Source organism: Heloderma suspectum, chromosome 15 (genome assembly GCF_057233095.1).
Source record: "Heloderma suspectum isolate Gila_16-S chromosome 15, 16-S_ref, whole genome shotgun sequence".
Lineage (NCBI taxonomy): Eukaryota > Metazoa > Chordata > Lepidosauria > Squamata > Helodermatidae > Heloderma > Heloderma suspectum.
Genome location: NC_139472.1, coordinates 10,158,093 through 10,269,820, shown reverse-complemented (window position 1 = coordinate 10,269,820; position 111,728 = coordinate 10,158,093). Strand labels below are relative to the sequence as shown.

At 48.0% G+C, this 111,728-nt stretch overlaps 3 protein-coding genes across 4 annotated transcripts; all 3 read left to right on the top strand.

The window, feature by feature from the left end:
- The first annotated feature begins 7,053 nt into the window (after positions 1-7,053).
- On the top strand, positions 7,054-16,523 carry FNDC10 (fibronectin type III domain containing 10). Its single transcript, XM_084822387.1, has one exon. The coding sequence runs from the start codon at positions 7,054-7,056 to the stop codon at positions 7,789-7,791; it is 738 nt and encodes a 245-aa protein (XP_084678513.1). The 3' UTR covers positions 7,792-16,523.
- Positions 16,524-43,070: 26,547 nt separating this feature from the next.
- On the top strand, positions 43,071-44,171 carry LOC146335326 (actin-related protein T2-like). The gene has a single exon (XM_084821821.1). The coding sequence runs from the start codon at positions 43,071-43,073 to the stop codon at positions 44,169-44,171; it is 1,101 nt and encodes a 366-aa protein (XP_084677947.1).
- A 1,430-nt stretch (positions 44,172-45,601) lies between these two features.
- On the top strand, positions 45,602-102,685 carry SSU72 (SSU72 homolog, RNA polymerase II CTD phosphatase). 2 transcript variants are annotated; one of them, XM_084821820.1, is made up of 5 exons: positions 45,602-45,805; positions 71,253-71,396; positions 94,018-94,157; positions 100,165-100,279; positions 101,815-102,685. In XM_084821820.1, the coding sequence occupies exons 1-5, from the start codon at positions 45,726-45,728 to the stop codon at positions 101,846-101,848; spliced, it is 513 nt and encodes a 170-aa protein (XP_084677946.1). In that variant the 5' UTR covers positions 45,602-45,725; the 3' UTR covers positions 101,849-102,685. The 2 variants fall into 2 exon arrangements, with proteins under 2 accessions (XP_084677946.1, XP_084677945.1); XM_084821819.1 differs by having other exon boundaries at positions 100,165-100,283.
- The last annotated feature ends 9,043 nt before the right edge of the window (positions 102,686-111,728 follow it).

Here is a 111,728-nt window from a genome sequence, read left to right as displayed (position 1 = left end):
TCTCTGCTCCCTAGCATGTCTGTTTGACATCCTTCTCCACCATGATGGTGGTGGAGGGAGGTGACCCTGCCGAAACCCCACAGGGACAGGAAGTTGTGTTGACTTCTTTTTGTTTGTTTGTTCATAATGTCATAGAATCCTAGAATAGTAGGGTTGGAAGGGGCCTAGAAGACCATCCAGTCCAACCCGCTGCTCAATGCAGGAATCCAGGTCACAGCATCCCCGACAGATGGCTGTCCAGCCTCGTCTTGAATGCCTCCAGTGTGGGAGAGCCCACCACCTCTCTAGGTAGTTGGTTCCACTGTCGTATTGCTCTGACAGTCAGGAAGTTTTGTGGCTTGAGCACATTATTCCGTGTTTGGCACTCTGAAGAGATCCTGGCTTTCCTCTCTGCGGCAACCTTTCAAGTACTTGAAGAGCACTATCATATCTCCCCTCAGTCTAAACTCCCCTCAGGCTAAACATGCCCAGTTCTTTCAGTCTCTCCTCAGAGAGCTGTTTTCAGGCCCCTGGTTATCTTCGTTGCCTTCCTCTGAACTCTCTCCAGTTTGTCTGCATCCTTCTTAAAGCGTGGTGCCCAGAACTGGACACAGTACTCCCGATGAGGCCTAACCAGTGCTGAGTAGAGGGGAACTAGGACTTCATGGGGTTTGGAAACTATACTTCTATTAATGGAGCCCAACATAGCATTTGCCTTTTTTGCAGCCACATCACCTTGTTGGCTCATATTCAGCTTGTTATCTACAACAAGTCCAAGCTCCTTCTCGCTTATAGTATTGTTGAGCCAATCATCCTGATCTTGTGTTCAGTTCCCATGAGTTGTTTGGCTAAATGCTCCTTTGTTCTAGCAAGGCGGCAAAAGGAGGTCTAAGGCAAGGTGCGTTGAATCAACCGGGGAGCTGTCCAGCCAAGGAGCAGCACAAGACAACGTTGCTCCAGCAAGAGCTAGGGAGCAAGTGAGCATTTTGTTGAGTGTGCCTGTTCCCCACCCCTTCCAGGAGTTTCATATATTCGTATCATGCCCTTCAAATATTTTCCAGTGTGCCTTCTGGGGGACCTCAGAGGGCCGGATCTGGCCACCGGCTCAGAGGTTTGCCACCCTTGCTCTAGGCATTGTACACCTTGAGTTTAAATTTGTGCTTGGAAGAAAATGAGCTTTTACAGAAACATACAGGATGTAGTGATGGCCACCCATTTGGATGGCTTTAAAAGGGGGCTGGACAAATTCCTGGAGGAAAAGGCTATCCATGGCTACTAGTCTTGATGGCTATGTGCTACCTCCAGGACCAGAAGCAGTGAGCCTATGTATACCAGTTGCTGGGGAACATGGACGGGAGGGTGCTGTTGCACTCGTGTCCTGCTTGTGGGTTTTCCATTCGACGGCTGGTTGACCACTGTGTAAACAGAATGCTGGACTGGACGGACCCTTGGTCTGACCCAGCAGGGCTCTTATGTTCTATTAACCAAGCCCATTCTGAGTTGGGCAGAGGAGTGTTTGGCCATCACTAGCCACTGGTTTGAGAGCCACTGCAGTCTCGAGTCCTGACACCAGCTGCGGTCTGCCCTGGGTATACAGCAGTGATCCTTTGTTTTTAAAGATAGGCACAGTGCTAAATGGCATTTTGTTGTTCCCTTCCCCACTCTGCCAATTAGTTCCAATTTGTCACCATTAACAGTGAGCTGCCACCTTTTTAAAATATCAGCTGGATCAGAGTCTTTTCTAAAAATGGGACGGAACAGTAGCTGTAATCAAATTAGCCTTTTTCTTCCCCCGAGGGAAGCAATAACCACATCCTTAGTTGCGAGATGTCTTCTGAGCTTGCTTTGAGGTTCAACGCATGTTGACGGGCAACCTTTTTTTTTAAATGCAGTCGGCTTATCTGCTGGGAAGTTAGCAAAATGCTGAGATGGGGCTCAACAGTCAAGCTTTATTGGGACAGAAGTAAGCAAACAATAAGATTTCTGAGAAATGTGAAATTCTGGAATGGTCTCCCTAGGACAGCTATGGAAATATCAGGACTGGGCCATGGGCGGTGGTCTGAGATGGATCAGGAGCAATGGCCCAAACCAGTTATCAGGATTGTTAGAACCCCAGAAACATACCAGAGCTCAGGAAGACCTTAAAGCTCCAGCAGGGCTCAACTGGAACAGGAAGTCCTTTAATACCACTTCCTGTCCAGGATGCTCCAATGGCCAGCCTGCATGGGCGGAGCCAGTCCTGGTCAGTGGTGTCATGGAGGCGGGGCTCGCAGGGACGCAGCCCCGGCGCTTTTTCATGAGCAGGGACTCTGATGTCATCTGCCACCCCCCTCAGAATCCCCTGTTCCCTCTAAGCTGAGCTGCAATCCTCACTGTCGCTGTGGCGGGAAGGAATTTTCCAAGCAACAATATATTGTTCCATGTCGGAATGCAAAGTCTTTGGGATAACTTGGTCTGGAATGGGCCATTAAGACCTCTTTGCTTTACCAAAGACGTGCTCCTGGTGGAGATGAAAACTTCTAGACCTGGTTTGTTGATATGGATCGACACAGCTGCCTGAAATTTTTGGACTGCCCCTGGAGACTGTCACGATGAGCTCCTGCATTTCCAAATTTACTACTACACACTGGTCCTCGTCCTCAGGGTACTTCACTGAGTTGCCTTCTGAAGTTCAGTGGTCTACCACACTGAACACAGATCCCAGCACCCCTTCACATAGAACATCTTTACTCTGGGTTTCAGTCAGAAATCTAAAGGAGCTATCCAAGGTACAAAGCAGTGAATCTATGAGCAAAGGGCTGGATGCACCTGATCTCGCAAGCTAAGCAGGGTCAGCCCTGGTTAGTACTCAGGTGGGAGACTGCCTGGGAATCAGGCTTCCTGCACTGAGTGGGGGGTTGAGCTCGATGGTCTTGTTGGCCCCTTCCCACCCTATGATTCCATGACTTCGAGCAAAGGGCTGGATATGCCCCATCTTGTCTGATCTCAGAAGCTAAGCAGGGTCAGCCCTGGTTAGTACTTGGATGGGAGATCGCCTGGGAATCAGGCTTCCTGAATTGAGGAGGGGGTTGGGCTTGATGGCCTTGTGGGCCCCTTCCCACCCTATGATTCTATGATCACTGGGTTCAGGAGTGAACTGGATGAACTTACAAGGGGCATCTTGTAACTTCTCAATCTCAAGATCTCCGTGGCAGCAGCAATTTCTCCTTGGATTCTGGAGGTCTGCATTACGCAGTCTTGTTTTGGACCTGAGGCACTTGGAATTCTCCATCGCTGCGCCTTTTCTTTGCAGAGATTATACAGAGCAGGGTGTATGCACAGTTGGCTGCCGCTTTTGATTCCTTCTGCTCATTCCCCTCTTCCCCATATGCCCAAGGCTCGTGATGTTAACATGGTTCCAGGGCATTCTGGGGGCAAAATGGCGGCTGCCTCTACTGCCGAAAGAAATGGTGGCCTCCATATTTTTCCCAGCATGTCCTGGAACAACATGACACCCAGGGCATCTGGATAGAAGAAAGGGGCAACTACCAAGAAGACCGCCACTGCCACTGGAAACGCTAAGCCCTGTGAGTAACAAAAGGGTATGGATGGGGAAGCAAAACCAACCTCCTTTTCTAGCTACTTATTTTGTAACTAGTGAATGGACCTGGTTTTGCACAGGTTGGAACAGCCTTTAGTTTGACAAGTTTGCTTGAGGGCTTCACTGTACGCAGCTGTCAGAGATGGACACGTTGCGCCAGTCCTGTCCACGTGAAGCCATGGTTGTTGGCACCCCTAGGCACGGCCCCTGCCTTGGTGCAGCCCTATAGCCCACTGAGGGAGGGGTCTGTCCACTCCATTCCCCCCCCAGGGGGGGTCTATGCCACAATAGCGGGAGGGAGAAGCCATATAACTTTGTCTCTTGGCCTACTAATCTCCCCTGGCTTCAAAACTGGGTCAACAGCAAAACTATGTGCTGGTTAGGGAAATCTGCCACCTAGTGACTGGAAATGTAAGTGCCGGCTTTGACCACAGGGATACATTAAAATCCATGCGTTTCAAGAACAAAATAATCATGAGGTGCATACCCCTAGGGGCCCCTTAGTAGGCATGCCAAGTTTCAGGTGTCTAGGTTTCACGGTCTTGGCGCTGTAGAGCTGACAGACAGACATCTAGCATTATTATTAATATTTGAGGCCATCTGGCTCAAGCTTTCTTTTGCAAGGAAACAAATTGCACACCCCTGTGGAGTTTCTGGACTGCTTGCAGGATAGCTGTGGGCCTTCAGGCCATCTTCTGATTCTACAAAATGCCTTGTAGAAAAGGCTGTGGAGCTAGGTGATGGCACTGTAGCTGTGTTAGATTTTGAGAAGCGGCCCTAATACCATGTCTGACTGCTACTCTATCCATGCCAGGACTGTAGCTGTTCTTAGCAGCTGCTCTACAGGGTCCCAGCCAGAGCTCTTTCCCATCATAGAATTTTAGACTTGGCAGGGGTCTCAGAGGTCATCCAGCCCACCCCACCCTCCGCTCAACGCAGGATCTGCAAGGCAGGATGTAGCTACAGCATTCCCGACCAATGCAGTTCAGCCTGAGCTGAAACACCTCCAGCGAAAAAACGTCTCCCGAACACAGTCTCTCATCACCACCTCCCTGCTCCTTTTTGGTAGAGAAAACGGGGAACTGAACCCGGGACCTTTGGCATGCAAAGCAGGTGCTGTACCAGGCAGTTGGACAGGTGTGGCGAAAGGGAAATACTGGGCTGTACAAACTGTTGGTTTGACCTAGCAAGTCGGCTGTGTCCCATTAGACAGATTGTATTCTAAATTTGGCTCCTTTGGTGACCGAGATAGCCCAGTGTCCCTGGCGATGTTTCACAAAGGACTGTTTTGCAGACAGCTCGCTGTTCCTGGGGCAGACGGGTGTTACAGGAGCAGCCAAGCGCAGGTCGGGACCCGAGTATGGACGTTTGTCAAAGCCAAGGAGTAACGTTTTGCTCGGGCAATAAATTTTTCACTTATTTCTCCCTCCCTCCCTCTCTCTTTTAAGACGTGTGCTGAAAGCTAAATGGCAAGGAAAATAGGAATATGAATCCAAGGAGAATGGTCTACTTTCTGAAGGTGCTCAGACTGGACCAGACGTATCATCTGCCCCAGCAAACACAACCCATCGGCAGCCCCCACATTTGGTGGGGACGAGTCAGGGTCTTGGTGGTTGCTCCCAGGCTGTGGGACGCCTTGCCACGAAGGGCTAGGTTGGCCCCCTCTCTGTTGTTTTTCTGCTGGCAGGCAAAGGCATTTTTATTCAGGCAGGCCTATGCCAGTAGGGTGGCCACGTGTCCTACTTTAGAGAGGACAGTTCTCTATTTGACGACATCCTCTCTTTGAAGGGCTGTCCGGTGCAAGTGTAGGATCCGGTCCAAGTAAAGGATCCCAGCCTTTAAAGAGAAAGGTTGGGATCCAGGCCAAGTTGCTTGAACTTAGGTCCCACTGAAATCAGCGGAACAAGTTAATCATGACTTAAATCCCATGGCGATCGACTCACTTAGTCTGGATCCCATCCAAAGCACCATAAAAAGGCACAGTAGAGACCTGGACTTTGCCTATCCACATTTGGTGCCGCAGATGGGAGTAGCAGGCACATAGGAGTAGTAACTAATGTTAGCTGTGTTGGATAATAGGAACAACTCCGCATGCTTCCAGACACTAGGGGTGACAGAGAACGTGGTGCATCAACAGCTGCTTGTCTTGTTCATAAAGGTCACAATCCTACGCACACTGAATCAGAAAAGAAATCCTACAACTCGGAGGACGTTTTTCTGTCTAAAAGTGCGTAGGATTGTACCCTAAGTTGATTTGACTTCTTTTAGCTTGGCTCTAGTCTGCTTTATAGCCTCTAATACTTAGGGACGCTGGAGAAATCTGCTGTGGACCCCAATGAGGCTGGATTCCTAAGAATCCGACCTGCGGAGTCAACAGCAGATGGGCCCTCTTACCTGCGCATCCTCTGGATTTTTATTTATTTACAATATTTATATACTGCTCCACATCAGAAGATTTCGGAGCAGTGAACAACACGGTAAAATAATAAAACAGCAGGCTAAAAGAGTTAAAAAAAAAAAAAAAGACAAACCCCAACAAAGTGGAATTTAACAAACCACAGCTGATCATAGAACCATAGAATAGTAGGGTTGGAAGGGGCCTACAAGGCCATCGAGTCCAACCCCCTGCCCAATGCAGGAATCCAGGTCAGAGCATCCCTGACAGGTGGCTGCCCAGCCTCGTCTTGAAGGCCTCCAGCGTGGGAGAGCCCACCACCTCCCTAAGTAACGGGTTCCATTGTCGTATTGCTCTTAACAGTCAGGACGTTTTTCCTGATGTTCAGCCGGAATCCGGCTTCCTGTAACTTGAGCCCGTTATTCCGTGTCCTGCACTCTGGGATGATCGTGAGGAGATCCCGGCCTTCCTCTCTGGGCCAACCTTCCAAGTGCTTGAAGAGTGCAAGGGCGGCCAGGATTTCCCCGAGGTTCCCCCTCCACCCAGGCATCAGGGGGTTCGCCCGTCCCTCCTGAACGCTAAGTGCTGCGCTGCCACGCTTTCTCGATCCGAGGCAACTCTGCTGCACGTCACACCGGACTTCCCAGCCCGCCCTCGGCGGAGCAGACCCGCGGACAGCCACAGGGCCCCAGTCCGCCGAAGCCTTGCTCGCGTCCGCGGGTCGACGCGACGTAGGCGCAGCCCCGCGTCTCCTGCTCCCCGCTTCCCCCGCTGCGGAGGGCGCGCGGCGGGCTTCTTCCGAGGCTGGGGGCGCAGCTTTCCCGCCGGTCCAGCCGCCCCCTCCAGCCCCGCGCGCGGAGGCCCGCCGCGATCGCGCCCCTCGCTGCCCGCGGCGGCGCCCCCGCGAGAGTTGGCGGCGGCGCGGGGGCCGGGCGGGGCCGGTGCGCCGAGGGGCGGCGCCGCGCCGCGCCGCCGCTTCGGAAACGCCTGCGCCGCGCGGCCGGGAAGGGCGCGGCGGCCGGGGCTCGCCTCGGCCCGCCGCCCCGGGCGCCCCCGCGCGCCGCCGCGCCGAGCGCGCCGCCCGAGCCCCGCGGCCAGCATGCTCCTGGGCCGCCTGCTGCTCGCCTTGCTCTGCCTGGGCCGGGGCCCGCGGCCGGGCGCCCGGGGCGCCTCCGCGGCGCCGGCCCCCGGCGGCTCCGCCCCGCCGGCCGCCGCCGACGCGTGGTGCCCGTACAAGGTGCTGAGCGCGGGCGCGGGCGCGGGCCAGGGCCCGGGCGGCGGCGGGCGGCTGTGCTTCCGCAGCCCGGCCCGCGGCTTCCAGTGCGCGCCGCGCGCCTGCACGGCGCACCGCTCGCCCGGGCGGGCCCTGCTGGCCAACGTGCTCCTCAACGGCAGCGTGCTGCTGCAGTGGGGCCGGCCGCCGCGGCGGGGGGCCGGCCCGCCGCGGCTGCGCGGCTTCGCGCTCTCCTGCTCGTGGGAAGGCGCCTACACGCGTTTCCAGTGCGACGGCGCGCGGCTGGGCGCCGCGTGCCGCGACTACCTGCTGCCCGACGCGCACGGCGGCGTCCGCTACCGCCTCTGCTTGCGGCCCCTCTTCGCCGGCCCCGTCAACGCCAGCGGGCCCGATCCGCCGCCTCCCTCCTGGCCGCCGGAGTGCGTGGAGTTCACCGTGGAGCCGGCCGGCATGCGGGACATCGTGATCGCCATGACGGCCGTCGGGGGCTCCATCTGCGTCATGCTGGTCCTCATTTGCCTGCTGGTCGCCTACCTCACCGAAAACCTCACGCCCGCCGCCGCCGCCGCCGCTTCCTCCGCCTCGGCCAAGAGGGGCGACTGAGGCGGCCGTCCTGTGCGCGTTTCCCCGGGAGCAAGCCGTGAGACGGGCCGGGCTTCCTTAGGATCCGGGGCTGCAACCCTGGTGGCGCTTACGGAGGGGAGTAAGCCCCGCGCTTTCCCTCTGAGTAAGCCTGCCTAGGAGAGCGCGGCGATGCTTCCTTCCTTGGGAGTCAACATGCATTGGAGCGGGGCCCTAGGGCGATGGCTCCCTACGGGCATACTTGATAGGAAAAGACCCCCCCCCCCCCGGGACTGAAGCTGGACTTCCTTCTGAGCAAGAGGGCTGCGCGGCTGCCACCCCTGTTCATGCTTACAGGGGAGTAAGCCCTGCGGCATTGGGTGGGGCTTCCCTCTGAGGAAACCCACTTAGGATCCAGTTCGAAGGAGGGCGGCAAAGTTTAGTTGAGGAATGGGTAAGGCGAAGATTTAAAACAGTGGTGCTTTTGATGGATTAAAAAGGTGCCCCTGAATTGGATCCATTATTTTTTAATGTTAATTTTGAATACACGTACTTATAGCTGGCTGGGGCTGCCTTGGAAGAGGCATTCCCATTGTATCAGATATGAGGGAATGCCTCTTCCAAGATGCTTCCTGTTGTGACTCAACTGTGAGCCATACTCCCGTGGTTTCCTACGAAACGTATGCAGGTTTAATTGATTAATTAGAAACCCCCGGCAATGAATTGACTTAAGATTTCTTTAATTGGGCAGTGAACCCCAGTTCTAAGGGAATGGGGGAGGGGGCTGCTTTGGACCCACCCTTTCTTTCAGGCACAATGGGAGAGCGTCTGATTGGGGTTTCCTCCCCTCCGTGGGAGGTGAAGGGAATGGAAATTGGCACAACTGGTCCAGGGACAGTGATGGAGACCTTCAGGAGATGGGATGGAGCCCTCTTTGGGTGGGTGGGGGTCTTCTCCCCCAGGAGCTGATGTACCCACACATGCATGTCACATGACAGCTACACCACCAAGCGACGACTGAAATGTGGGAGCAAGGTGCTCCGTGGGTCAGTTGCCACAGATCGAATGCCCACGTCGCTCTGTAATCGCTTCACTTTTTAGCGGCGTCGGGTCGCCTTTCACCACCTCCAGCCCACCTTAGAAGTTGTGGCACGGAAGCTGGGCAGTTCACTGCACACCCTGACACGTTCGCTCAAATTCCTCCCTGGCTACGCTCTTCATGTACATGCGTGCGCCCGCGCACACAACCTATATGGGTGCTGAAACTTGGAAGAGGCATCTCTGAGTTCAGGGGGCAGCTCCTCTTGCTGAAGTGGGGTGGGGGCTAGAGAACACGTCCATTCCTAGAGCGGGGGGGCGCACGGGGAGGGGGAATGTGGCTGTCGGCAACTGGCTAGTAAGACAAGAGATCAGTGCCCGTAGTGCGTGAGAGCAGGTGGGAGATGAGGGGGACGCCAGGGCCCAGGGGAATGCCAGAGGAGTTTCCATGGGTGGGTGGAGCTCCAGCCCTGGATATAAAGGTCGGCTGAAGTGGAGGGAGACCTTTAGCAGCTGCGGCAGGGCAAAGAAGCTTTGTTCCATCTCAGGATAGCTCTGTGTTTTGAACGTCAAGACTCAAGGTGTGTGAAGTGAGAAGAAACCCAGGTGTCCCTGAGCAGGCGCAGAGTTCAGTTCCGAGGAACCCCGCAAGCAGCCGTTCCTTCCGCCAATGAGGCAGGGCGGCGGATGTGTCTCTGGGCCAAAGAATTCAAGCCAGAAATGATCTCCTCCTTTGCAGCCCGCTCTGGAACGGAGTCGTGGCCCCGGGGACGCTTGCCTGCCTGGAAGCCGCTCACCTGCCCTTCAGCTCAGTCGTGGGGTGGAGCCAAGGTTGGCCCCAAACAATTGGCTGCTTGAGGTGAAAGACGAGATGGCACCGCCTTCCGTTCCTTGTACAAAAGCCAGCTGGACTGGCAGATTAACCTGTCTTCAACACCGCTCGGTTCAAAATCCACCGCCACACCAGAAGGCAGCAGGCTAGCTCAGAGCGCCTTGCAGGGCACACAGGTTTCTCCTCCAACACTTTGCTGCCACCTCCCGCCGTCTGCCACCTGAGGCGACTGCTTCACTGTGTCTAATGGTAGGGCCGACCCTGGGTGGAGCCCTCCACCGCGCATCTCTTCCTGAACGTGGTCCCCCGTTTCATCCAGATAAGACGGATGCTGATTCAGCTGTAGTGCAGAGACCTTCCGTGTTTCTCATCCAGCATGTGAACTTCTTCATGGGAGGAGGAGTTTGTTTTATCTGCAACCAGACCATCGAGGGAGTTGACATCTCAAGTGCAGGGAACCAGACGCCCCCTTTGATCAGCTTACATCCTCCGGGAATAGTCATGCTGACTGGGGGGTTAACGGGATTTGTTGTCCAACACATTTGGTAGGCGCTAGGCTTTGGCAGGCAGGCATCCCACTTTCCTAATAATTTGGTCAGGGGGGTTATCCACGTTTCTAACTGTCAAAAGCCGAGCCAAATTTGAAGCCGGAAACCCCGATGGAGTGTGAATGTGAGAATCTCCAGTGTTGGAGTTGAGATTTTGAAATGCAGTCTTTGAAGTGTTCGGTTTTTGGATCCTGGACTGACCTTTTATACACAGTTATGAGCCGATCTCTGTTTGAATTTGAATTCGCTACTTTCCATTTGTTATTAAAGTCATTTTCATGCCAAATCATAATTCTCATATAACTTCAGAAGAGATGATTAAGGGAACCGGAAGGTCCAAAGACTAATTTAGGACCTTTAGGGCACAATCCTACGCATGTTCAGACAGAAAAAAAAGTCTGGGGAATGCTGGGGGTTATAGGACTTCTTTTCTGTCTAAACAGGCGTAGGATTGTGCCCTAAAAGTTTTTGGAAACACATGGGCTAGACTGCGCTTTGATGATAATTATAATAAGCAATTCTGTTTGCTGAACGTTCTCTGGACCAACCGCTCGGAAATATTGTTAGCTTTATTGATATGGAGAAAATAGTTTCATCTCACTCAGGTGCCTCCTGCTACAGTGCAATCCTAGACATGTCTACTCAGAAGTAAACCTCATTGTGTTCAGTGGGACTTACTCCCAGGTATGTGTGTGTAGGACTTCAGCCTTAGGTTTCTTCTTCTTCTTCTCTGTTTCCATGATGGAGAACTTGGCATACTGTGAAGTATTATGTAGGGAAATAGATGTTCATACAATTGGGTTTACCGTTTGCAGCCCTTGGCGTGGTGAGTCTGGGTGTTCTGCGAACGGTCACTTTAGGGCAGGGGTGGACAACTTCGGGGGGGAGGTCTGGGGGCCACTTCCCCCCCCACTCCCTCCCTCCCTCCCTCTGTGAGCTGCACTCCAGCTGTTGCTTCACCCCTGAAATTTCCTTTGACTTTTTTTTTGCTGCCACACCACTCGATTTGGGAGCGTGGTGAGGCAGCAGGGTCTGCACCAGAGGAAGGGGGGCCACAGCTGGCCCCCGTGTTGCTGCCTCCCTGCTTTAGGGTGCAGTGAAAAAAAATTCTCCTTTTTTCCAAGAGTTTATGCACGTTCTAGTTACCATCAGTGGTGCGGTGGCGAATGTTGACGTGCAGGCGCTCATCATGACGCTCCCTAGAGCCACACGTTCAAGGAGAGTCCAAAATTGCAGGCAGATGGCTTGATCCATCTCAACACCCCAGATTTTCATCTGCTGGGAGCAGGTCTTTGGTAAAGCGAATGGGGCTTTGTTGCCCATTCCAGGCCAAGCCACCACAAAATACGAGAAAGAACAATGTATTGTTCCTGGGGAAATCCATCCCCACCCCACCCCGCTCCCTGGCTACTGTGAGGATTGTAGCTGAGCTCGCAGGGAACAGGGAATTCCGAGGGCCCTGTGAGCTCTGCTTCCTGGCACCACTTCACCACTGGTTACCATTCCTACTTGACTTTAAGCTGAGCAACTTTAACATAGTTACCAAGGGCATGTTAGGCCAAGAAAAGCAAGAGAAGGGCCACCTTCCAGAGCCTTGTATGGTTCCATTGTGTCTTTGGGGTTGGCCATTTGATGGGCTAAATAACGGTCAAGGGCGGGGTGATGGTGGTAGAGTATATTAACGTTAGAGCCGCAGCAGCGACAAAAGATACTTGACAGCCGTGATCCTATGCGAGTTTTCTCAGAAGTAAGACCCACTGGATTGGATCCAGATATATTCACACTTGGAGTAAACCCCTTGAAATCAGCGAGCGGGACTTAAATTGCCACGTGCCGCTGTTTACATGCGTGCGCGAATTCACATATGTATGCTGGAAGTATCGGGATCTTTTCCCAGGGGTGTGGCATGCACACACCAGATCACTCCAGCATATAGAGGAAATCGGTTCTTCAACAGCTGGAGAATAAATCCAGATTTTATTTTACCACAAGGGTTTGTTTGCTTTAACAGAAGAGAAGAATGTGGCTAGGGAGACATTTTTCTCCCTCTCCCATAATACTAGAACCTGATGGGTGGGAGATTGGTGGGGGATTCAGGACAGATAAAAGGAAGAACTTCACACAGCGCATAGTTAAACTATGGAATTTGCTACCACGAGACATCGTTCTTGGCTCCACGTGGGGCTTTTATCCTGCGATCAAGATTGGTTACTCAGGGCGGTTAGAAGGTGGATCACCGGATGATTTACAGGAAATTGGGAAAGATTTCTGGCTTCCAGTTGTGACTGTCTCACTTGTTTTTTTCCTTCCACAACAGCGGCTACTTAATATGTGTTTCAGGGGCTGCCCGCAGCATCGCAAAATATCCAAGCTGAAAACTTTCTGACATGCAATCTGTATCGTTTTGTGATGTTGCAGGCAACCCTCAAAGCAGGGGGCTCTGAAACATCGACAGGCAAAGCTCATAGTAAACAGGCATCGCTGTGACTTGTTTTTCTTTTTGGGGATTGGAGCGCCTTCCGGCTGGGTAGCAACAGCCACAACAAAAAGCCTTCCAGCCCTCCTCATCCCCCCAATTAGGCTGCTTAGATTCAGGTTACGTTTTGTACATGCATAGGCAGGTTATCCTCATAGAATCATAGAATAGTAGGGTTGGAAGGGGCCTATAAGACCATTGAGTCCAACCCTCTGCACGGTGCAGGAATCCAAGTCAGAGCATCCCTGACCATAAGAAAGACCGTATCATAAACCAGATCCACATGACACTCATGAAGCACTATAGGGATCTGGCTCCACCCCTTTAGCCATCATTTTGTGCCTGGCTCCACTCCCACAGCCATTCTTTTGTATCTTGGTGGACCTCAGAGCTGGGGGGTGGGTGGTTCTGACTGAAACCCAGAGCGGACGCACTGCCCCATTGACATCGGCGCCAACAGCCTGACCAACCCTGGGAGGAGCGGTTGAAAAAGCTGGGGATGTTTAGCCTGGAGAAGAGAAGACTAAGGGGGATATGGCAGTGGTCTTCACGTATATGAAGGGCCGTCATGCAAAAGATGGAGCAGACTTGGTCTCGGACCCATCCTTGACTAGGAACTGCACCTGCGTTTTAAACTACTGGTTTCAAACACCCACCCACCTAAGGAAAGGCAATTATTTTCAATAGTGAGTTAGCTGCTCTGGGGATCATAAGAACATAAGAAGAGACCTGCTGGATCAGACTAAGGGTCCATCTTGTCCAGCATTCTGTTCACACAGTGGCCAGCCAGCTGCCCACGGGAAATCCACAAGCAGGACACAACAGCACCCTCCCGCCCATGTTCCCCCGCAACTGGTGTACATAGGCATGCTGCCTCTGAGCCTGGACGTAGCACAGAGCCATCAAGACTAGTAGCCATTAATAGCTTTCTCCACAAATTTGTCTAATCCCCTTTTAAAGCCATCCAAATTGGTGGCCGTCATTCCATCTTGTGGTAGCAAAATCCATAGTTTAAATATGAGACCAATTTCCACAGATGCAGAAAACCATTCCAGTTCAGCTGTTTCACAGTGGATCCTCTGCCCCCAAAGGTTTTTTGCTGCTATTGATGGACTGTGGTGACTTTAATCAATAGGTTAGGCAATATCCTGGGGGGCTGAAATAGTCCTGTGCTTCTTTCTGACTATTCCTGTTTTAATGTCTCATTTGTGTCCGTCTGTCATAGAGAGGGGTCTGTTGGGCTTGTGTCCGATGGCAGAAGACCCTTGTTTATATCTGTGGACAAAACTACAGTTGGCATTAATTGCATGAATGCAATTAACGTGGTTCATTTTAAAGGTTTAAATTGCAGCTACAAGGGTGTGTGTGTATGGGGGGATGACGACAGGTAAAGACAGAGAGATCGGAATTGTAGCAGAAGGAGATTAACTCTTTCCCCCCTGATGCTGTCCCAATGAAAATAGTTGTGGAGGGAGAATATTAATCAGGACGGTGGCAAGTAGAAAGGGTTTTTAAAAACCCTCAAAGGAAAAAACAACAACAGGGAAGGGGGAGAACAAACTGGTGGGGGAAAGAAAGAAGAAAAACTGAACCTTCTAGGTGTTAGAAAATGTGTTTATTTGCAGAATCTTGCCATTCATGTGAGCCTCTGAATGCTTGGAGGTGTCGGGATGGAGGGGGGGAAATTCTCTTTAAGAACTAATGAACCTTGAAAAAGAGTGTATGCTTGAAAGAGTGTATGCTTGTATTCCATCAGCAGTGAAAATAATTTTTTGCAAGATAAACAATATTTCTACCTAAGAGGTTCACCACATCTTTAAAAAACAAAAAGCTTCCTATGTAGTGCAGCCCCAATCCTGATTTGGCCCTCTGCAGCTTTAATCAAACTTTTAAAGAAAGCACTGGTTTGGCCGTGTGCGTCTATATAATAACAATCTGCTATGCATATGGTAAAATTGGTTCGAGTCCATGAAAGGAGATGCCACCGTAAATCTGTTAGTATTTGAATGCCACAGGACTGCTATTTTTGCAGACGTTTGTCTTCAAATAGAACAAATGCCACTATTTGGGGGGTAGAATTTTCATCCAGTTTTTAGACTCAATAAAGTTAGACATTTTGGAAATAGTGACTTAAAAGTCCTAAAGGAGGATCAAAATAGCCAACTCAAGAACCAATTCCAGATGATAAGAAGGATTAAGGAGAGACTCCCAGCAAAATCTCTCCTGAGGATTAGAAGTTGTATTAAGAGAGCTTTACAAATAAGGCTACAATAGTTGCTAACCTGTACGTATTTATTAGGGCTATAAAACCAGTTTAGTGACTAGGAGTGCTTATGTAACTAATCCAACCTAGCGGTATGCACAGGCCTGATTCAGACATCTGGTGACTTGTTATGCCTGAAGATGTAAGAAGAGTAGTGCTGGATCAGACCGAAGGCTGAGAATGATGGGAGATGTAGTCCAAAATATCCAGAGGATACCAGCTTGGAGAAGGCTGTATTAAAAGATGGGTTTGAATACAGATTTTGAGATGATTAAAGGCAAACCATCAGATGAGGTTGCAGATGGGAAGGAAGTTTGTGAGAAAAGATGCACCATCGACACGGACTGGAAAAATTGACAGATTCCTCCATCCCTAATCTTAACTAAGGAGTGTAAGATCTGTCTTCCTCTGGAGAGAGTCAGCGAACATTTTGGGGAGAAAGATGGGATAGAAATTAAATGACTGAGTGAATGAATGAATAAGTAACATATCGATTCTGGAGAGAGGGATATTCCGTTGATGGGACCCCATAGAGCAGCCTTCTCCAGTGTGGTGCCCTCCAGACAGTTTGGAGTATAGCTCCCATAATCCCCAAGAATGGGCCGTTTTAGCTGGGGCTAAAGGGAGTTGAGTCCAGCAACATCTGGAAGGCACCACGCCAGGAAAAATGCTACCTTAGAGGATGAAGGGGAGAGGGGGGGTGAAGCTCATCACACACCAAACTGCCAGAAGTTTGTAAACCGGGACTCTGAAGTGATGTTAAGCTTTAGTAAACACGCTGTGAAATGCATTGCTATGGATAAATTTCCTATGACCCCTTCATCCTTTGCCATTAATGCAGTGTAGGTTTGTACTTCCACAGTTGTGGTTCTTGGCTCTCAACCATTAGGCCGGCTGGCCATTTCATATACTCTCACCCACTGCTTCCATAACACTCTGATTGTAGCCATACTCCAGTATTAATAATTATCTTGTGCCTTAGTGTTGAAATCTTGCCCTTGCTTTTCCTGGTTGCTAAGCTGTCAGTTTTATGAAATGACAAAAAACTCCCTGTTGTCTCTCTTAATGGAATTTGAGCTATAAAGGCGTTTTAGTTAACTAGCTGCTAAATTTCTTTTAATTGTTCTAATTGGTTACAATGGCGAATTAAAATATTACCGGCTCTCCATCTAGGAGATCCTTTGGAAGACGCTGGAACGGTGGTGGGGGTTTCGCTTAATTAGATGACACAATGAATTGGTGCCTAATTATTCTGCATTTCTACAGCAATACTCATGTGCATAGACTAGTTTAAAAATCTTTTCTGTCCTTTTTCCTGTGTTGCAGATAGAAACTGTGGCCAAGAAGAAATAAGTCAGCCAAGATTATCTGTTGTCTTATTATTTTATTGATCTTTTGTGTGTGTGTTTCTTAAAAGGAATAGGCACCCTGCTTTTGGGAGAAAACACACAAGGTGGTTTGCACACAACTGCATATGTATTAAAAATCAGTTTCTGGATCCTGTGTCTTTGTCACTGTGTGGTGTGACCAAGAAATGGAATCTAGGGCGGAGCTATGCAAATAGGAGATTCTCAACGGTTCCCATTACTTTCGGTCAGGAGCAAATAAAAGGTGATGAAACAGCATGGTCCAGTACATACTTTATTTTTGTGCATGCACGTGTGCATGCAGTAACATAATGAAACCGGTACCCCGGTATTTATGTAAGATGTGGGCTACATGCAGTACATTCCCTAGGGAGGTGGTGGGCTCTCCCACACTGGAGGCATTCAAGATAACGCTGGACAGCCATCTGTCAGGGATGCTGTGACTTGGAGTCCTGCACTGAGCAGGGAGTTGGACTCGATGGTCTTATAGGCCCCTTCCATCCCTACTATTCTATGATCCTATGTGAAATGTGGCTGGATATCTTATTCAGACAGATAATAAGATGAGCACCACATAAGTAGATAACACGAGGCTTTGTCCTGCACCAGTTTTCCCTGACTTTAGCTACAATTCCTGGCATTCTTGATCATTGGCCATGCTGGTGGGGGGTTGATGGGAGTTGAAGTCCAAAACATCTGGAGGGCACCAGGTTGCGGAAGGCTCCCCGATAACATCACACACACCTCCCCAGCCTGTGTTCCCTGTTGGCCTTGCTGGTTGGCACAACGCTGATAAACTCTGCCTTTGATCTGCATCCTAGCTCCGAACCAAACACACTCCTTTCATCTCTCTTAGCTGCAATCCCTGGTCCAGCCTTCCTCTTGAAAACCTCTCGTTCCCAGCTCAGCTTTTGTATCTGAAGGAGCCATCTGGAAGCTGATCTTCATGTTCCAAAGAATTGCATGGAACAGCCCTTCTCGGATTGTACCACTTCATTCTGCGGGGGGGGGGGGAGATTGAGAGAGAGAGAGAATCGCATAATTGAATGTGTCTCCTACGTATACCTCACTGCATGTAGAACGCTAGCACGTCAAGGGAAAGGGCTGGCCTCTAAACCTTTACCCTGTCATGCCAGCTTTCCATACGCAAGGAGACGTTTTAACACGGAGCATTCAAACAGAAGATCCCTCAGGCCTCAGCTGCAGTTTGGATCAGTACAGTCAAAGTGAGGGCAGGAACGACTTCAAGAAATGAAGCTTTCCTCTGGTTGTAGGGAAGCAAGGGGGTTGTTATGGCTCCATAGCAGAGGATGCTGTAGGGCAAGATATTCATGGCCAGCCACAGGGAAGCACCAAACATAGCCAAAACACAACAGTGATACTCGTCTGATCTCGGAAGCTAAGCAGGGTCAGCACTGGTTGGTCCTTGGATGGGAGACCGCCTGGGAATCAGGCTTCCTGCATTGAACAGGGGGTTGGACTCGATGGTCTTGTAGGCCCCTTCCAACCCAAGGATTCTATGATGTTGAGCAAAGGGCTGGATGCACCCAATCTTGTCTGATCTCGGAAGCTAAGCAGGGTCAGCCCTGGTTGGTCCTTGGATGGGAGAACGCCTGGGAATCAGGCTTCCTGCATTGAACAGGGGGTTGGACTCGATGGTCTTGTAGGCCCCTTCCAACCCAATGATTCTATGATGTTGAGCAAAGGGCTGGATGCGCCCAATCTCATCTGATCTCGGAAGCTAAGCAGGGTCAGCCCTGGTTGGTCCTTGGATGGGAGACCGCCCGGGAATCAGGCTTCCTTCATTGAGCAGGGGGTTGGACTTGATGGTCTTGTAGGCCCCTTCCAACCCTATGATTCTAGGTCTGATATAAACAAGATCACACAGGTGCCAGTTTTATTTTGCGCTACTTGCCCCTGAGGAAGGAGGTATTCTCTAAAACGTGGGGGAAATTGGCACAAACGAAGTTGGCGCCTGCGTGATCCTGGATCATTTTGGGGAAGATATTCATGGACACAGAGCCCTGGCTGGTCTCGTCATCACTTACCCTTTTTAATTTCTATAGCCTGAAATCAGTGGGGGCTGGTGGCTCCAATGTCAGTGGGGCAGTGGATCCACTCCAGGTTTCAGTCAGAACCAGTCAGAACTCTAGATGAGCTATCCAAGGTACACTCCTTTAGAGTTCGGACTGAAACCCGGAATGGATTCACTGCCCCACTGACCTTGGAGCCACCTGCCTCCACTGCCTGCAACGTAAACAAGTCCGTTGTGAATGAGCCTTGGATCACCGTGGTGCTGGCTTTTAACAAATGCTCGGGGTTGCCCGCATGGCAGAATCTGGCGGGTGAGGGATGGAGCCTGGAGGAAGTTGGCAAGTCAGGGTGGTGGAGTCCGGGGCAGAATCTGGTATTCAGGATCAGAGTGGCAGGTGAAACCGTGGGTGGAACCTGGAGGAAAGGACAGCTGGTGGCTTGCCATTCAAGATTACGACATTGGGCAGCTCGGTGTAATTGGGAGCAGGTTGGGATTTGAAAGTGTGGGCCCCTTTTGGTCGTTTCAGTTGTGTTTGCTACTGGCCAAGCCACAGAATTGATAGGGGCTATAAATAGCTTCTGTCCGTGCCTGCCTGGTAGATATGCCAGATGGTGTTGCACGCTTTTGGGGGTGGTGCTGGTGGAATAACCGAACAGATGGTTCTGTGAAGAGCCTATATCCTGTGCGACGCTGGCTGCCAGAATCGGTGCAAGACGGGAGTGGCGTGGCTGCTGCTCTCCGTAGGTATGCTTTCCAGGCACAGCTTCTTTGGGGTGTGTGGGTGGATTGCCAGAATCCTTGTCAGCACGGGGAGGCGTGTGATGCCAACATCATGCGTGGTGCATGAGAAGGTTCCCTTGTCTACATTTTGTGGCAAAACTCATAGGGGCCGTTCAGACAACGCGCTAACCCACACTCAGTGGTTGAGTGTGGGTTGTTGCTGAACCGTGGGTTGTTTGTTGAACTGTGGGTTAGCGTGTAGCCTGAATGTTGCAGGGTAGCTTCTTACCATGCAGGGTGGCTTGTTAACCATCCTGAACAACCCAGCAACAAACCATTGTTGGGTACTCAAAGTGGATTGTTTGAGAAAATAAGCCACACTGGATGGTTATCAAGCCACCCTGCAGACAACATGCTAACCCGCAGTTCAACAAACAACCCATAGTTCAACAAACAACCCACAGTTCAACAAACAACCCACAGTTCAACAAACAACCCACAGTTCAATAACAACCACTGAGTGTGGGTTAGCGCGTTGTCCGGACAGCCCCACTGAGAAAATTAGAAGGTTCGTTTGGTCCAGCATCCATTTTCCCGCAGCGGCCAACAAGATGCCTACTTGCCTGCCTGTGGGCTTCTGAGAGGCAATAGCTGTCTTACGCTGTGGCCCCCTCTCCCAGCAACTCAAATTCAGAGGCACAGTGCCCTGGTGAGCAATTGCCCACCGGAGAGGAAAGGATGCAACTTAGGACTGCAGTAGGAAACACTGGTATCTTGCCACAATGAACACCAAACCTCTGGGAGAGTACACACTCTTGTATATGGATCTTTAAATGTGCCTGTTGAGGCTGGAGTACTCTGAAGTGTGTACGTCGCTGTTTAAAGTACTGTTGACTCATATGCACCGTGTGTCCTACATGTTAACTTTGGATTCAGGGAAATGCCAGCTCTGAGCAGGAAAGCAAGCTCACAGAGGGCATCAAGAAGAGGCAGGAGTCTGGGCATTCTCAGCCTGGACCTGACTCTTGCCGGTGCAACGTCCTTGCCTGGACCTGACTCTTGCCGGTGCAACGTCCTTGCCTGGACCTGACTCTTGCCGGTGCAACGTCCTTGCCTGGACCTGACTCTTGCCGGTGCAACGTCCTTGCCTGGACCTGACTCTTGCCGGTGCAACGTCCTTGCCTGGACCTGACTCTTGCCGGTGCAACGTCCTTGCCTGGACCTGACTCTTGCCGGTGCAACGTCCTTGCCTGGACCTGACTCTTGCCGGTGCAACGTCCTTGCCTGGACCTGACTCTTGCCGGTGCAACGTCCTTGCCTGGACCTGACTCTTGCCGGTGCAACGTCCTTGCCTGGACCTGACTCTTGCCGGTGCAACGTCCTTGCCTGGACCTGACTCTTGCCGGTGCAACGTCCTTGCCTGGACCTGACTCTTGCCGGTGCAACGTCCTTGTATGTCATGGCACCAAATTCCAGCAAGTGACCCAGAAGCTAACAGCCTGTATCTCTGGTAAAGTACATGCTTTGCATGCAGAATGTCCCTGGTTCAATCCCCAGCATCTGCAGGTAGGGCTGGGAAAGACTTTTGCCTGCAGTGCTAGAGAGCCATTGCCAGTCAGCGTAGACAGTATTAAGGGAAATGGGCCAATGGTCAGACTCGGTATAAGCCAGCTTTTGGCAAGTGTCTATACTCAGTGGTGGAGCACTGAAGGCTATCCCTGGTAAACAGGGGCAGTTGGAGTGTGTGCTCTGTATTCTCGGCATCAGAATCCACCACTTCACACTCGCTGAACCTAGATTCTGCTGCTCATGGCCCTGGTTGGATGTGAACTATCAGTCCCTCTAATAGCAAACCCAGGCAGTGAGTGCCGATGATTATATTTCTTCTTGTTCTTGTTAATAATAATTTCATTTCTATACTGCCCCATAGCCAAAACTCTCTGGGCAGTTTACAACAACGGTAACGTTGTAGCCACATAAATGCCAACATTTGTCCATTTGCTTGGGGCAACATGACCAGTTCTCAGTGGGCTGTGGGGGGGGGGAGGTTGCCCCCTTAGGATTTCCCCCCCAAAAGTTGTACTTCCGCAAACCTCAAGAGTCCCTCCAGTATGCCCTCTGATACCTTCCTCTTGCTTCTCGATGGCTCTGTTTTGGCTCTAATCCTGTCAGCACTCATGCACCTGTGGTTGCTGTTAGAAGGAGCAATGCATCTGCCACCCATGCGTACCCTCCCAGAGGTCCCCAAGGAAAGGGAGCAGAAATGTGAAGACAAGCGGCTCTAGCAACTCACACTGTGTGTGTGTGTGTGTGTGTGTATGTACGTACGTACGTGTGTTTGACCACAGTCCATGTTTTCTTCATAGCTCCCCAAGCTCAAAAGGTGTATCATCCTCTGCACAGGTGGAACAGACTTCAGTTTTATCCAGCATCACCTCCCACCTATTCCATTCTCTCCTTTCAGCAAGGACATTAATATCCCTAAAAGCAACCCCCACCCCTCCGAGTAATTACAGCTCTTAGGAAAATGCTGCCAGGGCATTCTTCTTTATCAGCCTGCGATTTGTTCTGGAATATCCCTCCCCTCGCTTTCTTTGCTCTCTTTCTCTCTCTCTCTCTCTGAGATGAGAAAAGGAGCCAAGATCAATAGGACTGACCTTGAGCTTAAAATGGAGGCGAGTAAGATCTGTTTAGGGTACAGAGTTTCCTTTCCTTTTAAACAAAGTCATTTGATTATTGGCCAGATGGCACCACAGAGGATTGGAAACAGTGCACTGGGGAGACAGGGACAGCAACTGGCCCATTATGCATTAGGTACCAGATTTGGATCAAGCGATAACAATAAACATAATTGGCAGTTGCAAGGCAGCATGGTTATTATTAGTTGCATTTCTGCGCCATCTTTCCACCAAGGAGCTCACAATGGCATACAAGGCTTTCCCTCCTACCTATTTATCTTCATAGGAACCCTTTGAGGTAGGTTAGGCTTGTAAGGATTTTCTTGGGCCTTGCAATTTGCATTTGGGTACAACATGGGATATGGTGAGTTTAGAGTTTAAAGGGTAACAGATGGTGCTTATGGGGGGCGGGTTAATGCTAATGTGTAAAGGCAAGTAGGGGAGCAAAATCTACTGTATTCGAAGCTTGCTAGATGCCATCTATAAACTGATAAGAGATGTCAGCCGGAAGGTTGTCAACTGTCTCTTCCTTATCAGGAAACTGGGTAAAAAGTAAGGGGTCATAGATAAGAACATGTTGTGGTTTGGGATTCCCCTGTCTGGAAATAAAGGGAAGAAAATAGGAGCTGTTGACCACATAGAACGAGAACTTAGGCCTGTTTCGGGGTCAACACCTTACGTCAAGGAGGGAGGTGATTTGGGGGACGAAAGGATGGATTTTCTGGGAATAGGAGGATCTATAATGTGTCATGAACCAATAGATGTAAAGATTTTAGAATATGTAATAAGAAGGAGGTCACCAAGTTTTGGGAAGAGCCTTTCTTGCCTGATCTCGGAAGCTAAGCAGGGTCAGCCCTGGGTAGTACTTGGGTGGGAGACCGCCTGGGAATCAGGCATCCTGCATGGACCAGGGGGTTGGACTTGATGGTCTTGTAGGCCCCTTCCCACCCTGTGAGTCTATGATCTAAGTTTGGAGGAGTATTTAAGTCCATGCATAACGGGACAAAGGTGTCTTTCTTCTGGTTATCGGGCCTCCAGTAGCAGGGTCCTGTATTGTAATGAAAGTTCCAAATCTTTGCCAGAAAAAGGAGGATCCCCTTGTGGGTAAAGTGGCAGGCCTGAGTAGCATACAGCTACAGGATGTGTGAGTATGGCTTTGCTTGGCTGAAGGTTTGGACGTGTGTTAAATTTTCTTTATCTTTCTTCAATAAATGCATTTAGTTTACATCTTTGTTTTAGTCCTTATTTGTAGAAATTCAGTAAATCTGAGTGAATGCGAACACTCTCTCTCAAAGTTCCCCAAAGGAACCTCACCTGCAACATCAGGGCAAAGCTGAGGCTGCTTAAAGTAGGTGTGCCTAGGTATCCAATATCAGGGACCCTGAAATTTCACCTCCAGTTTTCCCCCAACAGGCAGTGTGTGACTGGTCTAAGATAATCCAGCAAGCTTTGTGGCTGAGTGGGGATTTGAACCAGGGGTCTCCTGACTGGCTCTCAGCATGGTTTGAGATATCCTTGGCCTGATGGGCCATTGCTCTGAGCAGGCCAAAGGCTTCAGAAGCGGGTTGGAGAAATCCATGGTGGAGGCATAAGAGCTTAGTAGAGGTCCAAGTTCAGAGGCAGTGTACCTCTGAATATCAGTCACTGCAAGACAAGCTGTCCTTTTTCATGGTTACTTGAGGCTTCGAGGTGCACCAGTAGTGTCTGATGGAATCCAGTCAAGGCAGGTAAAGTCCAGTCTAGTAAGCAGAGTACAGTAGTCAAGGTCACAGTAGTCAAGGTCAGGTTAAGCAGATACAGTCCAGTCATAGTAGATAAGTAAACACACGACAGGCAGTGTCAAGGCAGAAGCTGACTTAAGCAGAGAGCTGATGAAAACAGGACCTTGGATAGCTCCAAGTGGGTCCTGCTGGCTGGAGCTCTCTTGTACTATGACGATAGGAGGATGTTGTCTCAGCAGGGAGCTAGAGCCAAATGAAGCCTTATGTAGGCTGACAAAACTTGTCGTGTGGTCAGCTCCACTCTTCCAGAAGGAGCTGACTGGACTGTTAAAGGACCTTTGTCTGATTTTGCAGTCTTAGACTTTGTGAGGCTGGGGTGATGGAGGTTCTGCTGGGGATTGATCCTCTGGGTCTGATAGCAATGGTTGGGTGTGTCCTCAGGCCATGAGGACAGAATAAGTTACTGACTTTCCTACCCTTAAGGAAGGTAGCTTGTGCCTTGTATTAATCAGAATCCCCTGCTGCACACTGGAAGGTCCGGGGGCAAGGGGTCGTGACATAAGCAAAATGGGAGGGCCATTTCCTTCAAGTCCTGAAACAACTGGCTGGCCACTGTTGGGAAACAGCATGCTGGTCTAGATGGGTCTTGGTCTGATCTTGCAGGGCCCTTCCTAGGAGACTGCCTAGATCATGGATAGGTGATTGGCAACCCAAGGGCCCGACCTATCCTCTGCAGCTTCCCCTCTGTCTTCAACATAGGCTCTGCTCCAAAAGGAGCACTTCTCATTATCCATTTAACATCACTGTGCAAAGGTAAACAGGAACAGCCTCTGTGTGAGAACTTAGATATCACAGGGTGTTAGGAGTCGGAAGGCGCCTTGGAGGTCATTTAGTCCAACCCCCTGCTCAGTGCAAGAACCATGCACCTATAGCATCCTTGACGGATGGCTGCCTCTGCTTAAATACCTCCAGCAAAAGAGAGCCCACCACCTCCCGAGGCAGTTTGTCCCAGTGCCGAACAGCTTGTACCAATAGGCTACTGTTTTACCAAAATCTGCTCCCTTGCTACTTCTGTGCATTGGTTCTAGTCCTGTGCTTTGGCGCAACGGAGACCAAGTCTGCTCCATCTTTTGCATGTTGGCCCTTCATATATGTGAAGACCACTGTCGTGTCCCCCTTAGTCCTCTCCAGGCTAAACATCCCCAGCTTTTTCAACCGTTCCTCATAGGACTTGACCTCCAGACCCCTTGGCATCATGGCTGCCCAGCTCTGGACATGCTCCAGTTTGTTAATGCCCTTCTTGAAATGTGGCCCCCAGAGCTGGACACAGAACTCCTGATGTGGTCATAGTGTGTTCTGCTAGCCAAAGTATCATTCTGGCACCTAGTTTGGGGTGTGTGCGTGCGTGTGCACGCACTATTCCCACATCAGCACAGCCATTTGAAAGAGCATGCTTAATGTTAAATATACATATATATGGCAGCTGCTGTGGAAAAGCTGACTGAGTCTACAACCATCCATGCTAGCAGAAGCATCAGGAGAAAGGAGGGGAGGGGATGACTGTGAAAGTCAATATATCTTTCAGAGACTGTGATAGCTGGACTGTTGGGTGCAGACATGGGGGGGGGGCAAGTTCAACTCCCTGCTCAGTCATTAAGCTCATCAGATGGCCTTGAGAAATCACTTTTGCTGATTCTCTCTCTCTCTCTCTCTCTCTCTCTCTCTCTCTCTCTGCTTACCTACCTCTGTGTTCGGTCTGGAAGGTGCAACCTGGGTAAATCCTGGTCAAAAACAAACTGAAACTAATTTCTCCTACATCCCTAGTCTGGAAGAGCTCAAGAGGATTCTTCTGTAAAATCAGGCAGCCAAGGGGGGGAGGAGAAACAACAGCCTCCCTATACACACACAAATACACGGACACATGTGAGACAGTTCAGCTGATGGAGGGCTATTTTTAGAACGGACGGGCATGTGTGAGGCCGGAATAGAAACGTGGCAATCACACCACCCAGTTTTCTGAAAGGGCTGCAAATAAAGAAGGCCCCCCTCCCTGCCCGCTCCTCACTGCCAATTCAGGCAGAAGGAAGTCGTAGAATAAATGACTTTATTCTGTACACACAAGAGGAGGGAAGGCATAGACCAATTCGTATGGATGGATGTACAAGGACAGGGAGACGATAGAGGACTGTTAGCACGCTAGCGGAGGCAGAGAAGGCTGTGCGTGTGTGTGGGGAACTGTCTGTGTGTATGAACATACATTAGGGATGTGTATGTGCAGTCCCCAAAAGGGACACTGGTTTTACCTGTGCTAATGGATAGGTGCACATCTAGAAAGAATTACTATAATAAATATATCTCACCATAGTAGGAAGTACTGGGTAGAAGCCGACTCAAGTCCTACTTTGAGTAGACCCACTGAAATGAATGGGACTTCAGTTACTCATGAGTAACTGAAGCCCCATTCATTTCAGTGGGTCTACTCTAAGTAGGACTTGAGTCGGCCTCTACCCCATCATGACTTCTGTGCCTACCTGCTATCTGCTGCTGTCCAGGTGTTAACAGTTGATGGGCAACTTCAAGGCCCCCTTGGCTCCCTCTTCTTAGAGTTCTTTATCTTTAAGACTTTGAAATTGAGGAGACCTTCAAATACAGAATGAAAGGGTAATAACCAGTGGAGGCTGGTGGCTCCGGTGTCAGTGGGGTGGTGAATCTGCTTCAGGTTTCAGTCAGAACACTAAAGGAGCTATCCAAGGTGCTCCACAGAGATACCCTGTACACTACGTTCATCATCTAAGTTCCTCCTCCACGGGAGGCTTGGAAGGCAGGAACAAGGGAGAGGGCCTTCTCGGTGGTGGGCCCCCAATTTTGGAACGATCTCCCCAATGAGGCCCACCTGACACCAACATTGCTATCTTTTCAGCTCCAGGTTAAGACTTTTCGCAGGCATTTGACAGCATATGATGAGGTTTTATCAGGTCCTGGATTATTCTTGTTGTCGATGGTTTAAAGTTGTATTTTGTACATGTGTGTCTCTTGTCTGTGCCGTTCGTTTATATGGAAATGTTTTTTTATAATGTCTTTTAATCTTTGTAAACCACCCAGAGAGCTCTGACTATTGGGCGGTCTAGAAATGTAATAAATGAAGCCTGCAGAAGTCCGAGCTAGTTCACAGAGCGAAGGACCATGCTCAGCTCACTGTGGACTGGCGTCCAACTGGATCAGCAAGCTTAGAATGTTGCTCCAGCAAGGGCCTGGAGCCAAGAACTTCAGACAGGTCTAGGCAACCTGGTGCTCTCCATGGGGAAGGGCTGTAGCTCAATGGTAGTTCCCCTGCTTTGCATGCAGAAGGTCTCAGATTCGACCCCCGGCATCTCTAAGTAGGGCTGGAAATATCCTTGCCTGAAATCCTGGAGCTGCCAGTCAGACCAAGGGCCTGACTCAGTATAAGGCAGCTTCCAATGTTCCTATATGTTTTGGACCGCACCTCCCGTAAGCCACAGCAAACATGGTCAGGGAGGGTGGGAGGTAGTCCCCGGTAATCTTGGTAGTCCAGAGGGCACCAAGTAGGGGGAAGCTGGCTTAAGGAGTCCTGCTGTCAGGTTGGCGGGTCTCTCACGGAGACTGTTGGGCCCATTCCATACACGCTAGTTCTGGAGGAGCTGGGAAGCCTTCTCCCGAGGAGGTTTTTATCCCTTATCTAAGAGGCCTCCCTATCGCAGCCTTCCCCAACATGATGCCTTCCAGGTGCTTCCAAGCACAATTCCCATCAGCCTCAGCCGGCATGGGCCAGGGCCAGGGACGATGGGAGTTATAGTCCAAAACATCTGGAGCACACCACATTAGGGATATTTGCTCCTTGGCTTCTCAGCGCTGGAGAAAAGGCACTCTGCACCAGTTCAGGAACACTTTCGTCTATTCTTGCTTCATCCCTTCCAAGGTTTAGGCCTGGCTCGGGTGCTGGGGCGGGTGGGGTGGCCCTGAGTCCTAGTAAGACTGGAACTCATCACAGTGATAGATCCCCCCGCCGCCCTTGCGCTGTTCTGCACTCAGCTTCGACCTCCTCTTCTCCGCTCCCGGCGCTTCTCTTCTGCGGCTATAAACAACTTCACCTGCCAAGGGTGACTCAGCAGAAATGCACACTGCATCCCCAAACACCTGTCTGCCTGATCTTAAAATCCGAACCCCATGTAGAGGATCTGGCACACAACGAGGCAGAGGAATATTAACAGAGCCATCTCATTAGGGACGGGGGTCCACAGCAGATGAACAGCCACTTTCTAAACCCTGCTGGGCCCTTCCAGTTCGAGTAGAGGCCTTTTTTCCTTCCCTTCCCCAGCTTTTAAATCCGCCCCCCCCCCCAGTGGAAATTTAGGCTTAGTCCAACTTCCTGCTCACTGGAGGAATCTATTTTAAAGCATCCCTGACAGGTGGCTGTCCAGTCTCTGCTTCAATACCTCCAGCAATGCAGAGCTCACCTCCTTCCTAGGCGGTTGTTTCCATTGTCTGACTGCTCCGTGAGGACGTTTTTCCGGATGTTCAACCAAAAACGTGTAACTAAAGCCCGTTATTTCGTGGCCTACAGTCTTGGGTGATAGAAAACAGCTTGCAGCTCTCGTCTGTGTGACAACCCTTTGGGTTGATTATTGAAGTGTCCTATCATATCCCCTTCTCAAGGCTAAACATCCCCAATTTCTTCCATCTTTCTCTAAGGGTTTGTTTTTGCCCGCCTGCAGAATTGCCACATACACATGGCCCCATCTATGGAGGCAGTTGCTATTCTCCAGTGAAAGACCAGTGTGCTGATCTGTTTAAAGCGCACGCACACACGCACGCATTCACACCCACCGACCCGCACACATCGCTCCTACAGGGAAATGAGTCTTGCAGCAACCAGCTGACATTCAGGTGGCATCTGAGTCATTCATTTATTTATCTGTTTGGATTTCAAACCCACCCTCTTGCCAAGTGCTCAGGAGGAAGACAACAATTCCGCATTTCCAAGATCAGGGATATGGGCATAACAGAAGCATGCATGCATGCATGCACGCACTTATTGATTGATTGTTTGCATTTATATCCCACCGTTTTTTCCTCTTGCAAGGAACCCAAGGCAGCTTACATTATCCTCCTCCTCTCCATTTATCCTCACAACAACAACCCTGTGAGGCAGGCTGGGATGAGAGTCTGTGACTGGTCCAAAGTCACCCAGTGAGCTTCCATGGCCGAGTGGGGACTAGAACCCGGATCTCCCGGCTCCCAGTCCAACAGTCTCGCCACTATACCATACTGCCTCTCCAGCTTTCATCTCCAGTGCCAGTGGATTTGCATATCTTCCTGCATAGACAGGCGAAGTTGAGGAGTCTTGAAGCGTGGATGAGACAGTGGGGCCAGGAGGAGGGGTTCAGATTTGTTAGGCCCTGGGGAATGTTTTGGGACAAGCCGGGCCTGAACAAGGGGGGCGGACTCCACTTGAACCAAAATGGGACCAGACTGCTGGTGCTAAACATAAAAAGGTTGGCAGAGCAGCTCTTAAACTAAGCCCTGGGGGAAAGCTGACAGGAGCCGAGAAGCATCCCGTTCAGGTTAAATCATCCCACAGGGATCAAGCTGAAAATGTTTTTGATTGCCCAAATGTAGAATGGGAGGAAATAGGCCAGGAGTACATGGTAGAACATCATAGCTAATCAAAGGGGCCAACATCCCATAGCAAAAGATGCGCACACCAGAGGCATCAGGGAAGGATACTGTGTATAGGTGGTTTTATGCAAATGCTAGAAGCCTCTGAGCCAAAATGGGAGATCTGGAGTGCTTGATTTTAAAGGAAAACTTGGATATAGTGGGCATTACAGAAACCTGGTGGAGCGGAGAGAACCAATGGGAGACGGTCATCTCTGGTATAAATTCTATGGGAAGGACAGGGAAGGGTGTACTGGGGGAGGTGTTGCCCTGAACATCAAAGAGGGCATAGTGTCGAGCAGACTAGAGCACCTAAAAGGGGTAGGCTGTTCCACAGAAGCACTGTGGGTGACAATACCAGGCTCCAAAACTAATTTAGTGCTAGGAACATGCTATCGTCCCCCAGACCAGAATGCTCAGAGTGACCTTGAGATGGAAAACAAAATCAGGGAAACTTCCAAACAAGGAGGTGCTGTAATAATGGGCGACCTCAATTACCCCCACATTGACTGGATAAATGCATGCTCCAGCCACAGCAGAGGTTCCATTTCTCGATGCAATTATTGTACCCTAGAACAGTTGGTCATGGAACCGACCAGAGGGGAAGCGACCTTGGATTTAATCCTAAGTGGTGTCGCCCAGGACCTAGTATGAGATGCAAATGTTGTTGAACCAGTTGGAAACAGTGATCACAGTGCTAACAGATTTAATATAAGTGGAAAATTGTCCAGGAAGTCCAACACAGTCACACTTGACTTCAAAAGGGGAAACTTCTCTAAAATGGGGGAACTGGTGAAAAGGAAGTTAAAAGGGGGAATCAAGAGGATTAAATCCCTTCAAAATGCTTGGAGATTACTCAAAACCGCAATAATAGAAGCCCAGCTAAAGTGTATACCACAAGTTAGGAAAGGTAGCACCAAGTCCAAGAGGTTGCCGGCATGGTTAATGAGCAGTGTTAAAGGAGCCATTAGAGAAAAGAGAGCTTCCTTCAGAAAATGGAAGTCTTGCCCAAGTGAGGAAAACAAAAGGGAGCACAAGCTTGCACAAAGGCGATGCAAGCAGACAATAAAAGTTGCAAAAAAGCATTTTGAAGAGCATATAGCTAACAACAACAAGGCCAACAGTAAAGAATTCTTTAAATATATCAGAAGCAGAAAACCAGCTGGGGAGGCAGCTGGACCACTGGATGACAACAGAGTTAAAGGAGTACTGAAGGAAGACAAGGAGATTGCAGAGAAGCTGAATTAATTCTTTTCATCTGTCTTCACTGCAGAAGATATAGGACAGATACCTGTGCCTGAACTGATGTTTTCAGGAAAGGAGTCTAAGGAACTGAGGCAAAGAGTGGTGACAAAAGATGAAGTTCTCAACCTTATTGATAAATTGAAAGCAAATAAATCACTGGACCCAGTTGGTATCCATCCTAGAGTTCGCAAAGAACTCAGATATGAAATGATCTTCTAACCAAATGAAATGATCTTCTAACCAAAATATGCAACATGTCACTAATATCAGCCTCTGTACCAGAGGACTGGAAGATGACCAATGTAGCACCAATTTTCAAAAAGGGACATTACAGGCCAGTTAGCTTAACGTCTGTTCTGGGTAAATTGGTTGAAGGCATTATTAAAGATAAAATTAGTAAGCATATAGAAGGACAAGCCCTGCTGAAAAAGAATCAACACGGCTTCCACAAAGTTATGTTTCACTAACCTTTTAGAGTTCTTTCAGAGTGTCAGTAAACACGTAGACAGGGTTGATTTGGTAGACATTGTTTACTTGGACTTCCAAAAGGCTTTTGACAAAGTCCCTCACCAAAGACTCCTGAGCAAACTTAGTAGTCAAGGAATAAGAGGCCAGGTCCTCTTATGGATCAGTAACTAGTTAAAGAACGGAAAGCGAAGAGTAGGAATAAATGGTAAATTCTCCCAATGGAGGGAAGTAAATAGTGGGGTCCCACAGAGATCTGTATTAGGACCAATGCTTTTCAACCTGTTCATAAATGATCTGGAATTAGGAGTGAGCAGTGAAGTAGCCAAGTTTGCCGACAACACAAAATTATTTAGGGTGGTTAAAACAAAAAGGGATTGTGATGAGCTCCAAAGGGATCTCTCCAAACTGGGAGAATGGGCATCTAAATGGCAAATGCAGTTCAATGTAAGCAAGTGTAAAGTGATGCATGTTGGGGCAAAAATCCCAACTTCAAGTATAGCCTGATGGGATTGGAGCTAGCAGTGACCGACCAGGAAAGAGATCTTGGGGTTGTGGTAGACAGCTCAATGAAGATGTCAACCCAGTGTGTGGCTACTGTAAAAAAAGGCAACCTCCATGTTAGGCATAATTAGAAAAGGGATTGAGAATAAAACTGCCAACATCATACTGCCCCTATACAAATCTATGGTGCAACCACACTTGGAATACTGTGTACAGTTCTGGTCACCACACCTAAAAAAAAAGATACTGTAGAGTTGGAAAAGGTGCAGAAAAGGGCAACTGAAATGATCAAGTGGCTGGAGAATCTCCCCTGTGAGAGAAGGTTACAACAGCTGGGATTGTTTAGCGTGAAAAAAAAGAGGGTCAGGGGAGACATGATAGAGGTGTACAAAATTATGCATGGTGTGGAGAATGTGGATAGGGAGACATTTTTCTCCCTCTCTCAAAATACTAGAACCCATGAAGCTGATTGGTGGGAGATTCAGGACAGATAAAGGAAGGACTTCTTCACACAGCACCTAGTTAAACTAGGGAACTCACTACCACAGGATGCAGTTATGGTCACCAATTTGGATGGCTTTAAAAGGCAGTTGGACAAATTCCTGGAGGAGAAGGCTATCCATGGCTACTAGTCTTGATGGCGATGTGCTACCTCCATTATCAGGGGCAGGATGCGTATATTCACCAGTTGCTGGGGAACATGGGCAGGAGGGTGCTGTTGTGTTCATGCCCTGTTCGTGGGTTCCTGGTCGACAGCTGGTTGGCCACTGTGTGAACAGAATGCTGGACTAGATGGACCCTGGATCTGATCCAGCAGGGCTCTTCTGATGTTCTTTATGTTCTTATGTTCCAGTGCTTCGTGAAAGTATGACACTCTTTCTGCCTCCCAGGGCTGGCAAAAAGCACGTTGTCTGTAACCTTTCTTTCAAGGTTCTACAGGTTGTTTGGGTACTAACTACAAAAATGATCTTCCTTCAATTAGCTTTAAAGTATGTTTCTTTGTCAATTCCCACTTTCGTGTCATTCGCACTAGGTAAAAATCAATGGAACGCAGCTTTCTTTGGGGGCAAACTTACCAAGCACTTAGTACTTCAAATACTGTAAACACTATAAGCGCTATAAGAGCCAGTGTAGTGTAGTGGTGAGAGTGACGGACTGGGAGCCGGGAGATCCGGGTTCTAGTCCCCGCTTGGCCATGGAAGCTCACTGGGTGACTTTGGGCCAGTCACAGACTCTCAGCCCAACCTACCTCACAGGGTTGTTGTTGTGAGGATACAACGGTGAGGAGGAGGATAATGTAAGCCGCCTTGAGTTCCTTGCGAGAGGGAGAAAGGCGGGGTATAAATGCAATAAATAAATATATAAATATATAAATAATTACAACATAAAGCTGTGAGCTGTAACAGGTCAGCCAGATACCTTTATAAGTTATATAAGTTATATAAGTTATAAAAGTTATTTTTATAACTTTTAAGTTATAAAAGTTAAGTTAAATCTTAAGTTATAAAAGTTATTTATAACTGTTCTTTATTCTTTTTAAAGATAAAAGTAATGGATATTCTGAAATAAAGAATGTTTACCAAAAGATAGGGGCTGCTACAAAAGAAAAAAACATATTCAAGGTAAAACCTGTGATAGTTCTGCTGTGTTGCATGGCGCACTGCCACAGCTCAGAATGTAGTTTTCGAGCTTTGGCTTGTAGAAACTGTAGCCCGGTGGCTGAGAGATCAAGGTTCTGAGCCATGTCGTTCTCGATGGACATCACACCTGCACTAGGCCCCATCAATCCTCTGGGTGGCCCTGCAAAACTGACTAGAGGGGGTGGGGTCCCCAAAGGCACTCCTCGCCCAGGTGTAGAGGAAAACCACCAGAAGACTATTGTATATCGAGGAGATAGTGATGGTGTGCCACAGTTGTTCCTTCTATTCCTATGTCTCCTGGAAGACCTTAAAACTTAGGCCTCCTTAAGGCCTTTAGTTGGAAATTCAGTTTTCAAAGTTGGTTGCAGGTGGGGATGGCACGGCCTTGGAATGTGGGAGGATGACATAAACAGTGGAGCTAGATGGTACGGCCTTGGAATGCGGGAGGGCACCAACTGGCTACTGTCCACTCGCTTGGGCTAATCTTTTGAGCTGTACAGCTATGACATATATCATCAGGTGGCTTAAGCACACCAGGTGTGATTAATTGAGGCGCTGCCCTAAGCGGCACGTAGCACTCAAGAGATTAAGGTATAAAAAAGCCCGCAGTTTTGCCCAAGAGGAGCTTCGATGCAGACCTGACCGGAAAGGTGCTGCATATCGGCCGTAGACTGGGGTCTCCTCCTTGTCGTCCGCTGGGGCTCCCGACAAATGATTGAGGACAGCTTGCTTGGTATTGTATATTCTTCTGGATATCCTTTTGCCTGCTTTAAATAAAATCCTTTGACTTCAACTCACTTGTGTGCTTATTGCTCCTGAATCCAAAAAGAACCCTTGCCTTTGGCAAGACACCAGGGCATGATTTATCCTAGGGTCATGGATCACTGCCTTGTTGTGGCGAAGGGGCTTGCGTAACTCAGTGAAGCCATAAGCTATGCCGAGCAGGGCCGCCCAAGACGGACAGGTCATGGCGGAGAGTTCTAACAAAATGTGGATCACTGGAGAAGGAAATGGCAACCCACTCCACTATTCCTGCCAAGAAAACCCCATGGAACGTATCACAAGGCTAAAAGAGATGCCGCCGGAAGATGAGCCCCTCAGGTTGGAAGGTGTCCAATATACAGCAGAGGATGAGATGGCTAGATAGCATCACTGATGCAATGGATATGGACATGAGCACGCTCTGGGAGACAGCGCAGGACAGGAAGGCCTGGCGTGCTATGGTCCATGGGGTCACGAAGAGTCGGACACGACTGAACAACATCCCTGCTGCCTCCATTGGCATTGTGCTAGTTGAGTTTCCTCCCTCCCTCCCTTCCTCCTTCCTTCCTTCCCTTCCTTCCCTCCCAAGGCCTTTCCTGTTTCTTCTCTCCCCCTCCCCTTCTGTTTGCCCTCCTGCCTATCCTGCTGAATCAGAGCAGCCCAGCCAATCACAGCCCCTTCTGCATGCCCCACCTCTCTGCTCACATCAGGGCAGCTCAGCCAATTGCGGATGGAGGCTTCCCCACCACCATGGCAAAATCTCTTCGAGCAGGAACATGGCTGGGAGGAGGTGAGAGAGCCAGTTGCTCCCAGTGCCAACGAGGGGAGAGCGCTCTTAGGCATGCTGCCTCTCATCCCCTTTGGACTGGGATTACTTTGGGATGCACTCTTGCAGGGCTGCTGGAGGGGGAAGTGCCTCTGAGCATGTGCAGAGGGCCCTTCAGGCCTGATTCCTCCAAGGTAACAGTTTTTCTGTGAAAGGGAAGCCAGCATGCAGGAAGTTAGAGAGATATTATAGGATTTGGGGGGCTCCCTCAACTGCTAACGTCCTGTCATAGAAGGAAAAAATCTAAATCGTCTCCGAGGGAGCTGAAGCAGGAATGCACGGGTGCGCACACGGACGGCGGCAGCAGTGCGTGTGCTTAAATGGTACCTTGCATAGAGTACCCAAATATCATGAAATGGCCCTGAGCTTGAACCATACAATAGAGATCGTAAGACAGGGAAGGACTTTGTTGCTTGCGTCTGGGTCTGAGTTGCAAGGTCATGTGTTCCAAACGCTCTCTCTATGCTGGCACCTCTGTGTTGTATTAGGAACTGTAAATGGCAAGTTGAGAGCCAACTTCAGCCCCGTCTTTGCCATGTCTAGCACACTGCTGGAGCTCAGTCGCTAACTGATAATAATAATTATACATTATTCTTTCTGACACAGCCAGAAAAGCAGCTGGATTTTTCTTTTGCCATAATAAATAGGGGCCGGTTGCTTACTTCTGCGAAAACTTATTATAAGGTCTGCAGGAGTCCTGTCCCCTAATCTTCCATTTAATATCTTTCCCTAAGCTCATAATTAAAACCTTAAGGAGACCAGGCAGGAGGTGGGGAGGTGAGAATTCTGCAAGGTTGAGCATACGTCTTCCAAAGAATGCAGCAGATCTGAATGTTCTGCTCTTCAAACCTGTGGGGATGCTCAGCACCACTCCCTCCTTCCAGATCAGTGCTTTTTAATTTGCATCTGTTTTAATAGCATATATCTATATCTCTATATATTTTTTTTTGCTCAAAAGCCATGGCTCAAGTGTTCTCGGTTGATAGGTGACTCGTAAACAGACTGTGGTTATGCAAATTTTCCAGGTGGTCCCACAGCTCAGGCACAGTAAAAGATGAAACGAGCATCCCAGTGGTTTCCGTGGGTGTCATGGCATCCATCTCACAAGCCACCAAAGAGTTTCTGGGAGGCTTTGATCAATGAATGTTTTCTCATCTGCCTTGGATTTTACACTCTGTGTAGGCAGCGTGGGCTGCCTTGTGTACTTGCTTGCAGTTCCTTTGCTACGCACTTAAAAGATTTGGGTCCCAGGCCCACAGAATGCTAATCTGCATAAAATGTACATTTGCTACTTTATATCAAAATATGCAAATTTAGAAATAGTTACCAGGATTTATTTAAATTTCACAGAAGGCAAAGGCAACCCATTAATTTCTCCTCCAAATAACCTGGAAACACCCCCTCCCCCATTCTTCCATTAATTTACACTCCACCCCTGATCATCCTAAATCAGTAGTTCTAGTTCAGTTAAAGATAATTTGCTATGGCATGAAAAAAAATGCAGAAAAGAATGTGGCTGGTAGGTTTTTTCATGAGCCCCTTCTCTCTCACACATACACACACCTCAAAATGGCAACTTTTGCACCAAAATGGAGTTTCAAAAATTTGCCTGAGGGCTCTGGGAAACAGATCCAGGGCCCTGGGAAATAGACCCGGGGCTGCCCTTCCCTAACAACGCCCCTGCTTGTGTGGTGTCCTTCTCAATCCTTCCAACTGCCTTCTCCCAGTTACATGAATAACCTTCGCATCTGTACTGCATTGGTTTGCCATTCATCAGTGTTTCAGATCTTGCAGCACAATGTATTATTGTGTTTGTTATGATTCGGGCCGCGATGGCTTAGTGGTTAAGACGCTGAACTGCGGACTGGAAGGTCGGCAGGTCAGCAGTTCGAGACCCGAGTGCCGCGTGACGGAGTGAGCTCCCGTCTTCAGTCCCAGCTTCTGCCAACCTAGCAGTTCGAAAGCAAGAAATTGCGAGTAGATAAATAGGTACCGCCTCGGCGGGAAAGGTAACAGCGTTCCGTTCAGTCATGCCAGCCACATGACCACGGAAGCATCTTCGGACAGCGCTGGCTCTTCGGCTTAGAAACGGGGATGAGCACCGCACCCTAGAGTTGGACACGACTGGTTGGGGACACCCTTACCCTTACCTTATGATTCTTACTGAAACTTCTCAGCTGCCTTTCCAAACTATAAATACCTCCACAAAGTGGCGTACAAAATATTATTCAAAAACATTTTAAAATCACCATCAACATGCACACTTAAAACAATAAAACAGGGTTTAGCTCCTCAAGATGGCCTAAAAGTAATTTCAATAAATAATTAAAACAAATTAAAATGGAAAGAGCAGGGAATCAATTCAAGCCAGCCATTAAGATCTAAAACTCCAGTCCACGATGATTGAAAATCACATACCGCAAAAACACTAACCAACCCAAATTAGTTAAAATCAGACTGAAATAATAATAATTATAAATTATTTTATTTATTTATTTCTATACCGCCCAATAGCCGAAGCTCTCGGCTATTGTTGCCATCATTACGGCCGCAGTGTTTATTAATTGGTTTGATTAATCAGTTAACAGTGCAACTGTTTTATACATGTTTACTCAGAAGTAAGTCCCATTAAGTTCGATGGAACGTACTCCTAGGTATGTCTGTATAGCATTAAAGTCGCAACATATTTGGATTGATTAAAAAGGTGCCCCTGATTAACTGGGCAGCAGATTTTTGATTGTTCAAAAGTACTTTTGATGCAAGTACATATTAAAACCACAGGTGGCAAAGAGCTGTGGGCAGAAAAGCAGCCACAGTATAATTTTAATCAACAGCCTTGCAACACCCTGCTCCTGAAATGTAGCTCATCAAGAAGCATGTGTCAGGGTGGAAACTGAGCCAATAGAGCCCCAGAGCAGTTGTGATTTTGAGGAGGAACAGCAATCCATGGGAGAGGAGCTCGCTCATCTCTCACAAGCACAGCAGCTGGCAGAGGTTCCTCCTGCCAGCATTCCTGGGAGAGATAGTGACCCTGGCAGTGAGAGAGCGCTGGAGGGGGGCTTGCTGGACGCTCGGCGCAGACGCAGGGAGCAGTGACAGATGGAGGGCACCGAAAGGAGGCGTAGCGCTCGTTTGGCGCGCAAACAACGGTTGCGTCCCGAGGACCCAAGGGAAAGAGGGAGGATCTCTCCCTAGCCCATAAGTTCAGGGTCTTTCCGCGGTTCCTCTTCAAACGGGGACCAACTGCCTTACCTGGAGCTTAGGCTACTCTGCTATCTTTCCCCAGTGCTGTTCCTTGCTTTGGCGCTAGCTACTAGTATTCTGAAAGAGTCATAAAGTAATAAAGGAATAAAATCTCGGAAAGAATTCCTCATCGTCTGTGTCCTGAGTTGGCTATTGGTGGGGACTGCAAGAGGCAGCTAGGGCGCTCCTGACAGCATGATTCAATATTATCACGCTTCTTCTAGCTGTGCTAGTTTTCTCCTTTTGGAACATGGGAATATTTAAAAATTCAACACTAGCTCATACACACACACACACACACCATGCAGGACACGGAATAATGGGCTCAAGGTACAGGAAGCCAGATTCTGGCTGAACATCAGGAAAAATGTCCTGACTGTTACAGCAATACGGCAATGGAACCAATGACCTAGGGAGGCTGTGGGTTCTCCCATGCTGGAGGCATTCAAGGTGAAGCTGGACAGCCACCTGTCAGGGATGCTCTGACTTGGATTCCTGCACTGAGCAGGGGGTTAGACTCGATGGTCTTGTAGCCCCCTTCCAACCCTACTATTCTATGATTCTATGTGCAGTTCAAAGTGGTGCCATACAGTCTATCACGTCCAAACTCTACCACCCTGTTACCACCCCATTCTGCAGAATGTGTCAATCGAGCTTGAATGAAGGTCGCCAACTTTTGACATGGCCCTTGTAATTTTTTTTTTCTTTAAGGGTGTAAACCCCATTACCTGGGAGTTAAGTCCCACTGAATTCAATGATGCTTACTTCTGAGTAGACATGTATAGGATTGCCCTGTAAGAACACTTTGATCTGCAGCAATTGGCATGTTTTGTTCCGTGCGGAGAGCAAAACTATGGGTTAAATAAGTCAGACTCTTTGTCCATCCAACCCAGTATTGCCTTCTCTGACTGGCAGCTGCCCTCTGAGGTCTCTTGCACAGAGATCTTTTCCATCACCTGCTACCTGATACTTTGATGCAGGGGATTGAACCCTTCTGAATATAAGAACATAAGAAGAGCTCTGCTGGATCAGACCAAGGGTCCATCTAATCCAGCATTCTGTTCACACAGTGGCCAACCAGCTGTCGTTTCCCAGCAACTGGTGTACATAGGCTCACTGCCTCTGGTACTGGAAACAGCACACAGCCATCAACACTAGTAGCCATTGATAGCTTTTTCCTCCAGGAATTTGTCCAACTGCCTTTTAAAGCCATCCAAATTAGTGGCCATCATTACATCCTGTGGTAGCAAGTTCCATACTTTAACTATGTGCTGCATGAAGAATTACTTGCTTTTATCTGTCCTGAATCTCCCACCAATCAGCTTTATAGGATGACCCCGGGTTCTAGTATTTTGAGAGAGGTAGAAAAATGTCTGAAGGCAAAAAAATAAAAAAAAATGACTGAAGGCAAAAGGAGAAGGGGACGGCAGAGGATGAGATGGCTAGATAGCATCACCGATGCAATGAATATGAACTTGAGCGCACTCCAGGAGAGAGCGCAGGACAGGAAGGCCTGGCGTGCTATGGTCCATGGGGTCACGAAGAGTCGGACACGAGTGAACAACTGAACAACAAAGAAAAATGTCTCCCTATCCACATTCTCCGGGGCCGCGGTGGCTTAGTGGTTAAGACGCTGAACTGCAGACTGGAAGGTCGGCAGGTCAGCAGTTCGAGACCCGAGTGCTGCGTGACGGAGTGAGCTCCCATCTTCAGTCCCAGCTTCTGCCAACCTAGCAGTTCGAAAGCAAGAAATTGCAAGTAGATAAATAGGTACCGCCTCGGCGGGAAAGGTAACAGCGTTCTGTACACCTCAGTGTTCAGTCATGCCGGCCACATGACCATGGAAGCGTCTTCGGACAGCGCTGGCTCTTCGGCTTAGAAACGGGGATGAGCACTGTGCCCTAGAGTTGGACACGACTGGTTGGGGACACCTTTACCTTTACCTTTTTATCCACATTCTCCACACCATACATCATTCTGTACACCTCTATCATGTCTCCCCTTACCCTCTTTTTTCCACGCTAAAGAATCCCAGCTGTTGTAACCTTCCCTCATAGTGGAGATGCTCCAGCCCCTTGATAATTTCAAGTTGCCCTTTTCTGCACTTTTTCCAGCTCTACGATATCTTTTTTTAGGTGTGGTGACCAGAACCGTACACAGTTATTCCGAATGTGGCCGCACCATCGATTTGTATAGGAGCAGTATGATATTGGCAGTTTTAGTCTCAGTTCCTTTTCTAATTGTGCCTAACATGGAGTTTGCCTTTTTTTTTTTTTTCACAGCGGCCACACACTGGGTTGACGTCTTCCTTGAGCTGTCCACCACAACCCCAAGATCTTTCTGCATGCAACATGGATGCTCTGTTCCTGAACTGCTGTCCCTCTGTGCCATCAAAAGATTAATATATTGACTTACTGTATGTGTATCAGCCTTCTCTTAAACACAGAAGAGCAGGCTATGCCAGTTTATTTTCTAGGCTGTTGGCAACCTTAGCCTGAATCCATCTATTCCTTTTGTAATAAATCAATCAATGTTTTTTCAGGATTCTCACCTCTGCAATGCTGTGGTGCCATCTAGTGTACACCTGGTGTCTCAACCAACAGTTTCCAAAAAATCTTCCAGTGGGGAAGCTAGGAACAGTATCTCCCATGATGACTAAATAAATTAAAAGGGGGAAAGCTAATTCAGATCAGGACCGTGGCTCTGGGGTAGGGAGACTTAGCCCAGGGCTGCCTCCACGGTAGACGTGGCACCCAGCAAAATCCCCTCTGGGGGCATATCCCTTCCTATGTCAGTAGGTCTCCTTATACTCCCACAATTACTCCCCCAGCTATCTATTTGCTTTCCTGGCTGTGGGTCTAGTGACAGTGTCTGTGTCTGGGAAGCTGCCCACCCTTTCAGATTCCCAAGATGGAACATCGCTCCAAAGCATTATGGGAAAATTAATTTGATGGCTTCCCAGGTTCAGCTGCTGCCAGCGTGGAACAGTGTCCGTTCCAACGTGGAACAACTCTTACCACTGCAACATTTCTCCTAATGTTTAGAATCATAGAATAATAGGGTTGGAAGGGGCCTCTAAGACCATCGAGTCCAACCCCCTGCTCAATGCAGGAATCCAAGTCAGAGCATCCCTGACAAGTGGCTGTCCAGCCTCATCTTGAATGCCTCCAGTGTGGGAGAGCCCACCACCTCCCTAAGTAATGGGTTCCATTGTCGTACTGCTCTAACAGTCAGGACGTTTTTCCTGATGTTCAGCGAGAATCTGGCTTCCTGTCACTTGACCCATGACTCCGTGTCCTGCGCTCTGGGATGATCGAGAAGAGATCCCGGCCTTCCTCTCGCTGGCACCCTTTCAAGTACTTGAAGAGTGCTATCCTGTCTCCCCTCAGTCCCCTCTCCTCAAGGCTAAACATGCCCAGTTCTTTCAGTCTCTCCTCACAGGGCTTTGTTTCCAGTCCCCTGATCATCAGTTTAGCTGATTTCTGCTTCCCTGCAGTTTCCACCTATTGCCCTCTGGAGCAACAGAGGTCTATACTAACTTCTTTGTGGCAGCCTTTCAGATACTCGAAAGCAGCTATCATGTCTCCCCTTAAACTTCTCATCAACATTGGACTGTGGATCCATGCAGGACACCACCACCTGGCATCCTTGGGCAAGCGCAGGAGCCCCGATTCCCTGGCAGGGTCCCCTGCTAATGCCTTCCTGGGGCCCTTTGAGCAGAACAAGGCAGCGGAGTCTAATTGCCATTTTAATGTCCTCTTTTAGGGTGGTGCTTGTCATCTGCAGTTTTTAGAAGATTTAACACAATATTTTTAACAGTACGTATATCTGCTGCTCACTTTGTCTGGCGAACTTCTTAAGCCAATGAAGCTTTTTTCATTGATTACTGTTGATGCTGAAAGTGTCTGAAAAGTTTGCAACAGGCATTTTCATCCCCTCCTTTCCAGAGAACAGTCCACGTAGCAAGGGGAGGACTGAAGGGGGCAGTAATTCTCACTCGAACCATTTCAGAGCAGCTTCCTGTGTCAATTTTTGATGAAAACTTTAATTAGGTTAACGTTGGTGCCCTTCCCCAGATGGTCTAGCATTCCTACTTCACTGCGGTCTAATTACATCCGTTGCTCAGCTGGCCACACAGCCAGTTGGTTTCATTAAAAAAAGAGAAAATCCTTACCTCCTTGTGTCCATGAATAATTTTTATGGTGGTTGTTGTTTGGTTGTTTGGAATTTGTTTTTGCAATATACACAACTGCTTTGGAAATTGTGTTGGGTTTACATTTGACAAGCCTGAAACCCTTAACTCTTGGCAGCGTGTCAAGATGGAGCAAATTTGTTCTCTGTTGTTCCAGAGGACTGGACCTGAACCAACGAGTTCCAATGTCAAGAAAGGTTTGTATTTTTTTTATTTTTTTTTACTAAACGTGGGAAGAATGATGGAACAAACTGGTCAACAGAGGAACAGACCACCTTAGGAGATGGTGGACTCTCCTTTGTTAGAGATTTTTAAGCAGAAGCTGGATGGCCGCCTATCAGAGATGCTTTAGCAGCAGATTTCCTGTATTGGTGGTAGAAGTGGGGACCAGATGATCTTTGAGGTCCTTCCAATGCTATGATCCTGTAATTTTAACATTGACTTCAATAGACCCATTTGTCATGTTCTCCTGCCTCAGTCCCCCCTCTGGCTCAGAGGGAGACTCAAAGGGGGAGGAGGCTTCATCCAGTAACCCACCAGATCACTCAGCCAATCAACTCACATACACAAATACATCACACCTCCTGTCACTCATACCACTCTCACTCTAGATCTACTTACCAGAAAAATACAGTCATAACATTATACACATAGATGAAGCCAGATTCATAACATATGTACATGTGACATCACAGCTCCCTCCAAGTTTTAGATCATGTGTGTGTGAGAGAACATTTTCACAGAGAGGGGGAGTCCTAACCCCCCAACACTTACAGAACTACAGTCATGGCAGGGAGAACATTTGTTAAATCAAGTTTAAATCTGTGACACCTAAAGATAAAGCAATGGATACTATTGCTACGCCCACCTCACCTAACTTAAAATTCCAGGATCCTTTGGGAGAAGCTGTGATCATTTAAGTGTTACAAAAATGATGGTACCTTCTTGCTGTCGCTAGGGTTGGAATTTCAAGCCCCCTTGCCTTTTGTGATTTTAGGATTCTAGAATGCTTTATTGCTAGACGTTCCAGCATGAAGTAGAGATCCCAGGTGGAATCACCAGAGGCTGTGTTATTTCTGTTGATAGAGTGATGTCGGATGCGACGGCCTTGCAAACACCAGCCATAATTATTGACAATGGATCCGGATCATGTAAAGCTGGGTTCGCAGGTGAGTCTGAACCACGGTCAATTGTCACGTCTGTTGTTGGCCACCTTAAACAGAAAGTGGAGGAATACTATATTGGGGAAAAAGCCCTCTCCAAGAAAGGTGCTGTCATGTTGAATTGTCCTGTTGAGCGTGGCGTAATTACTTGTTGGGATGATATGGAGAAGCTGTGGAAGTACCTTTATAAACATGAGCTTAAAGTAAAAGCCAGTGCGAGGCCCGTCCTTCTCTCAGAACCACCGCTGAATCCACTTCAGAATCGGGAAAAAATTACAGAGCTGATGTTTGAACACTTTAACGTTCCAGCTTTGTACCTCTCAATCCAAGCTACTCTGGCTCTTTATACATCAGCACGTACCACTGGGCTGGTCGTGGACAGCGGAGATGGAGTAACCCACACCGTCCCTATCTATGAAGGATATTGTCTACCTCATGGGGTGTCCAGACTTGAAGTGGCAGGAAAGGATGTTACAGAATACCTGGCCAGTCTCCTTTTGGAGAACAGCCATTCTATAAGCAGGGCCAAGAAAACCATGGTGAAGGATATCAAAGAGAAGTTCTGCTATGTGGCTTTGGATCCCAAGCAAGAAGCGGAGAAGAAAGCAGAGGAGGTCCTGAAGCTGCCAGATGGAAATTCCATCAAAATCAATCTCCACCTCTGCCGAGCACCAGAAATCCTGTTTGTGCCCAAGACCATAGGTGTTGAGGCACCAGGCATCCCTGCCATGATCACCAAGAGCATTAGAAAGTGCGACAAGGATATTTGTGCTCCTCTCTATGGGAATGTGGTCCTCTCAGGGGGGTCATCTCTTTTCCGGGGACTGGGTGAAAGAATTTTTAAAGAGATAGAACAGCAAGTTCCGAAGGGGGTTCCAGTGCGAATCGTAGCACCCCCAGAAAGATCCCATGCTGCCTGGGTGGGTGGTTCCATCCTTACGAACCTGGCCTCTTTTGAACCCATGTGGTTTACTCTTGAGGACTACAAAGAACTTGGTGCAGCTGGGATCCAACAGAAGTGCTTTTAAGAAGGTCGAAACTACAGCCAAATTCAAGTCCGCCAATGGAGACTTATGATGGGTGTATATAGAACTAACTAATAAAAAGGTGATGCGCAAGATTGTAACTTGAATAAAAATGGCAACAGGTATTCGACTCAACAGGGCATCTCTCTATTTATGAGCGCGACCTTCATTTTACGATCGTTCACACGTTTGTTTTGTTCTGAAGGAGCTTTCAGAGCAGTAAAAGAATGGGTTTCACGCATTCTGAAAAAGAACATATGTCATGAGCGGTTTTTCATTCCCCCGTCCGACTTCCAATTTTCCCACTAAAATTACTTTTTAAAAGGTGTGTGTGAAGAGGGAAACTTTTTGCATAATTTTCTTCCATGGTTGAGGCCTCCAGACTGCTGTGCTCCACCTCTTCTGGGCCTCTGCCTTGAAAGACTTTCTTTGGCAGCCTCATGACATCATAAGCACTGCCTTATGACATCACCAGGCCCCATGTGCTGACATCACTAGAACAAGCCTTCTGAGTCTCAGGCCCTAGCATGCCACTGCCCAGAGAATCCAAACTTTTAGCAACAGGTCCCCGTTCCCCAAGGATCCTTGAGGTATTCTGGTCCTGCAGAGATTTGGCAAAGGAAAGGAATCTCTGACAGAGAATTCCCAGCCCCATTCCTAAACCACAGTTCCCAGTGGTCCTTGTGGTGAGCCTTGTCAGCTAAACTGGTAGGGGACCGAGATGGATTTTAAGTCAGGTTAAGTCTGTTTCACCTGACTTCATAGCTACCCCCTCTCAGAGCAGGCCTCAACAGCCTGTCAAGAGAGTATTTTGCCCGCCTCAGGACTACCTTTCCCAGGTTTCCTGAGGGAAAGGCAAGGGATCCTGGGAAATGTAGTCTAGAGGATGGCAACAACCCTTTGACAGGGGATTCTTAGTGCCACCGAAGAACTACAATTCCCAGGATTCTTTGGGGTATGCCCCGACAGCGACACTGGGTTCCAAAAAGCCCCTCCTATAGGCCTGTGCATAAAATAACTCCTCCAGCCCCGCTAGGGCGGCGCTGTTTTCCTTTACTGACAAGCAGCTGCCGCTCTTCCCCCCCGCCAGCCAGCCAGCAATCTTTTTCCTCTTTCCTTTTATGGTTTGCCGGAAGCCGTTTCCACAGAGCTATGCAAACGACCGTTCGAGAGGAGCGGAGGGTTTGTCCGCCTCACGCCGACGCAGGCGACGTAACTAGGCCAAGGGGGGACCATAGAGAGATCAAGACGGCGGGGCTGGGGGCGAAACGAGGCGGGGAGCCACTCTGCCTTTTTCTTCCGCTTCTCTATGGCTAGAAAGGGAAGGAAGGAAGGAAGGAAGGGCGGGGAAGCGAGAGTGGGCGGGGCGCCGCGCCGGAGCCGGGCGCCGCGCCAGGCCCCGCCTCTTCCGCTCCCCGCGGCCGCCATTTTGTGAGAGCGAGCGGAGGCGGAGCGGCTCGCCGGCCGCGTCGTCGCAGGAAGGAAGCCTCGCCGAGGGCCCGCCGCGACCCCGCCGCCCCCTCCTGCCCCCGCCCCGCCCCGGGCAGCCAGCCAGCCATGCCCTCCTCGCCGCTCCGCGTGGCTGTGGTTTGCTCCAGCAACCAAAACCGCAGCATGGAGGCCCACAATATCCTCAGGTAAAGCCCCTCGGGGCCTGGCCGGGCCTCGCTCGCCCCTCCCGCCGCCCGCTCGGCCGGGGCCGTGTCCGGACAGCCGTCGCGGGGCGTCGATGAGCCCGTCCCCTGCTCGGCGGAGGGGCCGGCGGCCGCGGGGGCCGTCGAGGAAGCCGAGCATCTTGAGGAGGGGCCTCGTGGCGACGCCCGGCAGCCCCGGCGCCCGCTTCCGCAGGCCAGCCCTTCCCCCGGCCTGGCGGCCTCCGGACGCGTGGGACTACAGCGCCCGTCGCTTCCTGGCATGGTGGGTGTTGTAGTCTTAACACGTCTGGAGGGTGGCCTCCGGATGTGTGGGACTACAGCGCCCATCAGTTCCTGGCATGATGGGTGTTGTAGTCTTAACACGTCTGGAGGGTGGCCTCCGGATGTGTGGGACTACAGCGCCCATCAGTTCCTGGCATGATGGGTGTTGTAGTCTTAACACGTCTGGAGGGTGGCCTCCGGATGTGTGGGACTACAGCGCCCATCAGTTCCTGGCATGATGGGTGTTGTAGTCTTAACACGTCTGGAGGGTGGCCTCCGGATGTGTGGGACTACAGCGCCCATCAGTTCCTGGCATGATGGGTGTTGTAGTCTTAACACGTCTGGAGGGTGGCCTCCGGATGTGTGGGACTACAGCGCCCATCAGTTCCTGGCATGATGGGTGTTGTAGTCTTAACACGTCTGGAGGGTGGCCTCCGGATGTGTGGGACTACAGCGCCCATCAGTTCCTGGCATGATGGGTGTTGTAGTCTTAACATGTCTGGAGGGTGGCCTCCGGATGTGTGGGACTACAGTGCCCATCATTTCCTGGCATGGTGGGTGTTGTAGTCTTAACACGTCTGGAGGGTGGCCTCTGGACGTGTGGGACTGCGGCGCCCATCATTTCCTGGCATGATGGGTAATGTAGTACTAACATATCTGGAGGGTGGCCTCTGGACGTGTGGGACTACAGCACCCATCAATTCCTGGCATGATGGGTGTTGTAGTTTTAACATGTCTGGAGGGTGGCCTCTGGATGTGTGGGACTACAGCGCCCATCATTTCCTGGCATGATGGGTGTTGTAGTCTTAACATGTCTGGAGGGTGGCCTCCAGACTGTTGGGCTACAACTCCCATCCCTTCATGACATGATGGGTGTTGTAGTCGAGCACACCTGGAGGCCATCAGTGGGAGGGCTGGATTAAAAGGCGGGCGGGGCTGGGAGTAGAAGAAAGGGCTCCAGGAAGTTTTGCGTCATGTGGCCACCTTATGCCCATTTTGAGGGGTGGAGCATCATGGCTGTGATGTTTTCTTTCCCTCCCCCCCCCCCAGCTTCCTGTCTCATGACCAGAATGTGCTGCTTTCATGGGTGGGGTTTCTTTATTGCTGTACCCGTGATGTAATTATTACGGGACAGGGTGGTATTCTGCCTTTCAACTGTTTCAAACATACACGCGCACGGACGCACACACACACACACACACACACACAGTCCTTTACCAGATGCGAGCCGTGAGAAAATAGGATAAACAAAAGGGAGCTTCACATCCCATAATCAGCTTTATATAAATTGAGGGTGGGAGAAGAGGAGGAATAGTACTGCGTTCATCTCCCTTAAAAAGCTTGCATGTCTCATTTTGTGAATCATGAAATAAAGGAAGTGGGACTTCAGTGTGATGTAAATATCCCTCTCCTCCCCCTTTCCTCTTTGGTTGAAAGCTGGGGAAGGAAAATTGATGACTCCTAACCCCACCTTTCTAAGGGGTTTCACCTTTTTCTTGTTCCCTTTCCTGTCTTTATAATTCTTTAGTTTCCCATCAAGTGCTGACTTCTTTCCTTCATGCTTCTCCACACCCTTCTTTGCACCCCCCATGGCTCAATAATATTTAGCATACAGTGCTTGAAATACTTCACATATATCACTTCCTGTAATAGTGAACTCCGGGAGAGTGCCAACAGCCATTGAGTTAAAACAGGGCCATTCAGAAAGTGGGGTGAGGGGGAGAAGGAGAAGGAGGTATCTCCTTGCTTGGGGCAACCCTGAGCCTTTCAAATTTAATTTTTAAAAAAGTATTAAGAGGGCAGAAAACTAGAAAAGCAACCTAAGCAACTGAATAAGGACTGAACATGTTCATAGAATGCTGAGTGTTAGTTGGAAAGGAATAATGTGGGAGGGTGGAATGGTATGAAGTATCTTGAAGGAGGGCATAGCTAGCTGGAATCCTGAAGTGGAGTGCTCCTTCTTCTGCACCCACTAGTATCTTTGTAATGATTACAACAGTCCTATAAGGTAGGTCAGTATTATCCCAGTGGAGGGGGTGGGAGATGGTAGCTTTCTGAACTCTAGCATTTTCCCCTTCTTAGGCAAGATAGTGGTTTGCGCAAGTCTTGTAAACTCATGGCAGAGGTGAAATTTAAAACTGGGGACATTGTTTTGCAGCTCGGTCAGCCTTTATGCTGCAATACTTGGCATTTATATAACACGTCATGTGTTCAAAGCACTTCACATTCTTTGCGTATTCCATGCCAAAACCCTGAAAATTAGATCGCTGCTATGCCATTTCCCAGTTGCTGAGCTGAGGAGTGTCTTCCCTAAGGCCACCAAGTAAGACTAGAGATATGGGGGGGAAACGCGTATGTATATATATATGTATATATATATATATTTATATGTATATATATTTATATGTGTATATATATATATATATATATTTATATGTGTATATATATATATATATATATTTATATGTGTATATATATATATATATATTTATATGTGTATATATATATATATATATATTTATATGTGTATATATATATATATATATTTATATGTGTATATATATATATATTTATATGTGTATATATATATATATTTATGTGTGTATATATATATATATATGTGTATATATATATATGTGTATATATATATATATATATTTATATGTATATATATATATGTGTGTGTGTATATATATATTTATATATTTATTTATATATATATATATATATATATATTTATATTTTTATATATATATTTTATATATATATATATATATATATATATATATTTATATTTATATATATATTTATATAGCCATTCTTTTCCAGGGATTTTTGGAAAATTTGGAAAAAATGTTTTCTCCCTGAGGGGGGCCCCCCCCCCATTTCTTTCCCCAAGCCTTCACATCTCTAAAAAAGACATTGGCAGAGGGGAGTCTCAAACCAGGAACCTCCTAATTTTTAGCTCACATCTTTAGCCAAGAGTCTTTTCATAGAGCTTTTCTTTTGCCCCACCAAGCACACAGTTCTTATAACTGGCAGGCAGCACATCCGTTCGTAACATCAGAGCTCAGTTGCATCGCCTCCAAAAAGGTTTCGTCACAGGCATGGGCACCTGGGGACTAGCCAGCAGCAACAGCCCTGCCTAGAGGCTGGGGGTGAGACATGTTGATGAGATAATTGACTGTTGTGTTTTCTTGTAGACGTGATTAATGATATGTAGTCTTGTGAGTCTGGCTCATTAAGTCCAACTCCCCAGCCAACGCAGTAATGCCATGGATGGGGGTAGCATGGTGGGATGCTGGGAGCGACTCAACAGAGACTGGGTGTAAGGCTTTTGTTCATGAGATCACTGAGGGCACAATGCTATGCATGTTTAGACAGGAAAAAGTCCTACAACACCCAGTATTCCCCAGCCAGTCATGAAGGCTGAGGGGTGCTGGAAGTTGTAGGACTTCTTTCTGTCTAAACATACGTAGCATTGCACCCTTAACATGTGTTTCTAAAAGTTGTCACTGTTGCTGTTGCTATCATCTATCGTGCTTTTAAAGTGTTTATGTTTGCCTTATTACAGTGCTTTGATACATCCACGTTAAATGCAGTGGATTTGGAGGAAGTAAGGGGGCAGTTTGCAAAACACACAAACATTATATATCAAATCTAGGTTCAGTTTGGCATCAAGGCCTTGTGTACCAGAGGCTAGTGTCTGTCTTGGGATTAATTTAGTCTAAACTGTAAATACCATGTTTCATACATAAATATGCACTGAATGGAGGGAAGATGAAGGTGTCCACCTTTCTGCTACTTAATCATCTCGATCATTTGGGTAAAAGAGTGTGCCTGGGTAACTAACACAAGTTGATCAAGAAGGCACCCATGAACATCTAAGGCAGGAGTGGGAAAGTTGTGGCCCTCCAGAATATTGTTGGACCCCAGATCTCATCAGCCCCAGCCAACATGGCCAATAGTAAGTGAGGATGGAGAATGTAGTCCGAAAATATCTGGAGGGGCCCAGGTTCCCTACCCTTGATCTAAAGCCCTGACTGTAGTTTTTGTGTTTCTCTTCAGTTAACTGGCCCAGAATGGAGGAATTTGTTCTTCTGAATATCCTTTAAAGTGATTCCAGACTTCAGGGTGGGGATTGGGGTTGCTATTGAAGTTAGGAAAAAAGCCTGGTCTTTTGAGGCTGAGCCTTCTGTCTCCCTTTACCACATACCCATACCTGGTAAGCCCTTTTGCTTCAGATAGGCGTCCCCACACTTCTAGGAACTTCTCTCAGCTCAGTTTAACCAGATTTGTTGCTCATTAGCTTGGTGACTTTGCATATGCTGGCTGGGATCCAAAATACTTTGTGTTGTCTGCTCATGGGAGGTGGTTAATTGTGGTAAACTGTCTCCAGGAAATTCATCTCTATTTCCTAGAGACGGTTTTAGTTGAAGGTGGCTACTGCTGGGTATCTTGCTAGAGTAGCCTCCCCCAACCTGGTGCCCTCCAGATGTCTTGTACTACAACTCCCATCACCCTGGACAAGCATGGCCAGTAGGCATAGGGCAATGGGAGTTGTAGTCCAACACCTCTAGAGGGCACCAGGTTGGGGAAGGTTGTGCTAGGGGGTATTCCAGGAGATGGACTCTTTTGACAGTGATAATACCATAGGCCAATATCTCTCATCATTCCTAAAGTGAACTCTCCGACTAGAACCTTGCTTCGAGGTTGAGTTCTTAGCATTGCTTGTGAACAGCCTTATCCTGTGCTTGTTTATTCAGAAGTCCCATTTTGTTCGATAGTGTTGTAAGTAGGTCTACAAATGTTACAAGCATAAATGTTCGGTAGTTCACCTACTCACATATACCTGTATTAAACATTTATGGCCTAAAAGAAGAAAAAAGCAAAAACCTTCAGTGTAACTTCTCCATGTAGTTCCCTGGAGGCAATCCTTAGTCACCAAAGGCAACTAGCTTATAAGCCTATTTCAGTGGGACTTGCTTCCCAAGTGAGTGTATATAGGATTACTGTCAAAGTCCTCTTCATGCCATTTAACTTTATTCATCTCTCCCCCATTTCCACTTCATTGGATTGGACTGACTGCAGCTGCCTTGGGCACTTGGGTGAAGATAGGATTTTCTTCGTGGCCATCTAAGGGGGAGCTGCCTCCCACTATGGAGCATAGTTGCTTATTTATCAGCACTGTCTGAGATGGTTCAGCCATTTGCTCGGAGCAGAACAGAACGTACCAGCAGTTTTCCCACAACTGCTCTTTATATAATCCAGCCCATGAGCGTGCCGTAGAAGGATCTCTTCGAAATCATTTACTGTGATCCTAGATCAAGCTCTTTAGTCCTCCTGACATGTCTAATTGGAGAACTGAAGTACTTTAAAAATGTTTCCACAGAAGTGGTCTCTGTCTCTGCCAAATTCACATCAATATCAGGGCTGGATGTGCCCGATCTCATCTGATCTTAGAAGCTAAGCAGGGTCAGCCCTGGTTAGTACTTGGATGGGAGACTGCCTGGGAATCAGGCTTCCTGCATTGAGCAGGGGATTGGACTTGATGGTCTTGTAGGCCCCTTCCCACCCTATGATTCTATGATCTCTCAAATATCCATTTATCCCACAGTGTTAGATCTACACTTCCTGGATTGCATAGTTGATGCTGAAATGCTTAGAACAACCTATTTCCCCCATTCTGTTCTTAATATTTTCCTCCCAAGAAAAACTGAGGTGTCTCATTATGTTGCATATGAGGAAGGAAGTGGGTTCGTCATCAAAGTTGGACATTGGAACTGTGTAGTAAGCAAGCAGTACTACAGTTAATTGATCTTTTGTGCTTATGGATACGTTTCACTTGCATAACACTTTTGTGGACATGGGGGACCCCAGGTTGGTGGGCATGTTGTGCTTAAATTTGTCAGTAGTGCAGGTTCTAGTATGGTGCTAATGACACAAATAACTGTTAAGAAGATGTTCTGGAAGCTGTTGTCCAGGAAGGATGATCCCAGGCAAATATTGAATCTCAAATCCACATACAAAATAAGCCGGTTCTGGCAAAATGCCTTGTAATTTGGAAGTGCACCTTCTCTCTTGGCAGCAGTGTCTTTGGACTGGAAGAAGAGACCATGTGCCACTCCCAGTGTAGCCAGTGACACACAGTGACTACACATTAACCCAGTGTAGATGGTTGTGAGTTACATTTCGGGTGTACATTTGGGGGGGGGGATTTTTGCACTGCCTCTTGGCAACGCTCCAACAGCAGCTTACAGAAGAGAGCAGCCACAACATGCAAAATTTACAATAAAATAATCAGGCTTTTAAACTTGAATTTGTTTATCCATAGCTAAGTTTGCCAGGGGTTGTTGCCTCACTGAACATATTAATAGCCTGTTGCTCATCTTTAAAAGGATGCCCATTCTATGTTAACAAGTAATATAACAACATATAAAATTAACAGTAGTCATGGAAAAATCTACATTTGACTCCTAATTCGCTTCTGCTAAGCTGCTTCACATAGTCTCGGTTCAGATGTCATGCCGTCATCTGTGGTCTGGAGAGTCAGTTAGGCCTGGTTTGCACGGCAGGGCCAGTTCCTGGCTTGTTTAACTCAGAAACTGGCCGGTTCACAACAATTACAACCACAAAATACAGCATAAGATACATTATAATTCAAATGTTTAAAACTACAGTATAAAGTAAAAACCAAAATAAAACCTAGCAGCAATGTAGAGATTTAGAATACAGTGGCACATTTAAAACAACAGAATTAAAAGACTAGAATGCCTGGGAAAATAAAAAGGGCTTCACCTGGCACCCAGAAGAGCACAGGGCTTCACCTGGCACCCAGAAGAGCACAATGTAGGCACCAGGCAAGTCTCTCTGGGAAGCTCATTCCACCACTAAGGTGCCACAGCAGAAAAGGCCCTCTTCCTGGTAGCTACCCACCTCACTTCCTTTGGCAGGGGCTCCTGGAGAAGGACTACTGATCATTCGAACTGGGTCTTATTCTGCAGAGTTGAATGCTCACTGTTGCTGGGTTTGCTTTAACCATAGCTCGCAATAAGATCTGATTAAGGTCAATCTTGCTTGTTACACTTGTATCCTGCCTTTTCTCCCAGGGCTCAAGATGGAGTATGTGGTTCTCCCCATCCACCTCCTTTTTCCTCACAGCAACCTCTGTGAGATAGGTTAGGCTGAGAGCATGAGCAATTGGCTCAGTGCCGCTCAGTAACCTCCTGGCTGCCTGGGATATGAACCTGGGTCTCCTTAGTCCACACTACGCCGCTCTGTCTCTTGTTTAGTGCTAAACTTCAAACAGTGGTTTGAAGCAGGGTTGCAAGCCATGGGCTGGTGATTATTGTTAATCATTGTTGCTAGGTTCACGCTCTATTGCAACATATGGTTAGAGCAATCCCCAAATGGAGGTGGAATTCTGTGTGCCAGAAAAGAGGAGGATGTGCAGGAACGTACAACTTGTCCCCTGTCATTTGGAGATTAGTCAGCATAAAATCTAATTTGCCACATGGAGGAGACAGGAGGAGTACTTGATTTTCTTGTCTTGGTTGGTGTGATGCCTCACTACCTAATGCAGCCTTGTAAATAATCCCACAAAAGCTACTAGCCTGCATTTTTTTTTAACTAGCCTGCTGAGTGGTTGGTAGCCTTCATCATTTTCTTACTAGTTATGTGGGGGAGGGCATGGGAGCACTGTGCTAACCTCTTAGCAGACTAGTAAAAACATTACCTTCTACCCAGCAGCCTCACAGGAGGAGGATGAACTGCTCCATCTTCTGCCAGTCTGCCTGGTTTCTATGCCAGCTGTGGGTGAAGTGGCTTTCCTTTGTCCACGGCTAGCACAGAAACCAGGCTGCCTTGCCTGCATAGAATTCCTTTGTGCCTGTGTGGGCAAGGCTGGTTGTTAATTACAGTGTTGTCCTAATGAACTCGTTTAGACTGGGAAACTGCCCCAATCTGGCACCCTCCAGATTTGTTGGAATATAACTCTCATCATTCCCGGTCAGCATGGCCTGGCTGGAGGTGATGGGAGTTGTCAATACATATGGAGGGCCCCGGATTGAGGAAGGCTGAACTAGCCAGTGAAACCAGGTGGCTTTCGAGTCAAGACTGTTGTTTCAGATATTTCATGGGAACTGGAATGGTCCTTCAGCTTAAGTGGCTCATGGGTTGGGCTTTTATACAGTTCACTGAGAGATTCTGGGTCCATTGTAGTTCATAGGAGACTTTTGATTCCAGTCTTCATGGCGTCACTTCCCCCGCTGCCAGCCCTCATTCTGAGAACATGTACGACCCAGATAAATATTAGGAGCACATCTTCATATAAAGGGAGTTCTGTGCTTTGTTGTAGCGAACAAAGCCACTTCTGGTATTTCAAAGCAAAATGCAGTTTTGTATAAGATGAATCATGTCCCAAAGTTCCAAGCTGGTGCCCTTTTAAGCAGATGACGTAAGATAAGTTAAGCGATTTCTATAAATGTCTTAACTCCGTTCTGGATGTCTGTGAGCAGGTTGTGTTTATTGCCACACTGTTTTATGCTGGTATTGCAGGGATTTGTCACATCCGTACTTTTATACAAGCTCCCATTTAAAACCACTATTATTGCTCTGGTGCCTTACAGCCTAACTTGTTTTATGTTCGGTAGGCATTATCTTTTTTGTTGTTGTCAGATACGTGAAGTAAATGGGACTGAGCTATTGTGTTTTTAAATTGCATTACTTTATCCTGCCCTTCCTCCAAGGAGATCGGGGTGGTATATGTGGTTAATCTCCCACTGTATTTGTTCAAACAGGAGCAGAGAATCTGGTGCCTTCCAGATGTTTAAGACTACAATTCTCATAAGTCCCAGCCAGCGTGTCCAGTGGTCAGGGATCATGAGACTTGTAGTCCGAGACTTGTGTAGGGTACCTGATTACCTACCTCTGCCTTAGAACAACTCAAGGAGGTGGCTTAGGCTGGGTTATCATGACTGGCCAAAGTCACAGAGTGAGTTTCATGGCTGAGCATGGATTTGAACCCAGATCTCTCTAGTCTGTCCCAGCACTGTCCCATTAAGCTATTAGTTCAGACTATAAACCAGTTAGCTTTTAAAGGTGTCACAGCATCATCTTCTCTGCTGCTGCTATGGGCGAATGGAGCTGCTGCTCTAGAATTCTTCAAGATTGTGGCTTCTGCTATTCTGATGTGTCTTCCTAAATTGCACTTTATTAATCCAAGCATCTTCATTGCTTGCTGAATCATTGGAGGCTTGTTAAAAATAATAATCAGGGTTGTGTTTTGCTCATAACGTCTTCCTTGCCGCACGCATTATGGAACCATCTGTTCGCAAATGCCACTGTTCAGTACATCCACTTAACCAACCCCCCCACACTGCCCCATAAAAGAAAATGGTTGTGTAGTCAGGAAAACCATTGGTGTGCGGGACCACTTGCTTTCCTCCCCTTCTTTCCTCCCATGGGATTTATAAATGAGGTGGGCGGGAGGATTGAACATACTTGCTTTCCATTCACTCAGTTTTCCCTGGATGTTTCTTCCCCCCCACTGTATGACTCCAGTTCTTTCTGCTCCAACAAAATGTTGGCTTTTCCTTAAGAGTATAGGGGGAGTTGAATTAGCTTTCTAGTGACCATTCAAGGTGTGCAGACCTGGCTGCTGCCTTTTCGGGAGGGACTGCAGGAGGCTTATTACATTTAAATCCTACCTTTTCTTCCAAGGACCACAAGGTAGTATACATGGTTCTCTTTCCCTATTTTATCCTCACAACAACCCTGCGAGGTAGGTTCAATTGAGAGAGTGGCTGGTCAGTTATGTAAGGAGCTTTGTGGCTGAACAGGGATATGAACTTGGGTCTCCTCAGTCCTAATCTGTCACTTAAACCACTGCATGACCAAAACTGAAAAATCAGTGAAAATTTGTCCTGCTCCAGACAGTGCATCTTCACTTGAGATTTACATTTCATTTATCTCTAAATTGTGGGTCCCCTGTCTCAGTTTCTATGTTGGGGTAGGCAACCTGGTGCCTTCCAGACGTTTTGGGCTAAACCTCCTATCAGCACCATCTAGCATAGCTAATGTTCAGGAATTCTGGAAGTGGCAGTCTTAACATATCTGGAGGGCACCAGGTTGCCTAGCTGTGTTCTACATCATGCTAAACTACAGTTCCTATGCTGTAGTTCAGAACCCAAACCATGGTTGGAGCTTCCAGATTTACAACAGGCAAACCAAGGTTTGGAGTGCTCTGCCTGCTTTCTGTCTCTCTCCTCTTAATGCTAGGCTTCATAAACCTACTCCTTCGTGCAGTGGCCTTGGCAGAGGGAGTGATGGCTGAAAGTGACTGTCAGCTTGGACATGATGCCAAACCAGGGTTTTCAAACCCTGGGGTTCTATTCCTGCTTCTTGGCCGGTCACAAAACTTGACTATCGTGCCATACCATGAATAAGGTTCCGTAATCATGGTTTGGCATCATGTCTGAATTGAGTTGCTGTGTCTAGGATGCCAGACAAAACTGAAACATTTGAGCGATAAAACAGCCTTAACAGTAGTGGTTTGCCAGGCTCACATCTCAAGCCAACCTCACACTCTCTCTCACACACCTACGCAGGTTGTCAGGCTGACTTAGTCTCCAACATGAATTGCAAGTAAAGTACCCATCGTAAGCTGCTTAACTTGCATGTGAGCTAATCAGTTCTGATTTTTACTTCAGCGCCAACTTCTGCTCTTAGCTGGCTTCCTTGTTTGCCGCGCATTACAGTTGCTTACAGCTGTGGATCTTCCTGCTGCACAGATGGAAGATCATCCAGGCATGAATTGTAATACTTGTTTCCTGGGGGTTGGGGGAGAACTTAGATGGTACTCGTTTATCTTGGATGGCCACTATCCATTCTCCAGAAATGGGAACTCCGGTTTGGAATGCAGCAAGAAAAGCAATAAAGAAGTTCTGTGAATACAGCCATGGGGCCAATAGTACATGCAACAGTGGCGGACCTATATCTTTAAAAGCAGCCGTGCCTCCATCAACATGGAAAGCAGGGCCTGGGGGTGAGGTGGGTGGTGCAGTTTATACCATGGAAAGGGCCTGCAGGAAGAGGGTCGGCTGCTTTTCTCACAATACTGACTCACCTCTAATATTGGAGGTACATTAGAGGAGAAAGTAGTGGGTGATGGAGAGGATTCAGAATACTCCCTGCTTGTCTGTGCTTTTTATTGTGCTCTCTGCCTCACTTTACATGTGATATCGACAGATCTGTATTTCAAGACACCATTTGGCTGTTGTCACGTGTACCTAATGTGTTGGAAGTCCTAAAAAGAGGCAGTACTTAGGTTCCACATTGGACATGAAGTGACTTGGTTCTGGAGAAGCTAGGGATGTACATAACACTTAACTTGTTCCATGCCGGGCAATCCGTGGTGTGGGGGAGGTGCTCCGTCCCTCCCCCCGGAATCCCCCTCGGCTAGCTCCGCGGAGCCACTGGCCACAGCCGGAGTTCCGGCCGCAGCCGGGCTGCTGTGGCCACAAATGGCGGCCATTGTAGTGGCTGCCATTTGCATGCTTGCAGTCAGCCGTGATAGGCTATGTAAGTATTTACGTAGCCTATCACGGCAAAGAGCAGGGACGCAAATGGTGGCTGCTATGACATTTGCGTCCCTGCTCTTTGCCGTGATAGGCTATGTAAATACTTACATAGCCTATCACGGCTGGCTGCAAGCACGCAAATGGCTGCCGCTACGACGGCCGCCATTTGCGGCCGCAGCAGCCCAGCAGCGGCTGGCCAGGAGACCAGCCGGAGTCGCCACCGCCGCATCCGCTGCCAGGTAAGCTCTGTCCTGGGGGAATTCCGTGGGGTGGCGGAGTGGGGAGGCCGTGGTGGAATTCTTTGGCATCCGTAGGAGAAGCTCAGATGTGGTCAGCTGTAGGTGGCTGTTCACACAACATGCTAACCTACACTCAGTCATTGAGTCATGTGGGTGGTTTTGAACTGTGGATTGTTTGTTGAACGGTGGGTTAGCATGTTGTCTGCATGCAGCATGTTTTCTGCAGGACGGGTTAGCTGTTGTCTGAACACAGCCAGGATGGCTTGTAAACCATGCAGTGTGGCTTATTAGTCACCTTGAACAAGCCAACAGCAAACCATGAGTTCTCAAGGTGGCTTGTTCGAGAAAATAAGCCACACCGCATGGTTAACAAGCCACCTGGCTGTGTTCAGACAACACGATAATCTGAGGTTCAACAAACAACCCATGGTTCAAAGCAACCCACCCTCAACCACTGAGTGTGGGTTAGCCTGTTGTGTGAACAGCCCTATTATGTCTTTATCAAGAGCTCCTACTGGTCTCCTAACAGAAAATGACCAACTTGTTAATTTCACAATGAAATGTTTATGTTGCTTCGCACATCTATCCTCTGCTATTCTGAAAGCTTTAGTTTGTGGTATCAGAAGTAAAGATTTGTTTTATCGAACAGGCCTTGTTTTTAGTAGTTGTTGGTTAAAATCTAGCACCAAAGTTGAAATACAGTTGGATAAACTTAACTGCACTATTTGTTTCAGTCGTCAAACCAGCTGTCCATCTGTAACCGTTCTGGGTGAAGCCTGATTCATTTCTCATCCTATAATTAGCCCTATAATTTGCATTTGGAGTGAGACACAATGTTCTCTTGTTTGGTATTCTCAGTTTATGGAACAGTAGCGCATTATGTTAGGACCGTGTGTGTGTACGCAAGAGAGAGAGAGAGCATGGTAGAATGCTTGTGCTGGATTCTACATGAGCGGCTGTTAAATCGACTTGGGATGTCTCACTATAATAATCTCAATTGGGACTGTGTGTGTGTGAGCGAGGGGGGCGGTGCCCTGTGGGAGTTACTAGGAGATGCAGTGCTGGATGGTGGCCATTACTTTTGAGTCTCCGCATGAGAATTCCACAAGCAACGCCCAGAGGAATTTGTTGCTCTTTTCCTGTGTCCTTCACTTTATCTCTGTTGATAGGGACGGGGTGAGGGCAAGTGGAAATAATCCTGCTAAAATCACAATGTCTTTGATTCTCATGCTCAGCAAGGCCCATACAGCTCTCTCTCTCTCCAAACTGGAGCCAGGTTTTGGTAGAACCCAGCCTTCAACTTGTTCTTATGACTGGGTCTCAGCCCAATACCATGAGAAGTACTGGTACCTAGACACTGGGAAAGTGCTTTTTTGCTCACCAGGTAACTAAGCTGCCTTGCATTGTCCTCAAACTCCTCAGCCAACTAGTTTCTGGGCTGTCTTCTTAAGCCAGGGGTGGGGAACCTCAGGTTTGGGCCCCCCTGGAGTCCCACCTCCTGGAGGACTCCACCCCCATCTGGGCCCACCCCTTTCTCTTACCCACGAATCGGCTTTTGTGCAGTTTCCCCCCATTCTAAAATGGTGAATTGCCCCCCCTAAGGCTTGGTTACTGGCAGGAAGAGTACTAAGTGAAAATATGCTGGTATTTTTTGTATTTGAATTTGGCTCTCGGGCTGAAAGAGGTTCCCCACTCCTGTCTTAAGCAAACCCCCAAAAGAGATCCACCCCAATGACAGAGATGCAACAACCCGGGTCAAATAGGCACTGCTACCATTATCAGCTGAATACAGCTATGTGGAATTCCCACCGCACTTTGAAATACCATCTTTGTGAGAATCATGCAGCAGTGCCATAGGCCCAACGCTGCATTCCAGTAGTCCCTCCCATAAATGGAGAGTTAGAAGGGAATGCCACCTTCGGTTGCTTTAACACAGACCTTGTCTTCAGGGAGAGTTCCTCTCTTAAATGATATTGACACCTCCTTGCCTCTGCCTATGGCAGTTCTGCGGCAAATGCAAACAACTAATTAGAGTTCACTTCACACCTTTTCCCTAAGGGCCGCCTCTGGCAAGGAAAACGTAAATAAATGGGAGGCAAGAGTGCTTTCTGAAGGCAAAAGAGTACAAGCAATCCACTGACTGACCTTTCTTTAACTTTTTGGTTGGTGCAAAGGATGCAAACAACAGAGCTCTCTCACATCAGAATCCTCCTTTATTTTGCAAAGTACTCCATGCCTATTTTTTGTCTTTTTTTTCAAATGGTCAAAGAGCAAGACCTACTAGGGAATGTGCTGCAAATCAGGGACCCTTGAATCACCCACCGCTTGTTCTCTTGGGGCCAATTTTGAGTCTCCAGTAGCCACCAGGCATCACCAGTTTGTGTGTTCTTTACAATCCTGCTTTTCAGCCACGTGTCTCCTAAAACAACTCTGCAATTTAAAATTTCGTACACAAAGCTGTATATAATGACATGGGCCCTGCCCTCATGCTTATGAATTAAAAAAAAACCCGAGATAAGCAAGGGAAGGGGTGTAGAAGGAAAAGGTAGGGAGATCTATTTGACAGTGCCAGGGAAAAAAGGGTGAGTTGTAAACAGGCACTGATGTCCAGTGGGGGCCAGACTGCTGTTCCCGTGCTGCTGTTCTGGCTGAGGGGAAGATGGTGTGACACCCCAGCAGTTCTTGGTCCGTTGACAGGGGCTCCAGAGCAACTGTTAGTGATGAGCCTGGATTATAGTAAGTTTGAAAGGGGGGGGGGCAAGAAAGAGTCACTGCCCCAGGTAAAACTCTTGATTTGCTCCAGGACGAAGCAGATTGAAGGGAAACCACAACCCCATGTGGACTCATGTTTTTCTTAAAATAAAACACCAAAATGCTCCCTTAGCCACCTGTATTGAAAGGATGGTTCCACATAGCATTCCTCTCTCGGATCCGGTCAAGGCTTGCCTTGTGGGGCTGTGCTTGTAGGAGCTTGGCATGACCTTCAGGCCTCCATGGGGGAGATTGTCTTACCTTTTGGGAATCAGGACACTTAAAATACAGAGGAGCTCTGTAAATTAAGCTAAGCCAATAGTGTTTTTGGCCATTCTGGCTTAAAAAGTGGCATGAGAAGATAATCTGCCCTGAAATCTAGTTTCTGTGTGTAGACCATGGAGCATTCGCCTCCTTGCTTTACTATCCAACTTAACCAGCTGCATGGCTCTTCTTCTCTCCTCCCCTGCCTTGCTTGGTGGAAGATAAGACAATGATAGTCATGAATGGAGTTAGCCATTTTGCAACAGATGATGCCTGCCCAATTGGACATGGCTGTCTGTCCCTGTTCAGTTATTTTTTATTTTTTTTTATTTTATTGCATTTATACCCCGCCTTTTTTCCTCTTGCAAGGAACCCAAGGCGGCTTACATTATCATCCTCCTCTCCATTTTATCCTCACAACAACAACCCTGTGAGGTGGGTTGGGCTGAGAGTCTGTGACTGGCCCAAAGTCACCCAGTGAGCTTCCATGGCCGAGTGGGGACTAGAACCCAGATCTCCCAGCTCCTAGTCCAACACTCTTGCCACTACACCACACTGGCTATTTGCAGATGCAAGTCAGCATCCTACCCCAAATGAATCCTGCCAGTGATGAGGGATTGAAACTGGCCAAGGTGGGTCCTTAAAAGTACCCTCTGTAGGTAAATAATGACCTCCGGGCTGTTGCAGTGCAGTACTATGGAGACCCCACTTGTAGCCCTGTCATAGTGTCTTGTAAGCCATTCCTGGCTGCTAAAGTGAGGTAAGGTTACACCTACAGAAACCTTGCTCACATTATTACCCTACACTAGGGGTAGGCAAACCTTTTGGGCCCCTAAGCACATTTGGCAATTTGAGAAACCATCCTCGACACCACCACAAAACAGGCACAATGCAGATGAAAGCAGGGGCCTGCAGCCACTTGCCATCTTCACTTCTTGAGAATGTCTCTGAGCCCCATGTCTGGCCCAGAGGCTGTCATGGGAAAAGATGATGGCTAGAGGCCCTCACTTCAATTTGAAGCAATTCCAACTTCCAGTGTTGTTAAAAAAGAAGAAGTGAAAGGGACAGGACATTTCGGTGGGTGTCAGGAAAGCTGTCCGAAGGCACACTGGGGCCCATAGGTGCTGTATTGCTGATGCCTGCCCTACACTGCGGGCCTGCCTGCCTGCCTGCCTGCCTGCCTGCCTGCCTGCCTGCCTGCCTTCCTTCCTTCCTTCCTTCCTTCCTTCCTTCCTTCCTTCCTTCCTTCCTTCCTTTATTTATTCTATACTGCCCAATAGCCGAAGCTCTCTGGGCAGTTCACAAAAATTAAAACCAAAAAGCACACAGTAAAACAATATAAAACACAGTAAAACAATATAAATCCAAAAAGCACACAGTGAAACAATATAAAATATAAAAACATTAAAACCACAATATGACAATACAACCGGAATAAAACCTAGCAGCAATGCAGAGAGTTAAAATACAGATTTAAAACAGCAAAGCTAAAAGTCTAGGAACTTTGGAGGTTGGACTCGATGGCCTTGTAGGCCCCTTCCAACCCTACTATACTATTCTATGGAAGCTAAAATGCCTGGGAAAATAAGGTCTTCACCTGGCGCCAGAAGGAATACAATGTAGGTGCCAGGTGAACCTCCCTAGGGAGCGCATTCCACAGCTGGGATGCCACAGCAGAAAAGGCCCTCCACCTAATAGCCACCCGCCTCACTTCCTTTGGCAGGGGCTCATGGAGAAGACTCCTGAGGATGATCTTAAGGTCTGGGCAGGCACATACCTTTCCCAACTTCGTGCTGGCTGAGGGTGATGGGAGGTGTAGACCCAACCAATCCAGAGGGCATCAGATTGCAGAAGCAGGTTGAGTGTGGTGCCCTAGCCAGGCCTTGGCTTAACTCCTTGGTCTATTGCAGGCATGGGGAACTTCAGGAGGCCCCAAGGTAATTGTGACCCTTTGGGCGCTCTGTAGCCACTACAGATGTCAGTGTTGTTTTTTAATGAATTTGGGGTGCTGTGTGTTGCTCACGCTTGGTCTGTCATATACCTCTCTTCCCTTGGCTAATGGCACTTTCATGTGTTGGGAGGCGGAGTGTTTCATTCTGACCCAATCCTGAGTAACGGTTTGAGTGTTATGAAGCGGACACCTCCTGTGGCAAACCTACTCAGCTCGTTTCAGCAAGCCTGTCTAGGCATTGCCCGGAAATCAGAAGTACATTTATATATTTGGCTTCTTAAAAATGGTATGTTTGGTTCTCTGTTGACCACTAAAGTACTATCGGAGCCCACTGTCCATGCCCAGTTTTCCTTGGTACTACCTCTGCACATCCAGTTTCTTTAGACCTCCACCTCAATTCTAAAAGAATTTTTTTAAGCACAAGTGGTGGCATAAACATGGCCCGTGCTCACCAATTTTTAAAATGTGCAACGCTCCACACATTAATCAGCCTCAAGCCGGCAGCATGGTGGTTTGCCTTCATGCTTCCCTGCATCATCTCTCCTTCTCCTCTCCCCCTGCCTCCACCCTTTACACAGTTGGCGGCAAGGGCCAGTGAAGGGGAAATGAAATTATAAGAATTAAAAGCACCCTTAGGCATTCACTTATCTGCTGTTTGGGGGGCTACCGCAGTAGTGTACCTGCTGTCTCCAAATATTGTTTTGTCAGGATTTGTTGGGGGTGGGATTCCTCTTAAAGGATTGCTTAGAAAGCTGATGCAAATGCTTAAGAACTTGAAATATTTCTCCAGCCCTGCTTTAGGCTACTTAAGCTTAATCCTACCGACTGTCATGTACAGATTCCAAAATGAGTGCCTTAAAGACTGCAGCTGAGCACTGCGGTGTATTTGGTGTCTGGGAAATATTAGTGGCCAAGTCAGGGATGCTAAGATAAAAATTCTCCCATGTAGTGAATGGATTGGTGAAAGGGGTCACAGCTCAGTGATTGTACACATTCTTTGCATGTGCTATATCTCAGCTACAGACCCCGATATCTCCAGTTCAAAGGATCTTTGGGTTCCTTGGGAGAGCTACTGAAGTAGGCAGCGCTGAGGTCTTGGTGTAAGGCATGTTAATATGTCATCACCCACCCCACACACACACACACCACACCACACACACAATTGTTTCTGCACATGCAGGAGGAGAAGCTTATTTCCACAGCAGGACAGGCCAAGTAGACAGTTGCAGATATACTGTATTCTCTATGGGCGATATGCCTGATTATGCAAGAGCACAGAATACACAGAATGTGATACTTGGCTTCATGAGAATCTGTGTTATTTTTTAAAAGCCATGGTTCTAATTCTTATGTTGCCAATACATGTTTTGTAAGCGTGCATGGAATTGCAAGAAAGCCAGTGAGAATGCTGAATACGGTTCCAAGTGCACATAGAGTGGGCTTGCTGTTTCCCTGTGTAGCTCTTTGCCCTTCCCCATAGCTAGAAGAATAAGTTATGCAAAATGTAAATTTTAAGATAAACAACAAAATCAGAGAGCCTGCACTCTTTAAATGTAATTTATACAGGTTGCAGAATTTGGCTTAAATTGGTATGGAATAATGTATCTTAGCAAAGCCGTACAAACAGCCCTGTTCATCGTATGGGCTTACTAACAATTTGTGGTCTGTTACTATACTATATACACAGTCCTATATATGTCTATTCAGCAGTAGCTCCAGTGAGTTCCATAGGATTGTAGCCTCAGATTGCAGCCTCTGAAGAGTTAGTAATGGAAGTCACTTCAACAAAAGCAAACCCTGGAGAAAACTCTGTGTTTGAAAATAGTGAAGTGCTTTGCCAGTTCTTGGTGCAAAGTTTATTGCCTTTACAACTAATCTTCAAGGCTGTTGCCTCCTTTGTAAAAGTGTCCCTCTCGAGGTAAGTGTGTCATTAAGTAACAGCATCTTAGAATAATCTTGCACCCTTAGATTTGACTTCAGCTGCTGTGAAGTAGCACAGGATTAAAGACATTGTATTTAATGCTACATGTCATCATTAGAAATGGTATGATTTGCCCCACCACTCTTGATAATGGTGCATGGACATAGTACAGATTGCTTTTAAAAATAAACATTGCAGTGGATTCTGGAGTGTCTTATTTGTACGGTTCATTGCACAAATCTATGCTGTGTTTTGTTTGGTACTAGATTTTCTGGCATGTTGTCCTTCCCCATTCCTTTTCTTTTGACACTTTTATCTGCTTTGCATGTAATGCTAAGCCATGGTGTATTTAACCCATGGGTTGCATTCTGGGTTGTCATGAAATGCAAATTCAGTTGTGCCAACATCTCATAGTTTGTTAACCATGACCAACCCAGAAAGAGAACGCAATGGTTTATTGTTCGGTTGTGAGCTCCGGGTTGTTTAACCATGGGTTGTCATTACATCTGAATCCAGAACTGTGGGCTGTACATGGATTGTTTCACCAGGCTACAGGGGCATTGGACAAGATTGGTAAAAAAAAAATTCAAACCCGACCACTCAGTCTGCCAGTACTACAGCGCCACAAAGGTATTTGGAATACAGGGAGGGAATGGGCAAAGGAGGAGGGAAACAAAGAACCAGGGATTGAGAAACGAAACCATGGTTTGCTTGATTGTCTGCCAGGCAAACCCTGGGCAGGGTAACAAACCATAGGTTAAATAACCATGTGTTAGTGTTGTGTGTGAACCAGGTTATTATTGAAATTAGCTGACAAAATGTAATAGCTGAAAGCCTAGTTACCAAAGCTTGATTAGGGTTAAACTGCCCAGCCTTGAAACAACAGGGAGGAAATCCCTTTGAGTGAATACATCTTTGCCATATTTAGCCATTAATCGAAACTTTCATGTGGACAGGGATTTGTCACTTAGTGGGTCAACAAAAGTGTGCAGACCTCTTTTAATTGGATGTCAGTCCCCAAAGTTGAAACAAAAAGACCTACTGTTCTCTCCTAAATTGTATTAGTCTGCTTCATAATGGTCTGTCGACTGCTGTTAGCCAAAATGGCAAAATAGTCCATGTTCAGAGATTGTATGGCACTCAATACCATTTGGGGAGGGCAGTTTATCTTCTTGCCCTGCTTGTGGCTTCTTGAAGGCAGTTGCCTGGATGGTGAACTAGACGGATCAGCTGACTAGCTTATATGGGTTTGTTTAAAATAATGGTTAGAAATCCCCGTCACAGAGGCCCAGTGCAGATCAAATTCCCAGCCTCTTAACCTGTGGCTAAGAGCCTGCCTGGCGGGCATTCACTCTCCCTTCGCTCTTCAGCTTTAACAATGGTGCATAATTATTTTGTATATAATTTTGTAGATGCCAGAAGCTAACCATGGTTAACATCAAATTGGGGGTTGAGGTGCAGTTTTAAAACTGATCTATAAACCCTGGTTGAATGTTACCTTCAATCTGGACATACCAGGGTTAACACTGAAGAAGGAGTAAGAGACTTGTGTGAGGTGGAGAGGGAGCATGAAAACCTGGCAGCTGCTCCCACTCTTCCAACCATGGTTATATCTGCAGTGGGTCAGAACTGCCATTTTATTTTGATCCGCTTAATGGCAGGAACAGGCAGATGTATTGCTCACTGCAGAATGTTGTAATTAATCTATAGGCAGTGCTGCGTGCTTAATTATTATTTTTTAATTCTCTGTTCGGGCACCCCAGGAGAAGCTGAATTCTGCAGCCTTTGCATTACATCCAACGTTAGTCCTCCTTACAGTAGACCTACTGAAATGAATGGGACTTAAGTTACACTACTGTTGGATACAGCTCTCTGCAATTTCTGTATACATTGGCAGAATTTCTCTAACCTTGCATAATTCTGGTTTTGCTACTCACGAGGAGCAGAACCCCCACTTGAAACTGTTGGAAATCTTATTCAGCTACCTCTCTGGGGTCTGAGATTTTATCAGGAATTGCTCAGCTGATCTTTTTAGCCATAAGGACTAGAAACATCCTCTCTTAAAAACAAGTGGAAATACTCAGGAACCTGAATTCTACACTCAGTGCTGTTTTGGGGCTTTCTACACAGCAGTACCTGTAGACCGACCTTCAGATCAGTTGGACCACAACTCCCATCATCCCCAGCCAGCCAGTTGGGGAAGGCTGATACATTGTTATGCCTGATTGTCCCCCAGCATGAGAAAGAACAAGAGAGACTGAAAAGTGAGGGGAGAGAGAGAAGGCAACCAGATGCAAAACCAGGGAAGTCTTCTCTGCGATTAATAGTTGCTTGACAAGCTGATCATGTCAAAATTCCCTCTGCTGCAACTATTAAAGTCCTAACTCTTAAAACGAGAAAAACCTGGACACGGACAGCTAAAAGCACAACCTGAGCTCCTTGTTATATGGATTTATGTTAAGGGTGTATCATGATTCCAGAGGGGTTGAAGCTTACTTTCTTGAGCTGTGTGTGTCCAGTCATTTTGTTGACTTTGCTTTAGATTTGGTATTCCACCAGTGTTACAGCTCCCTGTTGGGAGAGTGTTACGCGTCCAAGTGGCAATTATCCGTGTGCAGGAAAGTGCTTTCATGAGCTATGGTACTTGTGTAACATTGTTTGGTAAGCATTTATGCAACCTGTGCGTCTTGGTTCCCACCGAGTGGCATTAACACAATTTCAGAGCACTTATTTCCTTCTTCTGGTGAGGTTAATAATTCCCTAGAAACGACACAGGCAGCAATAATAAAAAACAGATTGCCTTTACCACTAGCAGTTACTCATGTTCTGCAGTGCTCAATCACTTTGATGATTCACTGGCTTACGCTTGTATTTCCTCTCTCAAAAAACTATCCCTGCGATCATAAGGGATGAACAAACTTTAAATAGAGGTGAAGGGGCAAAAGCAGTTCCAGTTCCACAAAGAAAGAAAGAAAACAGCAGTATGCTGGGAACACTTTGTCCACAAAATAGGGGAGAAATTTAACTCTCTGCACTGCTGCTGGACTTGGGTGTATTTGATTTGTAGTATTATTTGTACTTGATTATTGAAGCCGTAGTGCTCTAGTACAAACACTCTGCGATTGATCCAAACTTCCTCATGAGATGCTTAGCTGGGGGGTGGGGGGAGGATTTTAACTATGGCACATTTGGCACTCGGGTCAATGACTGTTCACTAACAGAACTGCTGTGTTGTGAAACTGACTGGCAGGTGATGACAGCTGACTGCAAATTATCTTGAGAACCACAGTTCCTGTTGGAGGAAGTGGTTTTTCAGAGGGCTTTGTCTGTCTTAACCTCATAACAAAACAGCAGGAACGGTGGTGAAATGGTTCTGGGTTGTAGCACTTCAAGCCTGTGGATGGCAGAAATGGCATGTTTTGGGTGCTCCCCACATATCAAAAACCAGAGTGCCAGGGTGAAGGTCAGACTCTGTAGCCTTTCTCCTTGACATACTATTATTGTGAACCGCCCAGAGAGCTTCGGCTATTGGGCGGTATAGAAATTAAAATAAATAAATAAATAAAAATACTAGGTTTTCATTTTTTTAAGAGCAAGGAATATTTTCTTTTGCTTCTTAGGGAATCATCTAGCCCAGTGGCTTGACCCCATCTGCAGACTGAAGCACGCCATCTAGAAAGAGTTTAGCCATATTACCTGCTGTTTGGCGTGGACTACGTCCCAGCATGAAAGCAGGCTGTTCCTGTTTCCCGCAGATGCTCTGGGAGCCCAAACAGGCAACGACAGGGCGGGGATGGGGGAGCTGTATACAAATGGCGGATGCCGTCCAGCCTTGCATGAAATACTCTGGCTGGCTGTGGCTGGTTGATTCAGTTCCCAAAACTACTTCTGGCCAAGGGCAGCAATGTGCGCCCTTCCACCCGCCACCTCGGATGAAGTTTGCTTTTGTCAGCCAACACAAGGAGCTGCGAATCTCTCTAACTTTCTCTCCCCCACCCCACCCTTCCAAAGGGAGGCTGAGCTTTGCCCTTTCCCTCCAGTGCAACAGGATGGGCAGGTGTAAAATAGGGCTCAGGCAGTACACCCATTGGTGCATTGTCTCTTACTCCAAAGCTCTCCGTCTTAACAATTGCCTTGGGGGCAAAAGGAGTCTGAGCTCTCCTTTCCCCTCTGAAGTGCATGTGGAAGAAAGGGGCACTAGCTCTGGAGTGCCCCCTCCAGCAGTCACTTCAAAGGAGAAAGGCAAGCTCTGCTTTTCTTCACCCATGAGGCAACTCGTAAGGGGGGGGATTCTCCCCAGAGTGTGTCCCGCCCCCCACATTGAACTTTGTGCAATGTTTGTACCAATGCAACTAGAGATTCGTAAACAGTCCTTCAACACAAACCGTAATACCCTTGGAACACATCTTAACCCCTTTGTAGTCAGGATCCAGATGCTCTAAAGTGGCGAAAGTGGGAATCTTCTGTCCCCTTCGCCCCAATTGGAATATTTGCTTCAGTTGTTGTTGACATTCTGCACTCCGAACGTGAGTATGGAAGGCCGTCATGGTTGTAATTCTGGACTGTGTTCAGGGGTTGTGGTCCTTTTTGCTGCTTGTTTCAGATTCTTGCATGGCTTTAGTTCTGTATCTCCAAAGCTTTTAATACAACCAAAACAATTGCGAATCTGAGTAAATGCAGGTTTGCACCTGGTGAAGTCACAAGGTTGGGAATCCAAAGTGGACATTCTGGAATGGCATGTCCTTACAGACAAACCCGGTGCAGTGAGTCTCGTGCTCTTTTTAGCCTTCCAACACCTCAAGATCCTTCCACCTTAGACTGTGTCACTGCCCTAACAAGCACCCTTTCATACTGATTGTGATGTTCAACTGGTCCTGGTTACCGAGAATGTTTTTAGCTTGTTTGTGGGATGGGAATGAACCCATAACCCCATCAGGTTTATTAGGATTTGAGGGGAAATGTCTGCTCGTCATTTGGATACTGAAAAGGGCACAGAATTTGAAACATATTCATGTGCTAAGTTCAGACACCCACAGGTCGGCTCGCCAGCATTTATACAACCACACAAATAAGAGAGGAAAGAAAGTGCTTTTCAAACAATGTTTAATTGACTTGAGGAATTTGCTGCCACCCGATATGGTGATGGCTTTAAAGAAGGGCTGGATAAATTCCATGGAGGATGGGTTTATCAAGGGCTGTTAGCGCTATGACCGACAACCTCAGATGTTGAGAAGCAATATACCTCTGGCAGGGACAGAAAACGGGAGGGCTGTTTTCATGCCTTGCTGGTTAGCTTCCTGGGGGCTTCTGGCTGACCACCGGCAAACAGAAGCAGGCTTTCTCTTGTTTGTATGGGATATGGAAGGTAAGAAGTGGTGGGACTCTCCCCCAGCACTCTGGAGGAAGTCCTGCAGTTGCTGAAAAATGCGGTGGGAACCAGATGCGGTGAAGGGATATCTGTTAGCTGGCTGTCCTTGCCAGAAGGCACTTAATCCTGGCAAGTGGATTTGTGGGTACCTGCAAAACTTGCAGATCCTTCTCTGGTTCTACATCCACTCACTCATCAAGTCTAGCAGGCAAGTTGCTAACTTCAGGATTGCTACAGCAATATTTGAGTAGAAATGCTGTAATTCTGCCCCTTGGTGAAATACAAAGTGGCTTTCTGCTAGTTAGAAACAGCCAGCATTTGAACCAGTGGTGTTCTTTTCCCCAGGCTTTCTCCAGGCTTTCAGAAGCCTTTTTTGATCAATAATGGGGAAGTGTTCTGTGTTAGTACTTCTGCAATCCAGTATGGGCTGATTTGCCTCATTTGGAAGGAGAAAAGTAACTAAAAATAGTGCCAGTTATTTGCGGCACAGCTGACTTCATTTCTGAGATTGCAGGGATCTCTTTTGAAATGGCATACGTTCCTTCCGAAATGGCAAATTCAGACTCTTGAGGAGAACTGCCTTTTGCAGGTCAGAATTGCTGCCCGCTTAATGGCTTAATTGACAAATATTTTACAATAGGCAATCTTCTGAAAGAGCTGTGATTAGAGTATTAAAAAACAACAACCCTGTGAAGCCACAGGAGGAACTAAACAAGATCTTGGCTTGTGCCACTTTCTCTGCTGTCAAGTAGAAAACTTTAAAGTCTAATTCTTAGCCTTAGTTGCTTATGTCAGGGTTCGCTTTAATGTAAGTTAAACATGATTGATTATGGGGTAATTAGGTAGCAAATGCATAAGTGATAGAACTTGAATAACAGTGGCCTACTTGATTGCTTATTCTGCCAGGATCAATGAAGTAAAAACCGTAGTAGTGCAATGAACTTAATATGTTTACCAGTTCAGGTGTCATGTAGCTGCTGTTACTATCAACTTCTCTCTCCCAACTCCCCCCCGCAGTGTATTTTTGGCATGTAAAATCTGGCTACATCCAAAATAATTTAGCCTTCCTCGCCTCCTCTTTTTTGTGTCTTTCAGTAAACGTGGCTTCAGTGTTCGATCCTTTGGTACCGGGACCCATGTGAAGTTGCCAGGACCAGCACCGGACAAGCCGAACGTTTACGATTTCAAAACGACATACGATCAGATGTACAGTGACCTGCTTAGGAAAGACAAAGAACTGTATCCCTGCGGAATGCCCCTTTCAAAACCCCGATGTTCACTTTTCCGAAAGGTGTCCTTTGCCTGTTCGCATAAGGAACATGCTGCTACTTGACTGTGGCAAGGTCTTGGTATTTCACTTCTAGGCAGGTGCTTCACACAGTGGAAGGGCTCTTAAAACGCATCCCGTAATTGCTTCCCCTTCCATTGACTAGTGGTGCATGTGTCAGACACTGTTAGAGCAGACACTTGCTTCTTTCTTGGGATGTCATTGCACTTCCATGCTCTGGATAACTACATTGGGTTGTCCCCCAACTGGCAACGCCACCCATAATGGCTTTGTAGTCATGACATCACTGTTAGAGACCCACAGCCAAAGAGTTAGCTCAATATGCAATTCCTGGCCTTGTTCAACTCCCCTCCCAGTTCTTTTCACTCCTGGATTTCCCCCCCTCTGACTCCTCCTCCCCTCCCTCCTTTTCCTCTGGACCATTCCCATCTCCTGCCTCGGTTCCCAAGCCCCCCTGCCTCCCTGGCCTGCCCAGAACCCAGACTCCTGCTTTCCTAGGCTTCCGTTGTTTCCATCCCCTTTTTTCCAAACCCTTGCGCCTGTCCTATCTCTCTGTGACATTAGGGTAGCGCAGATCATTGCTACCAGAAACAACTTCACTGCTACAAAATTCTTTATTGCTTACAATATAGATAGTATTGTTCAAAAGCTAGGCTCCTTGTTTTCTCCTCCGCATTCTCCCCCAGTTCCTCTAGTCATGCTTGAAAAGCACTTTTGGACATTGTCCTTCAGAGAGAGAGAGAGAAGCAACATTGTGCCCTAGAATAATTTGATTTGATGCAGAATCCCTCAGGATGCTCAGAGCTGGTGTAGTATTTTTCCTGTGCTAACAGATGGATTTAGAATGTACCTCCCATTAGATGTGTGAACCCTACTGGGATTGATGGGGAGGGGGTACTTCCCTCAGTAGTTGCAGCAGTAAAGTGGTGGTGCAAATGCATCCTTAGAACGACGAGTGTCTGGCACCCTTCTCCATTTTTAATTCCCCCGTGTTATCTTTTACCAGCACAAAGAATGTTCTTTGCAATGGGCAGGCTGGGGACTATCACACAGTGCTTATGTAGTTCAGTCAAGGAAGCAGGTAAGAGTTGAACTAGGCCAGCCTGTGTCTTGACCAAGAAGCAGATGTGCGCATAGCTCTCACCAGCCTTTCGAAGCAGCTAAAATGCAGACTTGACCCCGTCCCCATCCCCGTAACTCTCTTCAGTGTGTACACCCTGACTCTAGAGTCTTGACTGGGTGTTCTTTTGAGCACATCGCCAGTGTTCAGAAGCCGTGGGTACTCTGGCTTTGCTGTTTTTTGTAAACCTTAAGATTTTGTACACAATAGAAGCCTACATAAGCAAAAAAGAAAAAAATGAGGCTCTTTTCATGGGATTAACGCGGGGAATTTGTAACAAGGTTGCAGCGCTTCCGAAGGTGCGCTTGGCCTGATCAGTGATTCTCAGGCTTCTCCTCTTAACGTGATCTGGCCTAAATTAAAGACAAAAACGAAGGGAAGCTACGTACACTTCAAAAATGAAGAGGCTTGAGTGATCCCCACAGCTGAAAGGTTAGGCTATAGAGATAATGGAACCTTGCTAATACCAATTCTCAAATCTTTTGAGAGGTGGAATCTAAAATTTAACGCCTCTCCTGGCCCATTAACAGCTAAAGACAGCAGAGGAGCGGGGATAGACTGCCCCGCTTGTGGTCTGGAGCTAGTGGCTGGAGCTTCCTGCTACTTCCTCTCTGGAACTTGGACCAAGAAGTAAAGGGAAGGGCAAGTGATTGGCCAGAGCGGCAGCAGCGTTTGCACTCCAGGAAGGCACAACTAGTTTCCAAGCAAACGACATCCAGAAGGAGACTAGTGCTCTGGGTGGCTGCACTATCAGAAATGAGAATAAAGGTGGCCCGAGACTGTGGAGTTGGGAGTGCATTGATAGCCAGATGCTCACAGAATTGGTACAAATAATAGCTTGTCAGTAATAGGCCCTCATTTGGCCTCATCAGCTGATTTAGATCCTAAAATTATTATCAAAGATGGTGGGTGGGGCAAGGGCATTGGAAGTCCATAACTCCAGTTGGTTGGCCTGGGTCGGGTTTCCCCTGTGTGTGCGTGTTACTGCTGGGATACAATGCAACCTGAGAGCCTACAGCTCCCAGTAGTGACGATTTCCAATTTTTCAGGCTTGTCTTGAACCTAAACTACTGCGGGCACATTGCCCTTTGAGGGCAGCACACTCGGAATCTTGCATTTGGGGGTGTCTATTTTTTCCTGTAAAGATCTGCCCATCATTAGTATGCTATATTTGCGGAAACCTTGGGGGATAAACTGGGAGTCTGCAGCCTTTGAAGCCTTACACCAGCCTTCCCCAACCTGGTGCCTTCCAGATGTTTCTTGACTACGCTGACTAGGTCCGATGAGAGTTGAAGGGCGCCAGGTTAGGGAAGGTTACCTTACAGCGCTTGTCTTATAGACCTAGTTCTCAGCAGAGGTGGTAGGCCTGTGTCTGGGCTGTTCCACTTCAGACAACAAGTGGTGGTGAGGGAGAGGGCGGGGGGTTCACTTGATGGAATGTAAGTCTTCAAGAGGAGCCCTCCTAGCTGAGACCAAGGGTCCCTCAAACACAGCGCTCTGTTTGCCACAGCGGCCAGCCAGAGGCCTGCAGGAAGCTCAGGAGCATAAAGACTACAGCCTCCCCGTCTTCTTCCCCCTTAAACTGAGATTCAGAGGTATGCTGCTTCTCGACATTTGAGGTTCACTTTAACTGTCATGGCTAATGATCCTTGATAGACCTCTCTCCTCACATCCCACCATGGAAATTTGTCCAGCCCCTCTTTAAAGCCCACATGAGCTGGTTGGCCACCATCACATCCGGCAGCAACACCTTTCATAAAGTCAATTTTGCGTTGTTTGAAATAAGTGCTTTCTTCTGTCTCTTGCCTCTACTGCCAGTCAGTTTCATTGGATGGCCCAAGTCGAGGTTTTTCAAGCGGAGGCTGGATGGCTACTGATCAGGGATGCTGCAGCAGTGGATTTCCTGCGTCGGCAAGGGGTTGGACTAGATGACCTTAAGAGTTCTAGGACTAGAAGAGAAAAGAGAAGTCTTTGTATCTACTCTGTCCACATCATGCATAATATTATAAACCTCTGTCATGTCCCGTGTCAGTCATCTTTCTCTTCCCCCTCCCCTCCAAACTAGACTGGTGCCCTCCAGATGTTTTAGACCATAACTCCCAGCATTACCGACTGTTGGTTATGCTGGCTGGGGCTGATGGGAGTTGTGAACATCTGGAGGGCACTAGCTTGGGGAAAGATGTTTTAGCTAGTTCTCTCAATGGAAAAGGGCATCTATACATAGAACACTAGCATTTCCTGGAGAAAGTATGACTAGAACCCTTTTTCTTGACTTGTAAATTTTCTACGTCCAGAGAACTTCATTTGTAAGGAGAAACATTCCGTCCTGTGAATCTCCACTGACAGCTTGAAGTGGTACATCCCAGACACAGATTTACCACCTCAGTGAGAACTAAGCACAGAAAAGCACCAAGCAAAGAGAGGATCATTTTCATACATGCCTCAACTGACCAGGCTCTTTTCCCCCCTTGAGATGGTGATCATCTCGATGGGTCTAGTGAAACCTTTTTTTTTTTTAAGGGGTAGTGGTGGGTTCCTTAGACATTTTGAGGATCTACGTGATGGTTGCCTTTCTTGTTAAATTATTGTTGTACTGAGAAACCGAACACAATTAAAAAAAAATACCTTTGGCCCCCTGTCCACTCTCGGAGTTGCTTTCTTTTAGTTCAGCACTGCTGTAGAGAAGCAGAACTGTGGCCATCAAGCACTCCTTGCCAAGGGGTGGGGGGAGGAAGGAGCAATCAGTTGTGCTTTGGGGGCAAAAGGCTCTGCAAAAGGCACTAGATGTTCTTTGAGGCTCTGACCTCAAGCTCAAAAGGCCATTCTTTGGATTACAGCTGAGAAGGCCAGAGTAGTCCTACACTGACTGTCAGTAAAAAGCCATCATGGGGCAGATTCACTTTGGGCCTGGGGTTTTGGGGAGAGGGGACCATTGGTTCAAATAAAACAGCTTACTAGCAGTAATTTGGGGACAGAAGGATGGACTATTAGGGAGCTCTGATTTTTAAGATGGGAGGATGGACTATCAGGGAGCTCTACTTTTAAGTTGGGAGAGCCTTCTCTGTGCAGATGGATGGCTTGGGGTATCTTGAAAGAAGCATCCTCCAGAAACTATAGGTGATTCCTTTGTCAAACTCCCCAGTTCTGCTTGCTTTCAGGTAAATGAGGGCTTCTACTTCCAGCTTTCAATGCCTGAAAGAGCAGTTCTTTTTATATGCGCAAACTTTTTGGGTCAGCATTTCCACTGTATGTGGGAATGTAGACCAATGTCTCAGCACCAGGAGGAGGTTCACCACTATAGCGCAGCATGGAAGCCAGGTACACTGTGGATATTTGTCGACCGGTTTTGGCTACCCATCTTCCCCACCCACCCTCACCCCCTCCAGTCCATCTGGTCAGTTGAGGAAGCAGCCATCCCAACCAGGCAGAAAGTGCTACAGCGATGAACATCTGGGAAACCAAGGTAAAAATCTTAGAATGGCAAGTGTGCAGGAAACTTCATTTGCCCCACTTCCTCATTTTAGCAAATTTGGGGCGGGGGGGAGGATCCCATCTTGGTGTTTAAGGGAAATGTAAGATGTCTGGTTGCAGGATGCTGGGATTTGCCGTCAAACATCTAGAGGGCACCAGGTGGGGGAAGGCTGTTCCAGGCAACCACTGCTACTCTGAGTAGACCTTGAGTGCTGGCTGCGTGGACCAAGTCTGATTCCGTATAAGCCCATTCCATACACTACGAAGCCCACCTACCCACTCTTTTTTCCCCTTTCTTTTAGCAAGAACAACTTTCAGGGTTTTTTTTTTAATGGAGAGGATGACATTGTAAAAGGCAGCTGTGTGTCTCTCTTCTGAACACCATGAAGAAGCTTTAGGATGATGGATAAGATGTGCTAGGGCTGGGGAAGACTTAACATTTTGTAGGAAACCAAATCCTGGCAGAGCTGCTTACTGAGCTAAAACCCAGGCTTTCACACAGAAGGAGACCTCCTTGTTGGGAGCGAATCTGTTGGATTCGGTTCTGAACTCCATTAGCATTCCTTCACACAAACATGTTTCTCGTTACAGTTGGCGGCCATGCAGTTGCAGAAAATTTTCATTGTGTGAGCGTAGTACCAGTCAACGGAGGCAAGCAGTTAACTTTTAATGTTGTCTTAGCGGGGTGTGTGGTCACCACCTCAGGAGTTCGTGTGGGTTGGGCCATTAGAATGCATATGTTCTGCTTAGGGCTTTCAGCATAATTTCTAAAAAGTCATGCTTGATCCGCCTTTTAATCAACCACATTGAAATACGCTTGCGTTTTGCCAAACCACCCGTACAAGCGTCCTTTTTGAGGTATTGGAGAAGGCCTGGTGTGTGTGAGACCTTAAAAGAGGGTGGAGAACTTCAGGCACGTGGATGAGTGGCCCACTCTGATCTTTTGGGTTTCCCCAGTTGGCCAAACCCCACTCCCCTATCCCCATCCCATTTCCCCCAAACAGTGATTGTTTAGTGGTTTCCCAGGTTTTGTGCAGCAGCACCCGCCTCCCAAGTCTAAAAAGGCTGAAATTCCTCTCTTAAAGCTCAGTTACTGGAATAAGGGCTTTAAGCTAAAATATACTGGTGTTTTGGGCCCTGCCTCCTTTGTCTTCAGTCCCACCCACCACTGGAATGTGGGTCCCGAGAATTTCTCTGAAATTGAATTCAGCCCATGGGCTGAATGAAATTCAGCACCCCTGCCTTAAATGCAATGGTCTAAATCTGCCAGCCTGCTATGCACCTTTCTAGAAGGCAAGAGCATCTTTCATGCTTTATTTTTCACTTAGTCATACACTAGAACCAAATCAGCATCGTGAAAATAACTGCCATGATCTTTGCTCCCAGCTCTATTGCTTAAAACGGTCCCCCACAGATACTCAAAAGCTTTAGTTTGATGTACTGATTTAAAAAAAAAAACAACTTGAAGTTTTGGAGAAAAGTATGAGTTCCCTTTCTGATTTTGGAAAGGCTGTAGTTGGTATTTTTATGTGAACTCAGGACCTGCATCTTTGAAAGCTCTGCTCAGTTGGCTACAGATTGGAATTCCGTCAGAGATGTACTGGAAGAATTCGAACATTTTCAGCAAGATTGATTTCACCCACCCTGACATTTCTGATTTTACTCAATCCCTAAATGGTCTAAAGTTTACTAAAATAAGCACTTGGTGTTTAGCATTACAGTGTATAAAACTTAAGTAGATTTTAAAACTGCAAATAGTTAAATAACTAATTGCTTACCATGTTTTCAAAAGATTGCAGTTTTCAGTATACATAGAAGTGCTTCATGAACCATTTGGCTAAAAGGTCTGTGATTAGTAAATATTTAGGCTAGTTTTTTTTTAAAATACAGACTATAATTGCTTGCAAAATTTAGGGGGAGGTGAGGAACCCACCCTGTGAAATTTCATATCTCCCTCTTCACAGCTCCAAGCATCCAAACCATAAAATGACTGGTAACCAAACAGATTGGCCAAAACATTAGCTCTTTGAAAATAGCTTCCACTAGACCAAGAAACCAACTTTTGTCAAAAGGGATGTTTGTGGAAATGGGCTATTGCTTTTCTGGATTCCCTATCCACATAAATTGGACTGCAACTCCCATAAGGTTTTTTTATTGAACACATCTGCAGGGCATCAGAGTGAGGAAGGCTGGACTATGGTGGTAGAGCACATTTTTGCATGCAAAGGTCACCATGTTCAACCCACTGCATTTCCCTGTAGGGTGGGGAAAGACTCCTACCAGTCAGTGTAGACCACCATTCCCCAACCTGGTGCCCTCCAGATGTTTTGCACTTCAGTACCAGCCAGCAGGGGCCGTGGGAGTTGCTGTCCAAAACATCTGGAGGGCATCAGCTTGGGAAGGCGAGCATAGACAATATTTAGCTAGATGGACCAGTGACCTGACTGTATAGTAAGGGAGCTTCATATGTTCCAGATGTTTGTGCACCCCCCCCAAACGCATGAGTTCATGGCAGAGTCAAAATTCCAACCAGAGATGCTGCGTAAGCATTTTGGGTTTTACATGTTCCAGTTTGTACCTTGAATGGGGGAATCTGGGCCAAAAGACTGCTAGCAAAACACAATACAAAATTAAAACTTAGCGATCAATTCAAAGAGGCTTCCATCATTTCATAGGCCAGCAGCGTAGATCTCAAAAGGTCAAAGTGGATTTTACTGCCTAGTGATGTGGATCTGGCATGTCTCCCTTAGAGGGGAGTTCCACAAATTCCCTGTCTCCACCCCCCTTGCTTTCTCTTCAGTACAGATGTGCACAGCCTCAGGCCTGGGGATCAAAGTGGTCCTCTGGGGGTCTTCCCCCTTTCCCCCAACCATCAATCGTTCAGTGGTTTCATGGCTTTTGTGCAGTTTTTCCCCGTTGTAATTGTGAAAGTTTGAAATACTTCTCCTAATGCTTTGTTACTGGCGATAAGAGCTCGACGCTAAAATATGCTGGCATTTTAGCCACACCCCTTTTTTCTTTGGCCCCAGCAGGCTCCAAGAGCTGCTATGAAATGGAATTTGGCCCTCCTGCTAAAAGGGTTTCCGCACCCATTTTTGGGAATGCCAACTTTACTGGTAGCGGTGGAGCTCTTGCAATCTCCGCTCGTGCTGGGGGAGCTTGGCTATGAGTTATGTACACCGGGTGGCCCGAAAGTAGATCTCCAGGTGTTCTGAACTTCAACTCCCAGAAGCCCCTGCTAGCATGGTCAGGAATGCTGGGAGCTGAAGTCTCAAATCATCTGGAGATCTACTTTCTGCCCACCCCTGTTGTAAAGGATCCTGTGCCTTCCTATGCTAGGATGGGGCGGTGCCTTTTGGTTTTACCAGGGCGTTTCAGCCAGGCCTGTGTGTTCCACACAAGCATGGCACATTGGCACAGAATTCTGAGGTCCAGAGTAGGGTAGTACCCAAGATTTCAAATCTCACTTCTTCCACAAACTCCCTTGGTTGCCTTAGCAATGGCACTGGGTCTTGGCCTTCTCTGCAATCTGCATTTCGGAGTAGAAAATAATATTCACCCAGGCGGAACATTGGCCTGACCTGGGAAAAGGCCATTTCCTTTGCCTGTTTCATTTACTTGCTTGCTGGCTTACTTACAACATTTGTATACCACTCCACATCTAAACAGATTCTGGCATGGTGAACAACAAGCGATAGGCCCCTTCCAACTATTCTAATCATCATCTATTCTATGATTCTATAAAGTGAACAAAATGTTTTTTAAAAAATGAAACTTGATATTACAATTATTCTTTAAAAAACAGAGTGCCAATTAAACCAAGGCTGGTCAGCCAAGGAAGGCTTCCTGGAAAAGAGCTGTTTTCAGGAGGCGCCAAGAACAACCCAGTGTTGGTGCCTGCCTGACCTCCAGAGGCAGGGAGTTCCATAGAAGGGAGCCACCACACTGAAGGCTCTTCTCCGGGTGGAATCTAGTAAGGCCATAGGTCCATGTGAAACCACCAGGAACATGCCCTCTGATGACCTCGGTGACCGGGCAGGTTGGTAAGGGAGAAGGCGCTTTCTCAGATATCCTGGTCCAAAGTTGTTTAGGGCTTTGTACACTAGTACCAAAACCTTACACCTGGCCCGGTAGCGAATGAGCAGCTGGTGCAGTTCCCCCCAGCAAAGGAGCTGCATGCTGAAAAGGGGGCAGCTCCTGACAACAGCTGAGCTGCTGCATTCTGCATTGGCTTCAGCTTCCGGAGCAGCCTCAAGGGCAGCCCCACAGAGAGCGCATTGCAGTAATCCAGTCTTGAGGTTACTGGATCCCGTACCTCTGGCCAAGTTGTCCCCGCCCAGGAGAGGCTGTAGCTGGTGAACCCGCCACAGCTGGTAAAAGGCACGCTGAGCTGCTGCAACCACTTGGGCCTCCAGTGACAGTGATGGATCTAGGAGCATCCCCAGATGGCCCCAGGTTCTTTCCTTGCTACCTGCAGTTTGAAGGATCTCAGGTAGCAGGTGATGGGGAAGGACCTCTGCCCCGAGGCCCTGGTCCGGTGAAAATATTGGGTTAGACAGGGATAGGCGACTCGGGGTCTTCCAGATGTTTCGGACGACAGCGTCCATCCCTGACCATTGGCCATGCTAGCTGGGGCTAATGGGAGTTATAATCCCAAGCCTCTCGAGGGGTCCATGTTGCCTATGGGCTAAGTGGCTAGCAGGCTGACCAAAGGCAGCTTCCTAATGTGGGGGTAGTAATGAGCCACCGCCGCACTTCCACTTCCATCGCTCAGAAGCGAAGAGCACTTTCGAGCCAAACCTTTGGCATCCGTGACATCCTTCCCCTGCAAGACCTTGGCTGGGGCGGGAATCGCATCACACACTAGTCATTGACTTCTTCCAGCTGCACCTCTTATTTATTTTTGCTTTGTTTGCTTTGGCCCTGCCCCCACCTCCCTGGGCAGCTTCACAAGAGAGCAGAGGTAATCCACCTGGTGCCTTCTGGGTGTTTTGCACTACAGCTCCCATAATGCTTGGTCATTATCCATGCTGGCTGGGGCTGATGGGAGGTATGGTCTGAAAACATCTGGAGAGTGCCCATTTGTCTACCCCTGGAACAGAGAAGTAGAAATACAACAGTAGAAGAAAATAATGATAAAACAGCAGCAATTAAATCTGAAACCGCAGTTGGGGCAACCGCATAAAAAAAGCAATGGCGCGATAGAACGCATATTTAAAGGCCTGGGAGAATAAGAAGGCCCACACCTGGTGCCAACACGACGTTGGAGTAGTTACCAGGCAAGCCTTCTCAAGGAGAGTGTTTCACAACTCGGGTGCCACCAGTGAGAAGGCGTGTTTTCCTTTTCCCCACCTGCTGTATCCCTGACATACAGCAGACGAGGGCCTCAGTGGCTCTTCTGTCAAATGGCTGGAGCTGATTTTCTGTTCTTGTGCTGGGTGCACCTCCCTTGCGAAAATTAGTTGCGACTGATGTGCCCCATGGAGTTCCATCATTGAGTGAACTGCCTTTCTTGGAATGGTGGCCCTATGCTTTCCATTTTTAATGCTGGCATTTATAGCCCTTATTCTTGCATGGGTAGCTTGTGTCCCTATTATTATTATTATTATTACACCATTTTTAGAAAGAACAGGTCTGATGGGTCCCTGCCCCAAGTGTCCTACAGTCCCCCAAAGACAAGGAAACAACAGAAAAGGGAGGTAAATGGGGGCAGAGGAAGAATATGTGATTATTTCGATTTCTTGTACTTTGGCATCGTTACAATAAAGTATGTAGGCTAATGTGTATTAGGTTTCAGTGAGGGCCAGTAGCTTGAATGGCCAAGAAAGGAAGAGATCATGAACAGTGTCTGCTGTCTGGATCGGGAAGCACCAATGCCAGAGGGAATAGGAGAAGTTAAGCTGGGAGTGGGTGTGTGTGGAGGCAGTGAGGCTATCTTCTGTGGCTGAAGCACAGAGGCGCTTGGGCCTGCTGGGGTCCCAATCCAGGTCGTTTCCCCCGCCTGCCAATCGTTCGGTGGCTTCCCGGCTTTTGCGCAGGTTTTGTCCGCCATTCTGATTGTGAGGGCTCTCGGAGGGAGGTGTGGTGCATTAGGGCGAGAGACATGTTGCAGCACCTGTCTGTGCCATCCCTGTAAGTGTGGGGTGGGACACTCAAGGGAGTCTGTGGGGCCCAGGGCCACGCTTGCTCCCTGCCTGTGGAGAACCAAGGAGTGGACCTCTCTGTAGCCCCCATGCCTGGTTCTGTCCCTTGGCCATGCTGGCCTGATGGAATGTTAGCAACTGGTTCCTATAGACATGGGTGATGCTTTAAAGCTCAGGTGGGTGACGTGTGGCCCTCCAAATGGCTTGGCCTACAACTCCCACCATTGGCTGCGCTGACCAGGGCTGACCAGGGCTGATGGGAGTTGTAGTCACAGGCTTCCTACCCTTGCTTTACAGAGTGATGAGCAGGGTCTGTGCCTCAAGGAGTTTACAGTCTTCTAACGTTCAGGGAACTTGCAGGGGGGGGGGCGGGGGCAAAGGCAAGAATAAACTAGGGTTGAACATGAGCAAATGTCCTTAGGCTTACTTTCCACTGGGGTGAGGGGATGACTAGGAGTGAGCCATAGGGGTATTGGGATGGGGCTGCTTGTCCTTGCCAAGAATGTGTATTCTGTAACACCCTCCCCCCAAGACTGAAAGCGTAGACATCTTTAAATACTTTCAGCCCCTTTACTCTGTATTGCAAGAGCACGCTCAGGTCTGGCATTGTGGACTGGCACTGTTGGACAGATGCTGAGGTCCAGTGCTGACCTACTACAACCGAAGGTCAGCAGCTCTTGCTGCCGGCAGGGAACCCTCTCCCCCCCCCCCCCCCGGCTATGTGCTTGCTCCTTGCAAGTTGGCAGGCACTCCTAATCCCTGCAAAGGAACAGCCTGTGATTGTTCTGCTGCCCTCTTCTTCTGGGTCTAATCCCGGCCACTGTGCTTGACCCCCGGAGACCACTAGTAAGTGCCTTTAGCTGCTTTTTCGCTTGCTCTCTCCACGTGGGAGGCAGGGTGTGTGTGTGGGGGGGGAGGAGGGCATGCCAAAGCCCCTGCAAAACCTGGAGCTAATCCAGCGCTGGTGGGGTAATCTGTGTTTAAACAAAAAAACAGGAAGAGAGGGAACTTACAAAGGCCCAACACTCCCCCCCCCCCACACACACACTTTAACTACATTCGTGTTCTTGAACTCTGCCAGCATGCCAGAGGTTGCTACATACACTTTTGAGTTCATTTTGCCAAATGTTTGAGCCATTTTCCAAACTGATCATTGCTAGATCGCATTTAGAAGCTGGACTGCCTCGCTAAATCCGCATGGAAGCACTCGAGTTCTGTTGGGTGGCCTGATGCCTGCCTCGTATGGTTGACTTCCCGCCCTGCTGGAATTTGTTTGGCCCATTTAGATTTACAAAGCGAGAGTTTCTTCTTGATCTCTTCACACAGATTAGTTATGCTGAAAATGTCTGGCATTTGCAAACGGTATTTCTGGTAGTACTTTTATTTCCCAGGTACTCTTCTCCCCCCCCCCCCACTCAACCCCCCCCCCACCGTTGTAATTCTGCTTGAGTATTGGAAACTAAGCTTCTTCATCACCACCACCACCTTTACAAACCTCAGTGTTCTTTAAGAGAAATCTGTGCTCGATTTAGAATGAGCAGGGTTGGATAATACTGCAGTTCATCGTGGGTTATTTAAAAGAACCCTCTGATAACCCTAAAACCGACCATGGGTTAGGCAAGATTTGTTGCTCCTTGCAAGCCCACGCATAACCCACGCTTGCTGGGTTTGCACGTCATGACAACCCTCAAGTGGGGGTTGTGTATTCAAAATGGTGGCTCCGCTCTCCCTGCCCCCCACACCGCAGCCTGTCTGTCATGTCATTCAAACAGCTCCAATGTTGCTTGAGTTTCCCTTGAAGGAGAAACCTTTTGGTATCTACAGTTGGTAGAGAGGGGATAGAGGGCTGTCTTCAAAAGATTGAGGAAGCCAGCAGGGTCAAGGGACTTTTAGCCACAAACAGACCACACTTCTACAGCCCTCTTGGTCTTCAACTGGTGGGCTGATGAGTGATGAGCAAAGCTGGAAAAGGTGCAGAAAAGGGCAACTAAAATGATCAAGGGGCTGGAGCATCTCCCCTATGAGAGAAGGTTACAACAGCTGGGATTGTTTAGCTTGGAAAAAAAGAGGGTGAGGGGAGACATGATAGAGGTCTACAAAATGGTGTGGAGAATGTGGACAGGGAGACATTTTTCTCCCTCTCTCAAGATACTAGAACCTGGGGTCATCCTATGAAACTGATTGGTGGGAGATTCAGGACAGACAAAAGGAAGGCATAGTCAAACTATGGAATTCACCACCACAGGATGTCATGATGGCCACCAATTTGGATGGCGTTACAAGGGGGTTGGACAAATTCCTGGAGGAGAAGGCGGCTATCAATGGCTACTAGTCTTGATGGCTCTGTGCTATTTCCAGTACCAGAGGCAGTGAGCCTATGTAGACCCGCTGCCACGGAACATGGGTGGGAGGGTGCTGTTGCGCTTAATGTCCTGCTTGTAGGTTTCCCGTGGGCAGCTGGTTGGCCATTGTGTGAACAGAATGCTGGACTACATGGATGCTTGGTTTGATCCAGCAGGGCTCTTCTGATGTTCTTCTGGGTCCCTTCCCCCTCCAAGGAGTTTACAGTCTTAACTTTCAACAGTATTGGAGATGATGAAGGAGGAGGCGATGGGAGAGTGAGCGATAGGCAAGAGTAAATAAAGGGTGAATGTGAGCAAATTTTCTTAGGCATAATTTCGGGAGGACATCCTGACATTGTCCACCAGCTTCCTAGGTAGTCTCTTCCACTGTGAAATGGTTTATATAAGGTCATAACTTCTGGTGTAGCCTTCCCCAACCTGGTGCCCTCCAGATGTTTTAGACTTCGATTCCCATTTGCCCCACCCAGCATGGCCAATGGTCAGGAACGTTGGGAGTTGTCCAAAATATCTGGAGCACAGCAGGTTGGGGAAGCCTGCTCTGGAGGACAGCAAAAGTGCTCCATCATCTGTATGACAGCCTGTGAAGTGTTTGTAGGATGCTATCATCTCTCCTCTGAATTGTCTCTTCTCTAGGATAAGCACATCCAATTCTTTCAGCCTTTCTTCGACAGGATTCTGTCACATATCAAACTAGTGTTACCCCATCACCATTTTCTTTTCATTTTTTTTTTAAAGCAAGAAGTCAAAATGAGAAGAAAGACATTAAAAAAAATCAAAAGTGGGTTCCATATTACAGTTGTGCTAAACCCCGGTTGCCTGTCATCTGACTGCTGCAGTTGTCTTGAAATACCCATCTTCTCTTTCCACCAAGATTTGGCCCCTGACACCATATCCATTCTAGGTTGCATCCTTTCTTACGTTGCTGTAGAATAGGAGCGAGGAGACTGTTTCCCTCCAATTGGGGTAGGTGGAAGTTTTTAATTAATATTGTTAGCCATCTTTGCGAAACAAAAACCAAAAAACCCGATCAAGGCAGTGTGCAACCTTTTAGAACAACATCTGGAGCCAACAACATCTGGAGGGCCAGAGGTTCTACACCCTTGCTGTAGGAAATCATTTTGAGCCTCTGGCAGCATTTGTTCTTGTGCGCGGCCGTCTTCAGCAACCCAAGAGGTGGGGAAACATATTTGGCAATAATTTCCCCTTAACTGTTTTTCTTACAGTTGTGTTCATCGTGTGGCAGCTTAGTGCTCCATCGCGCCGGAATAGCACCGTCTCTGTGTATGCCATGTGAAATGGTGGTCCCAGGTCTATGGTGTGTCTGTGGGGTTTTGGCTTGTGAATGAAAGATCCTTACCTTAAAATACACTTCCTGCTTGATTGAAGGGAAAAAGCAACAACCCCAACCTCATCCAAAGCAAGTAGGTATAAGCTGCAGACTGCAAAGGCCTTTGCCGTTTTGGCACTTGATGTGAAAACCTGTGTAGGGCATTATCCAATGTTGTCACAGCGCTGGCGCTGATGATGTTCTACGACGCTAGCACAGGAAAGCAGTGGTTTGCCACCCAACCTCACCTGCCACTTTTCCTCTTTGCCTAACAAGTGCTAATGACCCTGTGCAAGCATCAGCTTACACTAGTCATTAGTATTAGCGGTGTGACAGCATTGGATACGGCCCTTGAGTTATTTGTACGCTGGTTTTTAAAGAGAGGAACCATCACAGAGCGGCTTCCTAAACTTCATATAAACACAATAATAAAACGATAATCTCAGACGCAGCATTAACTTTGAATAAAACCAGCTAACAACTAAAACAATATCCCGTAAGATACAAAAACTCCCAATAAATCGATAAAACAGTAGCTAAAACCATCTCGATTCAGCGGCCCATAAAAACTTACCTTAAAGGAGGGAAGGCACCCTCAAAGCTCTTCTAAATGTCTGTAACGGTGGGGCCCGATACACCCCAATTGACGATGCGTTCCACAGCCTTCCAGCAACTGGGTCCCCATGCTAGCAAGGGGAAGCTGGTGGCAGAACCGTGAAGCAGACTGCCTTGCTTGCTGTAGGGCAGGGGTGGGCAGAAACTAGATCTCCAGATGTTTTGGACTTCAGCTCCCAGCATTGCTGACGATTGCCTATGCTGGCAGGGGCTTCTGGGATCTGATATCCAAAACATCTGGAGATCTAATTTCTGCCCACCTCTGCCCTAGGACAGCCTCCCCCAACCTGGCACCCTCCAGATGTTTTGGCCTACAACTCCCAGCACTCCTGTCCATTAGCCATTCTGGCTGGGGGCTGATGGGAGTTGAAGTCCAAAACATCTGGAGGGCGCCAGGTTGGGGAAGGCTGCCATTTGGGTGGGTTACATTGTGAGTCATGCCTCTCCCCCCCCCCCGACTAGTTACTTGTAAGAGGTATGCAGGCCCCACTGCAGCATCCCCCAGTGCCACAAAATGTGGGGGTGTCCCCTCACCTAAGGGGCTTCTGAAGAGCACTGTTTACATACATGGAGGGTAGGTCTACTGCTGGCTCTTAGCTGTGGAACCTCCAGGCTCAGAGGCAGTATATCATAGAACAGGGGTGCAGGACCTCAGGCCCAGGGGACACATCTGGTGTTCCTGGGGTCCTAATGCCCTCTAGTGTTCCCCAGTAGTCCATGCCCCCTTTTTCTGTCCCCACACCCTTTCCTCCAGCTACTGTTAGTTTGATGGTTTCCCATCTTCCTCCCCCCATTTTAGAAGGTCAAAATGCCCCTGCGAAGGCTTAGTGACTGGCTGGAAGAGCTTTAGGCTAAAATATGCTGGTGTGTTTTGCTCCGCCCCAAATGCGGCCCCTGAGAGCTTCTCTAAAGTGGAATTTGACCCCTGGGCTCAGAGGTCCTGCACCCCTGTGATAGAGTGCCAGTTTTCAGGGGCAGGCAGGGGCATCACGCTCATGCTTTCATCGTGGGCTTCTCGGGAACATCTGGCTTGCAATGGTTGGAAACAGGTTGCTGGGCAGAAGATCCTTCGCCTCCTCTAGTTGGGGTTTTACTTTTCAGTACTGCCTGCTAGGACCAGGTGCCTTGTGGCTTATTATTTTTTAAATACTGAAAGAGGTGCAGCTGTGTTACATCTACACCTTCCCTGTGGCAGAGCATAACGTGATGACTCCTTCACCGGTGACGTGCTCAGGCTGGAACTGTAGGGAAGATCCATACAGTCGCTAGAACCCTTTTTCCCACGTTACACACGTAGCTTCGGGGGTCAGCAACTGGAAGCTGTTAGGCCAAATCCAGCCCCAGATGGGGAGTACTGCCTGTTCTTTAGAAGCCCAGCAAGAGACAAAAAGGGGTGAAGGAAGTGGTGTCTAGCAACAGCCGGTCACTGGCAATGAAGCAAATTGGGCACTTTGGGTCAGTGAATGCCACCCACATGCTGGGTCCGGAGGCCTGGCAGTTGCACGGGTGACCGAGGTACAGCCAAATTTCTCCCCCTGCAACATACACAACTTGGGATCGGAGGAGAGTCAGTTTGGGTGGGGGCAAATAGTGGAATTCTATGGGCGGCTCCATCTGTCATTTATTAGAGGCATCAGCAAGCTTTTCTTTTCTTTGGAAGAAGAGAAAAAAGGGAGAGAGCAGAAGGAAAGCTGAGGGCTGGCAGGTGCAAAGGAGAACAGAGCACTTCTTCGTCCAGGAGTTGTGTGGCAGAGTGAATTTCAGTACATTTTGCTTTTCTCACCCCTGCATGACAACCTGGATGCCAAAATTCCCCCTTTGGCACCACAGTTAAAGGCACATGATCTTTGCCTTCTATTTCCCTGGAGAGAGGAGTAGAGCTGTGCATATAACACTTTAAAAAAGTCCCAGGTTGTAGCTTTGGATTGAAAGTGTGCCCTGTGTGTGAAAAGGCTGAAGATGGTTGCCTTAGATTACATACATGAAGCATTCCAGACACTTGCAATCTTCCAAAGGAGAAGGACTACCAAGCGAGGCAGGCTTGGAAAATCTTGAAGCATCCCAAAGCCGTGTGAGCCCCTGTTACACTGGGCCAATTCCTATCTTTGGAACTATTGTTATTATGCCCAGCAATTTTTTGAAGCGTTCTATGGCGCAATACTAACCATAGTCTCACCAAAATAAGTCTCCCAATCTCAAAAACCCACAGGACTGAAGGAAGAATGGGAAAGAGAAGAGGCATGTGTGTGCATGTTTCCAGTTAAGATGGGCTAAATTTGGGGATTGGGTCACCAAAATAAAGGATAGATTTAGGACAAGCTGAAGAATGGCAGCAGAGGAAGAAAAACTTGAGGAAGCATTTTAAAAAGCAAAAGAGAGGGGATGCTGAATATTGGGAAGAAGGCTGGAAAATCCAAAGGTGGCTTTTTTAAAAAAGAAAAGAAAAAAAGGAGATACTAATGAACTCTTGGAAATTGCAGCTGTGTCTTCAGGAGTATCAAGAAAAAAAATGCTGGATGATTTAAACATCTCTCTTCTGGGGTTTTCCTCCCAAACTCCCAGAATTCAGCGGGAGTTCATATTGTATTTTTAGATATATTTATACCCTGCTTTTCCTCCGAGGAGTAGACTGGCTTAGCGGCTTCCTGTCCAGTCACAGCTGGGAATTGAACCTGATTAACGTCAGTAGTTGACTTCATTTGGGCCTTGGTTGGTCCCAACCAGGGGCATGTTACCTTTTTGGTTTGGGACGTGGTTGCAACTTCCAAAGTTGCATCTCCCCTTGGAGGATGCGGGCTGTCCCCGTCTTCCAAAGTTGCATCTCCCCTTGGAGGATGCGGGCTGTCCCCATCTTCCAAAGTTGCATCTCCCCTTGGAGGATGCGGGCTGTCCCCGTCTTCCAAAGTTGCATCTCCCTTTGGAGGATGCGGGCTGTCCCCGTCTTCCAAAGTTGCATCTCTCTTTGGAAGATGCGGGCTGTCCCCATCTCATCAGCAGCCTTCTGAATTGAGGACAATTTGGGTGCTAACATTCTCGCAGTGCGACAGGACAGAATTTGAAAGAGCTAAGAACAGGCTTATATACATGATCAGTGATAATTTGGAGTCAGAAATGGTTTGTTTCATAGCCTGAACTGACCACCATTGGAAATGACATTAGTATCTCTTTCATGGTAAAGCAACAGGACTAAAACCTTCATAAACAAAGTGCCTTTAACTTGCAGCCTCTCCTAAAGCTTTAGATGACTGCCACTGAAGCCTCATAAACTTACCTGTGTGAAGCATGCTTGCTAATATTACACAATTCACTATTTCAAGCCGTGGTGGTGAGATTACTGGAGCTTCTCATCACTGGAATCCCTGCTCAGCATCCACCTTATCTGTAAGACTTCTGCTGGCATTTGCCAATATGGTTTTAAGCTTGTCTTTACAGTCTTAAGGCCTAGGAAGCCAAGATTCTCAAGATGTGGCATTCTGAGCACCACCTTTGCCCAGGATGGTGCTAGGCAAATGCAGAAAGTTGTTAGAACTGGCTGTACTGAATAGTAGTTGCCTTGATGGCAAAATAATGTGGCGAGGCCTGTATGGCTGTAGAAAGAAACTTGGCTAAGGGCGCAATCCCATGGCTGCTAGTTGGTGGCTAGATGGCCATAGGATAGGTCGGTTTCCAGGAACCGACCTCCACCCCCTCCCACGCTGCCTCGTAGGCAGTGGGGAACGGCCCTGCTCTCGGAAGAGGAGCGCGGAGCAGGGAAAACAGGGCATTCCTGGGGGTGTGCTGGGGCTGGGAGGGTGGGAGTGCCGTTCCAACGCTTCCTATGCGTCGTCCAGCATCCGCCCCCCTGCTCCGACTTCCCATGGCTAAGCCAAAATCGGCCATCTAGCCGCGAATGCAGGGTGGCTGAAGCACGGAGGAGATGATCCCCTCTGTACTGCTCCTGCCTTGCATTGGATAGGCGGCCGCCTCCGAGTTCGGAGGCGGCCACCTATCCCGATAGGATTGTGCCCTTTATGTATCATTGAATTCCATCAGGAGCCTTACTGCCAGTCCCACAGACCATTTAAGAGAGCAGTCCTCTGCCCCCTAGACCACGTCAGGGGGGACATAGGATTGTTCGGTTTCTGGGATCCAAGCTTAGAGATAGGGCTCTGACCTTGGAGCCCAGAAACTGCACTCCCCTCCTCTGCCTTAGAGCCAGCGAGGTTCTAGCTACATCTCAGTGTTCAGAAATGGAGCTCAGAGACAGGGAAAAGGGGGTGGTCCCGGGGGAGGGGAGGAGACCTTGGAAGCTACATCATGCAGCTTCCTGTGCCCACCCCAGCCTCTTTCCCGCCCACTCGGAAGCGCCCGTCTAGCAAAGCTGCAGGGTGGCTGGAGCACAGAAGCGAGGGCCGCCTCTGTGCTCTGGCTGCCCTGCGTTGGATGCTTGGCAGCCTCCAACTTCAGAGGCTGCTGACTATCTTCATAAGACTGCGGCCTAAAATGCTTTATATACTACTGTATTGCACTTCCTTGTAGTAAGTAATACAGAGGTCCCTGGTGCGGTGACAACTGACTTCTCCAAAATCTCCTTTTCTGAGACCTAATTAATGTCTTTTAAACATTTTCTTTGGTTAGAGTCAATTGAGGTTAATCATCTTAATGATGAAAAGCTAATTAATATGTCTCCACTGCTACTTTCTCAAAAATGGGAGTGTTTAAAAATGACAGGTTGCTGAATCCATCAAAAGTGTGTGTGCATCTGGGATGGGGGAGAGGTTGGGGGAGAGGTTAGGGTAAACCAAGGCACTTGTTCCATAGTAGCTGTCCTCAATCACTGTGAAAATGTCTAAAAGGCAGACAAGGAAGAGAGTAGGGTCCGAAAGCGTGCAGGATGGACGTTTGGAGACAACCAAATGAAAAATCAAGAACCCAACTCGGCTCTTCAGGCTGCTGAAAGCCTCTGCCCACCACGAAATGTCATGCAAGTCCCCCAGAACAGTGAACGAGGCAAAGGAGTGCTTTACAAATGGGCAGTTACACTCGAGGAGCTGGAGTGGGCTGTATGTCTCTGCGGAGGTCAAACACCTGAAATGGACTCAAGAACCTGGCACCTGCATTCTGGGTCACCAGGGAGGTTGCAGACGCAGAGTCCCCTAGCTGCAAGGCCTCTTGGCATGTAAACATCTACAGATGTTTCCCTTGTGGGATTGGTGCTGCTACGCTGCGGGTCTCCGTGCTCTAGACATTAGGGGCTAGGACAAGCCTGACACCCCACCAGGAGGTCGTTTTGGGTGGCATCACCGGGGTGCAGGTGTAACAAAGCAGCCTTCTCCAACCTGGTCCCTTCCAGATGTCTTCTACTGGCATCACCCCAGGCAGCATCTACTCTGGGGATGGGCAATATGTGGCCATCCAGATGTTTTGGCCCACCAACTCCCATCATCCCACACCATTGGCTATGTTGGCTAGAGCTGATGGGAGTTGTCTCGTCTGGAAGGCACCATGTTGAGAGAGTGTGCATTAAAGGGCCATAGCTCAGTGACAGAGCACCTGTGTTGCATGCAGATGGTCGCAGGTTCGATCCCCGGCATCTTCAGTTAGGGCTGAAAAATCTCCTGCCTGAAACCCTGAAGAGCTGCTGCCAGTCAGTGTCAACAATACTGGGCTAGATGGACCAAGGCTCTGACTCAGTAGAAGGCAGTTTCTGATGCTCCTATGTAATGGATGGACAGCATTAAGGGAGTGAGACTGCACCACCGCATCACATTCCCCCCTCCCCTTTCATGTTCAAATCCTTGCCATCACTACCTGTAACAATGGCTCATGCCTATACTGACTTTAACGTTAACCAAGGCTTCCCCTGACTTCAACCATGGTTGACATTAACCAGTTTCCTCTGAAACTGAAGCTGGTTATTTACGCTTAAAATAACAACTGTGTGGCTGTGTATGTAAAGGGGGGCAGTCACCTGGCATTGGTGGGGTGTGGCGGGCAAGTAGAGGGCAGGGGTTTCGCTTGTGTCCCCAAGCACAGTGCTTTATTCCCATAGAAATGAATGGTCACCGTGAACTAATATTTATTTATATCACACCCATCACCAATGTATGTGGTGCTTTTAGAGAAGCAATGAGAAGGCAGGTCTCTGTCCCAAGGAGCTTACAGTGCAAAAGTGCGTAAAGGAGGCAATTAAATGGGATGCGCTTGGGGGAAACACCACTGGGGTGAGCCCTAAAGCTGAGCCTTGCCTAGGGTTTCCACAACCATCACAGACAGAGCCCACTCCTACTTTGGGTGCAACTTTTTCACAGTGCCATCCGACACATGTTTACTCAGAAGTGCAGTCCGTCTGGGTTCTACGGGGCTTGTTCACTAGGAAGTGTGTCGGATTGCAGCTTTAGTTACGTTAGACTGAGGCTGGAATTTGGGGGACTGACGAAAGTCAGGTTTTGCTTCCAGCATAATTCTCTGCATGCTCGCTCTTAAGTAAGTTCCACCGAGTTGAATGGGACTGGCTCCCAAGGAGAAGCATGCTGGGGGTCACAGCTTTGGTTTCTGAAGCTGTAGCATCGTCCATCCACAGCATAGAAGTCATGGACATACAATGTCTTGTTTTGGACATCATCCCCGTTCACAGTTGGCCGGCATGTGCGTCTGTATACCACCATCGACACGCATGGGGCTTTACAGAATAACGTCTGCAAGGCAGATGACTCCTGCTCCAAGGAATTTGCAGTCTCAAAGTTTGGCCGGGGCAGCAGGAGATGGGGACCAAAGGAAGGGGCGGTAATGGGACAATGTGAGCAAATGTGGTTATGCCGGCTTCCTCGGGTGTCATGGTTAGGGCTGCAATGTTTAATCAGTCAGCCTTCCCCCAACCTAGTGTCCTGCAGGTGTGTTGTCTACAAGTCCCATCACCCCCAGTGAGCATGGGGATGTTGGGACTTGTGGACCCACACACCTGCAGGGCACTAGGTTGGGGGAAGGCAGATTAATAGTTAAGAAAAACATTGAATTGACTAAAAGGGTGACCTCATTTAATCAGGCAGCAGAGTTTAAACCAAAACTATTTTTAATACAAGTACTTATTAGAACTACAGATGACAAGCACCACCTTGAAAGAGGCATTATGCCATCTTTCTCCCTCTTTGTGTAGGAAATAATTCCTCTTCTAATTCATGCCTGCTACACAGGTTTGCTTTAGAAATATTGTGTCAACCCATTTGCAGATGTAATCAATAGGCTTGCATATGATTCATTTATTTAGTTTTTAATTGAGTTGCAGCAGCCCTCCTGTAACTACGTAAGCTTTCATCCTGGGAGGAGTTCAAGGTGTGCCTTCTACCTCTAAACAGGTATTTGGGCTTGGGAGGGAGGGGAAATTTGCAGGTTCTTGCCATGGCAAGATGTTCATTACCCATTAAAAAGCAAGCAAACTACGGGTTGAAGCTTGATTTTTTCCCCCTGTCATCACTGATGCCCAAACCAAAAACCAACCAACCACTATTAAACAACAGTAACAGCCTTTTGCCTCCTTAACCCTGGTAACCTCAGCTATACACAGAATGGGATTTTGCACATGTTGGACAGAAACAAGCGGATCAAGCCGCGGCCAGAACGATTCCAAAACTGCAAAGACGTCTTCGATCTGATCTTGACGTGTGAAGAAAGAGTCTATGATCAAGTAGTAGAAGGTGAGTTCTGCCCCCGGGGAAGGTGCAAATGCGGTTTGTTTGGGATTTCAGCGAGGCTAGCGCAATGAGAGCCAAATGTCGTATAGCGGTTTGGACCAGGGAGACCTTCACGTAGATCTCTCCCTCTCTCTCCTCTTTCAGAAAGCAACCTCCTGGCTACCCGTAGCACCTTTTCCCAAGCACCGTTAATGGGACTGACCCAACTGATAGCAACAGAACGCAGCTCTAATTAGGTTTACGTGGCAGTGGCATGCTTCCAGATAGCACAGTATTTATGATGCCTTCACATCCTGCTGTTTCTTCAGAGAGATCTGGGCAAGGGCATGTTAGTTAGACCGGCCCGTTGACTCTTGTGGCTGAGCAAAGGTTTTTACCTGGCTCTCTTTAGTCCAGCACCGTTCACAATGGTTCAAACAGAGGTACAAATAGGAGCTGGTTAGAAGAGCTGACATCTTCTTCTCTTGCTTTTCTGGCCCAGTGTTGGTGTCAGATTTGGGGTGTCTGTGTCTTGGGCAGGAGTCCTTGAATCATAGAATCATAGGGTGGGAAGGGGCCTACAAGGCCATCAAATCCAACCCCCTGCTCAGTGCAGGAAGCCTGGTTCCCAGGTAGTCTCCCACCCAAGTACCAACCAGGGCTGACCCTGCTTAGCTTCCAAGATCAGACGAAATTGGGCTCATCCAGCCCTTTGCTCGACGTCATAGAATCATAGGGTGGGAAGGGGCCTACAAGGCCATCGAATCCAACCCCCTGCTCAGTGCAGGAAGCCTGGTTCCCAGGTAGTCTCCCACCCAAGTACCAGCCAGGGCTGACCCTGCTTAGCTTCCAAGATCAGACGAGATTGGGCTCATCCAGCCCTTTGCTCGACGTCATAGAATCATAGGGTGGGAAGGGGCCTACAAGGCCATCGAATCCAACCCCCTGCTCAGTGCAGGAAGCCTGATTCCCAGGTAGTCTCCCACCCAAGTACCAACCAGGGCTGACCCTGCTTAGCTTCCAAGATCAGACGAAATTGGGCTCATCCAGCCCTTTGCTCGACGTCATAGAATCATAGGGTGGGGAGGGGCCTACAAGACCATCGAGTCCAACCCCGTGCTCAATGCAGGAAGCCTGATTCTCAAGCGGTCTCCCATCCAAGTACCAACCAGGGCTGACCCTGCTTCTTCCCAGGCACATCAAACCATGAAGATCCCTTTTTGATTTCATAGAGTGCCCCCTCCTCCTTGCCACTATCACTGCCACACATTTGTTCCTGCTCTTCTGCTGGGCTCAATTGGCCCCACTGCCCAGAAGGAGGGGGGAAGGGCAAATAGACTAGAGGTGGACGGACTTCAGACTTGTGGGATCTACTTTGGGTTTCTCTTTTTACTTGAAGCTCAAAATCCACCAACTACAGCCTGCAAAAGGCATGCATGTCAAACGAAAGAATTCTGAGCTGGGATTTGTTTTTGATTACCAGAACGGAATGTATCTTCTAGTCCCGCTGCACAAAAATCCACTCCTGGTCACCCCTAGCTTTCTTCGTTTCAGCAGTACCATTTAGGGCAGTGGGGAGTAATTTTGTCACTGTGGTGGTTAAATAATTAGGAGTTGCAAACCCTTGGCGATCTGGAAAACACCTAGAGATGGACCAGTAGGTCCAGATCTCCTTTCTGACCGCTTCTGAAGTAGAAGATGCTGCCGCTGTTTTCTTGGCGATTGTCGGGAGGTCGCCCCTGCTGCCTTCTGAAATCCTCAGGTAGCTAGAATCAACACGCAGACAACAGGGCTCTTTTCCAAGGCTTTATTCCCATTCAACCTAATGACGCTTACAGATGGTAATTGCTTGATCCTGCGAGTGAGACTTAAGAGAGCTGCCTACTCAGGGGTTCTAGCCTTAGGAATCAGTTGATCTCCATTTGGAGGGGAAGGCGGGAAACTGCTGTACTTATGAACTAGGAGGAGAGAGTCCCCCCCTTTCCCGTGGGGCATTGGGGTGCCGCTGTTGCCATCACACCAAGCGGGCTGAGCGCCGCCTCTCAGCGCCCGCCATCTCGCACTTGAGGGTGCGCTGGCGCCTAGCATCCAGAAACTGCTGTTGCGCCTCCCTCTCCCTGCCAGGGTCACTATCACTCTCAGGAATGTGTACTGGGAGGGGCTTTCCCCCTGGCTGCTCCTCTGAAGCACGCACGGGTTCCTCTCCCACGGTTTCTAACTCTTCCTCAGAATCAGAACTGCTTTGGGGCTCTCTGGGCTCCGATCCAACCCTGACAGCAATCGAACCCGCAGCAACAGCAAGGAGAAGCAGAGTCAGCAGTGGCGTCCCTGCTAGCTTGAGCGCCTCAGCAAGTTCCCCACGGTGCTGACCCTCGGTGCCTCTCCTGTCCCGAGTGTACACCTAATGTTGTTCAAACGTAAAAAGAATAACAGAACAATTACAATATAAACAAAAGACATCATCATTGTAATGCAAAGTAACCAAAAACGTCACCAGAACACCAAAACAACAGATGAAAAGCCAAGCGCATTATAATGGCAGAAAAGCTGAATATGAGCCAACAATGTGATGTGGCTGCAAAAAAGGCAAATGCTATTTTGGGCTGCATTGACAGAAGTATAGCTTCCAAACCCTGGGAAGTACTAGTTCCCCTCTACTCAGCACTAGTTAGGTTTCATCTGGAGTACTGTGTCCAGTTCGGGGCACCACACTTGAAGAAGGATGCAGACAAGCTGGAGAGGGTTCAGAGGAGGGCAACGAAGATGCTCAGGGGACTGGAAACAAAGCCCTATGAGGAGAGACTGAAAGAACTGGGCATGTTTAGCCTGGAGAAGAGAAGACTGAGGGGAGATAGGATCGCATTCTTCAAGTACTTGAAAGGTTGTCACAGAGAGGAAGGCCAGGATCTCTTCTCGATCATCCCAGAGTGCAGGACACGGAATAATGGGCTCAAGTGACAGGAAGCCAGATTCCGGCTGAACATCAGGGAAAACCTCCTGACTGTTAGAGCAATACGACAATGGAAACAATTCCCTAGGGAGGCGGTGGGCTCTCCCACACTGGAGGCATTTAAGATGAGGCTGGAAAACCATCTGTCAGAGATGCTCTGACTCAGATTCCTGCATTGAGCAGGGGGTTGGACTCGATGGTCTTATAGGCCCCTTCCAACCCTACTATTCTATGATTCTAAGCTGCATGCTGAACCAAAACAGGTCTTCAGTGGAATAGGATGGGTGGAAACTTGACTCCTAATGAGAAACCATTTACTTACTTACTTACAATATTTATACTGAGAGCCAGTGTGGTGTAGTGGTTAAGAGTGCTGGACTGGGAGCCGGGAGATCTGGGCTGTAGTCCCCACTCGGCCATGGAAGCTCACTGGGTGACTTTGGGCCAGTTGCAGACTCTCAGCCCAACCTACTGCACAGGGTTGTTGTTGTGAGGCTAAAATAGAGAGGAGGAGGGTTATGTACACCGCTTTTGCCTCCTTAAGGAGGAAAAAAGGCAGCATATAAATGTAATAAATAAATACACCACTCCACATCAAAGATTTCGGAGCGGTGAACAGCAAGATGAAAGAATAAAATGCAATCATTAAAACAATTAACACATTTTAAAAGAAAATGTTTCTATACAATTAGATCGTGTAATGTAGTGTTGTGTAGTGTTTTTTTAAAGCCTCCTCCTTTCCCATTCCCAGTAATGCAGGATTTGTTCTTAAAATAAGACTCCTAATCCTTCCTTTCACCCCCTCTCTTTTTTTTTAACTGGGAAGTAAAATTAACCCCACCCCTTAACCAGGCCATTTTAACTCAAGCGAAGTTTAAACAGCCCAGTGACATGTTGACAGGTCTGCCTCTGTTCGTCCCTGTGACTCCTGGCTGTGCCGCATCTCTCGCTCTGATGTGGCAGATCTTCTTCAAATTAGGAAGCAGCCAAGCGAAGGCGGTTGTCTCATGAATAAAAAATGGCCGTGGATGGGGTCCCTGGTTGGCGAGGCTCTGCCCGCACGCCAGGGCCGTCCACTCGGCTGCCACAGAGCACGGAGTGCATTAAAGGGAGCTAGCGTGGAACTTCCTCCAGCGGCGTTAATGAGTCGCCGTGCCGAGAGACAAATGGAAGTTCCACTCGGTTTCAGCTCGCGTTGCTCCGGAGGACGCCTCCTCTTCCAAATAGGGTTCATTTTATAGCAGCTGGGGAAGGGAAGGCCCTCTGTTCTTTTCCACCTTTCTTTCTCTCCCCCCCACCCCGCCAATCTGGTTAACGCAATTTCTTCAAATAAGTAGCACACAAGAGAGCCCGAAACCCCACCAGCGTCTCCCGCTGTGAGCAGATGATGAGATTTTAAAGCTGGGCCCATCTCGTGGTGCTCAGCCTGATCTCTGGGGAGGGAAATGCCACCATCGTTAAGCTTTCTGAACAACATTTTGAGGCTTCAGAACCCGTTAACATTGCCTTGAGAACAGTGTCAAGGCTCTACGTTCTGAAGTGTGCAGGATCGACACTCTGGGGTACCGGCACTGACGTTTCTGTCCCACCATGCATCCTGGGGCTGAAATGAGAAAATACAGTCCTTAAGAACAAGACATTTTTAAAAATGGCCAAAGAGCGCTTGCTGGCACAGCTGTGTCCTCCAGATGTGTTGGACTACAACTCCCAGCATGCCCCAGCCAGTCATCTGGCTTCACTCGGTGAAGAGAATGGGGAAGGACCATAGTTGAGTGGCACATCACCCGCTATGCTTGCAGAAGGCCCCGGTTTCAGTCCCCAGTATCTCCCATTAAAAAGGTTACGCAGCAAACAACGGGAAAGACCCTTCTCTGTTGAGGCCTTGGAGAGTTAGTAAGTTACTTACTTACTTATTTACTTAAAGCATTTATATACCGCTTCACATCTAGATTCCAAAGCGGTGAACACTAAAATATGAAATGGTAAAAAGATAAAAGAAATAAAACACCACATTAAAAATGGTTATTTTTAAAAACTGTGTACCGATAAAAAGCATGGCTGGTCAGTCAAGGAAGGGTTCCTGGAATAAAGCTGTTTTCAGGAGGCACTGGAAATAACACAGTGTTCTCACCTGCCTGGCCTCCAGAGGCAGGGAGTTCCACAAAAAGGGGGCCACCACAGTGAAGGCTCCTCTCTGGGTAGACTCCAGTTGGGCCATAGGTCCATGTGGAGCCACCAGGAGTTGCTGTCAGTCTGAGTAGAAAATTCTGGGCGAAAAGGCCAGAGAGTCTGAGCTTGCTACAAGGCAGCTTCCTCTGTTCCGCATATGCTTGTATGATTTTGATTTGAATGTTCTCCTCCATCATCCATCTGCAGAATGGGGTCTAGTCCATGGAAGCTTATGCCAGTTTTATGCAAACAGCCTCCCTCTCTGTGCATTGTGGGAATGGACCAGCACCGCTGGTTCTCCACAGTTCTAATTCTACAACTGATGATGAGGCATGTATGTCCACCTTGATGGACCTGTAGAAAGGTGGTTAAAGCGAGCCACTCACATTGCAGTTGAGCGGGGTTTCAAACCGCACCTCCTGCTGAATGAGCCCCACTACAGGATAACACTCTGCCATGGTGCTAGGGTCTACTGATGGAGCTGAGTCCATAACTCTGCCTTAGCCAGTGTACTCGGGGCACGGGGCGCAATTCTGTGGGAGCACGAGGCACGGGATGTAGCTTCGCGCACAGAATTCAGCTTCTTGTAAACTTTCAGCTTTCCCTCTTAATTTTTTTAAAAGACAAGTTCCTAGGTCTTACGGTTGCGGGGATAGTTTCGTAAGCAGGTGGGCAAGGACGGCCAATACCTCGGGAAACCAGCATAAACCCTGCGAAATAGGAATGTCAGCATTTGGATAGCTTGGGCCCAGAATTTTAGCTCTTCTGTGCTGACTGTGTTCGTTGGTTCTCTCTCGCTCGTGCGCGCAGACACACACCCTTCCCTGACCCGGAGATGGTTTAAAAGCTTGTTTGTTTTGCTTGCTTCCCCCTAACGTAGTTGTGGTGTTCTTTTCGTGTGTGTCATCGCAGATTTAAATTCTAGAGAACAGGAGACGTGTCAGCCTGTGCATGTGATAAACGTGGACATTCAGGATAATCACGAGGAAGCAACATTGGGAGCTTTCCTTATCTGCGAACTGTGTCAGTGCGTAAGTATGATGTTCTCCCCCCTGCCCCCCCTGCCCCCGGGGCACCAGAATCATGGAACCATAGGGCGGGACGGGGCCCACAAGGCCATCGAGCCCAACCCCCTGCTCCGTGCAGGAAGCCTGATTCCCAGTACCAACCAGGGCTGACCCTGCTTAGCGTCCGAGATCAGATGAGATCGGGCGCATCCAGCCCTTTGCTCAATCTCATAGAATCATAGGGTGGGGAGGGGCCTACAAGACCATGTAGTCCAACCCCCTGCTCCGTGCAGGAAGCCTGATTCCCAGGCGGTCCCCCATCCAAGCACTAACCAGGGCTGACCCTGCTTAGCTCCCGAGATCAGACAAGGTCGGGCACACCCTGCCCTTTGGTGGTTGTATAAACTTAGTTGAATGTGGAGATTAGAACATGAGACACCCCCTCCTGGATCAGATCACAGATCACATACTCCAGATGTGTTGGACTGATAATCCCATCATCCCTTGTTGGGGATGATAGGAGTTTTCGTCTAAGACCTCTGGAGGGCACCGAATTGGGGAAGTCAGGCTTAGGGGTGAAGGTAAAAATCTGATGTTGAACACAGTCAGGTTGTCACCTCTGCACTGCACTCTGTCTGTGTGTCTGTCTCTGTCTCGCTTTCTCTCTCACACTCTCTCTCACTCTCTCTCTTACACACACACACACGTGTGCGCGCACGCACACACCCAGCTGAGTTTTAAGTGTGTCAGCAAGCCTGGGGCAGGCTTGGGAATCAAGCTGCCCTCTCCGAAGGGTCCCACTCCTGCCAAAACTAGGCCATTCTGTCTACGTCTGAACGAACTAGCCAGGAAAAGCAGAAGGCATGAGCCCGTTGTAGGGTTGCATTCGCTCTGTGGGCACCTCGTTGGGGCCAGTTATAAGTTTTCATGCAGAATGCAGCTTCCTGGGAGAGTTTCTGCTTTTGTTGTTGCTTTTTTAAAAAACAAACAAACACATCCTTCTAGCCCACATGGGTGACTGTTTAAAATACACAGAGAATCAGAATGGTTTAGGTGCCAGTGGGTGGACAATCCATGCGTCCAGCTCAGTCATAGGGCTTCTACGCTGTCTGTAATTTAGAATAGTGGAATAATACCTACCCAATGTGAAAATACATATAGACCTAGGTGATAATAGTTCATCCCTGTGGCCATCTGAAGAACCTCAGAGGGCCAGATTTTCCCCCGGGCCCATCCAATTCGCAGAGTTCCACTTTGCCCAATTCTGGATCCAGCCATATAGATGTAGATATGTGTATGTGTATACACACACATACACATGCATTCATACATGCATATATATATATATATATATATACACACACACACACACACACACACACACACATATATATATGTACACACACACACATACATACATACATGCATACACACACACACACACTTTAAAAAAAGCTGCTGTCCAGTTTATTTGTGTGTAGTCAAATAAAACTCCACAGACCTGGTTTTCAGTAAATAAATACAGTTGCCTTTCCTCTTGTGTTTTTGTTTGCAGATACAGCATACAGAAGATATGGAAAATGAAATAGACGAGCTGTTACAAGAATTTGAAGAGAAAAGTGGAAGGACTTTTCTGCACACGGTCTGCTTTTATTAAAAGCACACCCGTCTCCTCCTTTAGGCCTTACTGCAGACGAAAGAAGCATGTGTTAGTTCTGATTCTACTGGACTTTTCTCCCCTCCTCGCAGAGAGTGGACTTGCAACCAATTTCATTGTTGCTGTTTAATGTTTCTTTCCCCGCTATGTGTTTTTTGGGTTGTTTGTTTTTTAAATGTTGGTTTGGGTTTGGGAGGGGGAATGTTTCTGTACAGAAACACAAAAACGAACTTTGCGTATAAAACTGAAAGACATTCTATACCTAAAGGCTGCTTTATTTAAGAGATTACAAATCAAGATTTTTTTTTAGCCCCTTCCCTTTTTCCTCCCCTCCCCCTTGCTTCCGATAACCTACTTGAATTATTCTAAGTAAGGTTTTAATTATAAAGAGAATATTTCTGAGACAATATCATTTATATTTTCCAGCATAAAGAACTTATCTTATTTCAGTTGTTTGGGTTTTTTGTTTTGTTTTTGCTGGGGGGTCAGGGCGGGGGGAGATACTTTTCTTTTAATGGAATAGACTTGGATGGCTGGGATATAGAAAGGTATGAATGGGATGATGAATATCTGTATAATATTAGGAATGAAATTGGAAGTCTCCAATAAATATAAATGGCTCAATTTCTGACCTGTTTCTTGTTAACACAAATGAATATAGATGTACAATTATGCAGTACCTGATGTGTGGTACTTGCAGGAACTGGGTGTCAACATCCATCTCACTGGGCTGCTTTGATAAACATAAATTATATGTGTGTATAATCATCCCACTAATAGCAAACTGAGTAGCTGTCGTGCCAACCAGTAGGGCAGTGAAATGGGGCAACACAGATACACGGCAACAGCTCTTGCTTATTCATCAGCCTTCTTTGGAGCACGTGCATAAAGCTTTCCCGTAGGAATGGAATGTGGTGGTGTGTAGTGGTTAAAGCAGGGGTAGGTGATCTGCTCTGCAGTTGGGACTACAACCCCCATCAGCCCCATCCAACATGACTAATGGTCAGTGATGATGGAAGTTGTAGTCCAAAACATTGGGCTGACTATCACTGAGTTAGGGGGGGTGGACCTCAGAGACCTGGGTTTAAAGCCCCATTCAGCCATGAAACTCATTGGGACTTGTTATTTGGGCCAGTCATTCATCTTTCAGCCTAGCCTACTTCACAGGGTGGTTATGAGGATGTCATGGAGTGGGAAGAACCGTATCTGTTGCCCTGAACTCTTTGGATGAAGGTTGGGATATCAGCATAATTAAATAAGGGTTCAATCCTATGTGGGTTTAGACAGAAAAATGTCATACAAATCCCAGCATTCCTGGGAGTGCTGCGACTTTTAGGACTTTTTTCTGGTGGCTGGGGAATGCTGGGACGTTTAGGACTTTTTTTGGTGCCACTGGGGAACGCTGGGACATTTAGGACTTTTCTTCTGCTGGCTGGGGAATGCCAGGAGTTGTAGGACTTTTTCTGTCTAAACATACATAGGATTGTGCCTAAATATTAGAAAAATCTAAAAGCTCTGACAGTGAAAGAAACATCCCTTTCAACAAGGTGGGACGGGGAAGGTGCTCTCCTAGACAGTGTAGCTTGGAAGGGAGAGGAAGCCCCCCCCCCCCCGTGCTGCTGTGCTCAAGTTGGGGGCTTCCCTGAAACCTCTAAACGCCCCCACCCACCCACCCCAGCATTCAGGCTAGCAATAGTATGCATGTACATGCTGCTGTACTGTGTTGGACAGGTTGTGGGAACTCCTACTCCTTCCCACCCATGATTACTTCAGCAGGGAGGAGGGAGGTCTCAGCCCTCCCTTTGTGCTCACGTGCTGTCCACCTGTCTGTTTTCAAAACCCGATTAGAGCAGAGCAGCTTTCTCCCCACCCTGCCGCCTTCATTTCGCATTTCCTTATTAAGATCAGCAGTGGTGGCAGACAAGCTTCTCCCCTTACAATTTATAGCTGAAAGACATGTGGAACTGCAAGTCCCAGCATGCTCTAGGCCATGCGCTCAGATCGTTGGGGCCAGCAGTGAGGGCCAGCTGACCTTGACATCCACAAGAAAGATCCAGAATCCTTTGCAGCATCCCAAAATTCTTTGCAAGGCCTCAAAGTCTGCAACTTCCATGGTAGACTTCCCTTGGCGGGCATGTTGATGTGGGAAGCCCTCTTGACCTTTTTAAACTGAAAGTTTGAAAACCACCAGACTCTGTTAAGGTTAAACAGAATTCCTTTTAAAGCACAGAATTGCCCCCAAACTAGTTGGATAAAATGTGGCAGTAGATGCAGGTGGTACTGCGTGAATCACCTGATGCTGTTGGCTGTGAGAGTTCAATGAGCCTCAGCTAGGCCTCTCTCACCGTTGGTTTCATTATATTTGGCTGCGGTGCTATGGAATGTCTATGAACATTGCAGCTTCTGGGAACTTGGGTCGGCACCCTGGATCCCTCAGCTTAAACTGAGATGTGTTCTGCATGGGATTGGTTCAGACTACTGTGAACGGTGCTCTACCCCTTTCCTGGTTGCCCGATGGGCAAGAAGGAAGAGAGAGAAGGGAGTGGCAGAGAGAGAGAGAAAGAAGGGTGGCTGAGAGAGAGAAAAGATGGTGGAAGAGAGAGAGAGAAGAGGGTGGCAGAGAGAGAGAAAAGGGGGTGGAGGAGAGAAAGAGAAGATGGCAGAGAGAGAGAAGGGAGTGGCAGAGAGAGAAAGAAGATGGCAGAGAAAGAGAAGATGGCAGAGAGAGAAAAGACAGTGGCAGAGAGAAAAGGGGGTGAAAGAGAGAGAGAAAGGGGGATGGCAGAGAGAGAGAGAGAGAGAAGGAGTAACCCACCAACTTAAGGTTGTGGTGCTGCTCACCGCTGGCTTCAGCCTTGCCCACCACTGACCTGTGGTCCTTGATGGATTACCTGCAAGGGAATGTAGCCCTTAACAAACAAAAGGTTACCCATCCCTGACTTAGGTGGAGCAGTTGGTAGGAATGGGAGAAGAGGCAGCAATATTGCAGCAATAGTCAACTGTTAGTCTTTTGGTATGAATGGTCCATAGCTCGGAGAGAGAGGAGGGTGGCAGTGGTCGATGAGCGTGTGTGAAAGGCGATCGGACAAATCCATGGACGATGAGGCTGTCACTGGCTACTAGTCATGATGGCTGCATATTGCCTCCAGTATGGGTGGCAATAGGCCTCTGAACGCGAGTGGCTGGGGAACCACAAGTCTGGAGGCATTTTGTTGGCCGCTACAGGAAACGATGCTGGACGAGACAGGTGTTTGATCTGACCCAACAGGATGGTTTTGCTGTTCTTTGGATGGCACCCTCAGGGAGCTTTGCAGAGCACAAGAGAGGGCAAATCCCTGCCCCAAGGAGCCTGCAGTCTGAAACGCACACAGCCTGGTTCCTAAGTTCTCTTCCGAGACTGAACATGACAGCAGCGGCCTTGCCTTGTCCCCAGCATGCGGTACCCGTGCCGGCTCCAGGTTTGGGGGGCCCCTGGGAAAAGGCCCTCCCATGCCCCCCCATGGGCCCCCTCTGGCAGTGAGCCTACCCTCTCACCACCATCATTTCCAGACGTGATTGTTCCTCCTCTTTTTCATCGTAGCTACCACTTGCTTGCTGGACAGGCCGAGGACCTGAGCAAGGAGGCTGTGGCATCTTCTGCTATTCTTCTCACCACCTCCGTTGTCTGGGCCAGAGCAAGAGACAGGGGAGCAAGCAGGTTGCAATGATGAAGAGGAACAATTCCAGGGGGCTCTTGTCGGTGGGCCCCTGCTGGGGTATGGGCCCTGGGCAGGTGCCCAACCATGCTGACCCTTGATGCCAGCTCTCTGTGGTGGTCACAGCTATACTGAACAAGGAACCGCCATTAACACTCATATCAAATATGTTGGTTGCTCAGCGTATCCTTCGTTCCTGTGTCTGATCCATATTTATTTTTTAAATTCACCTAAGCCACGGGTGGGCAAGCTGGTGCTCTCCAAATGTTTTGCGCTACAGCTCCCATCATTGGTGACCATTGGCTATGCTGGCTGGGGTTTATGGGAGCTGTAGTCCAAGAATCTGGAAGGCACTCTGTTGCCTGTGCCTGATCTAAGCTAATGGCCTGGGCCATCTCATAGCTGTTTATTACTGCCAATCTAGCCTGAGTGCACCCCAGCCCACTTGCCATCCCAAACACAGAAACGCCGCTTCCAATTTTTATGTGAAGGTGGGAAACTTGTGGCTTTCCAGAGGTGGTTGGAATACAACTCCCATCAGCCCCAGTCAGGGCGGCTGGGAATTGTAGCCCAACAGTATCTGGAGGGTTTCCCATCCCTGGTTCTAAGTATGCCACGTGCCAAGGAAGTAACACATTCTCACCACAATTTTAATATTTCTGTCGCTTTAGCAGAACAGGAGGATGATAGAATCATAGAATAGTAGGGTTGGAAGGAGCCTATAACACCATCGTGTCTAACCCCTGTAAGTTCCTATAAGTTGCTGCTTTTTTTTTTTTTTGGCTACCGTGGTGGTAGCAAATTCAGCAGTCCTGCTGGTGGCCTGAAAAAATGGCTAAGGGACCATATGTTATCCACACTTGCTGTACAATGAGTGTGCATTTAAAAAGAAATGGTGGTAGCTTTTGAAGTGTGTGTGCATGTCATGGGATATCACTCATCCATAGATCAGGTTTTTAATTTCTTTTAACTGCTTTTTGTCCAGAAGAAAAAGTGTACTGTACATGCTCAGAGGCACTCCTGAGCTTTTTTCATACTTTTTTTTTTTTAATGCTACCTAGATACCTGGTTCACACATAACCACAACCTGGAGTATGGGTTGAGTGTGTGCTGAGTATGGACTGTTGTTGAATCGTGGCTTGTCCTTATGTGCAAACCCTGAACCGAGGTTTAGGGCTTAATCCTATGGGTTGAGCCCTAGATGATCATAAGCCCCCAAACTTGGAGGTTTACGATCATCTTGTGCAGGGCTATCCTTTGGTCCCTCAGATGCTGCCTAGGGGTGATAGGATCGCTCCTGGAACTATGGGTTGTTAACCACAAACAACCCAGGAAGAGAATCCATGGTCTGTTCGTAGTTAACAACCCATAGTTAAACCATAGCGCAGGGTTCAACGACAACCCAGACTCAACTCATACTCTGGGTTGTTGTTACATGCAAACCTGGTCAAAGCGTCACATTTTGTGATTTTTTCTTTATTGCATATTATATCCCGCCATTCCTCTAAGGAGCTCCAGATGCTGTATATGGATACAAACACACCCATCCACTATTTTGCCTTTAGAAGAACCCTGTGAAGTATGTTAGGATGAGAGATGGTGACAGGCCAAAGTCACCCAGCGTGCTTCATGGCTAAGGGGGGATTTGAACCTGGGTCTACCCTGTCCGTTGCTCTGAACACTACTGTCAGGGTGGACACTGAGCCCATAGAATCCCAGAGTAGTTCTGATTCTGAGGAAGAGCAGTCGCTCCTGGGAGAGGAGTGCGCTCCTCTTTCCCAGGGCCAACAGCTGACGGAGATTCCTCCCAACAGCATTCCTAGCTTAGATAGCAGTCCTGGGAGTGACAGAGCGCGGGAAGCTGACTTGATGGACGCGCAACGCCGACGCAGAGAGTGGCGCCAAATGGAGGGCGCGGAAAGGAGGCGTAGTGCCCGGTTGGCGCGCAAACAACGGCTGCGCCCAGAGGATCCAAGGGAAAAGGGGAGGGACTCTCCCTAGCCCTTAAGTTCAGGGGTCTGCCAGTGATTCCCTTTCAAATGGGGACCAACTGTTCCAACGTAGGGCATAGGTACTCTGCTGCTCATATCTAGTTGCTAACAGTAGAGTTGTTAAGTTGTAAAAGAGGAATAAAGCTTTGAAAAGAATCCCTTTGTCTGTGTCTGGACTTGGCTACTGGATTAGACTGAGAGAGGCCTCCAAGGAGCCCTTGACAACTACATGGCAGTGGCTCTCCAAAGATCGCATACTCAAAAGAATATGCCAGTGGCTCTCAAAAGATGGCACGCTCAAAACAGAATGCTGCTTTTTGTTAAGGGTAAGTGAAGCCCATGTTCCTGTTTGCCTTGGTCGTTAATATAGTATTTCCTTGAAAGTCTCGACGTTTCCCTTCTGTGGCCTTCAGGTGTAGTGAGAGCCAGTGTGATGTAGTGGTTAGAGTGTTAGACTGGGAGCCGGGAGATCCGTGTTCTAGTCCCCGCTTGGCCACGGAAGCTCACTGGGTGACTTTGGGCCAGTCACAGACTCTCAGCCCAGCCTACCTCACAGGGTTGTTGTCGTGAGGATAAAATGGAGGAGGAGAAGATTATATATGCCGCCTTGGCTTCCTTAAGGCGGAAAAAAGGCAGGATATAAGTAAATGCAATAAATAAATACATAAATACATAAATACATAAGTGCCATAGTGATTCAGCCTGGTGTCTTCCAGATGTTTTCGACTCCAACTCCCACTGGCCATGCTGGTGGGGCTGGTGGGAACTGAAGTCCAAAACATCTGGAGGGCACCAGGTTGAGGAAAGTTGGAATAGGGCAGAAAAAGAGAATGGTGCCCAATGTTTTGCAGTCCCTGACACATTTGAAGAATACCTCTTCATCCAGGGGAACTCTTGATTTCATACAAACGTTCCAAACGACTGCTTAGAACATCTTGCTTCTAACTCATTCAGAGTGAGTGAGAAGCAAGGGGTTCTAAGCCAAGGGTGTTAGACCTCTTGCAGGCCCAGGGCCAAATTCCGTTTCAGAGACGCTCTCGGGGGCTGCATTTCATTGGTGGGCAGGGCCAAAAAACTAAAACTAGCTGCATATTTTAGTTTAAAGCTCTTCCTGCCAGCAGCTAACCCTTAGCAGAGGCATTTCAACCTTTCACGGTGGGGAAAAAGCTGCACAAAAGTTGGTGGATGGGGGAAAGTGCAAGGGAAGACTGTGTGGCCAAGTGAAAAAACCTGAAGGGACGGATTTGCTTCCCGGGCAAGTCAGATGTGGCCCCCGGGCTGCAGTTCTGCATCCCTGTTCTAAGCACTCATTGGGAAGTTTTGTATGAAATCAAGAATTTCCCTTAATAAAGAGGTATTCATGAAATGGGCCGGGAGCTACAAAACATTGACGCAGCTGTCTCTCTCTTTGTCTTATTTTGGCTTTACAGCTGGTGTTTTGTTTTGTTTTTTAATTTTAAATCCCCTTTGCTGTTGTTGAAGGCTGGAATTGACTGTTAATGTTTTTAGGAATACACAATATAATAGGATGCAATATGCAAGGGACAGCAACACAAAAACACTAAACAGAACAGTCCCCATAGCAACAGACTTCCTTCCTTCCTTCCTTCCTTCCTTCCTTCCTTCCTTCCTTCCTTCCTTCCTTCCTCCCTTCCTTCCTTCCTTTCTTTCCTTTGCAAAATTGCAGAAGTTTTGGCTGCAGAGGTTCTGTGATAGGAGGGGCAGGAGTCTTGAGACCGAGTGGGCAGAGCCTAGGGGGATAAAGGGTGGTGTCTTGTGGATCAGGGGGTGGGGCCTGGGTGTTGGGGAGGAGCTTCATAGTGCCGTGGTGTGGGTGCAGAGGGCGTTGCCTGGTTGTGCCTCTGGGGCGGGGCCTGATGAAGCCAAGAGGAACCCCCCCCCCGGCTTTTGTTCAAGCAAAGCAAAAAACCCGCCCTCTCCTTTGATTTTGTCTCCTAATTCTGTGAGTCCAGTTGTTCCCCTGGAGACCCTGAAAAAGAAGCTGGCAAGCATAACGCCGCTGTTGATACCAGTGGTACGGCTCGGGTATTTTATACTTTGGACTCAACGGTGTTATGGGCCCCCCCGGCAATCATTCCTTCTACGTTCCTGATAGGTCAGAACAACAAAACGGTTTGCCAACCTTAATTTTTTTTTTTTTAAGATATCCTCTGAGCATGTGCAATTCCGCATTTTAAGCTCATTTAAATTGTAGCACTGGTATGACTACAGGAATGAGATGGAATGTGCTTCTGCTTCTTTGATGGACTCAGCACCTGCCCCTCTCTAGGGGGGCAGGGCAGCGGGGTTTGGTCTAGCTGTGCCCCTGGTCTTGCAAATGCACATCTGTCACTTCAAAATAGCGCTGATTTTGGCTTTGTGGAGGGCGCTGTTTAAAATGGCTCCGGCTGTGCTCTATTAATATCAGCCATGATCCAAAGAGCTGCTTAAAACAGTGCCCCCAAGCACAGAGGAATTTTGGCCACTTCCCTTTCAATGATAGGCTCCCATATTATATCACAAGACTCCCCCCTGGTTTCAAATGTGGTTTGGTGCGTGGCTTTTGGGTGGGTTGTGCAGGGGGAAGGTGCTGATGCTGCTCTTAAGAACACCAGAAGAGCCCTGCTGGAACAGACCCAGGGTCCATCTAGCCCAGCATTCTGTTCACACAGTGGCCAACCAGCTGCCCACGGGAAGCCCACCAGCAGGGCAGGAGTGCAACACCACCCTTCTGCCCATGTTCCCCAGCAGCTGGTTTACATAGGCATCCTGCCTCTGGTACTGGAGGTAGCATACAGCCATCAGGAATATTTTCAAGGAAGATAGGCGCAAAGTACCCCCAGCTATTGATCTGGACAGGGGAAATCCAGGCGCTGATCAGAAACATGCTTTGCTTCATCAAGATGGTTGCACCATGACCTACAATGTTGCAAATATCCCCCCGCCCCCCGCTGTTCCATTCTGCAAATTTGATCATTGTTTTGTGCTTCCTTGTCATTTGCTGTTGTTCGGTCGTTCAGTCATGTCCAACTCTTCGTGACCCCGTGGACCGGAGCACGCCAGGCCTTCCTGTCCTGCGCTCTCTCCCGGAGTGTGCTCAAGTTCATATTCATTGCATCGGTGATGCTATCTAGCCATCTCATCCTCTGCCGTCCCCTTCTCCTTTTGCCTTCGGTCTTTCCCAGCATCAGGGTCTTTTCCAATGACTTTTCTCTCCGCATTAGGTGGCCAAAATACTTGAGCTTCAGCTTCAGGATCTGTCCTTCCAATGAGCAGTCAGGGTTGATTTCCTTTAGGATTGACTGGTTTGACCTCCTTGCAGCCCAGGGGACTCGTAAGAGTCTTCTCCAGCACCACAGTTCGAAAGCATCAATTCTTCGGCGCTCAGCCTTCCTTATAGTTCGTTGTCATGGCAGTGGGCAAAGTCTTATCCTCTGATCATGGCATATCCTGCTTGCGCCCACCCCGCCCACCCCGGATTTTGAGATCTCGCCAGGCATTAACTGCACACTTTCAAAACTATCTCCGTTGCCGTAGGGACTAGAAACGCGTTTCTAAATCAAAGCAGGGTTTTCAAGATGATGACAAGCTTGCCCAATATGGGTGCTTTGCATGCAGAAGCGTAATGCACACAGGCCAATTTGTAAGCAACCCTCACAATGGTTGTGATGGGCTGTTTGCTGCAACCTAAGCAAAGACTTTTCGAGGCCACGGATATGGGCAAGGTTGCTTGGTAAGGGCCATATCCTAAAGTCTGGCTTTGATGATAATTGATCAGAAACAAATTATGTGAATGATAATTCAGAGACCTGGTGTGGAAGCTGTGTTGAACTTTAACCAGAAGGGCCTTGGGTTCAAATCCTCTGTCAGCCATGCAACCTTGGTCAGTCACTATCCCCTAACCTACCTCAAAGGTCTCTTGTGAGTATAAACCTTCTCCTATGCTACCCAGAACAGCTTGGAGGAAAGGATACAAACATATGTGATTATAAAGGCTGCGAAATTTGATGAATTGATTAGATTAAACGTTTATTTTCATTGATCAATCCACTAAAAAGGTTAATTGAGCAATTTTTTGTTCTTGTTTCTTTAAAAATTGGGTTCATTTATAAAAAACACACACGTT

What these genes read in the sequence shown, in the direction of transcription:
- FNDC10 (XM_084822387.1), top strand. Translation starts at nt 7,054, where the DNA reads ATGCTCCTGGGCCGCCTGCTGCTCGCCTTGCTCTGCCTGGGCCGGGGC.
- LOC146335326 (XM_084821821.1), top strand. Translation starts at nt 43,071, where the DNA reads ATGTCGGATGCGACGGCCTTGCAAACACCAGCCATAATTATTGACAAT.
- SSU72 (XM_084821819.1), top strand. Translation starts at nt 45,726, where the DNA reads ATGCCCTCCTCGCCGCTCCGCGTGGCTGTGGTTTGCTCCAGCAACCAA. An exon ending in CTATGATCAAGTAGTAGAAG is followed by an intron (nt 94,158 to 100,164) that starts GTGAGTTCTGCC and finishes GTGTCATCGCAG; the next exon opens with ATTTAAATTCTAGAGAACAG. An exon ending in TCTGCGAACTGTGTCAGTGC is followed by an intron (nt 100,284 to 101,814) that starts GTAAGTATGATG and finishes TTTTGTTTGCAG; the next exon opens with ATACAGCATACAGAAGATAT.